Source organism: Ursus americanus, chromosome 1 (assembly GCF_024610735.1).
Source record: "Ursus americanus isolate L20-20 chromosome 1, mUrsAme1.1.p, whole genome shotgun sequence".
Classification (NCBI taxonomy): domain Eukaryota; kingdom Metazoa; phylum Chordata; class Mammalia; order Carnivora; family Ursidae; genus Ursus; species Ursus americanus.
In genome coordinates, this window is record NC_142127.1 from 44,316,798 (window position 1) to 44,460,976 (window position 144,179).

At 38.4% G+C, this 144,179-nt stretch overlaps 1 protein-coding gene across 1 annotated transcript; it reads left to right on the plus strand.

Annotated features, from left to right (window-relative positions):
• Nucleotides 1-36,668: 36,668 nt before the first annotated feature.
• On the plus strand, nt 36,669-115,262 carry CSRNP3 (cysteine and serine rich nuclear protein 3). Its single transcript, XM_045780589.2, has 4 exons — nt 36,669-36,846; nt 87,855-88,114; nt 102,279-102,575; nt 104,638-115,262. The coding sequence occupies exons 1-4, from the start codon at nt 36,699-36,701 to the stop codon at nt 105,700-105,702; spliced, it is 1,770 nt and encodes a 589-aa protein (XP_045636545.1). The 5' UTR covers nt 36,669-36,698; the 3' UTR covers nt 105,703-115,262.
• The last annotated feature ends 28,917 nt before the right edge of the window (nt 115,263-144,179 follow it).

A 144,179-nucleotide genomic window follows, 5' to 3' on the forward strand; every position in this document is an offset into this window, starting at 1 on the left:
AGAGAATTTTCATAGGTTCTCTCCCCACCCACCCGTATCTCTACCTTCTATTTGTCATTATGGATGAACTGTTTAAGTTTCTATTCAAGACCAGATACTCAACTCGTGTACTAGATCTCATTCCTTGTTGCTTACTCAAAGATATTTCTCCAGTAGATACCCCTCTCTGCTATCTATATTATCAATAGCTCTCTCTACTATATCATCTCTTTCAGCATCTGAGTATACTTTTTTCTTTAAAAGTGAAAAGTATCTTTTCTCCCACATTACCTTCCACCTGCTGCCTCATTTCTATCCACCCACTCAGCAAAACTCCTTAAAGGAGCTATTGACACTTTCTGGTCGGGCATTGCCCCTATCACTTTATCAAAACAGCTTGCCAGGGTCACATTGCCCTCCATGTTTCCAAATCTAATTGCAAATTCTCAGTCTTCCACTTACTTGACCCATCAGTAGCTTTTGATGGAAGTGATCACACCCTCCAGCACATTGTCCCCCTCCCCCCCACCTTTTTTAAAACCTTCTTTACTTTGCTGGCAGGAAACCACAGTTTCCTGGTTTCCTCTTACCAGTTTTCCTGCCCCTTCTCAGTTTCCTTTACTGGTTCTTCCTCATTTCCCCAGTCACTACACATTGAGTGCATAGGGCTCAGTCCACAGACTATCTCTCTTCTCTGTTTACAGTCCAGAGGCTTTAAATGTTTGTTCAATGGAAAATTTTTATATTTAGCTTCAAATCCTTCCATGAACTTCATCTCATATAGATAAATAGAGCTGCTGTTTGACTTCTCCACTTCAACAGATAATAGACATCTCAAAGTTAATTCAGCTGAACCTGAACTTACCCATCCTTTGGAAAACTTTTGCAGGCTTTCCCAGCACAAAGTGCTAACGCCCTCCTTGAAACTGCACAAGCAAGAATCCTTGGAGTTAAGTTGTCTCCTCTCTTTTCTCTCACTCAACATCCAGCAAATTCTTTTGACTCGACTCTAAAATATATTCAGAATAAACCATGTTTGACTATCTTCAGCTGATCCAAGCCACCATCATCCTTCATCCAGATTACAGTAATGGCCTCCTAACTTGTCCTTATTTCAACCCTTGCTCTGCTACAGTGTATTTTCAATAACCGCAGCCAGAATCATCTTTAATCCTAATCAGATCATTCATTCCTCTGCTCAAGACCCTCCAGTTACTCTTTATTTCACATGGAATTAAAATCAAAGTCCTTAGAATGGACTACAAATGATAGCACTGTCTCCTATCCTTCTTACTCCCTCACCACCTTGCCCAAATCCCTGATCTTGTCTCCTCTTCCTCCCTCCCTTGCTCCAACATTTTGCTTCCATGTTATTCCTGGAACATGGCAAAGCCTTTGCCATTACTATTTCTTTCTGGAATTTTCTTCACCCTATTCTCCTGGCTCATTTCCTTGCTTCCTTCAGGTCTTTGCTCAAATATCACCGAGTGAGGGTTTCTCTAATCACTCTATTTAAAGTTTGCCAATCACTTCCTGTGTTTCACTTTACTCCCCATCCCTTGTGCCCTTACCACCATAAAACGTATTAGATATTTTATTTAGTTTTTTTATTTTTACACACGTATTTTGTCTCTTTCATCACCTACTTCCACTAGAATGAACGTTCCTAGAAGGTGAAAAAAAAATTTGTGTCTAGAAGAATGCCTGGAACATAGTACATGTTTAATAAGTATTTTCTCAAGAATGAATTTAGTTTCCAGTTTAAAGATGAGGCTTAGAAAATGTAAGCTCAAAACCATAAAGCAAGTATGCTTGCTGCTGGGATTGGAACCCAGGCAGTCTGACTCCTGTGGCTTGCCAAGTGTTCTTCACTTCGACCTGATTACCAGATACTGGAGGAGAAGCTGGAGTGGCAACGACAAACCCTACCTTGTTTACTCAATAATGATGAAGCTGAGACAGTTACAAAAGAGAGAAGTTATATCTTCAATACAATTTGGTAAGCAAATAGAAACAGTGAAGAAAGGCTCTTGCAAATTCAGAGGCTGAATCTTAATAAATGAGTAAGCATTAGCTAAATGAAGAAAAGAAATATTCTAGGTGATAGGAATAGCATGTACAAAGACACAAGATACGTAGTTGCATTTTATGTTCAGTTCTCTATTCCTGGGGGATAATAATAATTCACACACACACACACACACACACACACACACACACACACACAGAGGATTTGGTAGAAGATAAGCCTGAAGCAGAAAGAAGAGTCCAAGTGGTGAAGAGTCTTGGTGCCATGCTAAGTACCGTGACAGCGAGTCACTCAGGAGTTCCTTAGGGGAGTTTCTTGATGACATTTGTTTTAGATTGCCCACCTGGTGGCAGTGTGAAGGGGGGGGGGGAACCAGAAACTAGACTAGAGCAGTAGTCCAGTTAAGCAAAGAAGCGCTGGCCTCGGACAGCAGCAGTAGGGATGCCGCTGAGAGGCAGAAGAAAGAAATATTTGGAAGGAAAGCCAGTTATTCTTAATACCTAATTAAGTAGAACTAGGAGTGACGGCCGGAAAGCGTTGAGGGTGATTCCAGGTTTCTTGACTTCAGCAGCAGTGGTATTCCTGGACTAAGACACAGGAGGTAAGAGAAAGATGTCTGGTGGTAATAGTACAGGTTCATTGTTGGAAACACTGACTTTGAGACGCCTCAGGGAAATCCAAGTGGTGAAATGAGTCTGACTATCTAGTGAGATGTCAAGATCAGATACATAGACATGAAGGTCACCTGCAAAAAAGTGAAAAATCACATCCTGAAAATAGATCAGGCTGGCAAGGCAAGAACAGGGTACAGGAAGCAGTGGGTTGGGAATGCTAGGGAAATACCACTTGGAAAGGGTTGCAGGAAAGAGGGCTGGATGGGGGGAGCTGCCATGGCAGTCAAGAATCAAAAGTCAGAAGGTAGAAGATAACTAGGGGAATTTAATGCAAGTGACAAGAGTAGAATATTTTCAAAAGGAGAAAATAAGGGGAAAAAATAAGGGGAAAGTTTCTTCTGGAAAGGTCAATTTTAAAGGAATGGTGGGAGCACATACCTTATTAAAGAATGGATTGAGAGATTTTAAATTAGAATAATTTTCAAAACACTGGCTATAAAGAGGAGAGAAGGGGGGCAATATCAAGATGACAATGCAAGAAGAGTTTTGTTCTTTGAATGAGGTAAGAAACCTATGATCTGGGCTGATGTTTACACCAAGTTTACCCACTAATTTTTTTTTTCTTAAAGATTTATTTATTTTTTTGAGAGAGAGAGGGAGTGAGAGAGAGAGAGCACGAGCATATGGGGAGCAGGGAGGGGCAGAGGGTGAGGGAGAGAGAATACAAGCAGACTCTGTGCTGAGCATGGAGTCCGATGTGGGGTTCAGTCTCACGAGCCTGAGATCACGACCTGAACCAAAGCAAAGAGTTGGATGCTTAACCCACTGTGCCACCCAGGCACCTCTACCCGCTAGTTTTTATGGCTGGTACCGGATCTGGTTGGCTGGTTTCTCTATTCTGAATGGTCAGAACCCAGAGTCATTAGTCAATGCCTATAGTTCCTGCTAAATATTTTAAATATTCCCTTGATTATAGGCTAAGGGGAAGAAAACAGAAAAAAGGAATGGCAATCTTTTACAGCAGAAGTCAGCAAACTAACGCTGCGGGCTAAATTCGGCCACTACCTCTTTTTATATGGCCCTCAAAGAAGGGCTCTTAAGTGATTGAAACAACAAAAATAAGAACATTTCACAACACACAACAATTTCATGGAATTCAAATTTTGGTGTCCATATATAAAGTTTTATTGGAACATGGACACATCCACGTGTTTACATATTGTCTACATCTGCTTTTGCATTATAGCAACAGAGTTGAGTAGTTGTGACAGCCGCCATATGTCTTGCAAAAGCCTAAAATATTTACTATCTGGTCTATTACAGAGAAGACTTGTTGACTACTGATTTATAGTATTTTCAAGAAGAGAAAGGAAGATGGGATCAAGGCACACAAAGTGGTATTGGCCTCAAACAGGAAAAAGGATACTTGATCCTGTGAAGTGGGGAAAGGGTGAGAGGACTGTGCAAATACAAACAGGTTTGTAGCAAGAGGAGAGAGAGGAGGGAGCACACCACATCCACCCTACACTCCAAGTTAAGTGTGTTGGCTGCCATTGACCATGACATTCTGGAGGACAAAAACTGTGTCGTGTTCATCTGTCTCCCCCACAGCGTTCGGCACAGTGCTTTCCTTTCAGCCGTGCTCACTAAATATTTAATTGAATCCCAGGTGAAACTCTATTATAAGCGCATTCCTAGAAACCTCTGCCCTTAGGGCCTTGCATTTAATTCTCTTACTATCTGGGCCCACATGTATTAAAGTTTGATGTTATGTTTAGAGGTGTGAAGAGCATGGAAGCTGGCTTCTTAGTTAATTTCCAGTTCGCTAAATGGAGGCAATATAGTCAGAGAATTAATATTCTTATTAAATTTGGCCTGTTTCCCCCCTTTTTTTTCAGCCTGAATAGTTCCATGTATCACTAAGGGACTTTGAGACTAAAACAATAAAAATAGTATTTATGAAGCTACTAACAATGTAAAAAAACAAACAAACAAACAACAACAAAAAAAAGGACCACAGCAGAGTTGAAAAAGTTAAGGGGGAAAATTATTACAGAGTACAATATATGGCAACCCTTAGTTATTTTATTTAGCCAGCATTTGGAGTTTTAAGAGTTTGAATTTTAACACTCTTGGCTATACACTACACATTCACAATTCACAGTCTCACACCTGCTCATACAAATATATTGCCAGCCTGGACCTGAGAAGTACTTAAATTTGCTAATGAAGAATTATTTGAAAGCACGAGAACAGTCCAGATGACCAGCTTGAGTTTAGTTTTATTACGACATAAATGTACGCACACACACATATACATATGTGTTCACATGAATATACATATTTCACCCCAATCACCCATATCACCAGATCACTCTTGTTTACTTAAAAAGTAATAGCATGATAGTGGTAATCATATCACAATAGATAAATGTATCAAACCAACATAGTTGTAAACCTTATACAGTGTTATATGTCAGTTACAACTCAATAAATTAATAAGCATCAAATTAAAAAAATAATATCATGTATTTAAGAATCTCAGTGGTTTTCCCTATTCATCTATTATGAATGGAAAAATTAATTTTTCAAGCACTCAGTTATCTAATATTCTTTAATCCCTTCAGTAAATCTTTGCATCTCCAAGGGGAGTTATACTTGTGATGACCTATAATGTTATTCATCTTGCCATGATCATTCTTATCATTAATCTTCTAGTAAGGCATAGATTGCTGAAAGGAATACTCCAAAGTGACTGATGATAGCACTGTAGCGCTCAAAGACAGAGAATGTATCTATGCAGGCAACCTAATAGTATCAAGCACATTTCCATACTCCCATACCATAGTCTCTGATCTACAGACTAGCTCATCTATAGTACAGCACCAACTTACAGGAAAGCGATGTGTCAGAAGCTGTTAAGAGAGAGAGAATGAAGAAAATGTGTAAAGAAAAAGAAAGCAAAATATGTTGCCTGTTAATTCATATGGGAATTGGAATATAAGGAGTGTTATTTTCTTCTTTCTGATTGCATTATTTTCAACATATACAAAATTTTGTTTCTTTGCCACTTTCTTCAATAAATCACTCTGGTACCAGAAAAAAAAAGCAGTGCTTGTGAGAGATCTATGAAGGTGAGAGAAAACAGCAATAAAAATATAGTCTGTCAACTGTTGATTTCTACTGATAGAGGTGTACTACGAAGATCACTTGTTCTAAATGGTATTAAACTCTTCATAAATAAAGGCTAGGAAAAACAGGATGTGGTCGTCAGTTGTACATGCTTTTTACTAAATATCTTATTTTAGGCTTTCTAACTGAGCAACATTTAAATGCATTAGACCAAGATAAATGTTGGAAAGCTGACTTTTTTTAAAAAATGAACTGAACATAATTTATTAGCAGACTATTCTTTGGAAGATGTCCCAGAGTCATCCATGAGTAAAGAAAAGGGATATAAAATAGAACTAATCATTGTACTAATGAGAAAAATCAGGTTCTATTGCCACCATTTAGCTTTGGCACATTAGAATTTAAGGGAATATAACTAAATTAAGAGATCTGTAAGAACTAATTGGAAAAATATTGAATTTGTGTTTTTAAGTCATCTTTATATTGTCCTATTTGTCCTGTATTATGGAATTACTCTTTATGTCATACTTTTAAAAAACGAATGGACCATTTTTTATTTATCCTTAATCCAAGGACTAAAGGTTATAGTTGAGAAGCTCACAAACCCTTTTATCATTTCACCTGGAAATATCCCCGTTGTTAAATGGTGGAGGGAATGGAATTTTTTCCTAATGATATTTTTTGAATAGGAATATCAAATTTAAATAGTTTAGATGTACTCCTTCTAGAGGCAGAAGACATTGTTTAGTGACTTCTGTAAAGCCATTTTGAAAATGACCCATGATCCTGAACTGTGTAGTAAGAGTACCAGATAGTTACAACTCCTCGTAAGTTACAACTCCCCTCAACCACACTTTTCATAACCATCTGCGAACAATGCTTATCAACTTATCTCTTTTCCTGTATCCTCTTCTGTCATGTTACTCTACAGCCAACCCAAGGTGTATGCTACCTTTTCCCTCGGGGTTCTTGATGAATGATTCTGACTGCTCCACAGCTTTCCCATCTCCTCTGAGCAGCCACCAAACCACCAGAAGTCTGACTGCCATATTGTAGCCTTTGCTACTAAACTGAGCTTTAGTTACTCAAGTCATTCTGTTTTTCGTGATAAGGAAAGCAATACAGTAATCAGGTGATAAAGTACTATCTAAAAGCAAAGCTCAAAATATTTATGTATAATTTGGTGAACTATTTGATCAGATAAGAAATGCAGGTCCATATGGTGAACCAGATTGTCCCTTTATGGACTTGGCTTGTAGATCTAGGTTTTGAGTGATCTGTCTTTAATTTCTAAGCTATTTGTTTCACTAGAGTTCATGATGTGGTTTGGTTCACTGAAGCTAAAACATTCAAGAGACCAAAAAATGCTATTATTTTTATATTTAGCTGTCGACTTTGGCACAGTGTGTTTAAGGCCAAGAAACATCCCTTTAAACACTATCCATTCATCTAACATATAAAAAGAAATACTTTAATTCCTTATATTAGTTACTAAGGACTATCACTTGTCAAATACATTCCTGCAGTTAAATAATAAAAAGCTAGAGTACTTGAGTGAAAAAAGCATTTCTCTAAGCTAAGAAAATGGCCACTTGAAATATTTATGCCTTACTTTTTCTGTTGGTAAAGCGGGATAAAGTTACAAGTGATCTTTCTACTTGCGCGTGGCACTTAATGATGAAAAAAAAAAACGTTTCAAACATCTCAGGAGAAAATTCAAGTCCTTCCAAAGGTTGAACAAATTCAAAGTAAGTAGCACAAACCGCCTGAAAGGCCATATGAAATTGGACTTATAAAGAGAGAATGGTTGAGATCTTTTTTCTTCCTCTCCAAGAATAATTTCTTACTTTATCAATTCAGTAATAATTCTTCTGTTTGTTCTGTGTTCTCGATACTCTACAAAAAGTCATTTCAATTTTGGCAATATAGTCACAGAATCCAAAAATGGACTGCTCATTTGGATTTTATTTTCTCTGCAAATACTATAAAATTACATTTACTCTCTCTTCTATGAATTTAATGCCAATGTTTATAAAATTGGTGCAATATAGGCCACATTAAAATCTCTTTTGTCCTGTGAAATTCCCCACAGCTAAATTGAAATCTTACTATTTTCCACAGCACAGTATGTCCCTTGCCTGAAGAGGAAAGGATAGACAGTTGTGATAGACAAAAACTTAGGAAGGAATTTCTACTTTGTAAACCCTTTTTCTTTCTGGTCCATCTGTTGTAGGTTTGATGGGGGAGAGGGGCTTCTCATTATCAATCAATGTCTGAACAAGTATTTCTTATGTTAATGACTATTGAGGTCCAGTGAAATTAATGCTGAATGAATACAAATGAAAAGTTCTTCTATATGTAATATTAACACATGGCCATTTTAGTCTACCTTACATAGTTTTATTTAACACATGTCATGAATCGACAGAAGCCTCTGTGGACAGAAATAGTATTCTTAAAATGTCTTACATATTGGCAGATGTGTTGATACAAAATATGAAAATGTTTGCGAAGGCTCATTAGCAAAGCCTTAATACATCTTGCTGTGTACGTGTCTGTACTCTAAAAGAAATCTACCTATGACTTCAAAGAGACTGTGTTGGGTAAATAAGTGTGTGCAAAGTAAGTGCGAAGCACATCTTTTCTGTATTTGAAGGAAAAGAAGGGAAGAGAGAAAAACTATCGGCAAGAGGAATAGTAATGATGATTGATATTTGAGAAAAAGGCTCAAGAAGTTTTATCAGTAGGAGAAATTTTTAACAAAGTTGAAAATGTGTTACCAGCTGTGGAATGGCTAAAGGAGGAGATAAATCAGACAGATACCCTCTCTGATCCAATTTTCTTAACTGTTTGGGGTGGGGGGTGCGGATTTTGCAAGATCTCCAGCTTTTCATCTTTTTTTTTTTTTTAATTTAGACAAACTCCAAAAACACAAACTGGAAACTAGTGTTAAACAATAATTCTGTTCTCTGAATAACAGCCTGCATGTTACCAGCATTATCAGACATTCTAAAGACAGCTTTTTAAGGGCCTGTGTACACTTCATATTCTAAAAACACATTCACAAGAATTTGTTCAACAGCACTGAGCATCTCTAATGTAAAAGTCTTGCAGCAGGCTCTAAGGATATAAATATGAATAGGACAGAGCCTTTACCTTTGAGATCCCAGTTTATTGTATCTTTCTAGGATGCAAACACCTTGATACAGTATGACGTTATATAACGTGTAGTAGACTAATAAACATGGAAGAGAGAGAAAGGAATGACTTCTTTCTCCCCCGCATGCAAAGGATATGGAGATAGGCTTTAGGATGGCACTTTGAACTGAGTCTTTAAGAGGAACTCAGAGTTCAACTGATGAAGGGAGAAAGAGAGTGTAATCAGAGTCCTTCTTACAATTAATACGGTGCTGTGGACTGTGAATGGGCTTCTATTCCAAATTCTCCCATTTACAGCCAAAGATTAATTGGTTAATGCAGGTTAAAAGTTGCCCCTCACATTGTTGCCTGAAAAACACTCTCAGATGCTATTATGGTTGGTTCTTGCCAATAGACAGTTAATAACTGTATCCGGATTCATTGACAGTATGTTTGGGCTCAGATGTCTGAGCGTCATGTCTCTCCGTGAGAGCAAGAAAGCAAGAGTTCAGTTGCTGGACTTTGGCATCGCAGGCACTCTCCAAGTCAAGACTTAGTATGAAGACTCCAATATTTTCTCAATTCAGCGTTTCACTCCAGACCTTCCACTTTTTCTGTTGTTAAATTTCTACTGAACAACATAATACCCAGCTACAGATTTTTTTTCTCTTAATTCTCAAGCTCTTTCTCCATTTTATTTATTTACTTTTATTTCTTTTTTAAAAATTTTTTATTATGGTATGTTAGTCACCATACGGTACATCATTAGTTTTGTAGTGTTCCCTGATTCATTGTTTGCGTAGCACACCCAGTGCTCCATTTTAAACATGTGTCAGGTCCTTCTAGTGCCCTAACTAATTTTGTTATAATATAATCTCTTTCCTCCAGGCAAGTAAAATAATTCACCACAATGTAGGGCTCAGCAGCTGGGTCAGAAGTAAGGTTACTCACTGACACCTCATTGCGCCACCTGCAATCACCCCTTTGGGTCCATTGCCACTTAGACAGAGGGCGGGAGTAGATATGTGAACCTCCTTGTAGTGCCTCAAAAGTGAATTTAGAAAAAAAAAAACACAGTGTGTGGTTGCTTGAAGAAAGTGTTGGAAAGATATCTGTTCATCAATCAAAAACAATCATGTCTTAAGGGAGCCTCATAGACAGGATGGCATCAAACACTAAATCCAGCCTGAGGGTAGAATATGGAGACAGAGTTCAATTTTCCTGCTATCTAAAAGCTTAAACGTACAGCAGTTGAAATCATTTGAACAATATTCTTATTTTTAAATGCTTTTCTTATTATTAAACTAATTTTACCATAATTAGATTCAATATAACAATTCTAAAATTATTAAATTTTACATTTTATTATTAGTAACAGAAAAAAGAACATTCGTGAAATATTTAAAAAACCAAAATCAAAAATCAAAATCACCTATTACTCAATGTCCAAGAGATGACTATTTTTATGATTTTGATTCTATTTTTTCAATTACTTTATGCTTAAATATATTTAAAATATTGAGATCAAAAGTGTGCATAGTGCTTTATAGTGACACATACTCCCTTAAGACCTTTAGTTCCTCTCCAGTCTTTTTCCATACATCTTAGTCACAATAGTATTTCTGGTAAATTTTTTCACTAATTTTGTGCACATTTTTATTCTTTTTATATAATCATATGATTCTGATTTTAATGGCTGATTTTAATGGCTGTCTCAAATTCCGCCACATTTCTAAACCTATATTAAGTATATTTAGATGATTTCAAGCTTTATTCTAAGTGTGCTATCTTGAAATATCGTTGTCTTTAAAAGCCTTATTTTCTCTGTAGTCCATTAAACCATAAATTTATTGCTACTACCTGGCTCCATTGTGGCCACAGAACATAGTAAATTAGAGTAAGTTGGAAGTGGACTAATGTCCCTATCACCTTCCTAGGTCAGAGAAACACTATATAAATACAATGTAACAAACATATACAGACAAGGTTAAAGTCACCTCATTGTGAATGGCCGGAAAACAGTAGCCATATGATGCTCAATTATTTTCTCAGTCATCATAATTGCATGTTCCATAGATAAGCATCAGTAATTAAAGAGGCAAAGATCCCAGTCATGCTATGGCCTCCTAAGAGGAGTAGTTGCTACAGTATCCATGGTGTCAACTAAAGTTATTACAGATCATAATATTCAAATAAAATGTGTCTATACTTCTCTCTATTCTTAATCCCACACAGTTTGCTATTGAATAAGAAATTCTTAGAATATCTAGAGAGAGTTTCTTGAGACTATGATCAAAACTTGTTTTTACTAGTTTATTTACAAGGCTGATGGCTTTTTTTCCCCCAATGCCATGTTGATCTTCTAAATGAAAACAGGTGTGAAAAGAATATCTGTCCTTTAGCCTGACCACCCAAATTAAGTAGTACCACCTTCTAATATGAAGGGACATGTATATACTATGATCACATATATACATAACAATCATATTCCAGTATAGTAAGGGTGTATAATTTTCTTCCCTCCACAGATAAAAATTAGAGCCAAACATGCTTGGATCATGGTTTCATGTAATCGTGCTCTTTGATAAAAATAGACATGAATAATGAATACTAAATAGGAAGCTGACTATATGAACAAGAAAGAAAATGCATGCCCCATTTCAAAGAAGCCAGTCACTAGCATTAATAGCAAGCCACAGGATTAAGCTCATTAAAACATTTGCCTAAAGGAGAAATCTAATTTATTTCTTCATGTTGTATGATTAATAGAAAGCATGGAGGTGGATTTTGTGATCTGGATCATGATTTTAATCTGCACAGAACACTTTTATATATATATATATATATATATATATATATATATATATATGACCACCAAAATTAAGTTCAGTTGATGGTATTCCAGATTTGAAGTTTTATTGTGGAAAAGTCACTCTTTGTTCTCTTTTAACCTTTAATCAGGCCACTGAGAGAAATTCTATACTCTCACAAGTTATCTGTGATGGAGGGAATTGTGCATTTGGGTAATAGGTTTTGTCTGTGAGCGCCTCTGGCAGGCATTGAGCATGCAGGGGTCAAAATGGCATCTTTATATTCTTAAAACTTTATACTCTTGCCTGGTGCACTAGGCCTTCCATGTTTACTACTGGATGGCTTCACATCTAAGCTTCTTTTGCTATTTCTAACTATGGCTAGTGGTGTCCTCATCCATGCTGTCTCCCAAATTAAAATTCCTGGATTCAGGGTTCTCCCTCATTTCCAGCCTAAATATCTGTTGATTTACTTTCTCAATATGTTTCATCTCAGTTCCCAGGGGTGCCACTGTCTTCATTCATAGCTTTGTAACTGTTTTCTGGGATATTTCAACAGCCTCGTTTGGTCTCCCTTCTTCTAGGCTCTCTCTCCAATTCGTTCTCCAAAGCTACCTAATAAATCACAAGCAAGCCACTTAAATATCCCCTGTGAGTACAAACTGATGCCAAGGTGAGTTCCAAACATCCCAGCATCCCAAATGCACAATCCCATGAAGATCAAATAACCTTATCATTCTCATGGTGAAATTTTTACTTTCCTTCATACGTGTGTTAGTCATGCCTCAGAAGCTATATATTCCAGCACTTCTGCCTAGAGTACGCTTCTCTTTTTCCACAAAAGAACTTCTACTCATCCCTTAAGATTTATTTCCCATGTCTCCCCTTCTGTGAAGACCACCACGACTGCCTTAGGATCCATGCTCCCAGAACCACACTGTATTAAAGCCACACTCCCTGGGTTTGGATACTGATTGTCACATTGGCAAGTCATTTAACCAGTCTGGGCCTCAATTGTATCATCCATGAAGTAGAGATGGTAAAAGTAGCTATTTCATAGGCTTTTACAATGGCCATATGAGTTAATTAATACATGTACAGTAAAGCACTTTCATCTTAGTAAGTGCTTGATAACTTTTAGCTATTTTTATACTGTATTATTCACTCCTGTCTTGATGTTGTTACATATTCTTCAATTATAGAACTTTTCCCAGTATGCTATAACTTTTTATATCTGTTTCTCCTCTAGATGGAGAGCCACTTAATTTGTAGACGGTGACTTACTCATCTCTTTAAACTATCCCCTGAACCAGGTTCTGAGCATATAGTACTCAGTGAATGTGAAATGAAAAACTGTATGAATGAATGAATGAACGAACAAACGAATGAACAAACCCAGGTAAATAATATGCCAAAGCTGTTTCTATCTGACTCTATTATCGAAGTCAAAGCAGATTCAATCTATCAGCCAATTCCATGGATGAAATAAAATATAGGAAACTTTTTTGTGTGCCTTATCCCCAACGCAGCCCTTTTAGTTGTGGTGCAACCTTCTCATTGACAAGGAAAAGCCGCCAGTCCTATTAAATTATTCTTTTTTCTTTTTTTACCCGCTCAGTTCATGTTTGATTTTTGCATATGCTGTTTGACTCTATATTTTTTGTCCCAGGTTAGACATCTAATTCAGCATAAGAAGAAATCATTGTAATTAACTTTGATGGTTACTAAGAAATAAATGTATTCTTTGTGTTCTCAGGGAGGAGGTTTGCTTCATTTACTCTTTTCTCTTGATAAATGCTGTTTTTTAATGCCTTTGCAGTGATAAAGAAACTGAAGAGTGGGGGAAATCTGGTACTTTCTTCTCTGGGTCACTTTGCATAAAGACTTCTTTACAGCCATGTTCCCTGATTTATGTACATATTGTATGTGCAGTAGCAGCAATTATAGGGTTATTCCTACTATTTAACCTGCATCATTCTGAGTGGCCATTCACTGGCCACTTAACATCTGCTACTTTGGTAGCCTAATATCCAGATTGAATGAAGATTCAAAAGGATAAGACTTCCAACAGGCTTGTTTACTTTGGTAAGTGAAGGTGTGTGTATGTGTTGTTTTAGTTCACATTCTCCAAAATTACCGTTTGTTTGTTTTTTCTTAATCTTTACAGAACTAGGGCATATTTGTCTTTTCCCTACAGTGTTTTCCTAACTTAGGAATCAGACAACAGGAAGAACCATAAGTGCTGTCTTCTGCGTACTTTATTTAGTGAAGGTCCTGTTTCAGTCTTTTGCAGCCTCCCAAATAGAACATTAACAATATTTGATAAGAACAATTTTTCACAATATCTGGAGGTTGACAAACTGGGCCAATACGAACAGAAATACCTGTGAAATTACTAAATCTGTCTAACAAAACCAATTTAATGTTCTCTACTTGTATATAATTGGTAACTGATTCATAGAACCATTGACTTTTAAGCTACAAAAGATCAGAGATTGGCTCATCCAACCAATTTTAAATTCCTTCTTTCTTCATGACGAATTCCTTTCTTCTCATTCCTCACTCAGTACCTTTAGGTCAGATGTTCATCATTTCTTCCCATCTCCTCTTCATCAGCCTTCCTGCTGCTGCCTCCGCGCCCCATGGTCTAGCCCCTTCTCCATTGTCAGAGTTGCCTTCTTTGCCACTTTGACCACACCTCTTTTCTTACGCCTTGGTCACTTCTCAGCATCAATGTTGCAAAGATCTCCTCCTCTCAAGCTTCAGAGCACTCCCGGAAAGATCATTAGACTTCCCTTTTCTCTTGCAACCTCACATCACTTGCCTGTGGTAACAAATTCCTCAAAGTTCCTCTCATAGTTAGTTAAGCTCTTGCTCTGGTTTCTGGGCTTTTCCCCCAAGTACCATTTTGCAAATGGGAATTCCTTTTCTCTCTGTTAGTTGTGCAGTTTCTTTCCTATTCATCCAGAAAGCCTGTTCCTGCAGAACAATCTTCTTAGATAACTCAGTCCTTTGCTTTGAACATTCCTTGAATGTTTTCGCTTCTCTTTTTTCGCCCTCCCAAGTTGTATTTCCTTTTAATACACCCATTTGGTCCGTTCATTTTATTGAATGAAATCCCTTGCTTTCATTGAATATGTGTATCAGATTGTAGTCTCATGTACTTCAGGTTTATTGTATGGTCTCTGTCATACGTGTCAATATGTTCTAGTTAGTAATTGCCAAGTAACTACCACAACACTTAGTGGCTTAAAACAGCAACCATTTTATTATATCTCATGAATTCCACAGGACAAAAATTTGACAAAAGCTCCGCTAAGTGATTCTTTTCCACATACTGACAACCAGGATCATTTTTTGGTATCCATTTGGTGGCTGAGTAGGTTTGAAGGGTCCAAGATAGCACTTTATACATGTGTCAGGCATCAGGAATGGCTAAAATTGTGGGCTCAGCTGAAAGTGTTGACCAGAGAGCCTATATGCGGCTTCACCCTGGCAGTCTTACGGTAGTCAGTCCTCTTATCGTGGCAGTCAAGGCTCCTGGAGAGGGTGTTCAAGAGGTTCACGTGGAAATGGCAACATTTCTTAGCACCTAGCTTTGAAATTTCCAAAACATCAATTTTACAGCCTCTCCTGGTTAAGCAAATCATTAAGACTAGCTTAGAATAAAGGTGAGTGAAATTAGATTCAGCCTCTTGATTAGAAGTATAGCATAGAATTCGCAGCCATTATGTACGTGTGTGTGTGTGTATTTGATAAACGATTTTTAATTACAGTAATGATTTTCTTATTTTAGGAAACAATATTGAAAATGTAGAAATTATATCGATTGTACATAAAATGCATGTTAAGTCGATAAAATATTCAGACTTTGAAAAACATGTCCATACTTTACTTACCCTCCCATAACATGCTCAGCAATTTATTTCTTCTTATTTATTTAATTATCTAATTATTTATTTATTTATTTTTTAGCTAGAGAGACTATAATCTTGTTAGAAACAGTGTATGTTTTATTTTTTATATCCCTAGCAACTGTTTCAGAGCTTGGTTCATGGTAACCTCTCAATAAAGTTTTGTTGAATTGAATTGAATTAGTTTTGGATTTTGAGGCTGACATGGGCAACTTATTGACTTCTCTGAATGTGTTGTAAAGGAGGATGAAATGTAGCAAGAAAATCCCACCTGATCAAGGGTAAATTCAACAGGAGGTGCTGGTATTCATGCCAATTAACACAGGTCCAGGAAACATGGGTGATAGTATAAGTAACTCTCCTCCATCTTCCTTCATGCAGTAGAATGTTCAGAGGATCATCCATTTAGCATGTGTCTGCCCAAATTACTGCATGAGCTGGATAGCACACATTTTGGATTACTTCTGATAAGCTCTGGTGATTTTGTAGAAAAGGGGGGGAGAAGATGAAATGATTCCATGATGAGTCTTTCTCATTAGAGAAAAACCCAGCTAATAAGAGTCAATAGTAAGAAACAAATATCTTTTTTCAATTCACAGTTTTTAGTGTAACAAAGTAAATTAAGACATCCTTTTAATCTTGGGTGGAATTTACTCCTTTAAGTTGTGATCTTGTGTTTCTCTGTTAATTTCAAATTTTAAGAATTCTTGGCTGATGAAACTGTTACATAAGCAGAGGCACCATTGTTCATTGTGTAATGTGAGAACCAGATGCTCTGCTGCAATTCTCCTGCCATGTCACTGACAGAGAGTTCCAGAATTTTGATTGGAAAGATGGGTATATTTTGTAATTTGCCTTAATCCTGAGACAATTTTATGAGTGTTGTTTCAAATTAGTTACTAAATTTATTTCTATTTTTTTCTGCATGTATTAGGGAAAAAAATCACCTCTTGCTTCCAAAAGTCCTGTTTGTCCCACCTATTCGGATAACATATTTAAAAATGCTCTTAAACAATCATTAGGACTTTATATCACCTTTTCTTATTTTATTAATATTAGTCGACAATGCTTGGTTAAATCCAATTTAGAGAACTGAACTATAAAAATATTGCTATATATTTCCATGACATGCTTTCCAAAGACTTTGCTGTTCCTGTTTTGCAGACTTAAAAACTAAAGCATTAGATGCTAGAGTAATTCACCAAATGACCAAGGTCATTTAAGACAATAGCAGACCTGGAAAGATTATTACTATTTCGTGATCATTCTGTCCTTTTCCAGATCTTTCTAGCTCTGTTGTCCACCTTTAAATACCTTTTTTTCAAAAATATTAATGGACTTGGTAGGCTTTTACATTTAATATATTAAGCTTATAGACTATAGTTTTTCCATGGGAACTCTTTATTTTACTGGTATTTGCTTTAATTGCTAGCTATTTCTATATTCCTTGTGTCTATTTTATTTTCCCTATTGTAAATTATTTCTTTACATGCATTCATTCAAACTTCACATACATGTAGTTTTATTTCCCATTTCACACCCCTTGCCCTCCCTCTCCCAAGAATTTGGAAGTAATTTGGTTTTCTGCTGATGCTTTCCTTCCATTTGGCAACCATTTTATTTCACTGTTTTTGAAGTGATGCAGTAAAAGAAAAATGGCTGCCTTTTGTTTATTTCCTTGTACATTAACATGATGACATCATCAAAGATATTAGCTAGAATGTACATATCTTTAAAAACCTAGAGGCACCCTATAATTCATGAGCACTTTGTTTCCCTTTTTCTTTTAATGCCCCAAGGTTTTGTAGCTTTAGCATAGCTCTTGTGTGCAGAGGAAAAAAATGAACATGAGCATTTTGGAACAAATACATTAAAAGGTGGCATTTAAAACATATCTGAATAGTTTTCAGTGTTAAGAAAAGCCCACCAAAAGGCATTATTTAAGTCATAAAACATTTTAAATCAATGTTAACCCAACAAAAAAATATTGTAAAGAACGATGTTAGTCATTGTGTTTAGGGACTGGGCTATTTAGCTACACTTTCCTAGTATGGCTTAAAATTATTTTTTAAAAAATTTCAATTGACACCAAAAATTTTAAGTTGTAGTTGTTTCCAGAAAATAATTTCTTATTAATGGAAGGCTTGAGCAGGTATATCTGTTTACTATTTTTAAGATCACTGAATTATTTACAAACACCATTAAAATGTACTGTATGTCTATACAGAAAATTTATTTTCTGGTCTTCATTTATGGTGCTTCTGTCTTTTCCTTCTGTGCTCTTTGTTGCACTTTGCATGTGTTTGTCATAAAATTTCAATTGAGATTAAAAAGCAACAAGCTTTCAATTACCAATTCAGTGTAGACAGATTATTAAAGAGATAAGAATCGATTTTTTTCATCAAAATCCAATAACTAAATAGCTTTTTCATTTGGAAATCCACAATCCATTTTCAAATGTGAAGAAATAATTTTAGGCAATTATTTAATTATTAAAATCATTTTTAGAATGATAATCTGACGATATATATTTGTACATACGTAGACACATATGTACACACACGTGTGTGTATAGATATTAACTTAATATCTACAGAGCAGAAAATTCCTGTAAATGTTAAATAGTCAGCTCTGAAACTACTTGTTAACACTGAAATCAGATAAGGTAAACCATATGCTTTATTGAGGTTAGCTGTCTAGAATAAGTTACTGCGATTTTAAGAATTAATATGAACCACATGTCCTTTAGATCTTTAAATTGAAATCTTCATTGTTCTTTTAAGTCAGCTGTTCTAGGAATGTGTCATCTTTTGAGAAGATAAATTAATCACCTACCTCATTTATATACATCAATAAGAGACTCACCCTCTTATCTACTTTATCAAAAGTAATTAGAATAACTCTATTTTTATTCATCTGTAGTATCTATTAGTGATTGAGATTTTTCATTGAGGAGATTTTGAGGGAAACAGCCACTTATCCTTTTAGAAAATAACCTCCTCCAAGAAAAAGAAACCCCAGCAATCTAAAGGTTAAAACATAATGTCAAATCATTCAGTTGAGCAAGGCTCTTTAATAACATTTATACAAAAGTACTTTCAGAAAGCAGAAGGTAGAAAACCGCTTTTTGCTAGTTCCCTTTCCTTAAATTATTATTCAGCCCCTTATTAAAATAAAATCTAGTTAACTTCTTTTGAATGCCTGCTCAAACGTTTTCCATAATAATAATAAAAAAAATCTTGTGAAAGGATTTCCATAAGTCGGGCTGCATTAATGACTTAGAGCAGCTTCATAATCTGTTATTCCTTCCTCCTAGCAGACCTCAGCTGATAAAAATATCCATAGACACAGTGAAGTCAGTGGCATGCCTGGCTTTCTCAGACAAAACTCCCATGTGATCACATATAGGCAGCCTCAGTGAGTCTGATGCCGTGCAGCAAGCAGTAGGTAATGAGTCTTTGTGCAGAGTGAAGCTCTTGTCGCTGAACAATAAAGCATACGGTACCAGCAATAAAACACAGGGCTGGCAAATTTAAGAAGATTCCGCTGAACCAGGAAGAACAGTGCCTTCGGTGATGCTGACACATATTATAAAATGGTAATCAATTTATTTTGGATTCTAATGAATAAAGAGTGCAAGGACTAAGACTACAGCTATTTGAACAGGTCAGTGATTTTATAAATTACTCCAACACTTCCTTGTGTTTGATTGGATTTAAATTAGGATGGGCTAATGTGTGTTTTCCCTTAAACAAAAACTTTGCAGGATATTTGCAGTGTGTAATATGAAAGATGCACTTGAATTGACCCAATGTGATTAAATTGTTGCTGTAGTCAGATGTGATAGAGAAATGTTTATATGATTATAGTAAACTGAAAAGTTATTTATCCTATTTAAAAATTTATGGGTAAGAAAAAATGCATCCAATGATTTCTAATCTTCTATATAGGCAGAAATAATATTAATCAGAATACTACTAATAAATAGCTCAAATAAAAAAGCTTCAAATTTATTTCTCCAGTGTTAAAAAATCCTGTATTGCAATAGTTTACATGTCTTATAAATTGATGATATATCATTCAGATTTTATTGATGTCTTTCTATACACTGCAAGAGGAAGGTTTGGCATATTTAATTATTTAAATGAAAAATTTTTAAATAAGAAAATTTTGAAACATTAATAATGCTCCTATTAGAGCAATGCATTTTATATTTAACTACAGTAATATATATCTATATTAATTGGTTGTGTGCCTTTTATTTTTCACTTTATGTATCTTTTGATAGGTGGAAAATATTTCATAAAACCTTTTATTTTATAGATACCATTCACTCACTAATGGAGAAAAACAAATTAGCTTAATTTTCAAAAGAAGAATGGATTAATTTTGTGATGATGCATATTTCCATTGACTCACCATTTAGAGAAGAATGTGTGCCTTCATGTATATTTATAAAAATATGTACACACATGACCTTCTGTATCTAGAAAATAACCACTTCTTAGGTTTATGAGCAATAGAGAAGTTTATGTTTTAAATAGAGAGATTGCTGTGTGTAGGAAGACAAGGGAAGAAATAACTCTAGCAAATTATAGCACAACACCGAACATCTTTGCCAAAGACAGACAAGCATTACTGCTACATGAATCTTTAAATTTCAATACATAGTTTAACTTTGCTCTACATTTTTACTGCTGTATGGTTTGAAAGGCATCTTGGGAGATAAATTCTTAACAATTAATTTCTTGGACTCCATTTAGGATGCTTGTCTTTAAGACACTAGGGCACATTTAACATTTTATAGAATTGCTATAGTGACTTCACGTATTTGTATAGTAACTAAAAGATATTTATGCTTGTAAAATGCTGTTTAAACCACCACCACCACCACAACACAAAATACCCCATGTCCCTGATTATGCAGGCAATATGTATGCCAATGGGAAAGAAAATAGCTGTGTTTCAAAAACAAGAGAAGTTAATGAAATTTTTAAATTGGTTTTCCACATGTATTTAAATGAAGTATTTGACTATTTGGGTTTCCTTGGTTACCATAGTTGCTGCTGACAGCTTCTTTTGGTGGGGAGGAGGGGGGAAAAGCAGGACTCTAAAACAAAGAGTTAAAAACACTTATCCATTAATAGAAATGGGGTCTGTGATTCTGGCAGCCCAGAGAAGTCCGTGCCCACTCCCCGTCGCCTGTTCCATCCCTCCGGTGATTCAGGTATTCAGGCACAACTGCGGTTCCACACTTCCTTACCCAGCATTCCGTTTCAGCTGCTGGAGGGCTGCCTGAGCCTTATGCAAATAAGACCAGCTCTGAGGCTTTGACTGCAGAAGCGAGGGGGGGTGGGGGTGGGGGGGGCAGAAGGGAGTTCAAAGGTCACAGGGCTGGTGGAAGGCTGGATCAGTTGCCCAGAAAAAAATGCACTGGGCTTCTCTGCAGCAGTGTTTTGCAGCAGTTAAATGAAGTGTGCTTTATTTCTCAGAGTGAAGATTTTACAGCGTTGTGTGCCGTAGTCGTTTAAAGTGCACGCAGGTACGGTGACAGATTTCGTGATGCGCCTAATTTTATTTCTATAAAAGGCACTGATGAGGACTGGTTATTTTAATTCATTGTGGAAATTGGCAGGGTGTTCTCAGTTTTCAGCTTCCCTTAACTAGTTTATTAAATCTTTCTAATTTTTTTTTCAATTTGAAACATGGATGTTTTGTTCCAATGGAATAATTTCATGTGAGGAAAACACTGAATTTGGGCTTCTAAATAATTCTCTTTTTTGGAAAGTTTTTGATGGCAGAGAGATGTCTGGGTTGAGACATCTAGATAAATAAATATCAAGACTTACAACTTTTATGGGATTTTTCATATTTAAAAAAATGTATTTTAAATTAGACCTGGGTTCATAGTCTAAGATTCTTGTGAGATATCTGGAATTAAATAATGGAATTCTTTGTTCATATCCCACAAGACACCATAAGGACAGTTTTATTAAGTTGTATTTTCATTTCATTTTAAGAGAGGGTTTCGCTTCTGATGGTGTTCATTCTATATTTTATTGCTAAGCACTGCATCAAAGGAAGAATTTCTTATTTGGGGGTTATATTTTTAAAATGCTTCTTTAATTTTTCTAGTTGTTACTAATTTTCTTTGGGACTTTTTAGACAATGCCATTTTGAACTCAACATGTTCAACTTCCTATGACTTTTCCTTTCAGTTAAGTCTGGATTGTAAAGTGATTCTCATAAATGTCACAGGCAGGACAAAAGTCTTCTTTTTCCAAGCACTAAATATCACACTTTGGTAAAATGTGTGATTGCATCATAGTAAAGTCTGACCTGTACCAAACAAATGTGTACTCACTTTTATTGTTCATATTGCTTTTTTATTTCCAAAACGTATTTTTAAATAAACTTAATTAAAGCAGCATGATCAGACTGCGTTTATCCATATCATTAAAATTTTTAAATATATCAATTCAGCAGTTAAAATGTTGATGGGGAAAAATGTTATCTAATTTGCATCAAGTGTGCATCTGTCTATATTACAGGTTGTATGTGTATGAAAATTTATGTTGGAAAGATGAAGAGACAAAATAATGTTTAGTCATGAAATTACTGCTTTATGCTTTTTTATTTGCATAAGATTTTAAAATGAATTCTATGAAGCTTACATACAAAGAGCTAATACATATTTAGATAAACTTAATTACTTTCCTTGCACTGAAAAGAGGGCGTTAATTTTATTATAATGATTAAGGCTTAGTAGTTTGGCAACAATATCTTTTATTTAAAAATGGGGAGTGGGGTGGGTAGAGGGTGGACCAAAACAGGAGGATAGCTGTTAAAAAAAGTGAAGGACAGTTATTTCAAATATTTATGAAATCCCTTTGTGGTAGTCATTTAGGGACAGATTCTTACCCTTTATCACTTTGTGGGGACATTATGACATTTATCATGAATCCTGAGATTAATTTAGGAAAAGGAATTCATGTTTTGTGTGAGTTTTTTAAAAATGCAAAAACTGCCATTTTCTTCTAAACTCTTTCTCTTTTGAAACTTTCAGTAATGACTGCAGCTAAAGGGGTATATTTTAATTAATTTCCTTCTTATGTTGAATGGAATATGCTGTCTTCTGGCCCAAACAACATATTTGTAGACTTTTGTTTTATGTATATATAAATAAATGTGTGTGTGTGTGTGTGTAAATGATATATCATCAAATAAATATGTATAGATACATTTTATATACATTGTATATTATAATATATATGATATATATTTATATACATACACAGCCAAATAAAATCTTTCTTATGGTCAACCATATTTAATCCAACAATTTTGAAACACAAAAATTTTTATTTTACTTTTGCCTCAGGTCATGCCCATAGTTCGGGTCTACTAACCTCTGTGTGTGTTCTAGGCAGAGCACAGGGAGGAGGAAAGAGCCCAGCTTACATTTCATTTAGGCAGTCCAGTACTGTTAACTTTTAAACGCAACCAGTATCAGTTAGCATATTCTGAATATAGAAATAAAAACAGTATGGGCCAAAGAAGAGACCTGGTTCTTGGAGAAAACCTGCTAATAGACAAATGTGAAATAAAGAGAATTGTGCTTCCGTAAGCCACAAGAGAGCTATATATGTCCTGCAGCAAATTTATGGCTTTGAATATCCTGGATAATTTATGTCTCTATGCAAATTCAGTCAAAACTTTGAAGTCTTTTTGCATTAGTTTGAGCACACGACTTCCATACAAATCTCAGCAGCATGGACATAGTAGGTTCATGGACTGAATATTTAAATGTATATAGAAAAAATGTGTTTGTGTCAATACAGTCAAATCAAAATTGTAACGTAGAAGAGTAAATAGAGTAATATAAAAACAAATAATTGAAGAATATGCAGTTAGTGTACTTGAAGAAATGGTGTTATATCAGATTTCAAAGGAATCTTTAATGATTTTTCAAAAATTAATTTCCTGCTTTCTGATTACCAGTCTGTCTTTGTCATCACTCAAAACCAGAGACCATATTGTAAGCTTGGAAAAGATTTTAGGGCAAATATGTTTTACTCAGTCTAGCAGTATGGAACATAGTCTAAAATCTACAAATAACTGTTGTCATCTTAAAATCACATGTGTAGGTTTTAGGTTGTATTATCACTGTATATGTCCTTCTACTGAACTTCCAGTGCCTATAAAATAGAAATAAGAGCAAAATGGCTTATAATATATAAAAAGAAAAAGCTCAAAATAATTGAGTATTCAAAACAATCACATTTCTTTCTTCCTTTTAACCTGGCATTTCTTAGGAAACAAGCAAAATAAATGATTGCAATTTTAGTCACCTATTCTGGAATGTAAATAGAATTATATTCATTTTATTGAAAAGTATAATAAGATTGTAAAAGTGATTTTTAAAGACTTACTTTTATTCCATATTATTAGTGCATGGCAATGCTATAGTAATACTTTGTCTAGAACAGTTGGGAAATAATCCACACTAAATAAACCAATTTTCCAAATAGGTGAAGTTTATACCTTTAATGGCCAGTGTTTTAAAATACTAATTGCTTTCAGGGAAGCAAAATATAGAACCTATCATTCTGCTTTGTTGAACAAGTAGAAATCAGTTTTTAGGCTTTTCATGGCATAAGAATCATTATTCCCACCATTACACTGGACTTATTAGAAAAGAAGAAACTGCTCCCCAGCTGTTCCCCAACACCAAATGGTGTTGCTATTATGTGTTTTTGGCATACAGTTGTATATGCTTTTTATATATGTTATATGCTTTTTATAATTTTACTCTTTTCTCATGTTACTACTTATTATTTTTTAATACAGTTAATCATTGCTCTTTATCTGAAAACAATTTAAATATCAAGTTTATGCACTCTGTTTTACATTAAATTCTAAATCTTTTAGGTTTTGGTGGCAAAGGGAGAGAGATAAACATCCTCCATACTTTTTCTATGTACTGAACTTCTGGTATATGCACATACACAGTATTGTAAGCACAGGGACATAAAAAATAAAATTTATCTTAGTTTTTCTTATGTTCAGGATATTGAAAACCATGTTTGAACTCTAGTTCTTGTTACTACAATGAGAATCTGGCATATTATACCATCAACAGGAACTTGAAACTGCTTTGTCTAATAGGGAAATGAGGAATCTCTAACAGAAATACCAAAGAAAACATACAGACCAATTTTTTTAATGGCATTTGACTAAACACTGGTGTCGTATACCTATTCTTACCAACTTCAGAGGTTGTGGTCTATTTCATTCTCAAATCCTGGGGCTCTGAGATTCACTACCTCCTACCGTCATGCTAGTTAGGAAGAGCTGTTGCTTGAATAATCTTTTGTCTCCATGCAAGTTTTTAAATCCACATTTTGATGCAGAAATGTATTTAGTCGTGTGTGCATGTGTGTGTGTATGTGTGTGCATTTTCCCTAATCACATACAAAAAAAGTAAGAGAGCTAAGCCATCAATCTTCATTTCTTTGAAAAGTCACTAATACGATATATGTGTTAAGATATACAAGGTAGCTAATGCCATGCTAACAGGCCAGGGTTCTTAGTTCACAAGTTTATTATAAAAAACACTGCAGCGTTCTTATGCAGTAACATCACCCTACAGGAGGGGGAAAACTGTTCTATTCAAAACAACTCACCAGGTTCTGACAATAACAAAGAACAACATGAGGCTGAGATTTGAGAAGGGAAATAAACTGAGTGCAGAAAAATCATACAATTAAATTAAATGGTATCCCTGAAAATAAACAATGATTTCAAAACTCACAAGTAGAGGGAAGGCCTCGGTACTTATTTTTTAAAATGTTCATTAAGCTCCAATAATTGTTTACTGCCATCTTTATCTATGGTCATGCTGAGTAAAGCCATAGCTAAATGGAAGTTAAAGTGCATTCACGAGGTGTTAAGTGTTTACATCTTATTATCTGCAGTCTCTCAGAGAAAGCAAACGTAACTACAAATAGCGCTCTGCCAGAAACTGGTTTCTTGACCACAGTGTCGCTTCAGCACGCCGTGCATTGGTTCATTCTAAAGTGGTCACAGCTGTTGATGACAAAAGGCTTTGTATGTTTATATGGTACATCTTTTGGTGCATGTGAAGCAAGTTTTGTTTTTGTTTTTTTGTTTTTTGGTTTTGAGTGTTAACTGTTCTCAGAGACTTTGGAGTTACTGTCATCCTTCCCATTTCCATTAGGTCAATAGGTGGTCTTATACACTCTGAAGAGCTTTGAAGATGTGAAGGAATGTTGATTCCATGAACTTAGTGTCAAAAGATACTATATAGGAATGAAAGCTAGTTCAGAGTATTGGGGGGAAAAAGCTTCCTATTATGGTCTTCTTTTGCCTGTTTGCATTTTAAAGAGCCCAAGAACTACCTCAACAAACCTGGGTAATTTTGTTTAGTACAATAGTGCCTTATAAATTTAGGGCAATTCCCGAACAACCAAACAACTAGCAAAATATTATGTTGTTTTCTTGTTAGGTAAATGCCTTTACTATGTAGTGTCTTGGATATGTGAGTCCAAAGTGTGAAGAAGAGTGTGAAGAAGCTGAGTAGGAGAGTGGTTAGGAGCTAAGGTTTATGTTCCAACCCTGTGTCACTTCCAAGACATGGTCTGCCATGTAGAATCCATGTGGCCTTGGACATGATCCTTGAAATCTGTAAGCCTCATCTTCATCTGCACAGTGGGGTACATCATCTCTATGGTTTTTATGAAAATGAAAAGGCATGATGTGTGCCCGGCACATAATAAAAACCTTATCAATGATAGCTAATATTGCTATTTTTCAACCCGTAGGGGTTGATTCTCTGGTGCTGATAAGGCAAGTTCAGCTTAAGCCTGTAGTTACAGAGACTCTTGATGAAACATCTTAGATTTCAGCAGATGAAGAAAAGACCTGTTTTCCAAAAATAGAAACTCATGAGCAGTTTATTGGAAGTCATACCTCCCTAGTACCATCTTCTATTCAGATGCGGCAAGTAGAGAAGGCAGTCACCACAGTCATCAAAGTTCAAACTATATGTGGCTTCATAGATACCTTGAATCTTGCCAACTGGAAGCACAATCTCCACAAAAATCCTCACATATGTTGTGGCAATATGTACTTTCATGAGCTCTCATTTTATATCCTTTATTGCTTTAAAAATCTTCATCTACGTGCCTTTGCTCTACTTTTTTTCCATTTCTATGTTGACTACAACTAAGGTGTTAGTCATTCATTTCTGCTCCATCCAGAGTTCTGTCTCATCTACAGACTATGAACTTCTCAATTATAGAGAGCGCCTGGCACATAGTAGATGCCCAAGAAATGTTCGTTGATCCAATGCTATAAAGCAGCATAAAGAGTCTGATTCTAACTAATGAGTTATAAGGGCTAATTTCTCTGAATCATGAAACAATCTGTCACAGGTTTGCTGTTTTAAAGTTCCTCTAGACCAGAAGGATGTTTAGAAATATTATATCAATCGATGTAATCATAAGGTTTTTCAAAAGAAATTCAGTAGCATTCCTAGAAGGGCTTTTTGATAAATATACATGATAACAAATGTTAGATAAATTGGTGGGGAGGAGGATCATTAGTCTTGCTTTTGTAAAACTTGGTTGAATGGTGGAACTTCTCTAAATTGGGAGTTTCCACCTTTTAGGAGATTGTATGAGTTTGATGTGACTTCTCTTGTGAACCAGTTTTAATCTGTGCAGATCGAATCTTCACGGAGACTTGAAAACCCAGGTATTTAATCTTACACTCTATATTATTTTTACTAATTGCTCCTTAATGCAATGTTAGCTGCAGGTTGAATAACTTGTTCTGTGCCTTAGGTAGTAAAAATCTAGATCTTGTCTAAGGTGACGATTTATTTTAAAGAAGGTCCAAAGTACTTTTTACTACTTATTCCAATTTGTAAAATCTCCCGTATTTTTTGCACAGTATCTTTGGCAGGATCACAGTGCTTGGACGGGTATGGTTGTAAAGCATGGCCGTATATTACTCTGATGTCCACTTCAGAGTACTTGATGAGGAAAATGTGTTCAAGGTTCCTTTCCCTTTGGACTATTCTGATGATTCTTCTGAAGGGAAAGGATATCATATCCCTTAAATACCCTTTGATCTACGCTGGCTAGTCTACTCTATTATTTAATCAGAAGCTTTCTAAAAGACTGAAGAGAAACTTCTTAAGTGCTAAGGAGAAAAAAAAATGTGTTTCGTGTTGCAGTCATAATTCTAAATTCTTCCACATAGGTGAGGTCTTTTTTCCCCCTTAATGCAGTAAGTCTTGCTATTCACCCAAGGAATTAGGCTAAGTACTGTTCTTTAGTCTTAATAGCAAGCACATAAAATAAATTTTTCATTGGCACTTTTCTTAGAGTAGGAAAAATAGGCTTACAATGGGCACTTGATCAATTGTCAACAGTTTTAAAAGCCTTATCGTGTTCTTGGTTAGTTTTCTCTGCTCTTGCTAAGTAAAAGAGTTAACCTGGAAGTTAACTTTAGGGAAGGACTTGGGCTTCTAGTTCACATGTATTCTAGTATACCATCTTGCAAAATACCAACTAGTGATCAATGTTTAGGGTTAAGAGGTATTAAAAACCAAGTTCTGTCTTTCTTATATTGGTACTAATCTTAAGGTTGGTAATATGGAAAGCTTGTTGGGGTCCCCCCAGCCAGATAGAGTCATTACCATTAGTAATGATGGAGGAGCCATTCATCAGCAAGGCCTTTATCAGCAAAGCTAAGTCAATTTAGCCCTTGGCATTTGCATACAGTGAAGAAAGCGGTTATGGACAATTAGGAGGCACCCCCCCTCTGATGGAGGCCATGGCTCTTATCATTTACTGCCAGGCAGTGGGGAATGCATTGCATCAGAGCCTGTTCTTACCAGTTGTGTCTGTCCCTTATTTTGACCGAAATGGAAATTGAGACCCAAGGGGGTAATCCTCTTACTTAAAATTAGGCCACTTGTTAGTAGCTGATCCAGGATTAGACTCCAAATTGATGACCATTCATTTACTGAGCAAGCGCTGGAGTACATATTCAGTCCGTGAGGAACCTTACAGTCAAGTGTGGGAAAATGGCAGGTATGCCACCAATTATGATACACTTTGATAGGCACCACGAGCTGTGACTATGGAGAGGTCACTTAACCTACAGCGTGCTGCTGGTCACGGAATTCTTTTCAGAGTAAGTTTGGATCAGACCTCTTAGGCAAATGATCTAGATTTCTGAAATCTCTGTTTCCTTCTTTAAAATTACCTTGCAGGATTGGGAGGACAATTGCATAGAGAGAATAGGTACAAAGGGTTATCCCATAGTAGGTGCTCACTAAAAGCTGACTGGTATTATAAATGGACCAAGGCAATCGAACTACCTTTTAGGAAAGACAGACACTGTTTTGGGGAAATTGTCCTGCAACCTAGACCCATACACCAAGCCACAAAGTACCAGAGGAGGTCAGTTTGGGTTGGTTGTTTTAGAGTGGTAGGTGGCAGCTGAGAGAACAGTGAAGAAAGGAACCCCTAAAATTGATATGGAATGTCCCCTTGAGATTCAGTAGGCCCCTTGGCACAGATGGCAGAAGGAACTGAGAGACCTGGAAGGACCCCAGCCCTCAGGAGTGGAGGACCCTGGTGGGAAAAGGAAGAGGAGGCAACAGATTCTCAAACTTCTTTCATACTTGGAGCTAATGTCTTCACAATGAATAATTTCTCCAGGTTCTGGATATCCACCAAAGCTGGAGAAATGGTATCAGTCAGCAGAGCAGAGATTCTTAACCACGGAGTCCATGGATAGATGGCATGCATTTGTGCTTATGTGCACTTTTTTTCTGGAGAAAGCATTCATTTCTTTCATCAAATTCTCAAGCTGCAAATCAGCAGGCTGCAAACGTTTTGAGATCCAAAGCACATAAAATAACTCAGACCTTTAACTCAAGGTCACAGGCAACTCTGGCACAAGGAATTAATATATAATTGGGGAACCCTGCAATCATTTCTCCAACAAAAATATTCATTAGACAGGAGTGCCCCCAGGGTTCTTGGCTTAAGCAGGCACCTGGGCAAGAGAGGTGTATTTGGCCAACTTGTGCTTCCCATATTGGCAAGCCACCAGCAGCATTTTTCACATTGGTGGTGCCCCATGGAAACACCTTGCAGGATTTTACCTTGTGAAATTGTTGCCAAATCCCTATCCTCTTGGCGGCAGATAAGTTCATTTCTTGCCAAATGGGTTAAAGCAGAAATGGTCCTAGTATTGTGGAAGAAGATATCCCCTCTTTTTTTTTTTTTTTAAATAAGAGAAATGCATAGTTCCAGAACCTATGGAGTGGTAAGTGTTCAAGGTATAACATCTGATGCCAACTTCTTAAAACAATGATTTTCTTATTCAGCAGAGACTTTAGTCCATAATCAGCATTTGATTAACAGAACAGTGTCAGGGCAGTAATAATGTCAGTGTTAGGGCAGAACGTCATAGATTACAGATTACTCAGACTCATGGTTTGAAAAAAATTGGGGATGAAAAGGATTTTATGCAAATTAACTTGATTAAAATCATATCCTGATAGTTAGGAACACATCTAGATAAATAAAGATAGCCCACCAAAGAATTCAAAATAACACAGTATGATTTTTCTTAGCTAAGCTCTGCTTTCTTAAATATTGGAATAAAACCTATACACCATTAATTGAGCAACTGTCCTCTTCATCCTCTATCTGGCCCAGTAACAGTCTGGCTGATGAGTGTGACATTGTGAATAATCTTGCTTTTGCCAAAGAGGCTTTTCCCACCTGCTATCACAGATGAGCCACACACCAGTATTTTCGTCAACCTGTTTGCAATGCTGCTCAGATCATCTTTAATTTGGTGAAGCAACCAGAGGAGACATCAAAACTGCTTTCCACTCTGAGAGAAAGTAAAGGAAAGTAAGCTTCTTTTTCTATGCAGCTTAATCCTCACACTGGTGCTTCCTGGGCCCCAGGCCCATCCCTGATGGAAGCCAGAAGCCTCACCTTACCAAAGTCATTGGGGTAGAATTTTATCATAGTTTCTTAGCTTTTTGTGCTTAGAAAGAATTGGATGAGATTGTAAAAGAGATGATTTTGTTCTTTGATAAAACAGGAAGAAATGTCCTCCCTGTCGTGTTGTAATGCACGGTAACATGCCCCTTGTTGTATGCCACATCACCAAGACACCAAGTGTCCTTGTGAATGACCCTTGCAGTTAAAGATGTGCCTTACTTCGGATAACTACAAAACTAGCAAGGAAGCAATGCGAAGGATAAACCCAGGACCCCAGGAAAAAGTGAACATAAGGGTACCAAGTGCATCCCTTTTTCCCTAAAAGAGTACCACGTAAGGCTTCTGGTCTCAGCAGCCTCCATGCAGTAAGGACCTACCAGGTCAGATGAGCTGGGAACTCACAGCTCACCACTCTTTTTTTTTTCCCCCATCAGGCCAGGGAAGAGACAGCATCTCACTAAAAAGACCTCCTCATTCTCATAGAAGTAAATTCTTGCCATGCCAAAATTACTTCCTTTTAAATTCATTTCTTCCTGTACCAGTGATAGGCCAGGCCTGCCCTTAACCTTTTAACCACCACCCATCTCCTCACCTTTTTTCAATTGTTTGATAAACTCATGATTTCCACTAATGACCTTTCAAGTTTTACTTACGGAGTTTCATCGGATTGGTAAAGAAATATTCACGTATGGCAGCTCCAGTTGGTGGATGGCATTTCTTATTTAGATGTTTTTGTTCATTTCATAGTCATTCTTCTTTCTCCTCAAGAGCTAAGAGCACCCCTTAGGGTTGTCAGCAGAAATGCAGGATGCCCAGTTACATTTGAATTTCAGATAAACAACAATATTTAAGTACAAATATATCTTGGAGGTGATTTTTTTTAATCTAAAATGCAAAATGTAAGTGGGTGTCCTATATTTTTATTTGCTAAACCTGGCAAGCCTGAAGTGGTTCTGCAAATCAGATCACCCACTCCTAGGAATTTGGGGACTGATGATATTAAGGCATATTTTCTGTGGTAATTTCCTTACAATACATAGCAAAGCATTATGAAATCAGGACAGAATAAAAGGAGAAAACGGGATTAAACATTAGATGAATATAAGTGGAATAGTAAGAACTCAATGAGCTACCTATGAAAGCTATGAAATTTTTACGCTGTCAGAAGAGAGTGATATGAACAAGATTCCAACAAATACCCAAAGTTAGCTTTAGTCATTCTTCCAAATGCATTAAAATGTACATTTCTATCCAGCTTCTTGATTTGGCATTCTTAACGAAACTCTCCCACTTACTTCAGTCTGCATCCTTCTGGCTTCTGATATTTTTTCCAGAAATACATTAAACAAAAGAATTGCACTTATAACCATAGAATATCTAGTGTAGTTCATCGGCATTTTTTTTTCTTTTGTGGAGAGATTTGAAAACATTTATACTTCTTTACTACTTTTTCATTAAATGTGCTCAGAGGCTTCTGAGCAGTGATTACATCTGATAAAAATTTGAGAGCAATAGTATATGTTAGTCAAGAATAGTGGACATCTAAGACCACAAGATGCTTATTAGAGTTTTATAACAAAGTGATGATTAATTAAACTAGAAAGGGCATGAGGGTGCAGAGAGAGGGGAAGCTGTCCAAATGGTGAATTTGTAGACTATATTAATAAATGAAAAAATAAGAAAAATCAGTGTTAGACAAGGGAAAACATTGGCTTTGAAATGCAGTTGAACTTATTGAGGCCTCTGAGTGAGATTCTCTGGAGTAGTACCTAATTGAGTCCTCTTTGCCTTCTGGCCATGCAGTTGAATGATCAAAGGGTTGACCTCTGACTCAAGATGGCCTAAAAGGTTACTTACTTTTTGGAACATTAAACTTGAACTGTGAGACATTGAGAGAAGTTGCTGGGCTTAAACCTGGTAATGGTGGTGCTCTAGAGGAAAGATCAAGGAATTTCTACAGTCCTAATCCTAGAAGATGTTCTTGTTCTTGCATTCCTTTAATTTTGGATTTCAGCTCGATCTTAGATTGCATGAACTAGTTCAGTATTTTTCCAACAGATGTCTGTGTGCTTAAGTTAGCTAGAATTTGCTTTTGGGTTGCTTGCAAGCAAAAAAAAAAAAAAATTGTATGACGTTTTGAGGTCAATTTCATCTTTCATTTTGATTCTCAATAAAAAAATGCCAGATATTTTGTTAGTCAGGAGGGATAGAGTGGTGAATGAGATGAACATGATTTTGTTTCATGGAGTTTTCAGTCTAGCAGAGAAAACATCACTGGTAAAGTAATTAAAGTATAGAAATGGAAGGGTTTTATTCATTCATCAACAGACATTTATTAAGCACCTATTTATAAAGCACTTATCATCTATAAGGCACTGTTCTAGACCTTGGTACATCGGTAAAGAAGACAAAGATCCCTGCCCTTGTATCTCTTAGCAGGGGATGAACACAGTAAGCAATAAACATCGAAATACATAAATAAATAACATGGATTTAGAAGGTGGTAGTGCTATGGGAAAAGAAATTAAAAAGGAGATTGGAAGGAATGGTATATCAAAAGGACTGGAGGCCAGAGGGAAATGGCAGGTTGGAGAAACTGAAAGATTATTAGAGCTAAAATAGTGACCACAAGATAGTGGCTCAAAATGAAGATGAAGAGGTTAGCCAAGGTAGATTGTTAAAGACTTTATAAGCCATTTTGAGGATTTTGGACTCATCCTAAGACAATCCAAAGCCACTTAAGAGTTTTAAGCTATAGTCTGACATGATCAGATTTGCATTTTAGATTTGTCATTCTGCCTGCAACCTGGAAAACACATCGAAAGCAAACAGTAGTGGATGGGAGAGAATAATTAGGAAGCTCTTGTCCTAGTCCAAATGAGAAATGGTGATGCTCTTGACTAGCATATGTTTCATGAATTGGAAAACAGTAGCTGTGTTAAAATGGCTGTTATTGAGGCTTAGACTTTCAGCTTCTCATATTTAGAACAAATTAATGCCTGTCCAGATTTATCTTCTGTTCTTTGGGCTTTGATGCTATATAAAGCCAATTTGAAATGTTGACCACTTTTTCATTGGCTTCACATCCATGAAGTTTAATTACGCCTCATCTTTAGGAACAAAAATATGATAAGTGGATATTTAAGGAGCCGTGGCAGCCATAAGACAGGCGTTCATTCTACTCACTTGCATCTGTACCTAACTAGCCATGTATTATCCTTGAATTCTGAGGGAACCAGCACAGGGTACAAGCAAACCAGGTATACACAACTCTTATTAACAGGGCCTTCCCCCTAAATTCTCGTATTCTTTTCCTCCCTAGTGAGATAGTGTAGATGATATAGGAGAAAACCACAGGCTCTTTTTAGCACCCTACCATTGGGTTTAGATAAGGGGTTACATTCCTGTGCGCAAGGGGTCATTTGAACCTCCTAATTTCATGTGACATCTTCTGACACTCACGTAGTATTTTTTAAAGGCAATGCAACTAAACAAGTGGTATGCTTGCTTGCTGCGCTTAACAATACTGGTTAAGTTCAGCACCTAACCAGCATCATGGGTGTATGTTAAAGTTATGCCCCTCTGTAAGTATTTGAATTTTTAATTTCCAACTTACATACTAATCCCAAACTAGTGGTCAGACGTTTCTTCTTTCCTTTGAGCTGTGTCGAGCTCAGGCTCTTTCAGTCTCAAAGATGTAGACAAAAATTGTATCTAACCTTCAACTCTGTTGCTTGCCGGTCCCAAATATAATAGCAGAAAGAAAGAGAGACTTTTCAATTTCCTTATCATCCCTCCAAAAATTTCCCCTCTGATTCCTGGGGAGAAGAGTACCAAGTACCACTTTTTACCATATTGGCACATGGTTCCCTGTGGTTCAATTGAATGTCCTCGGTTCTTGAGAAATCTGCCTTTCCTAAAGAAGCTGGGAGAGATGGGACAGGGAAATGGAGCTTAAGGATATGGTTTGTAACTGTTCCCATTGCAGTACCTTATTATAAAAATGTACTTTTTAACATGGGTTTCCATCTTGTATTACTTTGTGTCTTGGAGTCTCTCCCTCATGAATTACTTTGCATCTTGTTTGAAGTGAACCATTTTAAAATTTATATCCTGTCCTACTTTTATTTCAAGAACTTTACTTTAAATATCTTTTTTTCTCTTGCCCTGCTCAGATATGCATGAACATTTTATGCATTTCACACTCTTTAAGATAGAGAAAATAATATGCTAATTTGGATAGTGATAAAATCAGAGTCAGATTTTATTCTCAGAGAGTGGACAGTGCAATATCTTCTTATGACTATCGGATATCTCTATTGCTAATGTAAGTTGTGCAAAAAACATGGGTTAGTGAAACAAGGCAGTAGAACATGAATGTGGGAGTACTCTCAGTTGGATGGAGCCTGCATAGTGGGTGTTTGCTCCTTAAGGGCAGGTAACGTGTTCTACTCCCTTTTCTATCACCTACTCCACCCGAGGAATCAAGCTTATACATGCCAGTTACTCAACATGTAATTAGATGAGTAAACTGAAGTAAATGATAAATACTTTTGAGACAACTAGTACTATATTTAGTTTTACTAGAAATCACACAAGGGATGGCGAAAGAAGAGATTTTGAGTAGGTTTTGAGTCCTGGGTTATGTCACTCTAGGGCTGGTATGCGGACACCCCCAAGGAGAAGGAAGAACCCAGGAAGGGAGCTGCTGGAGAGCAGACTAGAAATCAGACAAGTGGTCCTCCAATTTGAGTATGCAGAGTGCTAGGCACTGCCTCCTGGGAGTTTCTGATCCAGTAGATCTGAAGGGGGTCCTGAGAATTTGCGTTTCTCGCAGTTTCCCTCCCAGGTGATGCTGATGCTGCTACTCCAAGGAGCCCACTTAAAAAACTACAGAGTGAGACCTTGAGGAGCTGGCTCAGCTGGCAGGGACCCGGACACGCTGCTTGCTGTGTGATCTGCACAGCGAGGGGGTGATTTCAGACGTGTCTGAGGGCAGTATCTAGAATAGTTTTAAGTCTTGCTTCCTCTCGAGCAATAGGACTGATGGCTACACTCTGGCAGGAAAAGGAGAGAATGGTTTCACGAACTAAAATGAGAGTTAAAATCCGCTGACATAAATGAGATGGAAGAAGGAATCCATGGAATCCATGTAGTAATACTTTGAGCGAACTTAACCTAATTTAGCAATGTAAGACCATGTACATATATAGCTAAGCTAATTTATATATAGGTTATTCCCCGAAATATCCTTACACTGCAAGGAAAGTTTACGTTCTTTAGCTGACTGTGCATACGTCAAGGTAAATTGGGTACGTGGAGAAAGGGCAGCCCAAGGAGAGAAGAAAGACCATTCATCCTAGAGAAAGCATTTAGGAGAAACTACTCCCACCCTTTCCCCTTCCCACTCAGCGCTGTCTCTCAGGTAAATAGCCTTAGGAAGTTTCTGAAACAGTGGCAAGGGCTTCAGTAACCAGACGTCCTGGCAACACATCTTATTGCAGTATTGAGATGGAAACTACCTAAAATTTAGAACTGATTTCGTAGTCTTCTTGTGTTCAGCTAATTAGGTTCTTGCATTTTAAAACTCGACTCTGAAGTTTTCACATACGTATCTGTGTCTCTTCCAGATGAATTTTGTATAAGGCAGGAATCATTTAGGACTCTGGGGGACATTGGCATTTTTTCATTACAGAACTTCATGGACTCAGGTGGATTTTCTCAATTTGCCAACAAAAAAGGAATAGAGATATTACATTAAAATGAACTGTATCTCTAACAAAATGATACATTTTGGTAACCAAATGGTCAATTGCTCGTATTTAATTTTGTTAATTTGAAAATATTTAAAAAATTAATAAAACTGCTTAGTGATCCTTTCAAGGGAAAGGCTCAGCTCATGTTTTAAAAAACCACATAAAAATGACTCTGGAGACCTTGGCTACACATCTAGCGGTCAAATATTTCAATGCTTCATTGCTCCCGTTCCTGTTACAGGTACATGTGACAGTGCTGCAGCTATGAGTGGAATTTTAAAGAGGAAGTTTGAAGAAGTTGACGGCTCCTCACCCTGTTCCTCTGTGCGGGAATCAGATGATGAAGTTTCCAGCAGCGAAAGCGCGGACAGTGGGGACAGTGTCAATCCGTCCACTTCTAATCATTTTCCCCGTGAGTACAGAAACCATACCTGAAGCTGGTTGTCTGGTTCTGCAGTGGAAATAATTGCATCATCTTGGTCATTTTTTTTTAAACCCTTAGTACTAGTTTTGTTTTTGTAATTGATCTAAAAACAAGACAGGATTAAGTAAAAATGAAATCTCTTTGAGGTAGCAGTAGATCCTTCTATTTGGATTGCTTTTGGCACTGGGTTATTTGATACTGTTAATCAACTGACTCAATGAAAACAATCGTTTTTTATTATCATCAATTTTAAGGAAGCACCCTACTGAGAGTAGATGGGGAAAGACAAGTCCCACAGCTGAAATGATATTCCGGGAGGAGAAAATGGATGCGTTTGGGTGTGGAAGGTCTAGGTTATGATGTGAATGAGCTTGCCAGCCATGCATGAAGAGACGAGAAAGCTGCAAAACTCTCCCAAGTGTGCAAGTGCATGCAGTTTATACTTCTTTCTCCCCGTTGTTTTAGCCTTCATCCCAAGAATAATATGTAAAGCCCACAAAGAAAAAAAGAGATGTATGCCTTCTCATTGATTCCTTTTTCTGCCACACTGTAACGTTAGCCCTTCCTATCATGAAGGGTATTGTGAAGATTGCAGGACTGATTAGAAAAAATTCTTAGAGTAATACAATCTACAAGCTAAAAGAAACTGATTAATAATAGCTAAAAGATCTTCTTAAATTTGTGTTTCCAACAGGAAGATTTTACTCTATCATGATACCATGGTAGATAACTAATCCTAGTGTTTCCATTTTTCAATTAAGTGGCTAATTTTATTAATATATGATTCTAGAACATAGAATTTATTTTGGAAATGTGACAACCCGGAAAACCAAAAGAATTAACAATAGTCTTAAAGGGGTGATAAGGATCTTAATAAAACTGTTGAGTATGAAACAAACATACTAAAATCAAAAGCATTGCTTTAAACAGGCAAAACTAATAGAAAACATAATGAAAGGGCAATTACAATGATCATAGCAGATAAAAAAACCATAAAATATTCAGGGACAAGGTTATTGTGTAATGTAGGAGATCTACAAATACATTTACATATGTCATGATGATATGAGGTGAGCTTGTGTTTTTGATTTAAAAGGAAATACACGTGTCCCTATTTGGTCTTAATATTAATAGTGATATTAGCAACGACATGATCATCCTATGAGTTTCCTGAAGATCAACAGAACAAGTGAGATAATATACATGAAACAACTTGGTAAAATGTTAAGTACTAAGCACATTTATATTGGAAATTATGATCATAGCTAACATTTCTTGGATACACAAATGCTCTAATAGCTTTATATACATTAGCCCTACTCTTTTCATCAATTCTGGAAGTACCACTACCTTCAGTTTAAGAGGAAATACCTGAGGCTCAGAGGCTAAGTATCTTGCCCAAGATCACACACCATTTGAGCTTAAGTACATAGGTGTATGTGTGTGTCTCACTCCATAGTCTTCGCTTTTTCCATTACCTCATGCTGCCTCTTAATTGTATAATATTGGGAATATCTTTAAAATGTTGTTCATTGTGAATTATAAAAGAATTAGATGAATTAGTAAAGAGATAAGTTATGTTTCTGGATATAAAGATAAAGTTATCAAAGCTTTCCACATTAATTTATACGTGAGTATAATGTCAACAAAATCCTTAAGGCCATTTTCTCAGAAGGCAATAGAATGCTAAAAATCTATTTGGAAAAATAAGCTAATGTGAATAAAGGTATATTTCTTAAAAGAAACTATAAATGTTGAAAATCTAGTCCAGATCTCAAATCATAATAGAAAATTATATGATTTATCTTTCTTGATACTCTGCTAGATCTAGGAAAGTATAGAAAAATCTCAACATGTTACATATAAGAGTTTAATGTATAAGAATAGAGCATTACAGAGCAATGGCAAAAGGAAGAAGTATTTAATAAACGTGGTGTTGGAGTTTGAAAAAGAAGTAATTTAGATACATATCTCACAACATATGCTAAAATACATTCCAGATGGATTAAATAGATAATTTTTAAAAATCAAATTATGGGAATATCACTTATTTATCAGACATTTGCTAGGATCATTACCTGAGCTTTGAAGTAACAAAAAAAAAGTCACATTGCAAAATACTTATAATAAATATATTATTTATTATATTTAATTTAATAAAAAACACATGTAAATTTTTCAGATAACCCCCAAAGGCAATCCACACAATAGGAACTATGATTAGCAAACATTTGAAAGCATTTAACAGTAATAATAACAATGCAGATTAAAATAATACTAATGAGATTCCATTTGTATGAAATCACAGAAATTTCATCTCTGTGAAATTAGCACTCCTCTTTCCAATAAAAACTACTGATACTTAAGTGCTGGTGAAGTCACAGTATAAATCATAGGTACATACATTGTGACTGATGGCAGTGAAATTTAGAAAGCACTTGGTTAATATAAGAGCCATAATAATATTCATATCTATAAGTCTGTACTTCAGATAATTTACCTGAAGGGGAGCAACATCAAAAACAAGGGGGAAACTGCATAAGTGAAAATGTTGGTAGTTAGTGGTAGTACCAAAATATGGGGGTTAAAAAATATGGGGTTGGAGGTGGGGAAAAGAAAGATAACATGTCTCAGAGCAGGGAAATGCTCCCTTAAGTTATGGGGATTTACACAATATGTTTTCACGATAGTTATGAAGACCTTAGGACAATTATGTAAAATGCTCATGAGATAATGTTAAGAAAAACCAAAGACAAAATCTTACCTATACTGTCAGGGAAAATCTACATATGCATAAATGCAAGGAATGGTATGGCACCCTAAACACTGAAAATGATTTGATTTTTTGAGGCATTAAAAAGATGGATGAATTTCATACTTATTAATTTTCATTTCTGTTGATATTTTTTTGTCTCCCACAACAAATAAGTTTTAAATTTAAACTAAAATGATGACTGTAGTTCAAATTGTGTTCATGTATGTGGACAGCAGATTGCAATGGCATGGTCAGCTAAATAATGGAATACAGTGTTTAACTAGTAAGAGCTTTTATAAGTTATGTCTAATAGAAATGATTTTTCCTATCAAAGAAAATAGACCTATTTTATGATGTCCAACAAGTCATCAAAATGGGGGCGCCAGGCTGGCTCAGTCAGTAAAGCATGCAAAGCATGATCTCAGGGTTGTGAGTTCGAGCCCTAAACATCAGGTGTAGAGATTACTTAAAAGAAAATCTTAAAAAAATTAAAATACATATTTAAAAAAAGAAGTGGTTAAAATGTTTCAGCTCATCATTTATGATCAGTGGTAGTTGGTGATGTGTTAGTTTACTAAATTGCTGATTTAACTGTATTAATTTTGAAAGATAATGAAATGATTAATTAAAAAGTGCCCTTTTCATTAAATAGTCTGCTTAGTTCACCATATTCATATTATAGAGAAGGGAGGAAAAAGTGGGAAGAAAAAGCACAGAATCAAGAGATAAAAATTCTACCTAGAATATTTATTGTATGAAAGACCTGAGCATGTTAACAAATGTGAGAGGGGTAGTTGAAAGGCTTTCTTGATTCTAAAAATGTATTTCAGATTATTCACTTGTCCAAAAGTTCACGTACAAGTTTTTAGAAAAAATTTTTTTTCCATCTCCATTAAAGTATGTACTTAGTGGCAGTGGTCTTATCTGCATGTGAATCTATGGATATAAACTTTTAGGAACATTATCGTTGGTGAGTCCTGTTTCTTTAATATGTATCTCTACTTTCCAAAAAAACCTGTCTTAGAGTAGAGAAGGATTTTTGATGACTATCAAATTTGTGAAGCATTAGGAAACCAAATTTAGTTTCACATTGAGAGTTTTTTAAATGTGGTTATTTAAATCTCACCCATCATGAGCTCATCTTTCAAATTAAAAATATCCCATGTACTCAGTGCTTTATAGGCATTAACATATTGTGTAACATAACATTTTGTTGTCATCACAGATACAGGCATTGATAAGATTGTTTGGTACGTGTCAGCAGCTATGGTAGTAAAAAATTCCATGCTATTCTAAGCTTTCTGTAAAGATACTCAATTTGCAGCACATCACATTATGATAATAAAAGCTTCAAAATATAAATCAATAAGGGAATTATGCCTTTTTCCATGGACTTCTGAGTTTTGCTAGGCAACCAGCATGCTTACCAGCGATCAACGAAGGTCATATCTTGTACTTCCCTTGAGATAGAAGCATCTGGATTCTGTATTGCTGTAGAACGCTTTGTTTCATCAAATCCCTGTGGCTCTATAGCCAATCAGCCTGTACTCGAGCGTTGTCGAAAGGAAAGCTGCAAGAAGCTAGAGAGGAGGGATTTTTTTTTCTGCCCTCTCAAGGTTCTTGGCACTTCACACAAGTAATGAGAAGCTGTGTGATGAAACATCCTCCCAAAAGGAACACATTGTTTTTCCTGAAACAGAGTGTTTTACAAATAAACGTACAGTATTTAGGAAGTGAAATATCGAGAGGTAAAAGGATAGATCTAAACTGCGCGTGAAAGCAAGTAGTCGATGTCTCACATAGGGATACTATTTTCTAATTGAGTAAACACTTTCACATTCTTGAGTTCATTTGATATCCCCAAATTGTTGTGTGATTAGAAGTTATTATCATAACCATTTTATAAAAGTAGAAATTACCATTCGGAGATGTATCCCTAATTTACCCAAGAGCTAAGATTATAATGTTTCCCTCCCTCCCTCTTTCTTTTCTTTCTTATTTCCCTCCCCTTTCTCCCTGAACCCACACAGGGCATAAGTACGCTACCATGTGCACCCAAATAGACTGTTTCTCCAATGTCATTTCCCTCCCACTGACTGCACATTTCTTAATGGGATTAGAGATAAAGAATTCACAGAAGACAAATTTTGCCATGAAACTTTGTACTGGAAGTATGACTAAAACATACCTATTCTCTTACCCAAGCAGTTAAAATGCATTGAAGATTTAGATTCAGTTCCGACAAATAGAGTGTGTCTTATGTTCCAGGCTCTGGGGTAGATGCTTTCAAACATGACAGAATGATAGACTACAAGTAGTAAATACAACTTAGAAATACAGGGGTAGATCATGTCTACCCAGCACTGTGGTTTACTTTGAGAGCTTACTGTGCCAAAGATAAATGTAGCAATCTACCTCTGAACCTTTGATTTTTCAAACAATGGAGGAGTGTTCAGGCAGAAACCCAACACAGGAGTTTTAAGGGAAGTCTTTGATTAAGCAGGAGGTAGAATCACATGACCCTCAAAATCTCCTTTCTACTCTGTGATAATATGGTTCTAAGAACAAGGATCAAACATAGCATCTCAAGTTAGAGCTGAGGCCAAGTAAGAAAAGGTAGGCTGCGTAAGTCAAGAAAAGCTACTATTAAATTAAGAGATCTCCAGACCCTCTGCATCCCCTTATGTTAAAGAATGCCAATTAGCATGGCCTTTGTCAGGGCAGGCCTAGAACCAGTTGCAGATATACTTATACTAGGTCAGTGTCCCTATCTGAACACCAGACATGGACCAGTTGCATCATTAGGTATTCAGTTGGTTGGAGATATGGGGATATGGGATATAATTTGGAGTGGAGGAAGATATGAGTTAGTGGTCCATTTAGAAAATACTCATTTGAATCCACCATAAAGTCCAATTCCAATGCAATGAATTGTTTTCAGATCATCTCATCTGAGAGATCTGAGAGATCCAGTATGATGAGTTGGAGATGGTGTCTCCATTGCTGCTTCCTCTGGACTTCCCTAGACCATCCTTCAGGCTGAAATGTCTTCTCTGTCTCCCAGTCTCTATGAAGTTCGATACCTGCTTTAAGGTTCACATCAAATATTTCTTTCTCCATGAATTTATGAGTCTCTCATTTTACTCTGCTCTTTACCTGAATTTTCTGGTATTTCACCAACATTCAAAAACCTTGGCTGTTGTTTTGTGTCTTCTTTCCATCCCAGTATCTCCCCACAAACCATGATGTCAGTAGCCATGTGAGGGCTCATTGAACTATTGATCTCATGTTTCCTTGACCACCTCTATTCTGAAGTGTTTATTTCTATCCTAGTTCTGTCGTTTCCCCCCATTCCATTCAGCTGCTTATGTCCACAGCCTCACCCAGAATATTGTTACAAACTAGAATAGCCCTACCACCAAAAAAAATCAAATTTCAGTGTTCCAAACTCAGAGAACAACCCCTTTCCTTCCATGTCCTTCCTCCCCAACCACTTTTTTTCCTTCATCTTCTTGTTTTCCCCAATATAGCACCCACCTCTTGTTTTTATATATCTTTCTGCCCTTGACCATTTGCTCCATTATTTCTGGGTTTTTTTTGGTTTTTGGTTTTTTAATTTGGAGTCCAGAACTCTTCACCATTTTCCTCCTGTATTCTTCACTCCATATTCCCTTTTTACTCAAATATCTGAAAACTTGAAAGAAGTTTTAAAGAAAATAGCAAAACTGTGTTTTCAGACTCAGCACTCATGGTTGCCATGCTGCCCTCCTGCTAACCACCACCTCCACCCCCCCCCCATCTGGCTTTCTCTCCCATCTCACAGCACGGAGCACGTCAGACTCGCCTCACTCCACCTCCTACCTCGTACGCAGCATGGTGGACCCTGCCTTCAATATTTGCCCTTCTCCCTTTAAGCAGGGCACTCAAAATGAGTTTTGAAGGAATGGGTATAAGCTCATCAAAGGCAGGAACTAGGTCTTGGTATGCCCAGCTTGTAGTAAGCACTTAAAGAACATTTGCGTAAATGGATGAAGGAATGGATGCTTATTAAGCGTGTGCTGTTTGCCATTCACTGCACAAGTAGTAGGAGCTGGAACTCTAAAAGCACATGAGACGTAATTCAGCTTCTGTGGACACGCAGTCTGATCACACTGAAGCACGTCTCCAGCGCTGCTGAATTCTGTTTCCCATTGTAGTTATTAGTGCATCCACCTTATCTTTTCTGGAGATTTACAGAGCTTCCGCTTGTGTTCTACTCAGGACTTAGACTGGTGCAAGTTCAATTACTGTTAAATACTTGATAAATAACGGTTAGCTTTGTAAAGGGTGGTCTTTTTTTAGTACAACTAAACCGTACAAAGAAAAAAAAAAGAATGCATTTATTGTAGGACTTTATAAGGGCATGGACATCAGTGGGAATAAATACCAATTTACAAGCTAACTCTGTAATTTATGATTTTGATGGGTGTCATTGTGATATATCAGGATCCTGATTTAACAGTTATTATATCCAAATACATGTAATGGTGAACTGTGTTTTAAATAGGGCCCTGCTGTAATTATGCATTCCTAACATGTACCTTTCTGGTTTCATTTGCTTATATATAGCTTTCCCAGGCAGAAACATCACTGTTTAATTGGATGCTGTGCAGCTCTTTATGCAGTAGCTGTATAACACACTTGAGGGAATCCAAGTTGCTTTCACCTTCACCATCCTTTGCATCAGCTCAGAAAAAAAAAGGCATTACCAAGTCAGATCACTAACATTATATAAATACAGTTCGTTTAGTTGTTGTTTGATTTGCTTTAAATTCAGCAGCAGGACCTCAGATTTAGCCTTAATAAACAGTAACACTAGATTTAGCTCTTTATTCCAGCTGATCAAAAATTCTGTTATTGTTTCCTTATTTGCTTTTCCTCCCCCAGCTGTGTGTTATATAAATAGGTCTCAAATCTGTCCACTTCCCTCCATTCGTATTGCCACCCAAGCACGTCTGATTTTCCTCTCTCTCCTGGACTCCTACAGGAGCCTTCCAGCTGTTTTCTGCTTCCTCTTGTGTGGGAACCCCAGTCTTACCTCTATGCAGGAGTCCATTGGCTCTCATCACTTTCCTACTCAAATCCTTAAGTTGCTTTCAGATGTACTCATTTCTGTGGCCTCCGAAACCCTGTACAGCCCCATGATTGAGCCTTTGCTCTCCTTCCCAACCTCCCTCCTTCCCCTTCCCTCCATCTCCAAAATTCGGTCACACTGATCTTGACTCAGGTTTTCTTTTTTATGTTTTTATTTAAATTCCAGTTAGCTAGCATACAGTGTAATATTCGTTTCGGGTATAATGTAACAAACATTTCTTGCCCTAAGATCCTGCCTGGAACAGTCTTTGCATGACTGACCCTTTATATTTCAGGTTCAGCTTAAATCTCGGCTCTTTCCTGGAGCTGTCCCTGATCACCCATCCAAAGTAGGCAGGTCCAAAGTCCTCATCTCTTAGTATATGGAAGTTTTACAGGAAAAAATGATAGATATCTTGGAGTTACCTTCAAAAAACCCAGGGGGGAAAAAAAAGAGAGTGAGAGAGAGAAAATGAGATTGAAAAAATATATATATTACTCTTTATTTTTATATAATTAACACTTTACATAATACATTTTAAAAATATGTAGATCCAACTTATCCTAAAATTACTGTGAAAGAGTCAAAGGCTAAAAAATGACCAAGTAAAATTTTGAAAGAAAATAAGGAAAAGGGAAAGCATACTGACCCTTACATATTTCAATATTTCAAATGCTAGAATAGTTAAAACACATAAAATTAGCTCAGACAGACTGCACATGGAATAAATAGAGAGCTTAGAAACAGACCCACATTGAAATGGTAACTTGGTATGTGACAGAGGACACTGCAGATGAGTTAGGAAAGAAGGGACTGCTCTAATAAATGACCTTTTAACAACTGGTCACAGGGCGCCTGGGTGGCTCAGTCGTTAAGCGTCTGCCTTCGGCTCAGGGCGTGATCCTGGCGTTCTGGGATCGAGCCCCATATCAGGCTCCTCCACTGGAAGCCTGCTTCTTCCTCTCCCACTCCCCCTGCTTGTGTTCCCTCTCTTGCTGGCTGTCTCTATCTCTGTATTTCTGTCAAGTAAATAAATAAAATCTTAAAAAAAAAAAAACTGGCCAGTCACATTAAAAAAGATAAAATTAGTGGGGTGCCTGGGAGACTCAGTGGGTCGAGCATCGACTCTTGATTTTGACTCAGATCATGATCTCAGAGTCATGAGATCCAGCCCCTCTTCAAGCTCTGTGCTCAGCCTGCTTAAGATTCTTTCTCTCCTCCTCCCTCTGTCCGTTCCCCCCCCAGCTCACGTACACGCGTGTTCACTCTCTCTAAAAAAACAACATAAAATTAGATCCCTACCTCATACCATACATGATTAATTAATTATTAATTCCCAATGGACTAAATACCTAAATGTAAAAAAATAAATGAAAACTATAAAACTTGTAGAAAAAAATAGGAAAATATCTTTATGTCAGATATGATGCAAAAAAGACAAAGCATAAGAAAATATATTTGAATACATTAAACTTCTTTATATGATCAATTATGCCATCAAGAAAGTGAAAAGATGAGCTACAGACTGGAAAAAAATATCTGCAATTCATTAACTGACAAGAAATTAGTATTTGAATATAAAAGGAACTCCTACAAAAATAAAGGGTCAATGCAATAAAAAAATAGTTATAGAATATGAACAGATAATACACAGAAAAAAGCTAGTACAATCATGAAGAAATGTTCAGTTCTGTTAATAATTAGGGAAATTAAAATTGAAAGAAGACAACATATCACATGTATCATAACATCAGATTGGCAACATTTTAAAGTTTAACAATATTATGTATTGACAAGCATGTGCTGAAGAAGGAACTCTCATAATGCCACTGTGAGTATCAGATGGTTCAATTACTTGGAAAACACCGTAGTGAAAGTTAAAAGAAAGATTAACAGAGCTTCAGTATAGGATTGGATAATTGTAGTTTGCTCATATGTTGATAAATTAGATAACATTGAACCGAACAGTCAAGTTTACATGTATGTATTGTTGAGTGACATACCCAAGCTGCAAAACTCTATATGACACACTTACATAATGAAAATACACGGAGCAACACTATATTTTATAGAAGTAAAAGGATGCATAGGAAACAATGGTACACAGCAATGTGAGGAATGGTACCTGTAGAGATGGAAAGTATAAAAATGGGTGGTAGGTCTTTATCTGTACTTTCTCACTTTTGTCCATATCTTAAAAGTAGCAATCTGAAGTAGATATGGTATAATATTAACATTCATTAAATATGGATAGTAAGTACATATTATTTCTGGAAGTTTGGATTCTTTTATAATTTTTAGTAAGTTCTACATACCTTTCACTAGAGATTAAAGTCTATGGATTACCCCACCATTCTCTTTCCCATCATTTTCTTTCTCAGCTCCCCTTTTTTTCCTTCACAGTACATATCACAATTTGCAACTATTTTATAGTGTATTTGTTTTGGTTTGGTTGGGGGGGGGGGGAGAGAGAGAGCATGAGCGCACAAGTGCCAGTGGGGGGAAGGGCAAAGGAAGAGAAAGAATCCCAAGCAGGCTCCATGTCCAGCATGAAGCCCAGTCTTGCAACCCTGAGATCATGACCTTAGCCGAAATCAAGAGTCGGATGTTTAACCAACTAAGCCAGCCAGGTGCCCCAGTTTATTTGTTTATACTTGTGTATTTTTACATTTGTTTATATTTGTGTACCTGTTTTGTTTTAACATTGCATTCCTATTAGGAAAAGGCAGAAGAGCCCTGTAAGACATTAGAAACTTCCAGGCCAAATTAGGCCATTAAGTAGAACTAAATTTAATATATTCATTGAGAGTCAGTCTTCATCTTGTCCACAGTGATAGCCAAGTGATATTGCCAAATATTTCCCTGAAATCCCTTCACATAATTCACTACCTGAGTCCTAAAAAGTAGGGAGCCATATCTTCCCTAGGTGTTAGGCTCTAGGATGCACAGTGACATTTAGAAAAATTCCCATTGGAAATTGCTTCTTGTGCTTATAAAATACACTATGCACTGTTGCACTATATATACAGTACGTCCCCATGACCTTTCCCCCTCCATGGTGTTAAGGTAGAATATTGTTTCTTTAGCTGATCATCCGTGAAGTAGTTGCTTGTGTTTGGGAGCCATTGAGAGGAAAGATATTTAGGTTTGCTGTGATTTTTCTTTCCCTAGTGCATCAGTTAAATTTGTGAAAATGGGACTCTTAGAAATTCCTCGTTTGTTATAATTGGAAAATCCACAACCAAGGAGCCACGAGATCCTCAATCTAGTTTTAGTTCTGTTACAAGTAGCTCTGACTATAGTTAAATCATTTAACGTGTTTTTTCATTTGGAAAATGTGAGAATAGGTTCATTTTCAAAGTATGGAAATTTGCATAAGTTTCAGGTAATCCTCCTTCCCTCTGAATATAATATGCTACTGATAATCCTTTATGCTTGAGTTATTTATATCATATTTAAGGATATCTTTGTGTTTTCAATGTTTATGCTGTGTACCATTGGAATACCTACATACAGGTCCAATAGAATATTCCATTTGGTTATTTTATTTTATTTTATTTTATTTTATTTTATTTTATTTTATTTTTTAAAAAGATTTTATTTATTTATTTGACAGAGAAAGAGACAGCCAGCGAGAGAGGGAACACAAGCAGGGGGAGTGGGAGAGGAAGAAGTGGGCTCCCAGTGGAGCAGGGAGCCTGATGTGGGACTCGATCCCAGGACCCTGGAATCACACCCTGGGCCGAAGGCAGGCGCTTAACGACACCAAATGGGCGCCCCCCATTTGGTGATTTTAGCTTGTAGTTTCCACATAAAGAAGTGAAAATCATGTGAATTATTTTAATTGATTTGTTTTGGGATGTCTTGATTGAGTAGATAATATGCTCAAAGCAGAGTATATTAGAACTATAAAAAAGACAGTTTAATAATATAGGACCGAGTAAAAATAAATAATGATATTTAGAGTAAGGAATTTTATATGTTGGTCTGTTGGTAGAGAAATATTGGAGAAATAAATCGAATATTCATGTGCTTAATGATTTTTAAAAATTATTTTCAAAGCTGTCCTTGGCTGAAATGTGTAAGTGAAGACTTTGGAACATCTCATTACCACAAAGGAATATTCTAACCGAAAATTTCTAAAGAAAGTCACGAAAGGGTGAAGGATTAGCAGAAATGATTTATCTGGAACATTTTTAAAATGCATAGTCATTTGATATCATGAAATATTATTTATAACTGAATATCCACATTTGTCTCATTTATGTGCTAATTGTGTTTTAATACTGGTGAGGTCAACCCTGACTGTGAACAGATTGTGCAGGCATTTAGACAGTATATTTTAAGAGGCATTTCTGTCCTAAAATATCTTCTACCACGTGACTGAAAATTTCATCATGAATGTAATCCCTTTGGGATGACGATATTAAAATCTACATATACATGGCCTATCTAGTAGTTTAAAATGTGGTGTCTGGACTGAAATTTCCTAGATTCTCATCCAAGATTCTCTACTCAGAAGCAAATAACATAATATCTCTGATATTTGGCTTCCTCATCTATAAATACTGATAGAAAACAATACTACCTACATTGTAAGTTTGATGGTGGCTAAAATGAGTGAATATTGCTTTATACTGTACTTGATATTTAGTAAATGCCCAAGCAGTATTAGCTATGCTAATGATGATTCCAATGAGGGACAACACAAATTTTATTTATTTATTTTTTGTTTTTAAAGATTTTATTTATTAGAGAGAGAGAGCACAAGCAGACAGAGCATCAGGCAGAGGCAGAGGAAGAAGCGGGCTCCCCACCGAACGGAGAGCCAGATGTGGGACTCAATCCCAGGACCCTGGGATCATGAGCTGAGCCGAGGGCAGATGCTTAACCAACTGAGCCGCACCAGGCACCCTGAGCCAGGCACCCCAACACAAATTTTATTAATAGTTATTGTGGAAAACTACCTATATAGACAGTAGGGTCTCCAGAGGAAAGAGACATATTTCGGTTACGTTTTTGATAGAGTGGGAGAGACGTCTGGAAAGATCTAGATTGCAGATGTAAATCCTGGATCTTCCGATCCAAGCAAGTCATGTAACTATGAGAAGGAAGCCAGGTATATGACAAGAGGGCATGGTGGACCTAGAATATACCTTCCTAAAAGGCTTTATATTTAATAATAAGAAGAAGAAATCTATGTAATCCAGTGAAATACTTCTTCAGGCTATTTTCAGTTTACCATCTACGAATTTGCTACTCCTGGTCTAGGTAGTGGAACATTATTCAGGGGGCATCATGAGGTTCAATCACAAGCTGCTGCAGAAGGAAGAATTTCCAGCGTATACTCACCATTCTTGCTAGCATTAGTCCTAAAAAATTGTAAGGATTCAGAATAATAATCCTAGCAGTAATAGCTGGCATTTATTGAACTGTCATTGAATGTTAGTGGTAGGAACTGCACTCACATTTTATGTGCGTTCTCTTACTTCATTAGCACGACTTATGAAGCATCTGATGCTGATTTTAAGTAGGTGCCCAGAATTACAAAGCTGATAAGCTTCTGATCTCTGCATCATTCTGACTCTGAATCCTGTCCTTTATACTGTTGTTTCCTGTAATTAATGTTGAAAACAGCATTATCAGTCTGTCTCATGCTAGCATCACTTTCCAGACTTCTGAAAACATCTCCTGACAGTTTGTATCCAATTCAGAAAATATAGTAAAGTCTACTGGTAATTACTCAAACAGCACAGAGATTCCATTTGAAATGAGAGAAGCTCAGTAAATAAGTGTATGGGTTGAGTTCAAAGAGAATAAGCTCGATTTGCTTACTAATTCTTGCATGCATACAGCTTTTTGCACTGGTATCATAAACCTTTGTATTCAAATGCCATGGTCGTTAGAACTTTGCCTGCTTCAATTTTTCTGAAGCTAAATCACTTAGTGTCTTTCCGAGCAGTGAGGGAGAAAGAGATGCTGACATTGTTATGACTGAGGGGGTAAGACTGGGCATTGTGGCACCTCCCAGCCAGGCCCAACTTCCCTGCGGGAAGTGCTTCACAGCTGCAGGAAGGGGGGCGTCTTGGCAGCTGCCTCCCCTTTGATTGACCACATCAGGCTTTAAAAACATCTATGGGTTCATTAGCATCAGCCATTTGCGGAGCTCTTCTCTAGACCATCTTAATGGAAACATGTGAGAGCTTTTATGAGTGCACTCCAAGATAGAATTTATGGGAAATAGTCACAGCAAGTGTTCAATGTCTTTTGGACTTATTCTCCTAAACTCTAGGCACCATCAGAACATCAATAAAGCATGACTTTTGTGTAAATATCAGGACAGAGAAATAAGCGTTGGCACAAGTCTTTCTGGAATTTTTTCTATACCAGTTATCAAGGACAATTTACTAGAAGAAATGGATAGTAACTTGAGACTTAAAAGTCAAGCAGAGGGAAGAAAGGAGGGAGGGAGACAAAGAGGGGGAGAGAAGATAATGCAGTCGATTGGACTGAAGATGTATACTTACATACTCAGAACATGGGATTAGGGAAGAGAAGGGGTAATAATGGGGAAACCATTGCAGGATGGAGGGCAGTGCTTGCTCAAGCACACAGCACAGATAGCAAGCACTTGGGTCGTAAATAAACATATGCATTATAATACCAGTCATTACTGCTCCAGTTAGCATCTCTCAAAGTTTCCAGGTAAGAGACAAAATCTACTGCTACCTCCTAAGAAGGGTGGGCCTTTTTTGAAATGGTAAAAGAAATGTGAGGTTTTAAAAAATATTTACTACTACACTTCACGTGCATTAATGTACTGAAGTGTTACAGCAATCCTAGGAAATGCCTATTACTTTTAATCCTAATTATACAGATGGTGAAACAGGAGTTCAGAGAAGGTTAGTGACTTTTCCAGAGTCCTCCTGTTAGTAAGGGGTGGAACCAGATTCCAGCCCTGGCCAGCCTCATTCTGGGGCTTGACATCTTACACATACACCTTCTTATGGAAACTTCTCTTCATCTCTGATATGCAGTTCTTTTTTTTTTTTTTAAGATTTTTATTTATTTATTCGACAGAGATAGAGACAGCCAGCGAGAGTGGGAGCACAAGCAGGGGGAGTGGGAGAGGAAGAAGCAGGCTCATAGCGGAGGAGCCTGATGTGGGGCTCGATCCCATAACGCTGGGATCATGCCCTGAGCCGAAGGCAGAGGCTTAACCGCTGTGCCACCCAGGCGCCCCTGATATGCAGTTCTTAATCTAGGCTTAATCTAGGCTTTGTAGAAATCTGTAGGAGTGTGATTTAATTTTCTAAGTAGAAAATAAAATCATTGTCATATGATTTCATTTAAAAAGTCTTTGTCGTACAGCTTTGATTTGTATTGCTGAAAAAAGTAAAAAAAAATCTATAATGTAATGTATTTGCTCTTGCCTTTAACTCTTTTTTATAACGATCACCTTCATATTGTCTAGGAAATATTTATAAAACCACAAGATGCTTGCCAAAGTGTTAAATGTTATTTGCACTTCTTGATAACATTATTTTTTTTGTTTTTCTTGGTTGTTTTGAATGCCCTAGGTATAAAATTCTAGTGTTTTTTAACTGACAAAATATTTTGTCAACTTTTGTAAATATTAACTCATTACAAATTCTTAAAACTATAAGAATTTGAGGGGGAAAAGAAAATCAGTTTGTTCTCCAATTTTCAAAGTCATATTTTGTATAGAGTATCAAAATTAATTACCTTAGAGTTGCTGAATAATAGAACTATGCATATCTAAAGAAGAGTGAGAGTACTATATGACTTGCATTCATTTTTTCAAATGTTTAAGGATATGTTGGTGAAAATATCAGTTATAACCATCAAAACAGTGAAATTCCAAAAAGGTTGTTTTACATATATCGAATAGCTCTTTCGCTTTGTTTCCAGGCTTATTTTGTACTTAGAATCATTCCCATAAAAATTACATTGACATAAAATTATATTAACTTAATTTTTCAACCATGGTGTGGGTATTTGCACCAGAGAAATTGGCAGACACCACACATCAGAATGATCAATTTATTATTGTTTTGTAGGTTGTGTAGGCTTAAGAAAGCAATGAGATAAAATGTGAATACAAATTAAAATTATGTCATTTCTCTAGCTTTTGCATTGTACATAGTGTAAAAGATGAAAGAAATAGTCTTCTAATAGTCAAAAATTATCCTACCTAGCAAAGAAGTCATTCATGTCATGGATGAATGAGCTGTCTCGACATGTCTTCAATGCTTCATTTTCCTTTACTCATTTACTTAAATGCAAATGTCAACTAATATTTATAACTAAGCTACCCTTATCTGTCAATTGCAACCAGAGGTTGGTGATAGATACATAAATTAAGAAAAAAATCAATTGACAGTTAAATCCATGAGAACCAATTAATTAAATGGAATTACAATCAAAAGTATTTATATTTTATTATTATTTATAAACCATGGGCTATGCATTCTTTATATGAGTAAAATTTATAATAAATATATGCATTTTTAGGGGTAGCCAGTTGTTTAAACATATTCCAGAATGCTTGCTATATGATTATATTTGAAATCACCAGTTTTTTGTGTGTTTTTAAATTTTTCTGCACTTTTATTGTTTTGAATGTCCTGGGTATAAAATTTTAGTGTTTTCTAACTGACAAAATATTTTGTCAACTTTTGTAAATACTAACTCATTACAAATTCTTTAAACTATAAGAATTTGGAGGGGAAATGAATTAAATGCCATTCATCACAATGAAATGAAAAAATAATTCGGGTGATAATTTGTAGATATTTTGCATTTAAGTATTTCAAAAAAAATCCAGCTTTGCTTTTATGTTTCTCAACTGTTTCCCGTCCTCTTCTGCAGCAAGGTTTTGTCTGATTTGTGGTCAATTAACTCAGTTAGTTAGAATTTGAATGTTAGTATCAAGCTCAATCCCAGACTGTCTGGTTCTTCCACTGGTACAGGTTAACCCTAATTCTGATCAGATAGCTACAATGTCTATTCTTCAATACTGTAGAAACTGGCTAGAAGATAAATAAGTAAATGAAAACACAGTAACAGAAAAACACGATTCAAAATGCGTGTGCTGGATGATTTTTGTATACAGATGCATAGTCCCAAAAGATCAACAAAAATATTCCATCTGTGACTTTTCAATACAGTTGTGGCGGGTCTTTTTGCTATGCTGCCTTCAGGCAGTTGCTTGAAAAGCTGTGAGTGTCTTTTTTCCCCCCTCTTGGAAATTGAAGTGTATTATCTTATTAACAAAGCTGTCATTGTCATCAACATTAGCTAACATTCACACCCAAATGGTACTGTCATTTAATTGGACTCTATGAAATTCACAAAGTTAGGCACCCTTGCTGTTTGGGAGCAATCATAGCAAGAAGACAGTATGAACCAAGAGCGAAACAAATTGCCATTTACACAGATTATACTAGTTATATAATTGTGTAGCTGGCATTAGGAAATCTTTGCTATTCATTCACCTCTTCCTCCTGTCCACAGCCCATACAGAGTAAATTATATACGTGGAAGGATTATAGAGTGCTAGAATAATAGCTGTCACAGGGCCGGGAAATCCTCTGAGATTTTTTTTATATAAAGGGTTTATTAGGAGAACCAAATTTTGAGTTGGACTTCAAGAATGATGTGGTAATGTATTAGAAATTAGGAAAAGAAGTATATAGCGAGATTAAGCTAGAACGTCCTTATGAATGTTATTATTTATATGCTGTGTGTTTGGGAGGCTATCCAAAAATGTTACAACATGTTAAGAACACATTCCTTTTTATTTAGACCCACATTTTTCATTCTTTCTTTTGAGATGGTTAATATTAGCACTTTACAGTCACAAAACTATCAGGCACAGCCAAGGTAGTGAGTGACTATTTCTAATAGAAGGTGTATGGGGTCCCAGTAGTGCTCTGTGTATCTGAATAATAGAACTACAATAAAATCAAGAAAAAGAACAAGAAAAGAGAACTAAAGTCAAATCTCGTCTAATTTATAATTTTACCCAAAATTGTTCCTAGGAGAATACAGAGTAGATGAGAGATTTATTATAGGAAAATCCCCTCTTCTATATCCTGATTTTCTATTTGTTGAATTGTGAAATTAAAATGACACGGTATTTTTTTCTTCCTATCTAAAACTTTTTTTTGACTCAAATCGTAATCTTCAGATTACAAGTATGGAATCACATGGGCTCTTTTTGCTACCACAATAATTTCATTACATTCGTAGTGAGCCTAGGGAGCAACAGTGCTTTGTGGTGAGTTAGGTTGTTGTCAGCCACGTGTGACCGCCCCCACCCATGCACCCATATTGTACGTCATAGCTGCTGGCAAAATCTAGAAAGTGGCAGAAATATCAAGAGAGAACATGTCTTTTTAAATCAATTATGAAGTTCTGCACACACAATGTGGAAAGCATTATCAAAAAGAAAAGAGTTGGAGGCTCAGAAATTCTTGCCTTGTTTCCTAGAATTTATTTGCTGGCAGATCCTACCGAGGTCATTTAGACCTAAGGTATTTCCCTACTAGATCAATCTGATAAAGATGCTGGATTGCTATATAACCACCAAAGTCAGGAGGACTTAGAAATTCTAAGGATAAAGAGTTTAAAGACTTCTTTAAAGCTTAATAGTGAAGTCATTCATTTAATTATTAATTAAGCTAAACTTATTACTCTGGTTGGAAGAATAGCCTCTTCCTAAGAGTAAGGATTGGAAATCAAAGAAAAATTCTCAAATGAAGGACATATATTTGAAGGGGGCACCCAAAGGAAATGCACTCTTTTTTCTCTTATTTCTTCGGATTTTATACAGTGGACCTTTGAACAATATGAAGGTTAGGGGTGCTGACCCTCTGTCAGTTGAAACTCCGCATGTAACTTGACTCCCCAAAAACTTAATTACTAATAGCTTACTGTTGACCGGAAGCTTTACTGATAGCATGCAGTTGATTAGCACATATTTTGTATGTCATATGTATTATATACTGTATTATTACAATAAAATAAACTAGAGAAAAGAAGTTATTAAAATCATAAGGAAGAGGAAATACATTTGCAGAACTGTACTGTATTTATAAGAAAAATCCATGTATAAGTAGATGTGTGTAGTTCAAAACAACTATGTTGTTTAAAGGTCAACTGTAAATCACATAAGCAAAAATATTTTATTGCAAAAAATTTTTTAAAGTTGAATTAGAGGCAGCTTTGGAGTTAATAATTACTGGTAATATGGTTTTCTATAAATGTTACAGAATAAACCATATAAGCAATTCAAAGTTTTACAGTTTTTCTTTTTGATCAATTTGATAGAGCCAGAGTTGTGCCTATATAAGCCTTCCAAAAATTATCTAAGGTGGGGCGCCTGGGTGGCTCAGTCGTTAAGCGTCTGCCTTTGGCTCAGGGCGTGATCCCGGCGTTCTGGGTTCGAGCCCCACATCAGGCTCCTCCGCTGGGAGCCTGCTTCTTCCTCTCCCACTCCACTTGCTTGTGTTCCCTCTCGCTGGCTGTCTCTATCTCTGTCAAATAAATAAATAAAATCTTTAAAAAAACAAAACAAAACAAAAATTATCTGATCATCTTCTGTTCAAAAAAAAGGGAAAAATGAAACATTATCTAGAAAGTGAATAAATATTTTTAATTTTCTAATTTTTTTGGAAATCTATACAAATGTTGTTATATGTAGTTAAATAAGACATATTCATTTAAAATAATGACAAGTCCAAAGTGGCTTTTCTTTTCATGTATGTTTCAATTAAAAGATAATGTGGGGGACACCTGGGTGGCTCAGTCAGTTAAGTGTCTGCCTTTAGCTCAGGTCATGATCCCAGGGTCCTGGGATCAAGTCCCACATCAGGCTCTCTGCTCACTGGGGAGCCTGCTTCTCCCTCTGCCAGCTACTCCCCCTGCTTGTGTTCTCTCTCTCTCTCTCTCTCTGACAAATAAATAAATAAAATCTTTAAAAAAATAAAAATAAAAGATAATGTGGGAGAATGGTAATTTTGATTATAAAAGGGAGTCTAAGTTTTGAAAACATTGAAAAACCATTGCTCTGGATATTAAAATACAATTTAATCAGAAATAAGGATATGTCCAGTGGGGTTCATAAGCTAGACGATTCAGCACTTACTAGTTTGTCATAGATGTCTCTGTCACTTCCTAGATGATTACTTTGATCAAATTAACACTACATAAATGTTATTTTAAGAATTGTGTAGGTTAATAAAGCAGAAAAGTTTTTAAATATACCATAGAATTTGTGAAATATTGTAAGCATGCCCTTGATAAATTGTGACTGCTTTCCTGTAATATTCTGTAATGTTAGCCCATAGTGGGTACTGTTAGTATTGGTATCCTATAATTGCAGTGGCTGAAATCTTACTTTTGGTTTTTATAAGGTGCCTCCTCATTCAATGGATGCTCACATATATTCACAGAAGGAACTTACCTGAAGGATATTACGTTATAATTTCTTTCTACAACCAGAATGTCAATGTTGCCTATGGATTAAATGGCCTCAAATTTTGATTACCATCCCCCAATTTCATCCTTTCACATGTGTGTACATGAGATACACACATATGATAAAACTCCCCGTTTTACTGATGGGAAATACATATTATTTATTATGATAAATATGCATAATATAAACATTATATATATATATAATGATCAGTTCTTTAACTGACCTCTTTCTACTCTGCTTCTCTTCATATTTACACTTTATAAGAGAAATGACCACCACATCATAACCTCACTTTTTTACCTTATTTTAATTTCTTTCCTCATTGTAAAAGAACATAAAGGTACAGTCACAGTATGATACATTTTAGGCTGGAAACCAGAAAGCAAACTAAAGAGATAGCAGTTCTTGGTAAGCAGTCTTGGATCATTGTAGTCCTGGGTGTTATGCTGAGTCTTGTCGGACCACAGCTGTTCTTTGCAGCTCTGAGTGCAGGCGTCCTACCAAAATATTATTATTTGTGTTCTGCTCGCTTCCTTCGGTCCTTTTTTTGAAATACCATTGACGCCAACTCCGGCTTTCTTCCCTGGCTTTTCATCTCACTTTCCTTCCAGCAGGCACGATTTTCCTCAAGTATTCTTCCATTTGATATGCTAAGAATGGAAGACACAAAGAAATAAAACATGGCCCGGCCCTTCAGGAACTCCCCGTTTTACTGATGGGAAAAGAAGACGCAAACGGTTTTCAGCAGAGCAGAAAATGAGTTGGTAAAAACAAGAGAAAATCTGAAACAGCACAGAAGCAGAGTGTGTTACTGTTTGAAAGGGATGCAGACTGAGAAAATCTTACAGATGAGGGATGTTTGAATGAACTTTTTTGTGTTCTTTAATGGCAAATCATGTCGTTTCTGTGTTAGAGTGAACTTGGAGCGAAGGTCTCGTCATTGCCCCTGTCTGTCTTTTCTTGGTCTTAATACAATTTATATCATTGAAAAAATATCAATCTGTTTTAAACAGTCTTTCCACATTTTGTCTTCTTACCTGTATGTGTGCATCTAACAGACACCTCACACACACTTTGTCTTGCTTCCCCTATTTTCGCCTCATTTGTTCCTTGCCTTCCCACTTGACATTTTGCCTTCCCACTTGATATTTCTACCTGTGTGTGATATTGAACGTTTCTACAGACGAGAATGCTTAGTTTGTCCTTCAGAGCCTTCGGCTTTACTACTTAAGAGAATTTTCTTCAGCTCATTTAACACGTCCCCCTACTCGTACAACTCTCAAAGGCAGGCAGAACTTCCCTCTTTGTGCTGCTCTTTCGATTCTACTTTGAAATGTCTCCTTTCTAATACATCTCTTGCTATATTTCTGCTGTATTTTCCACATTAAGAAATGATTTCTGAAGTTATGGTGGCAGTCAGAAAAGAGAAGTTCTCAAATTGAATTTAAAAAATTCTTCTTGCTTGCCAGTGAATATTTTAAGTTCTACCAACCCATTTCCCTTCCTTCGTATGTGTCTTTTTCCACCATGTTACCATCCAGCAAAGCCTCCCTAATTCTCATTTGGCTTTATAGATCTCTTGACGGATTAGTTCTGGGTCTGTACTTTTCTGTAAGAGTCAAAATAAGTACTTTAAAAACATAATGTATTAAAGAGAGGCATATATTTAAATCACTTTTTCTTTGGTATCTATGTATTAGTTTGGTTGCTATAACAAAATAATAGTAGTTTTAGCTATGTTCTAGAATATAGCTTACACTTAAGCTTATGTAGCTTAACCAAAATGGAAGTTGTACTTCTCTCTAAACATAAGAGTCTACTCAGAAACAGCCCACTGCCATATGGCGGCTCCCTGGTTTGAGGAACTCACGTTACTTCTGTCCTCTTGATCCACCATGCTTACTGCGCAGTTTCCATGTTGTGTTTAGGATTGCTATAGGGTGCCCCCCCACCATTATTCACATTCCTGCCAGTGAGGAGAGGGTAAGAAAAAAGATAGGGGAAAGACACGACCTTTAAAAACAAGATCCAAAATTGCACACACTATTTTTTACTTGTACATACTGGTCAGAATCTAGTCACTTCATGACCCTACTTACTGGGTGACTAGCTTAAAATGGTATGACTAGAGAAGTCAAGATGTTGGGGAAAGAACTACCAGTGTCTATGCCAATGTACACTCATACATTCTACTTTCCTTTCCAACTCAAACCTCCGGTCTTTAAATCTATTGGTACTCTGCCTCTGAAGAGTCTCTGTGCCTTCTGATACAATAGGCTTTTGTACTGCATTTACATTTATTGGTTCTTTGATGTCCCTATGCAGCAGAGACTTCAGCCCTCCAATATTCTGAGGACGTGCAGTCACAAACGGGCTCTTTCCCTTCCTCCTGAATTTCCACTAGTGAGACTTGGATTCTACTTCTAGGTGGCTGTTGTCTAAGCTTTTTGTCCCCTGCCATTGCTTTTTCTAATGCTCTTCTCTTCCCTTTTCAAGCAACCTCAAGTAGGGTGACTATTGCGTGTCTCCTTCTCTCCACAAAGACAGCTATCTCCTTGTCTGGCTTCCTCTGGCTCTTCTTGTCCCAGCAGCACGGGAGGTCTGTCAGCTTCATTTTTCTGTTCTTCTCTGGATTGTCCCCTGCCTCCCGCGATCCCTACACGTAGTAACAAGAGTCCCAGCTACCCTGTCCTATCAGTCCTGCTCAGTTACCTTGTGGTCTTCTTTCATCCTGGACCATAAAGAAGATTCAGGAAAACCATCCTGCCATTTTGGGGGGAAAGAAGGAAATTAGCCCTTAATTTACAGAATTTTGAATTTTTAATAAAGGAATTGTATTATTTTTATTTATTTTAAGCTTTTCCATATATATTCAGAAGCTAAAGGGTAAAATAATCTTTATCAAAACATAGGCCCAGGTTTGGATTCTGAATATGTACGCCCTACCCTGGTTCTGTGGGGCCCCCCAGGGGAAGGAACAAAGGCTCCAGGGCCTGCTCTATAGAATCACCATGGAGAGCTTCCATCAGGCTGGTCCTTTTTTCTTCCTAAAACCTTCTCCAAAGTCAGTCTTTTTTTTTTTTTTTTCCTTTGATGTAAGCTTACAATTTCCTCACTTCCAGGGATTTAAATTACTACAAATGTTCTGTGGTTTCAACCATTTTTTTCTCCTTGAATTTTTTTCTTTGAGGCAAAATTCACATAAAATCAACATTTCAAAAATGTACAATTTTCGATATATATATATATATATATTTCTAAGAATAAATTTTTTAAAATTAACCTTGATTTTCTTCATTTACCATGAAGGATCAAGATACATGTTTCATTATTATTTTTTAACAAAAATGTTTAAGTTATATAATGATTACTACAATCAAGCTAATTAACACCCATCTCCACATCGTTACCATTTGTTGTGTGTATGTGTGTCTGTGTGCGTGTGTGTTGGGGGGTGGTAGTGACAGCACCTGAAATCTACTCTCTCAGTGAATTTCCAGTTTGTGACACAGTATTATTAGTAGTATTACAGCATTATTAGAGTCACCATGCTGTACATTAGCTGCCTAGACTCATTCATTCTATGTAACCACAACTTTTAAGGGTTCGTCCATTTTGAGGTACCATGGCACCTGCACAGTGCCTTGCTGGCCAGCTGCTCTTATCCATTGTTAAACAGGCGCCTCATAAATTTCCCCTTCGAGCTCCTTTCTCTTCACAAAAGCTGCCTGGGTTTTCTTCTCTTAACTAAGACTCCTTCTGTTCGTCCCACAGCCTTCAAGGAAAGCCAAATATACTTTGGAAAGCCAAAGTTCTCACCTTTCCTTCCCCTGCCTCTCCATATTTCCTCCTTTTTCCTGACACCTCATTCCTTTATTTATTCTGTCCACTCCAGTGGCGTCACCTACCATTCACTAGGATTCTCTTAGGTGCCAGCTGTTATACTTGTTAATCTCCACAACCCGGTGGGGGAGATAGTCTCATTTTACAAAGAGGAAACAGGCACAGGGAGGTTATGAAGTCTCAAGAAGGTGAGAAACTAAATAGTGGCTGAGCCAGGATGGAAATCCCATTGTGACCCTGGAGCCAACACTATGTCACACTGCCCTTTGGACACATTTGTCACATCATGTTTTCAGAGATGTCATGCAGAATAATTGAAACAATGCGACCGTGTGAAAGATCCAATTTCGAATCCTGATTCCATCATTTTGGTTGTATCCTAGGCAAATAACTACACTTCTGAGTTCATTTCCTCACCTGCAAAATGGGGCCAGTGATCCATTCTTTTGTTCAATAAATCTTCACTGAGCCCCTCTTTTTTGCCAGCCCCTGTTCTGGGCATTTAGAGTATGGCAGTGAATAAGACTGCTACTCTGTTCTCACAGAACCAAGGTGTTAGTGGGGAGACATAGAGTAAGAGTACATATCGTGTAGTTGTTAAGTGTTCTAAAGAAAAATAAGACATGGGAAGAAAGGGTAAGAAAAGGCTTTTCCAGGAAGGTGAAACTTAGGCAGAGATGCAAAGTAAGTAAGGGGGGAGCCACATGGATATCGGAGATAAGAATATTGTAGGCAAAAGGAAAAGTGCAAAAACCTAAAGGCTGAATTTAATAGTAACTAACTCAAAAGTTTGTTGATGATTAAGTTTATCTTTACAGTATATATAAATTGGTATATTTCAGGCACATTAATGTCTTCTTTGTCCCTTCAAAGTTTCCATGGATTGCTAACACTTAATATTCCTTGTCCAAAGCATATTTGAGAGCTGAACACAGTTAAAAACCTACTGTTTTGCCTCATTGCTCTGACACGCAGGGTCTGTTACCAGCTTCCAAACAGGTCAGCCCAGAGGGCCTGCTGCTGCCGCTCGTGTTCTGCCACCTTCCACCCTGCTGCTCTCTCTTTGTACCGAGTGACCAAGTGGCTTCACCACAGTGTGAACGAGTCTCTCCCGCAGGTGAAAGCGATTGCTCCTTCCATGCTTTTTAACAGAGTTATTTACATTAGCCTCATGCCAGAGAAAATACCCACTCCATGCCCTCAATTACATCCCATTTCCCCATGAACACAATGAACAGATTCTTTTTCCCTTCTCTAGCCATACTTCCTTCACCATCATGCAGGCCTGTCGCCGGCTTCCTCCTTCCCCATGTGATACATGGGTGTTTTTGTGGCTTTATGCTTTCCTGCACTTTAGAGAAGGTTATTCCTTCAGGGCTTCCTCTGAACCCCTTCGCCTCCCATCTCACTGTTCTCTTCTGTCCCCTGCTGGTGACCCCGGCTCTTCTATTAATGAGTCTTTTTCCCGCCCAGTAGTTGACCACCCTGAGATCTTGTGGGAACCATTGAACTGTATTTGATGTTCCCCCTGGATATTTTCCTTCCACTCCAGGGCCGAGAAGACCTTTACCTGTGACACAAGCCCACCAATCGCCTCTCATCGGCAGGGTGTAATAATTTTCCTTTCATTTTCTTGATTTCCCCATTGTGTCTAGTGAGCTAGTTTGTTTGGCTTCCCACCACCTGAAATTGTTTGCCATTTCCCCTTCAAGCCCTTTTGCTCTAGCTGCCTTTTCCATTATAGCCACAAGCCACACTTATCAATGTGCCACCACTTCTCACCACCCTCTTCTCCTGAGTTCTGTTCTCTTTCACTCTGGACCCTTGAAGTAGGTATAGCCCAGCTTTACTGAGAAGTGCTCTGTGCCGGTCGTTTGAAACAGCTTTCTCTGCCTCTTTTGAAAAAGAATGCGCTGATATTCTCTTTCCTTTGAAACCCCACTTTTCCCTTCACATTGCACTGATTACTTGAACCACACACAAACTATGTTTTTGGTGCCCTCTTTTATTAGTTAGAAGCACTTTCTACCTAAAAGAAAACTTTCCAGTAAGTAACACTTTCTTCCTCCTGTCATATGACCTTACTTAGTTTTCACAAATATTACCCCACCCATGAGTAAATACAATTGAATAAATATCTTTATTTATCCTCCCACCCAGGGACATGATCAGGGTGTGACACTTGTTCATCCATGGATGAAAAACTATGATCTGAGAGGTGGTGCAATTCCACACACACACCCCCACCCAAGTGCACAGTCAATAAACAGCTGCCACTTGGGCCCTGTCTTCTGTAGACCCTCCCTCTCCAGCGCCCTATTACACTTGCCCCAGCAAATTGCACTGGGGCTGTTGATGCCTTACAATGCTTGCTGAAACCAGCTAACGATCTAACAGATTCTCTTGGAGCCGTTGTTGAATGCCTGCTAGCCTCAGCCTATTCCATAGAATAGCCTCAAAATGTTTTCTGCTACTCTGGCATCATTTTATTAGATTTCCAAGGGGTGACTCCTATTCTTGTTTAGTAGACTTGCATTACCATTCAGCCCTGGGGGATGTGCTCCTGATATGTCCCTATCCCCCGACCACAAACATACTACTCTTTCTGATCTACTTTATTCTCGCAACACATTTTATTCCCTTTACCCCCTCTTCTTCTCTTGTCCTCTTGGTTTACCATGTGCCACCACGTATCAATTTCTTTCTGTACTTACTAGCTCCTGGTTCATGCACCTCATTCACACAGATAACGAAAGGATTTTCCTGGGATTTTCCTTCAAAATGCTATGAATTCCAGGGGCGCCTGGGTGGCTCAGTCATTAAGCGTCTGCCTTTGGCTCAGGCGTGATCCCAGAGTCCTGGGATCGGGCCCCACATCAGGCTCCTCTGCTGGGAGCCTGCTTCTTCCTCTCCCACTCCCCCTGCTTTGTGTTCCCTCTCTCGCTGGCTGTCTCTCTCTCTGTCGTATAAATAAATAAAATCTTAAAAAAAAAAAAAAAAGCTATGAATTCCGGAGGGCACATATGCTCTCCCTATCTCTGTGAAGCTGCTGAAACACCGCAGATATGTGACTTGTCCAAAGTCGTTCGCTTACTTGTCAAGTCATGAGAGAGGGCAGAATCCGAGGCAGAGTGTCGTCTTCTCCCTTCAGCATCGCTCGTGAAATATTCAACCAAGTGACATGTTCATCTCTGATTAGTAAACATTAAACTCCAGGACCATCGAATTACTGTTTGTGGAAACCTGAAGCAGTGGCCCTGCATTAATCCTATTCGATCACCCTCTTTTCTTTCCTTTAAAAGTTTTCTTCTTTATTTATCTTCATTTTGCATTCTACCTCTCATTGATTTCCTCTTTTATCCCTGGATGCCCTGCCTGCAGCATTCAGCAAACCATTTCTTCTCTCAGATCTAGAGGACCCCAAGCTGATTTCCTGTGGTTCCGTTCTCAACCACTTAAAAGAAAGGTCGCAGCTATTCCTTTTGTAGTCAGGTGAATTTGATTGTTTAAAACAAGCTTGCTTTCAAAGAATCTCAACAGACTCTACAAAAGCTTAATCATAGTTTCTGTATGTAGACTAAAATAAGACCTGGGGCACACCACCCAAGGGTGCCTGTTCTTTGATTTTTGAAGAAATAAAAAAGCTCCTTTTTGTCTCCTCTTTTGCCTGAAAAATTAAATTCTAGTATTCTTAGTGAACAATGTATTAATCCTAAAAGCATGCATACGTATTTTGAATTGGTCTTTTCATTTTTCTAAGACGGCATTTATAATTGTGATTCTTGTTTCTTCTACACCTAAATGTGACTCCCTTCCTCCAACTGTTTATTCACCCGGCTTTATTGACTTTCCTGCCTTCTCCTTAATCACTTTGAAGTCCACCGTATTTTCTCCTGTCTGTCCCCTGCCCCTCTGACCTCCGCAGGGCATGAACTCCAGTGAGCGGCGGATACGTTTTGGGTACCCATGGCAGCCTGTCCTGGAGCTTTGGCCCTTCAGCTGCACACCAACAGCTGTTTGGCCTGGGGTTCCAGGGTCTCTCACTGCATCTCCTCTCCCAGATAAAAAATAGACACTTTATGTTTACTCTGTACATGAATATATCTCTCACTGTTGTAAACCTTTACACCACTTGAGGAAAGACTGACCTTGTATAGCTCTCCTCGTGGGAATTTTATCAGAAATTCTTTTATTTCTCCTATCATAAAATTGCTTATACTCAACATGTTCTAAATCAGCCCTTGAGTTCTTTGGAGCTGGTGGAGCAAAGGCCCACTGCCCTCATTCACTCAACAAACATTTATTAAAAGCCTACCCAGGGACATACCAGGACACGTGAATGCCCCAGGGAGGCTAACTATTTGTTCAACGTTTTCTTATTAGGGCCAGGGTTTTCAATTATTTGTGTACCTTTTTCATTATGTTCAAAATGAGAGATTTATTACCTGCACTAAACATTAGGTAACATTATAACTTAATTGTAATTGCCTTGCTATTGCCATTTTCTGTACCAGATAACTTCTGAGGAGGCATAGAAGAGGGTTTTAAATTTAAATGATAAAATAAATCACATGTTCCCAATAAACAGCAGTTACACCATGTGTCGTGCACGATGAGAATTTCAGCTCCCAGCGACTGCGACTTGAGGCAGCGGACTCGGGCCGGGGGCAGCATCTGTGCGAGAACGCGGTGCTTCTGCCCAGCACGGCAAGGAGCAGCGCGCTGTGCCCGCCGCCATGTGTATCCACAACAGAGATGAGTGATGCCAGGGAAGTCTTTTTATATTCTCACTCATGGGAGCTGTTAACTTTGGTGGGAACAAGGCCAATTTATAAGTTGCCAGTTTTCTGGGGAAATCCAGGTTTACTGGCACATATCTTTTATTTATTCCAGTGATATTTCTGTAACCCATGATGGATGCCCCTATCGAAGCCCTTTGCCACTGCCCAGCTTGCCTGCTCTTAATGTTTTAGAGGCATGAAAGAAAAGCAAGATGCCCTCCATGGCCCAAAAGAGCTCTGCCTAGCTAGCAGACGAGGAAACAGATAAGCTACACAAATCAGTAATTAGACAACCAGAATATGTCATGGTGTTTGGATTCTATTTTTATAGCAATAATCCATTTTATAGCTTTCAGCAGAACAACAACCCTTGCAGGCCAAACCCATCCTGTCATCCTGTTTTGTAAGTAAAGTTTTATTAGAATGCAACTACTCTCACTCGTTTACATATCGCACATATGGTCCGTGGCTGCTCTTGCACTAGAATGGCAGAGCGAATAGTTGCAAGAGACCGAATGGCCCACACAACCAAAATGCTTACCATCTGGCCCTTTATAGACAAAGTTTGTTGACCCCTGCAATAAAATATGTATGAACCTGTTTCAAAGGGCTGGGTTCAAATACTGTTGGCATTTAAAGCATCACCTCGAGACTTGCTTGTGGTACTTTCACAGTTTCTGTGCTGTGTGGCCAGGCCTAGAGACAAAATGAAATGCCACCATCATACACTAATGATAACAGAAAACCATTAAACATCTCATGAGTGCTTAGAATACAACCTAGGTGTTAATTCCAAATTCAGTGAGGAAATGTTATTTTTTATTTTCTTATCAATGTTGCAAAGCTGTCATCCTTTTAAGAAAAAAAAGTGAAATAAATCAAATGTTGTCTCTCTCGTCATTAATAGTCTATCCCTGCAATGGGACCGTGCAGCCTTACATCTACATTTCTTAAATCTATATCTAAAGATCAACAAATCTAGGGGCGCCTGGGTGGCACAGCGGTTAAGCGTCTGCCTTCGGCTCAGGGCGTGATCCCGGCGTTACGGGATCGAGCCCCACATCAGGCTCCTCCGCTATGAGCCTGCCTCTTCCTCTCCCACTCCCCCTGCTTGTGTCCCCTCTCTCGCTGGCTGTCTCTATCCTGTCAAATAAATAAATAAAATCTTTAAAAAAATAAATAAATAAAAAATAAAGATCAACAAATCTAAATCATTTATATTTTTATAAGTTCTTCATCAGAATATCCCATTTTGATTCATAAAGAAAAACCTTGGATTAAATGAATATTCTTTCATGAGATATTAGCAAGTATAATTTTGGCCTACTCCGTGGTTCACCCACATCTTTGTTTCGCTCCCGTTTTTATCAGAACTTTGCACTCTCAAGATTGGTTGAACAACAACTAAACTAAGCGACTTACCAGCTGTCAATTTCCACTTCGCATCTGCAGAATAGAAATCCTTTATCTTATTTGTAGGGCTGTGGCAAGAATTAATGAAACAAAACTCGAAAAACGCTTTGCACTGTGGTAGATATGTGAAACGTGTTAGTTTCCTTCCCTTTTTTGATATATTCTGTAATATTTGAACGATTTTATGTCATATTTAATGCAAATGCCCCTATCACCTTAAACTTAGGAAAAGGACTACCTGAGTGAGCCAGACATTGATTCCGTGGTTAAGCTTGCTTAATGTCTCTTAAAGCATTCATCCCACTCCTTACCAGATAATACCATCAAGCGATTTAAACTTAGGGATGCCCTACCCCAAAGGACTGATAGTGCAATAATATTGTTCAAAGCAAGGCAGTCAGGACTGTCCTTTATTGTTTCTTTTTATCATTTAAATCACCCATAACCGTGTTGGAATAGGAGCGTTAACGTCCTGCAGCCAGCAGGTTTTGAGTCTCTATCTTTAAGAAAGAATGTAATGGCCTATCACAAAGCCTCAAACTCTGCCATTAATAATATTTTGATCTTGTTATTTTTCCAGGAGTTCTTATGAACCTGCATGGGAAATGTTCAGATATTCTTTTTTAATTAAAAAAAGAAAGCAATCCCTTCGGAGATTTGCAGCTTCCTCGGTCTTGCTTTATTCAACATTCTAATGCTTTTCTTTGTTTTCCACACAATAACTCCAATCCCCCCAGCTCACTAGCTTCCCAAGACTCCCCACTGAGTACAGAATAAAATCTAGTCTCCCGGTTGCAAGATTTAAACTTAAAACCAAACTAGCCTGTTCACCTATTTCCTGTTGAATATCAGGTCTTATGTCTTTGCTCATTTCCTCAGTGCTGAGAATAGTGCCTGACACATAGTAGGGGCTCAGTAAATATCTGTTAATTGAACTAGTAAGTGAAGTATAAACAGATCGTCCTCTGCAAGCATTCACCAAAGATATACAGTGGTAAGATTGACAAGGGCCCTGTTCTTACAAAGCATATATATTGATGGTCAAGACGGATAAGAGACTGATACATAATATCAAGCAGGAATATGGACTCTGACAAAAAATAGAAGAGGGAAAGGAATAGATGGGTGGAAGGAATGGAGGAAAGGATAGGCAGGTGGCTCTCCCCCACAGGGAGGTTAGCAATGGCTCTGTGAGTAAAAACACTGATTTCCCGAAGAAGTAGCTAGGTCTTGTGTGAGGTGCCAAGAATATAGAGACCAGTGAAGCGTGTTCCTTGCTCACAACGTCATGAAGAGACCTACCTGTTAGGTGACAATGATTGCACTCTAGGGTGTGGAAAGAACGCTAACCCAACCTGTGGAGAAAACCCCTTCTAACACTGTTATGGTGGCCTTGCTATTTTATGTGCTTCTGTGTTCTTTATTGTAATCTTGTCCAGAGCCATGTGCTGCTCAATCTTGGTATGCCCCGGAGTGCTTACGGTCCCCAGGTGTTCTAGGCCCAGCAGGCTATTGGATTCAGGCCCTGCGTCCTGAGGAGGGCCGTCCCAGGACTTAAGCTGGAGCTGGGGGAGGAGCCGCCTGGACCTCCTGTCTTGGTGTTCTCAGCCAAGGGAGCTGAATGCTCTCCCCCTGTGAATTACTGTACACACTGAGAAGCCCGGTGGCAGCACATCTGATCAGTGGGAGAGCTGCCAAAGCAGTGCAGCCAGGCGGGGCCCCCGGAGTGCCCATGAGGTCATCCTCTTCTGCTTGAAAAGCTTACTGTGATCACAGTGGAGATGAGTGGGCAGAACCTGGTGAAACTCATTCTTTTCTCTCCATAGACATCGAAAATGGACCCCAATGCTACACAGGACATTTTAATTCATCTTGGTCGACAAAAGCCTGCCACTGTTTTCCTCCCAGGAAAAGAGGGAATTTTAAGTGGAAATTTTAAATTCCAAAGTCTTCAGAAATGCATTCTCAGAGGCACATTTGAGACTTGACTCTCGGGGATAATCAGCTGCTTTAATAAGAGGGCTGGTGTTTGGTGAGGCAGAAAGAAAGAGTAAGTGAGAAAGGGCAAGTGAGTGATTTGTTCTCAGGTAAGAACATGGCATCATAGAATGTTCGTACACACAGGACAAATGCCTATTTTAAATCCCTAATTGTATTTGTATATTATTTACATATGAGACAATACTGTCTTGTTTACCTAATAGTACGACTAGTCTAGGCTGGTTAGATGATAGTAGCCATCTAGATGTTGTGGTCATGGCCCAGTGCAGCTCATCAGGATTGCGGACCAGAATTACGTGATTCTGTAAAATTGAAAATTGATTTCAGAGTCATGGGTAATCATTGCACGATATAACATGCAACCTTCTCCTATCTCCGTGACTCCACTCTTTCTCGCTCATAGCTGTTCTCTTTTCCCTCCCGAATTGCTGCCCTGAGAGCTGCAAGTCACTTCCTTCCATTATGCAAAGCCCTCTTGCTCCCTCCAGCTTCTGCTCCCAAAAGCACATATCCAAATACAACATGGGGAGTAGTGGACTTGGGGTAAAAAAATGCGGGTTTTTGTTGTTACTCTGTTTCCTGAATCTATGTAAACACATGACATTGTTTTAATAGAATTCCTATTAACATTAAGAGCAACAATGTCTTCTGTTGGGTCAAATGAACTTTCTTGTTCTTATCAGCTACGGCCAGTGACGAACTCATATGTAAGCAGATTGACAAATTTATGCAGAAGCCACTTAGAAATTGCTTGGGTTATAGGTGCTTAATAGATATTTATTCAGTGAATGAATAAATATGAATGCATGCATTCATAATTGAATGCATGAATTAAAAATGTGTAGGTGAAGAGCTCTTTAAAAGAGTGAATAACATAGAAAGATAATCTGTGTTTTTAGAGAACTGTGTATGAGGACAATTTTTCTAATTTCATCAGTAAGATGTGTCTTGTGATGTTTTCCCAGTAAAGTTGATGTTTTTGTGTTATTTAGATACCTCTCTCCCATTAAGTTCTCATAACTAATACCATTGATGTGCAAGACAGGTAGGTGACCGCTATCACCGTATATAACCTTGGTGTCACAAGAACCAAATTAGCACATCAAGCAGATATACTTATGATAAATGGGTGTATGACTGTAAAACATAAATATGTGATACCTGTATATATAAGCCACATATATATTTAAATTTTAGAAAACTTACATCTTGTGGATATTTTCCCACCCATTCCAAAATTCCATCACACTAATAATACTGTTATATTTTTTTCCTTAGTTTTTTGAAGATTAGAGTATTAAGCATTAGTTACTCATTAGATTAAAATGCTTTGGGGGTTTTTATCAGTGCTGGAACAGAGCACACAGAAATTTGGGTGGATTGGGACTGAGGACAGTTACTGGGTTCACCCCCATGGAAAACAACCAGCAGTCCTATTCACAACGCTACAGGTGTTATGGCATTGTGGGTTCTGATCTAGGCCAGTTTTCTAGGGGTTTTTTTTGTTGTTTTTTTTTTGTTTTGTTTTGTTTTGTTTTGCTTTGTTTAGGTAAAATGTCTGATATGGTGAAGAGAAGTATGGAAGGAAGTATGGCTGGATGAAAGAAATAGGTCACAAAGCTGTGATTTTAGGATGATTCAACAAAGCTATAGCAGGAACTCATAAAATAGCTTGGAATTAAGGAACAAGACCAAGTCCTGTGTAGGATGAGAGGGGTAAAAGAGACTAGTGCTCTTACCCTCTTTGAACTGTCTGGGTCTTTATATACAGATTTAGCAGAAATGCTACTATCCAGTGGATGTGAGTATGCTGTGAGAAAAAGAACGGCTAATTGTGTACCTGGCATGGTAATGGAGATGGAGCTATTAATATATTTCCAGGCTCATTCTCATTGGCTCAGAATTAGTACTTACAGTTGGTCATGATAGGACAGGCAAGGAATGACACATTCATAATAGCCATTATGGAGTGGTTTAGGCTCTTGAACATACTTTATGGAATTCTATATATATCAGTGCTCATACCCATGTTTAATGGAATTTTGAAAATGGGAAACATATGGTCATAAGTGCTAAGGTATAAGATGACTCGTTTATAGTAATACCACTTGGCGAATGTATTAAACAACTTTATTGTCTTATGTTCAGAGAGCTATAGAAATGTTTCTTTTTCTTTTCTTTTTTTTTTTAAGATTTTATTTATTTATTTGACAGAGAGAGAGACACAGCCAGCGAGAGAGGGTACACAAGCAGGGGGAGTGGGAGAGGAAGAAGCAGGCTCCCTGCAGAGCATGGAGCCCGATGTGGGGCTCGATCCCAGAACCCTCGGATCATGCCCTGGGCTCAAGGCAGATGCTTAACGACTGAGCCACCCAGGTGCCCCTATAGAAATGTTTCTTAAAATACAAAATGGAGAGCTTTAAGTCTGAAAACTTTTGACTTTTTGTCATGTTAATTGTATAAAAGTTGGGAAATTCAAAACAGTGTAAAGAAGCAGAATTAAAAATACATATATAATCCTATCACTCTGAAACAACCAATATTAGCATTTTAGCGTACTGTCCTAATATTTCCTTTGTGTATTAGATAGTTGCTACATATTGTTCAGCAATTTTTTTTTAATCTGCTTTTTTTTCCCCTGGACACTATAGCAGGCATTATCTAGTATTGTTAAAAAAAAAAAAATCTGTAAAATTTTATTTATTTTATTGCTATGAAAATATTTCTTCATATAGATAGAACCTCATCTTAACCATTTCTACAGTGTCGAGCATTTAGATGGTTTTCGATTTGTCATTATTATGCATAACTTAACAATGGACATGCTTGGATATAAATAATTTTCGAAAGCTCTGATTATATCCTTGAGGCTTGTTCCTAGATTCAGAATTGTTTTTATTCAAAAAAGGTGAAGATTTTTGAAGGTTCTTGGCATATATTGAGAAGCTGCTTTCTGAAAATGTTGTAGAGTAATATAGAAAAGTACTCATCTCTTTGTACTATTGCCATAATTTAAGATTATTATAATTCTGTATTATTTACTAAGTAGATGGGAGAAGCTCGAATTTTATTATTGTTTTGATTTTTATTTATTTATCAGTGAGGTTGAACACTTTATATGTTTTAAACACTTGAATATCATTTTATGTCACCTTTCAATTTATTAACGTCACTCATCAATCAATCGTTAGAAAAATGGCCCACGAAGAGGAAGAGTACATACAACTGATTCTCATTATCAGAGTGGTTATGTTCTATAAAGTTACAGTGAACACTAAATTAGCAAATACTGAACCACTACTCCTAGGGGAAATATAGGGTTCGGTTTCTGGGAGCTTCTGGTCATAATGTTTTCACCCACTGATCAATACATACCTTGTTGAGTATATTTCTGTCTTGAAGACACCTTATTTAATATATATTGTTGATTGATTAACATTATACTTGTGGCCAACAGCGCTGTGACTCATGGTTGAACAAAGCTTATCTAACACATCTATTTTCCCAAGAAGACATATCACAGCCTTCTCACGCTTGGGAACATGAGGCAGCATTCACTTTAACACCACGCCGTGGGGCCCTTTTAAACAGCAAAATGACCAATAAAAGGCCCAAAAGTGCAAATAATATGGCACTAAACATACCACCTAAAGGATGCTTTCTACACTAGGAGAGCTAAAACAAGAAGGTGGGTGGTCACCTTGTTCGGCCTCATCTGGGAATGGGAGGCTAGTTCAGTTTTTCACTGCTCTGGACCTGTCCATGAATGACCATGAAAGTGCCACAAATACTGATTTGGGGGTTACAAATAAGTCTTGGCGAGTAGGCAAATTTACAAATGCAGAATCCATGAATAATGAGGATTGACTGTCTCTTCATTTCTTAGCAGTCTGGCCACAGGCAAATGGTGAGACATATGGGTAAGTAAAGAAACGAGTGAATGGACAGATGAATACAAATCAATTCATTTTAAAGGGAATGAGTAAAAGAAAGTGTCCTTTAAGTCCTATAATTTTGAAATATAGTCAGGAATTGCCATACCTAAAGCAAGGAAAGTGCAAAACTGAGACTGGCAAAGTCAATATGCTGACACCTGGAGAGAAACAGCCCACAGGGAAAGGCGAAGGGCTCCCATGTGAAGGCAGACAGAGATGAATGTGAGCCTCATTTCCCAGCTTGTGACCTTGGTGAGAACCGCTCGGACCCTCCATTTTCTTCTCCATAAAATCAATATTAACATATCCTCCTTAGACTAAATGTCTCTTAAGGATACATTTTATCCCTTATTCACAGTTACAACCCTAGGATTTTGCAAAATTTCATATATATATATATATGGAGTGGTTTAGGTAATTTCATATATATGAAATTATATATATATAGTATATATGATGAAATATATATATATATAGTATATATTTGCAGTACACACACACACACACATATCAATTATCTGTCAGATACTCAATGCCCAAAATGTACCAAAATGGATACAAAAACCTCCCTAAAAAAAGTTTTTTAAAGTACAGAATGTTGTACATTTAAAGTACAGAATAGGGGCACCTGGGTAGCGCAGTCGTTAAAGCGTCTGCCTTCGGCTCAGGGCGTGATCCCGGCGTTCCGGGATCGAGTCCCACATCGGGCTCCTCCGCTGGGAGCCTGCTTCTTCCTCTCTCACTCGCCTGCTGTGTTCCCTCTCTCGCTGGCTGTCTCTCTGTCACATAAATAAAAAAAAAAAAAAAAAAAAGTACAGAATAAAACATTTTTCTTGTAAAGTCGTAGTCATGTGGGACCAGTCCCTGCCAATAAATAGTTCACACATATTGATCATTCTATTTCAGACACTCTACTGCTTTATATAAATGATTTATGTGGACCCAAATTATATGAATGATTTATTGATTTCTTTATTTTTATTTAACAAACACTTATATAGCACTATGCACCAAACATTGTTTAACACTTTATAAATATTAATTTATAATTCTTATAATAACACTATGCAGTAGGTATTATTATGAACACCTTTTTATAACAGGAGGTGTAGAAAGAGCAAGTAACTTGCCCAAGGTCACACGGCAAGTAAATGACAGACCCAGGGTTTGAACTAAGTGCTTTGGCTGCAGTGTTCATGTTTATAAGCTCTGCTGCTTCACGATAGGCCTGGGAGATTCCAGACAAGGAAACAGGGGTTAAGCCACTGACCCAAGGTGGCAGTGAACCTACTGGTGTGTCTGATTCCAAAGCCTGTGTCTTTAGGATTTATGGCTCCAGGCCACTAGTGGTCTGGTAGTAAAACAACAGAGGTTCACAATGGTTTACTACTAATGCTGCTTCTAACTGCTTGTAAGGCACAGGCAACTTGCTTTCTCTCTTCCTGTTTTCTTAATAATGCAGTTAGATTATCATTGCCATAATTCTGGATTTTGTGTGTCCTGGGAGCAGGTGTTCATGGAATGTAAGAAAGAGTATTAGCCCATTCTAGAACTAAGAAAGGGAGGCAGGATACTGTCAAGATTAACAGCTTGAGCTATGGACTGACACTGTTTGCATTCAAATCAGGCTGCTCTGCTACCAGCCGTGAATTTGGTCAATTACTTAACCTCTCTGGACCTCACCTTTCTTTATAAAATTAATACAGTTCTACCATTCAAACCATGATTGCATTGATTTGGGGATTCAATGAATTAATACCTATGAAGCAATGAGAAATGTCTTTGGCACATGGTAAACATACAAATAAAACTTCACTGATAGGTGCAATACCTTCAAAGTAGTCAAGTTTGTCTTTTAGTCAGCTTAGCGTCTTGTGTACTAGTAGTTTTCCAAATTTTTGTGGTCCCATACCTCTGTCAGCACAATTGGCATGTATACCAATATCCTTATTTTATGTATAAATTATGGAAATTATATTGCTGTAGTAATGGATTTCATGCAGTTTTAAACTAGACCACAGGTTCACCGAGTCCTCTTTCCCCAATACCCCCAAGCTGCCCCGGGGCACCCCTGGATTGTTGCACCTCCCTTCACCAGAGAATTCTTTGTTCAGAGCTACCTCCGGCCTCCTCCAGTCTGTCTCAATTCCAATAACTTACTAAAGAAAAAGGAGTAACTGTTGAAGGAAAGTAATTATATCCGCTACCATCTGGGAATAATAGTAGTCCCTCAATTCTCCCAAGATTATTCACACACTCAAAAAACATCCCGTGTTATCCTTCCTGAATCCTTCACCAAAGGCCAGAAGTCTGGGGGCCAAGACAGGGTTGGTCCTAAATTGATTCTGCTTCTCACTTTTTTCTTCTCCAACTCAAAACTCCAAGAGCCCCTTTAGTGAGTGCCATGGTCTCTGGCGGGGTCAATGATGAATATTTTGCTGATGTAAGTCACTTAAAAATTGGACATAAAGACACTGAAGACTATGTATTTGAGAACAAAATCAGAGGGACTGGTCAGTGGAGAATGCTGAGAACCAGGTTTTGGAATTTGAGTTTGCTCCAGATGACAAAACAGAAGTCTTTGAGAAGTGATGCTCTTTAAAGGTAGAAGAGGTCGAATCCTGCTTTTATAAAATATGGTATGCTCATTACTCTGCTCAGTTTTTATTTCCATCCCAAGAAATATAAACTCTTAAAATGTAGAAGGAAAAGGAACCTCTTTATTCTTTCCCTCCTTCTTTATACAGTCCAAACCTGAGATTACATTTGGCTTTGGAAAAACAAAATATATTTCTTGTAACAAATAACCCACATGTCATAAGAGTAGCATAGAAAAGGGCAAATATGGATCCTTTGGGATTGCTATGCACACAGGAGATACCTGAGAATACCTAAGGGGGAGAAATATATATATATGTCCCTACATGCCACATAGATGTGATAGTAATGTTGTAGCTGATACCACTCCTGGGAGCTGCCAAAATTGTTCTAAAGATCTTTGGATTGATTCTCTCCTTTGACAAGATATTTACAAAGGAAGTATGTGTGAGCTATGAAGAGACCTAGGGAAAAAATGCCCTACTTCATAGGAATAAAAATACCTCATTAAACATTCTTCAAGGAACTCTTTAGTTCATAGACACTTTGCAGGAAAGATTGTTTCTTCGTGTGTTGTGACTATTGCTTTTGCATACTAAGTGGTAGTTACAATATGCATGCCTGTGAAGTGATCATTTCACAAGAATTACAGTGTTTAATAAGAGTAGAAGCCCATCAATAAATCCCACTCATTCATTAAACAGCTATGTACTGAATATCTACTGTATGCCAAACCCTATTCCAGGTGCTTAGGATATATGAATGAACAAAATAAATAAAAATTCTGTTGGGAAACACTCCTCCAAAGGTTTTTGCATTCTTATGTGTCTTTCTGAGGATGTCAGGGATGCACTGCCCTGACCCCCTTTCCCAGGGCCATTTCTCAGCATTGGGTTTGTAGGAAGCAACCTTGAGGGATGAGGTTATGTATCCTCCTGAGACAAAGAACAGGACTGATTGTTGCATGCTAAAAACCAGTGGGTTCTCAGGCTCGTTATGCCTTTGGTATAATGCAGACCTCCTATGTGTAGCATTTCTCTGGTCTCTCCATATTGCCTCTGGACAATTTGGGGGACAAGGAATACCAACAGAAACATGAAGCTCATGCCGTTTGCTGTGCTATGAACAGTAAACTTTGTTTTGGACCCAGGAGTCTCGTGTCTTTTGCCTCCATCCATGAAACATCAACAGGAAAACTTTCTAGCTTTAGTGTAAAATCAGTCCCACACATGACAGATTTCTGCCTTCATTCCACTTCTATTCTAGCCCATATTGTTTCGGTTCTGTCTTGCTTTCATATTTCAATAGAAATTTAGACTTCTTGCTTATTTCTGCTCCTTGTCTCAGGAAGTCATCTGGGCCTCTTTTACTTATGTCTCATCTCCACTCCCACCAAAAAGAAAAATTATCTGTCTTACAATATGACTATATATTATAAAATTTCATAGGAAATTAATAAATCTTTAGCAATATGATTTTATTTTTACAGGGCAGTCACTGCTCTGAGGCAAAGATGACAATTTAAATACTAAGAGAGAATCATTTAGTAGATCTTTCACTAAGGGACTGCTAAAGGCAGGAATTTCAGTCATGTTTTTGCTGGAGGTCATATTAATTACTGATATTTTATCAGCAGGATTTCTCTTTCAAAATCATTTTATAATACTCAGGTAACTCTTCCCCCTACCAACTACTTGTGCTTTTTAGAGTTGAATTTACAAGCACATTAATTGATGGATTGTTCAGAGGTTTATTATGATGCCAGAGTTGGTTTGTTATGTTAGATCTTCTGATATGTAAAATGTAGTGTATTTCAAATGGTTTCTCATACAAAAGTTATGTGTACCCTCAAGCCATGAGAGCAATGTGTCCTCTCTCCAATACAAAAATTTTTTTCACTGAAAAGTAGCACAGGAAAATGAAGTGACTAGAAGTAAGGAAGGCAGGAAGATGTGTTGACCCTGGAGCTTCAGGGGAAAGCTGTTAAATGTCACCTTACCATTTAAAATTAAGGAAATCATATTTAGGAAATGTAAATATGTGCTTAGCCCAGAGTTCAGTTATTCATTCATCTAATTTAGCTAAACAAACACTAATCAAGGAAGTCCTAGGCGCCCAGCAGTGTGTTGGTGTGTTGTATGCTGAGCGTTCCCCAGGGAGTGAGATATAGTCCTTGTACTCTACGTCCGAAGCTGGCAGTAGAGTAGAAACACACACTTATCCTACCAGTACCAAGGCAAGGATGATCTGGAAATGTGTAGAAGGAGCACTCACCTCATTCTTAGAGGGTCTGTGAAAGGCTTTCTGGAGTTGACATTTGAGATGAGTCTTAATTTTATTTTTCTAGTAGATATTGGCTGATAATTCTATGCCAGACATTATGCTAAAGCAATTCATAGTTTTAAAAAATATTAAAACATACAACAAGGGCAATATTAAAAACCTCAAGCATATGCTCAATCAAAAAATATGTACATTTATAGAAAAAAAATCATAGTTAAAAATTTCTTTTTGTTTTTAATGCTTACAGCCCTCCCAAATCACTCATTGACAGTCAGGAAACACCCCGGCTGCCCCCTCCCACTGCATTCCCAACCTCATCTTTCATCCCAACTTTGCAGGCCTGCATCTCTTTTTTTAAACTTACATTTTTGACATATGGAGCCGGTAATACAGCATTGATGAATTTCTTCCTTTTATGTTTCTCGATGATTTGGATTTCTGCTTGGGATAAAAATAGTAAAGGCTTTTTAGTCTAACATATTACAAAAAAATGCTTCCAGATTTCATCTTTCCTGGCAAAGGTCAAAGTTCAACGTATAACCTTTGACTCAGTGTTGCTTTCCTGAATGACTGGATGTTAGAAAAGATTTGCCGCTCTTGTTTTTGAAGGTTTGGTTTTATTTTGCTTTTCGTTATTGTTAGGTGACGTTCTGACCTGGATTATCATGATATATTAGGCTTGATGGGGCTGTATTGTTGGACCAGATGAGATACTGTGTGGGAAAGTCATTGAGCAGGTGGAAAGTGCTGTTTAATTCTTCTAACAGGAGAGGCTCTTGGTATTGAGAAAATGTAAAAAGCGGCAGAACAGGTTAGTAGAGCCGAAGAACAGCAAATGTCTCCTCTGTCATTGTGTGTGAATTTTAATCAAATGGCCTGCCTCATGCAGCTTTATTTTGCATTGAGATATTCCATGTCCCCCAAATATTTCTCCGATGGTGGTAATGAATTGCATTGCCCTCTCGGTTGTAAGAGTACGGGTATTCTGCTGCGGAGCCATATGGTTCCCATTTATTTTAATGTGTCTTTGACATCAGGAGAATTGCTGAGACAGCAGAGGAAAGTGCTTACATCTTGGACTGCAGCCAGAGCTACGATTATTTATGTGTAGTAACGACTACCTTTTTCCCCAATAAGAAACACTATGGTCTTAAGATGGTATCCACGTTGAGATTTTAATAAAATGAGAGTATAAATATATATATTTTGGAAATGGCTCCTACTTTTGTAGTAGTGAAATGGGTTTCTTAAGCATGAAGTTTTAGGATTTAATTGCACATATGAGAAATTAAGGAAACAAGCTGGGAAGTAGGTGGTCCTTATTTTCTCACTGATAATGAAGGAATACTCTTTTTATTTAGTTTAACGGCATCACCAAGGTAGTACTCTGCATATGTAATGTTTTCCGTCTGTGATTCTTAAGGCTTTTTACAAAGGTAATTATTCCTGGTAATATTCCTAGGAGGTAGATAAACATAATTCTGAAAATATTAATGGAGGAACTGAGAAATGCAGATGCTCATGGATGTAATCTGTACAATGGATCTTAGCAATTATTAGCATTCAGATTTTTAATTGATTACATTATTTAACAATGTATTATTTTCCATGTTCCAGGACAGGATAATGTTTTCTCTAATTCATGAGCAATATGACATGCTTACGATCAAGAAATATCCTTTAGAAATGTGAAGACAGGGGCTCCTGGGTAGTGCAGTCGTTAAGCGTCTGCCTTCGGCTCAGGGTGTGATCCTGCCGTTCCGGGATCGAGTCCCACATCGGGCTCTTCCGCTATGAGTCTGCTTCTTCCTCTCCCTCTCCCCTGCTGTGTTCCCTCTCTCGCTGGCTGTCTGTCTGTCACATAAATAAATAAAATCTTTAAAAAAATAAAAAATAAATAAAATAAAATAAAAATGTGAAGACAAATAAATACCTCTATAACCATGTATGTTCCATATGTTTCACGTGCAAATTTTAACATGGACTCTGTAGAGATCTTCAAGGTTCCTTGGAAAACGTTAATATTATTTAAGGAAATGTACATAATGTGAAAAGAGAAAAGAATTGATCTGGTCAAAATTTTTTTAAAAAAGCTCTAACCAGTAACAGTGTCTGATGGCTAGATGAATATGTGGACCAGGGGAGAAAACGTCCCCATTTCCAGTCTGCTCTGGGCAAAAGTGAGTGGAATGCAGGGCCTAGATTTAACAAAACCTTATCATATTACATTTTGTTTCGAATATTATATAGAAGGATTCGAACTTATAAATTTTATTTAAATGATGCCTTACATAAAGACAAAATGGAACCAGAAGGAAGACTGCACATCAAACCGCAAAATTCATGATACTAGTCACTGTAAATTTACGGATGAATTGACAAAAAAGGAAAATTAGAATGAAAATCAGTAAATCATTCCGTTAGTGGTCTTATTTCATCTATTGTTTGATCTAAATTTGTTTTAGTTTGGCAATTCACCATCCCCAATATCAGTCACATTTTCTGGTGATGGCTAGGGCACTCTGCGGTCATAACACATTTGCAGTAGAATGCCAAATTAATACAAGTGGGATGAGGGTCAATGTTACGTCAATTATATATTAAGATTTTTTATACAAAAGAGAACATGATTTCTTTTTAAAATTTTTGACCCTTCAGGGCGCCTGGGTGGCTCAGTTGTTAAGCGTCTGCCTTCGGCTCAGGGCCTGATCCCAGGGTCCTGGGATCAAGCCCTGCATCGGGCTCCTCCGCTGGGAGCCTACTGCTTCCTCTCCGCTCTCCCTGCTGTGTTCCCTCTCTCACTGGCTGTCTTTCTCTCTGTTAAATAAATAAATAAAAACTCTTCAAAAAAATTTTTTTTTGACACTTCAATTTTTCAATTTCAATTTTATAACTTTAAAATACAGTATTTAGTCCTTCTATCTTAATACATATGAGAACAAATGATTCCTTCCCCCCTCCTTTCTTTTATTCCCAAGAATTAAGGGGAAAGTGCAGGGGACATCTTTAATAAAATAGAAATGTGTGCATGAAAAATAGCTAGTTCTGAAAAACGATCATTCTTTGGGAGTTAATCATTTTAATTATTTATGACATCAAAGCTGAGAGGTCAAAGTTTATACTTAGACTAATTTTTTGCATGCAGCTTTCTGAATTCACATCAAAACCTTGGGTGGTAAATCTTCTCTTTTTTTCTAAGCTGAGAATTGCAAATAGATGATTATGCTATTAAAGCACCCCTATAATGTCAAATCCAGCGTGCAGCGTCTGAGCTGCATGGGCTGGAGCTGTCTGGAGAGGCTCAGGAGAGAGTTCGTCCCCTGTGTGCATTTCTCTCGCTTGCTTGTGTGGATGTAGCCAACAGAGTGAATGGATGACGACGTGACGTGCATGTTCATGATCCAAAACAAAGCTTTAGTCATCCAGCCTCAAGGGTCATCTTTTTATATTATTTCTATTTTTGCTGATTTTGTTTTGTTTAATTGCATGTGCAGTATTTGGACGTATCTTGATAGAATTGATAGAATACTTACTGCACACAGTCTTAGATGAGAAGGGTTTTGTTTTGTTTTGTTTTTGCAAACTGGTGACTTAAACAAAAGGGTGTCATCTTGAATTTTTTCACTTAGAAGCTGCAATTCACAATAGACTTGATCAGTCTTGAGGGCAATCCATTGTGAATATTTTCAACTTAATATTAAAATGGAAAATATGTGTAGCTAAATGATTAAATGACCTAATCTTGCCTAAGAATTATAAAACTATTCCTCCTCTACAGAAGGACTGAAATCAGAATGATGACTGGTTCTTATCATATTTTATATGGTGCAAGTCTGTTTGCCCCTTTACTAGCACACAGTTGTTTGGTTGGTTTGAGATGGGGAAGAGTGACATTTAGAGCCTCAGGAGAGAGATGTGCTACAATTTTAAAAGCATTTGGAGCTATCATTCACACTGTAGGGAGCCAAATACAAACTTGGATTTGACATCACGAGCATCCCTGTAAGTGGGAGCTATTTCTCCTTGATTTTTGTTTTTGAATGCTATTTCAGAGTAAAAGGGCAGTAATACAAGGGGGGAGGGAACCCTGATTTGCCATCTATTTGGAGGATTCTGACATTTTCTTACATTTATTGATTCTGTCTCAATTCTGATTACTTTTTTGGAAATGCAAAGCACTTCAATTCTAAAATATTAGGTAGACCCCAGTATTGTCTGTCTAGTTGTTTGGGAGTTTCTCTTTCTTTTGTTTGTGACTGTGTGTATGCGTTTTTTACCCTTTGTAACTGAGTATAAAATAACATGCTGAGTACACAATAACAATTTAGCCATAGATAATAGATCGCTTTACATTCCATACTTAAGGTAATTTGGATTTTGTTTGTGGTCAGAAAGAAAATATCCCCAATTACTCTTTATTTTTGTCTTGCCTCTCATTCACTCATGCCCCAAGATATTTCCTTATTATCAATCCTGTGGAATTTCTCCCACTTGAATGATTTACTACTGCCCTAAATACCTTACTTGGGCAAAATAATGAAAGATGTGACTGGGGCAAGTATATTCAGGAAACTTGAGGATATAACTTAAAAGAATAAAAGGGGAGAATTAGAACAAGGAAGGATTGCTTTTAATAGCAAACTAGGCTTCGTTTTCAAAGAAACTACTCCTGTATTTCTTGGATGCTGGATCTGTTTTCACTCTTGTGGTTAGAATTTGAGACCATGTGGTTGACACCTACTCAAGAGGGGTCAACCTGGACAATCATGTCAAGCTGGAGAAGACATGAGAATATGTTCACAGGCCATTTGCAGAAGTCACTTGTAAAGATTAGGGACATACTTTGTTTTAATCTTAATGACTTTAACCTTTGGAAATTGATGTAATAGCTGAACTATTAGGTTAATTTTTATACAAAATACTTTCTGGTGAAACTGGATTTTCTGTTTGTAAACTAGGCTTCATGACTTCATAACAGATTTGATCCTGATTTGTTCTTCAAAAGGTAAAAGCCACATGCACACTTCCAGAGCCCCTGATTAATTTGGTGTGTATGTTTTAAAAAACAAGAGTTTTTATTGCCCAAGATTTACCAGATAAACAAGTTAATTTCAGTAATCTCATTTTGCTTAGGCTAAATTTCCCCCAAATAAATGAAAAATAAAATATAGACTTACAAATAATCTGACATTTTCCTTTTGAGCATGGTGCATAGGAGAGAGAAGTATATTATTGACTTGAGACCCAAATGGTAGAATTCATATTTTCCATAATTTGTCCCTTGTTCAACATAAGACTGGACCACAAACTTTCAAATTCTATGTACTAAATTTAGTGCCAAAAAACATAGCTCTGTTTACCACTCTCTGCCTTTCTGGCTATGCCAGTGCCTTGCTGATAGTTGTTGACACTAAAAAGAACAAGTGCCTTGAGAGGGTAACTGGCTTGCTGCTCCAGAGTGCTGCGCTATGTGGCATCCGTGGACTGAGATCTGGTCTTCAGTTTTACAGGCCCAGACACAGGATGGTCTCTTGCATGCTGAGAACACAATCTCAGACGGAATGACACATACTAACCACATTCAGAAATGACTGACTTACACATCTGAAACAAATTTGATTATTTTCAGCAAGAGATCAAATTAATGAGTCAACTAGAGAGTTTTGTTGATCTGAAAATGTATTCCAAGTTGTATGAACACGTTGGTTTATGAGGGTGAAAGTGGAGCAAAGTCAGATGAATTTTCATAGAGCTTAATTTGATTCAACTATGATACCTTGATATATTCATCTCTATTGGATCAGAATATTCAGAATATTTGTCTCATCAAAGCACTGGCTTCTCTGGATGGTCTTGGAAACACATGTCCAACTTTTGGTTTTGGCTTCCATTTCTAATCCACTCTGCTCATGAACTCTTTATATAATTTATGGCACAGATTATTTTATCTACTTACATTCTTATCCTGGCATTGTGAATTAGGCAGTTTGTCAATTCTCTTCTCCATTCACTTCTAAAGCATTATTTTAGGAAGGCTATATTCTGCGTATAACCAACATCAGTCACTCTGTGGTCTTTAGGCCTTTAGTTTACCAAGTTCGATATTATCTCCATAATATGTGATCATTTTACAGTAACACCAGTGGATCCTGATGGGAACCATGGGACCACAATGGTGTTCTCAGGAACTGTGTCCTGAGCAGTATACGTAGTACTGTTGCATTTAGACACTTCCACTTCAGAGTGGTAACTGTGAATGGGATAAAAGAAATTGGAATGAAAGACATGAAAAATTAGTATCATGTATGAAAATAGACTAATTTTTTCAAAGAAGTAGTGAAAGACACCTTCACCCTTTTTCTACTTGCTCTTTGACCTCACAGTGGTAAAGTAAATTGTGAACTCTATAGAGACACAAAGTAGAGTTCAATCCCTATGCAAATGGCACAGATTACTAGGTAGGCATATGAGAGAGGTTTCAGATTCCCTAAGGCAGATGTGCTGAGTGAATTTGGCCTGCTTTTCCCAAGCTTGAAGAACACAGACTCTTTTTTATGACTTCATTTTGTGATGTTTGTCAAATTGGGGCCTGGAGGCAGGAGATAGCCCTTAAAGGCACATTCTAGTGCTCCGATTCAATCATCAGAAGAGAGACATGGGTGGCTCCTATATTCAGGAAAGCCACATTTAAAATATCTCCCACAAGGATAATCTTATAGTATTTCAAAGGTTTCCTTTTAAATATATTCCATAGGCATTTCAGTCATTGTTCTTATGGTGCTATTTATAATATGCAAATTCTAGGACAAGGATAAGCACAGGTTTGAATTATAAACCCTCGTGGATAGGAACTGACACCAATCCAATCCTAACACACTTTGACCATGTTAGCAATGCCAAGAGCCCAGGGGAAGGGACTCGACAGTATGCCACTATCGTTATCCTCAAAGCCTTAGAAAATTTTCTCTAAACTGTCTTTTGGGAAAAGGTAATCTGACTTTTTAGGAAATAGTAGATTCATATCACAATAGGTTCATCCAGAAGATTGAAGAATTCTTATAATCTAAAAGTACAGGTACAAATCTAAATAAATGTTAAAAAGAAAATTTGTCTAGACTACCATGAATTGTCTAAAAAATAAGTAATAAAATCATGAGAGGTTTTTATAATTATTTTAAATGAGTTCATTAAAATCTTTTTTTTTTTTAAACTGTAAAGTCATGGCCTTGAAAGGCAATATCTTAAGGGCATCATTCTATGATATCAAGAGTGAAAAGGTTGAAGCTTATCACCCCAAAACCAGAGGCTCTTGCCTGCTATAAGGTGGTGACGGATGAGTTTGTCTGATAGGGTGGCAGATTACTAGGCAGGTTGTTGAATTTTTCTTTCTATGGTAATCTTTTACATTTTGACAAATTCTTCCCTGTTTTGAGATGATTTAAACATATCGTTATGAAGCAGATCAGAGCTTTTAAATCAAAGTTGAAAATTGTCTCTGCTGCCAGGAGTACAAGTATGTGCAGTGAACATATACATAAATAAAATGGGAAAATTGTGTACATGTTTGAAAGCCTTTACTTTCTGGCAATCTCCTCTGGAGAAGTAAAACAGTAGAGAAGAGAAGAAGTTGGGAAAATGAAATTCTTGCCCAAATGTCATATTTCTCTTAACTCTGTAAACTTCTGAGTCTGTTCATTCTGAGTTTCTCATCACTGGAAATGGAAGCTGCATGTGGGCAGGAATCACCATCTCTTTTTTTCATCAATATATCCAATCATCTAGAAAGTTCCTGGCACATAGTAGGTCCTTGGTTTATAGTTATTGAATAAACCAATTCATGAAATGAGATGAATCATAATAGCCCTCTCTGTATTTGTTTGGAATGCTTTGTGAGGTGGGGGGATATGAGACAAAGGAACTTGGAAGAAGATTCTTATACAAATTCAAAGTGGTATTGTAGTTTCTTTTCTCTCATTGCTTATATAGCCCTCTAAATCAAAATCCTCTTTGACGGCAGCAGCAGTTGACATCTACCAGAAGGAGTATAACCCCAAGTCTTAGCCTTGTTCAACTCCCTTAGGGGGGCTTCAGCTCTCTCTGTGACATGGTGGTTAAGAGCCTGCATCCTGGAATAATGAATTCCAGCTTCACTACTGGTTACGTGACTTTGACAATGTTATTTAACTTTTGATGACTTGGTTTCCTTAAATGGAGACATGGGTAATACCAACCCAAGGAGATGTAAGGATAAAATGAGATGATTCATGTAAAATTCTTTACATGATGCAGCACTTGGGAAGCTCTCCATAAATGTTAGCTTATATTACTTGTTGCTATCCAAGGATTTTTCCTCTATTTATTGTTTCTATTTTTCTACTTGAACATGCATGTTAGTTTAGAAACAAAGTACCACTAACTCAGTGGCTTAGCACCACAGAAATTTCTTATCCCACAGTTCTGGAGACTAGATTGTAATCAACACGTTAGCAGAACCGTGCTCTCTTGGAAAGCTGTAGCTTTCCTTGCATTTCCAGGTTCTGGTAGCCCTAGGCATTGCATAGCTTTCTGCAGCACACTCCCAATCTGTTTCTGTCTTCACATGGGCTTCTCCCTTTGTCTCTTTACATCATCCTTCTATGCATGTGTGTTTAAATTTTCCCTTTTTATATGGACACCAGTTGTACTGGATTAGGACCCACCCTAACAACCTCATCTCAACTAATCATTTGTATAAAGACTTTGTTCCCTAATAAGGTTACAGCCTGGGGTATTGAGGGCTAGAACTTCAACATACTGGTGGCAGTGGTGGGAAAAATGACCCATAAGAGCATTCTCCTCAATTCGGGGTACTTTACCTTCCCCAATGGAGAAGCGTCATATAATACGACATCAGATTGGGGGCTCTTAGGTTTAAGTTTAGCTTTGCCACTAACTACCTGCATTGAAAAAACCCACTCAAATCCTGCAAGTCTGGACTACTTTATAAAATAGAAGAACTGGGTTAGATGATGTCTAGCATGTCTTCCAACTCCAAAAATTTCATGTTTATAATGTGTGGCTCTCTTTTCCTCAACTACAGCGTGTATTTCAAACTTCCAGGATGTTCAATGCATCTTGGTGTCCCTGTAACTAATAATAAAGGTTCTGACGTATTTCATGACCATCTTCAATCGTCTCAGTGTATACTTGTATTAAAATCCCACTGTCTGTAATGCTATTTAAGTGTGGTTCTTATCAGATGAAAGCTTTGTTATATTTAGATTGTAAAAATATCTAAACAGTGCCACTGAGCCTTTTTTGTGAGTTTTTATTGCTTTTTGAAAATTTCTAAAATTTGTAAATAGACATTTTTCTATGCCAAGTGCCCTCGATACCAAAATAAGATCCAGAATATAAGAGTCTGTAGTGTGTCTTTTCTGATCAGAGTATGATGCCACTCATGTGAAAACCATAAAGCCAAAACTTAAGACGTTAGGGGAAATAAAATTAAACCCTGCCACTGACTCATAGACTATTGGCAACTTTCCTATATGTTTGCTTAGACTGCAATTATAGAGGACTTAAAAGTCTACTCCACTACAGCTAGAAGAAAATTTAAGAAAGGAAATAGAAATCTGCGCCAGCTCTCAGATATAACATTTTTTGTGTCTCCTAGTCAAAAAGGGTTGACCGTAGATTCAATATCATCAAATGGCACTTTCTAATTCTTCACCTCATCTGAAAACTGCTGCCCTGGGTGTTCACTGAATTGTTCCTTCTCTTTCAGCTTCCTCCATCCTCAAAAGAGAGAAGAGGCTAAGGACAAAGAATGTGCATTTCAGTTGTGTCACCGTGTACTACTTCACCAGGAGGCAAGGCTTCACGAGTGTGCCCAGTCAAGGGGGCAGCACCTTGGGCATGTCCAGCCGCCATAACAGCGTGCGCCAGTACACTCTTGGTGAATTTGCAAGAGAACAAGAGCGGCTCCACCGGGAGATGTTGAGAGAACACCTCAGGGAGGAAAAGCTGAACTCTTTAAAGCTAAAGGTAAAAAAAGCTTTAGGAACTTACTTTTTGCAAAACTTCATATCCTTACTTTGATTTGGTTGAATTAACCATTTTCACATTTGACCAAACTGGACATTTTACACAACAGACTGCCTGCTAAGGCTTTTTTTTTTTTTTTTTTCTTTTAAGCAAAAACAGTAAAGTGTCTTCACTGAAAGCAATGTGGAAAACTTACCTGACATCATTTATTTATTCATTCAGTAAATATTTGTTATTGAGTACTTCCAGGTCATAGACCCTATGCTTGGGTTGGGCCAACTGGTATCAAAATGTGGTCCCTGTCTCCTGGAACTTTCTTAGTAATAGGAAAGAAAAATATCAATCATGTAGACAAAATCAAATAATAGCTTCATTAGGTGCTATAAACGAGAGTTGCAAGGGGCTATGAAAGTATGAAACAGAACACTGGTATGGTCCAGAGGTCAAGGAAGGTTTCCTCAAGGAAATGACGACTGAACTGAAATTTGAACAGATAACTAAGCCAAAGGGTTGGCAGGAGTGGTTCAGGTAGTGGGAAGAGCCAGAACTGCCTTGTGCTAGGGGAAGCACAGTGAGCACACAAGGGCTAGGGTGGCTGGAGCAGAGACAAAAAGAATAGGTGATTCATGAAGTAGATTATATGTGAAGAAGGCAGGATGGGGTTTGTAGATCATGTTAAGGCATTTTTTTTTCTCTTCCTCCTAAGAACCTCAAAAGTCATCCAAGAGTTTGAGCATGGGGTGGAATAATATAATCGGGTTCATGCTATGATGTGAGAATAATTTTGGGGTAAGAGCCGCCATGCTGGTAGGGGAGCATACAGTGTTAGACCAGTTAAGAAGCTACCACAGTAAATCAGGAGAGAGATGATGGGAAGTTAGACAGACGATGGTAGGGGAGGGGGGATGAAGAGAAATGGACAGAGGGACAAGTTTAGGAAGTAAAATCAACAGTTCCTGATGACAGGCTGGATTTGAAAGGAAAGGAGAGGTATGGTCAACAATGACTCCTAAACTTCTGGCTTATAACACTGAACAGGTTGTGGGTAATGGTACCTTTATCTCTGAGGAGGCTATGGCAAGGAATTCAGGAAAAGGAGCACGTTAGGCCTGGGATTGGAAGGGAAGGGATAGATAATGAGATTATTTTTGAACATAACTGATTTTGGAGAGCCTTTTGAGTTACTAAGGAGATGTCAAGGAGGTGTCCAGGCCACATGAGAGATGAAGTGGAGAGAAACACAGCTCAGAAAATGTTTTTCATCATCCAAAGACAGTCTTTAAATCTGTACTGATCCATCAGCCTCTTAATATATAGGAAATGCTCTCCCATCATTATCTACTGAAAAAGGAAATGTTTTTTAGGTAATTCAGGATACTTAACATAAAGAGCCTCTTACTAAATAGCTAAAGCACCAATAAACACACCTGTGTTACCTCTAAATTTAGTTCCCAGTATAAAGTCAGGCAGCAGAGGTGTGCTGTGTGTTTTAAAATACCTTGTTTTTATGTATCTTGCAATTTATGTATCTGCCTTGTTCCCAACCATATAAGAAGGCAGTTGCTTAAATTAAGCTAGGCACAACCTAGCCTAGAGCATGTCTCATATTTCTTTTGGTGTATTTTTGACAAATGTCATTGGAAGTCTCTTAAAATTTTTTTGGTAGCAATCCACTCTTATTGTTGTTTTTCATGATTGCTTTGCATATAGCTTAACTTAATAATTATTCTTAGATTTGCTTCCGAAATCCACCCTCTGCCTTTCTAACCCACTCTAAACCAGCTCTACACCCTACTCAAAGAATAAAGTCATTCTCCAAACTCAAATATTGGCAGAACAATAGGAATGGCTGCCATTCATTAAGTGATTTTTTATTTGCCAGGCATTCTGTAAACTTTATTCAATTTAATCTTAACAAAGACCCAGTGGGATAGGTAAATTATGAGACCATGTGTGCTGAAGAAAAAGAAGCACAATGATGTTAAACACTGACTCACTCAATAGAAAACTGGTTATATTATCCTGTTACTTCCTATTCTAAAATTAATTGATTATCCCCCCTAAGGCATTGGGAAAGACAATCTCTGTACCTATAGGGAGTCGTACCTTTCTGGGGTTTGGTACTGTGTGCAGTGGTTTTTAACAGCTGGGAGACTATAATTCTATCTGAGAACCAAAAGATTTATTGTGGTGAACTTTGAGGCACATTATACATGTGATGAATGTTAGGAAGAACCACACACCTATAGGAACCTTCCATATCAGGCAGTAATATATTACGATACTATAATTTGTATTCAGCTACTTTTATGCTTTTTCTTTAATAAGCTGAAGAAGAGAAGAAGAGCCCAAAAAAGCATTCTCCTATTGATTCATCTTTTTTTTTTTTTTATTGTGCTTAGTGTTGGAAGTTGGAGAGGCAGTCATTCGAGTGGGTGTCATGGCTTAGTTTGTCACTGATAAGTGAAAACATGCAACTTTCCCTGTTGGTGAAGATATAAACAGAAGACATTTGGATATCATTGCTCCTTTCAAATGAATACCAAGCAAAAAGATAATGGGATTCTAAGGCTATCTGATCTTAGCCTCGCTGTACTGAAAATATTTAAAAACTTAGAAAGATATCACACAAACTTAAAAGATCACAGCAATGTGGACCAGTTTGCTAAAAAAAAAAAAAAAAAATCCAAGAAGGCCAAATGAAAAAAGAGTTGTATATTTTAATTACAATTCCTCTAGTATATTAACTTTTATGATTTTTAAAATATCATTGACTATACTTGTCTAAGGTTTAGCTATCCAAAATCTAAACTTAGCTATCCAAAAACATTAGCTATCCAAAAATAATCACTTGGATAATTGAAATTTCACTTTTAATGTAACATTTGTCTTGAAATATTAATACCTCTAGAATAAGGAATAAAATAAACATAGCTAACTTGATTCCATTATTTTGACTGGGGCAGCAGGAGTGTCACTGGCAGAGAGAGGGGTCAAAAGAGGAAAGCAAGGAGTGTTACAAACTTCTCCACTTTGGCTTTGACTGGAGGTGGTCCTCTGTGAGTGGCAGTGAACTATCTATTGAGTAAGAAGAGAGAAGGCAGCATCTGACAAGACAAACACCTTCCAAAGCCCTCCCCACGGAGACCAGATACAACACTACAGAAAACTCACTGGACACGGAACCGAGTGGTTTCCTTTTACTTATTTGAGAACCAACAGCCTAGAACAGTAAGGAGAAGTTTCTCTTTCCACTGTGCTTCCAAGTCTTTGAAGGGTGTTTCTGTAGGTTCCAAATAGAAAACCCACTTATGCAATGGCATCCCTTCTGATGGGGCCTTCCTAGTGAAAGCTTATAAACAGAGACATACACTACCCACTTCTTGATGGTCCCTTATAATAAATATTTTGGAAACAAAATAGGATAGGAATTTAGTTTCTCATTGTAAAATGGCTTCTTATTGAGTAATCCATCTCTTAATCAAATTATGAGTTAGACACATTGGGAAATAATATATGCAATTAGATGTGTAGAACAAATCCAATTCCATTTGGGGATTCAAGTGTCTTTTTTGTTAGTAGTGCTGGTATTCCAAACGTTGTCAAAAAACAATCAGTAGAGAAAGCTGAATGAATAAATGCTTGTTCCTAGAAGAAATAACTAGCTTTAGATTTCTGAATTACAGAGAATAGTCCGTTTTCCCTGTCAAGCCCGTTCAAACATGTCATACTCTTCACAGTAATCAAGGCAGTCGTCTTAATACTATACTCTTTTCCAAATTAAGTGCTTAGATTTCATCATCTGCACCACATTGTTGAACAATTACATTAGCCTTTATTCCCATTTCGCATGTATCTGTAAAATGCATTAGGCAGCCATTTATGTTCCAAAGAGCCTTGGCATTCCAATTGCCTCTGGGTTATATCTTACTGGATTCTACTACCTTGTTCTAGGAAATTTAATTTAGCTTTCACAGCTTTGACTGGCTCTCTTTCTCAATGTTTTTTCAACCTTGATTGTTCTTTTTCTCCTTTCTGAAATCAAGAGTCTGTCTCCACTCTTGTACCATTTCAAATTACTTCCCAGAGTTATATAGTTTTCCCAATTTTTCCGTCATGTATGTATTCCTTGAGTGATAGTTGCTTGTTTGCTCTCTTTCTTCATAAAACAAGAGTTGTCAGGTGGTAACTCTTCCTTTAATGATCAACCTTTTAAAAATCTCTATTTAAATTTTCTTCACTTGAAATTTTATGTTTATGGTCGTGCTTTATTCACTTAATGACTCACTCATGCGACATAATTCTCCACCTTCCCCTCCAGCCCTGTTCCTTATATCCTTTCAACAGTCTTGTGATTTACTAACCTCTAGGTAAATATCCCAAATGCTCAAGAAGATATGAAGGATTGGGGGTTTGTGAGAGATGGGTGACATAGGTTATTATCTCAAATCTATAGTTGCCAAATTTTTGGATTTGTCTTTAACTATTTCATCATACTGTATAGTTCTTTATTAGATGGGTCAGAGACTGCTGGTCATGGCATTTTTTAACTCCATTTATCCCTGCAGAACTTCTCTGTTGGACTCTGGAGAGATTGCTCAAGGCATAGTTAATGCCAGAGCTTCCAGAATGTATCCCTAAATGGAGGTCTGCTCCAACACCAAATGAAAAACTTTGATATTTGCCAAATACCTGTCATGTCATCTGCACAACCTATTTTGACAAGTACAGAAAAAATACACCTAACCATAGTGATGGAGGCTGAGAGACCGGGCTTTAGCCCTGCGCAAACGCAAAGCATTGAAGAATATGTTCTTTCAAAATATTGCTGGTATTTTAATTTTAATGGAACAACTAAACATATGTAATCAAATATTTACATTCCTCCTGTGCAATATACATTGATCCTCTGGTTCAAGAGAAGTCGATTGAACTGATTTTCCTGATTAAACTATGGAGTGCAACCAGTGCTATGCTAGAGCCAGCTCACAAAGGTTGCTCATTAAAATGTATTGGGCATATATCTTCCCAATGGTAGCTTGAAATCAGCCATGATGAGATTATTCACACCATGGAACTTGACAAACACAACATATTAGAACTTTTTTTTTTTTTTTCCAGAGACACCATTGTTAAGTATTTACCAGCACACTTGGATTCATTTGGCTTAATAGCCACCACTAAAAGAAGCAATGTTGGTCTAAATCAGAGGGAGGATAACAGAACATATGGAAGTTTATACTTCTTATATGTTGATATTATCATCCTTTCTGGTGACTTTGGTGGTGGTACAGAAGCAACAGATATATTATAAATTCAGGTTGTTGAAATTCTTAAAGGCTGACAAAACAAGCAAATCTTCCTGGTTCTTTGAGGGTATAATTAAATTGGTTCCAATTTGCCACCTGCAATTAACAACTAATGAACAGAAGAGTTAGACTATAAGATTTGACTGAATATCAAAAGGATATGAATATTTTTCTTTTGTTTGCGAGAGAATTTGTGACTGGATTGTCTACCCAACTCATAGCGCAAAACCATGTCCAGTACAAAACCTTGCTGCACATCTTTGATGACCCAGAGCACATTGCTTTTGGAGAGAGCCAATGCTATTTATCCAGCTGTAATTGTTAGAAAGTTCTTTACGTTGACCAGAATGCTGCCATCTAATTCTATCTTTTGACCCTAATTCTGCGCTCTAGGCACACAGAATAAATCCTGTCCGTTCTCCAAATTCCAGGTGTTTGAAAGCAATGGTGATGGATATGCCAATATTTGACAAGTGGGTTATACGGGCTCCATGTGTTTCTTTCTATAGGATTACACATCCTTAGTTCTTCCAATTAATCCTCCTAAGGCACTTTTCACCCTGGTTAGATTCCCCTGGATATAATGCTGTTTCTTAATGTCTACCTCAAAATATGATGTTTGGTCTGGACATTGTACTCCAGATGGGATCTTTCCAGTATATAGGAATGTGTTACATTTTCCCCTCCCAAGTGGTGGATGCTGTATCCCTGAATATACACTAAAGGTACAGTAGCTTTTTGGACCTTGATCGATTTGTTTGTTCATATTAAGTAAGTAAGTAAAAGAGCAACAACAAAAACAAACAAAACAAAGCCCGGGTCAATCAGATCAGCATCATCGTATAAATTAAAACTTTATCCATCTCCAGGCAAGAATCCTCCTTAGTGCCGGACATGACATACAGAAAGTGATCAATAAAGTTTGTTCTTTACTTTGAATAAACCTGATCTTGTCATCCTCAAATGTGATGAGCCCACCCCTTAGTCTTCATCCAAGATATGATTTAAAAATTATATTTAACAAGACAGGGTCAAGTTCAGGATATCCTCTCAGAGTAGTGATCCTCAAGGGGAAAGGAGGACTTTCCCTTTCACGGTGCCACCCTGACCTCCACTGAGACGTGTTGGTGTATGTGCCACACCCCCTTCCCAGCCTCACCGCTGATGCGAAAGAGCTGAGCGTCACTGTTGTTAGAGACATTCTCAACTGTTCAAATAACTAAAGATTCATGTATCCAACCATACTCTTATTAACGAGTTTGCATTTTGCCCTTCTATGTGAAGAATATAAAAAATTTTGTCTGGGAATCTCCTGACTAGATCAGTGGTTTTCTCGTTGTATTTCCTGTACCTTACTCCCGCTTTTATCTATTTTACAGCTTGACGTTCTACACAGAGTTTAATTTGACAAATGGACATTCTCTCTTTAGTGAACTCAGCGATAACTCCAGTAGTCACTGCTCTCTTTCTTCAAATGTACAGAGACCATCCGTTTAAATAATCCTTTCTAGAATATTACCTAGAATTAGGGGGTTTTTTTTGAACAATTCACTCCCATTTTGATCATCTTTTGATTCCTTTCTCCATAGACCTTCACACATATTAGACTGAGCAACCATAGCTTCAAGCTTTTTCATTGCTCAAGAGCGTGAATGGCCTGGACCTGGGGATTCTTACATAAAACAGCTGAGTACTATCTCACTGTCTCCCCACCTCTTTTTATATGTAAATCCTTACTAACATATCTGTTCTTCCCTTTCTGGTTTGAGGGTTTTTCTCCTTGATAGAGACCAAGGAATCAGAATAGAAGCTAAATAATTCTTCTTTGCATCCTTGTCTCTATGCTTTCACTTGTCTATCATTTCCTCCTCCCTGCTGCTTCTATAACTTGTACGTATAATTTGTTGCCCTTACTGCACTATATCATATTTATTGCATGGTCATCTCTCCACTGGGCCGGAAGTTCTTTAGATGGCAGAACTGTCATACATCTGTAAATCCTGACACCTAGTACAGTGACTGGTGGTAGAGCATAGGGATTAAGCATTCATTCATTCACTCATTCACTCACTCATTCATTTATTCAAAAATATTTATTAATCAATGACTATCAGACTGCAATTAACAAAGTGCTGGAGATACAGTGGTGAACAAGACAGACTTGGTCTCTGTTCTCAATGTGTGCACATTATGTTGGGGGAGATATATATAAAGCTAATCACCAAAAATAATATATTATTACAAAACTAAGCAGTGTACTGTACTAAATGCAGGCCAGGGTAAATGAGTTAGAAGTCGGCTGAGAAAGTTCAGCAGTGGTAGCCATCACTTGGACCAGTTTCTTCTGCTGCCATCTCCATTAGAAAGTCTTCCACCACATGCTCACAAAATAGGTGCCCAAAGAAATGTCATTTATCTTCAGCTTCCTTCCTGTTTTCTTCTGTTCTGAGCTCTACTTCTCTGTGTCGGAATCATATTTCTCATTTCTGAATAAGCTAAGTCTAAGGAAGCTTGTACTGCTCTTTTGTCTGCTACCCCATAGCACTGGGATCAGCTCTTGGATTGTAGCTGCAACTATGTCCTTTTTTCCCCTTCTGTATAGGGTCCTGTTATTCCCCTAAGAATTCTTACTCTCAACTGATCTCAAGAGCCTGGCTTTAGTTTTGAGGTCAAATAGAACTGAGTTTGATTCTCAGTACAGTCACTAGCTAGACTTTGGCAAATTATCTTCTCAAGGCTCAATTTTAATTTTCTCAACTATTAAAAAAATATTTCATAAGATTGTTGTACAAATTGGATGAGATAATTTATATAAAGTATGGAGCCCAGTGACTGGTTTTCAATATATGGCAGCTTGGGTCATTCTCAACATCATTATCATCACTATAATAGACAGTAACCAGTGTTTGTGGAATTGAATTATTTTCACATTCTCATTTCTTTCCACTATCATTTTTACATGTGTTAATAACTTTGTAATAACCAAGAGACTTTATTACTAAGAATACCTTTTAACTGCTGAAAGGGTGTGTTTTTATTTTTGTGGGTTTTGTTCTTGCTTTTAGCATTTTAGTCAATCCACATTTTTAGTAGTGTTTCCTTCACATTAATCACTTTGTATTGTAATAGTTCTTTCAAGTACTTAATTCATCCAAAATTTCATCTCATTGGAATTTATGGTGGAATTCATCCTCACATGACATGGTTTAAAAAAAAGAAAAGAAAAGGCAGGGGATTGAATGCTGACTTTTATTTGAGCCCCTCTTGCCCTGTACTTGACCTGAAGCAGTTTGAGAATCATTCCACTGATTCTGACAGTAATGTATCCCATCCTTCAAGTGTATTTTAAATGGGCAAGGGTTTTACTCTGTTGGGCTTGTGAACTATTTCTTCATACTTACCTGTACAAATCAGACAGATTTGCAAAATTAAGATGTTTGACTTCTATTTAAAGAAAAGTATAGTCCTTTCAATTGTAGAATGTGTCTGGACAAGTTTACACAGTGACTCAAGAACTAAGTCTCATCTTAATTATCATTCCTGGAACAAAGCAAGCAAACGTACACACACACACACACACACACACACACACACACACACTAGAGTTTTTGACCTTGATATCCTTCCAATATAATATAAATAAATACACACACACATAGGATAAATCTAAAGATAAAGATCATTTAATCAAATCATGAGTTAGGTCATTACTTGTCACCTCTAAGGTGACTAAGGCAGAAGAACATTGGAGCTACTCTCTAGAGGCCTACAATTTATTTACTCTTTGTTCTTTGCCTATGGACCAAGACAGGAAGTGATCCTGTACAAGTCCAGTCATCTGAATAATTTGTAGGCCATTATCAAAGCACCACGCTCTGTTCCTTCACAGACCTTTGAAACTATATTGTTGCTGAGTGCAGAACACCTTCTGCCTCCACTGGTTCATCTCACTGCTACTCCATCTTCAGAGTTAAGCTTAGATGTAGAAGTCTTCCCTCCTCACCCCACCACCAGCCCCCCTCTGGGTGGCCTGTGTTCACTCTCAGCTAGAAAATCCCTATGAGCTGGATTAAAATTACTAGATTCCTCATCTCTTTACTCCAATCCATTGAGATTAATACCTGTATCTTGTGCGCTGACATACCTAATGCTTAAATACAAAGTAAGCACAAAGACTATTCAATATACTTTAATACATAAAAATAGTGTATATATGTAATATCATGGCAATTAAGAGCACAGCTGTGGAGTCAGATATCTAAGATGGTGACTTGGTGCCCACCCTTACTGCTTGAGATCTTGGACAAGTTATTTAGCACCCCACCATGCCTCAGTTTCCTCATCAGTTAAATGGGTATAATGATATATCTACCTAATGAGATTTTTTTGGCGCTAAATGCAGGTAAAGTGCTTAGAGCAGCGCCAGGCATGCAGAGTCCATAACTGCTCTTATTAATATTGTTAATCTCATCTCATCTCTCTCCCACCTCCCTTTCATCTTCACCTTCCAGCTCTCTCTCTCTTTTTACACATGCTTTGCACAGAAACAAAGCAGGCTTGAGGGCCAGCATTATTTGGTAGTTAACCACAGTGTAATTAAACCACATGTTGGCAAGTTTTTTTTTCACTTCTTGGGAAGGCAGCGTTACTTTGGGGAAGGAGCACTGAACTAGATGGTCCACGTCCCAGACTGTTTTCTAAGGTATGTATCTCAAAAAGGAGCATTCCTTTGAATGTGCTCATTACTCTGTATACATTTTTTTAATAAACAGAATAGGTTTTTAGATGTATTGTGTTTAATTCCATGTAAGAATTCCAACACTGCACTGTCTACCATCAGAAACCTGGAACCTTGAGGTATAGGGGAAAGCTTACTAAATAGGGTCAGGGAATTAGGTACTATACGTGTGTTTTGGAGAGATCAAAATTAATCTGGGCCTCATTACTGCATAAAATAAGGAGGCTGTGTCTGATGAACTAAAGCCTGAAAATTCAATGAATCTATTTTGAGATAGAGTAAAGACATTTAAAGTTAGCACTCTTGTTGACAGAAAGAAATGTTATATATATGCAACGGAATCTTACCCAGCCATGAGAAATCCTGCCATTTGCGACAAATGGATGGACCTTGAGGGCATTGTGCGAAGTGGAGTAACTCAGACAGAGAAAGACAAATGCGGTATAATAGCACTTATATGTGGAACCTAAAAAAGCAGAACTCATAGAAATAGAGAGTAGAATAGTGGTTGCCAGGAGCTGGAAAGTAAGGGAAATAGGGAGATGTTGGTCAAAGGCTATAAACTTCCAGTTGTAAGACAAATATGTTCTGGAAATCTCAGGTACAGCATGGTGATTGTGGCTCACTGTGCTGTGGTACACAGTTGAAAGCTGCCCAGAGAGTACATCTGAAATGGTCCCATCACAAAAAAGCAGTGGTAATTATGCGATGTGATGGCAATATCAGCTAATGCTACGGTGGTAATCATTGTGCAATATATAAGTGCATTAAATCGGCACGTACACCTGAAGCTTACACAGTGTCATATGTCAATTGTGTTTCAGTAAAACTGGGGGGGTGGTAGAGAAAGAAATGTACAAAATGAATATTCTTGTGAAGATGGGTAGTAAAGAAGTCAGGGAAAGTAGGTGAGGCAATCTTGAAGACTGTCTGGTTTCCTTGCACCAGATCTTGAGAGCGTGATGGACATGAGTTATGCCCCAAAACAGGGAGCTCACCGACTTTTTCCCTATTGCTGTAATATGAGAAGATGCTCTTGAAAATAATTTATGGATAACACCAATTTTAAAGAGCATTTAAACGTAGTAGGTTTGGCCTGGGTTTTAAAGGAGCCAATGGGCACAGACCACAGGAGGGGCTGGGAAGGTAGAGAGTATCTCTCAATGGCTACCACACCAGAAACTGTGAGGAAGGGGAGAAAAGGCAACTGACTAGGATGAACTCAGATATTTCCAATCTTCATTAGAAATGGCACATATGAGGGGTGCCTAGGTAGCTTGGTTGGTTAAGCATCTCACTCTTGGTTTTAGCTCAAGCCATGATCTCAGCGTCCTGAGATCCAGCCCCACAAGGGGCACTGTGCTCAGCAGGGCATCTGTTTGGAATTCTCTCTCTCCCTCTGCTCCTCCCCTGCTTGTTCTCTCTCTCTCTCTCTCTGAAATAAAATAAATAAAACTTTAAAAAAAAAAGGAAATGGCAGAGATGATAGTGGGAAGGTGAGGAGAAAACCTTGACAGATCACCTCAATGTTAACGTGAGATTTTGAAATCTAGATTAAGCCCCCTGCGGGGTCCTAAACAAGAGTGAAAACAGTAGCTCTGTGTGAAGAGTTTTTAGATTCTTAATTGAACTTTTATCTTGAAATGAAATTGTTTATTGTAATTTAAATATATGGGAATAAGAGTCACAGAATGTATTTCTAAGAGCACTTATATTTGGAATAAGCACCATCTCTACTTTATTTGAGATAACTTTTTAAAAAATTTTTAGATGCCAACTGGTAATTCATATTCCCCTAACAATTCTTATTTTTTAAAAATCAGGCCCTGTTGATATAAAATGGAGGGTTTTTCATTGTTTTGTGATGTTACCAGTTGCACGAGGGATAAATATAGAACACAGAGATTCAGTAGGAAAGAAATAGTAAAATGAATCATGCTCACCAAGTCCTGGGTGTTCTGCGTGAGCTGTGGAGTCAGACCTTCACACAGCTCACAAACAGGCCAAGAATTAAGGACAACAAATCTAAATGCCACAAAGGTGACAAGATGGGAAGGGTAATGCTTCCTATTTGTTAATGCAGCTTTACCGGTCACAGAGGATTGAGTACGTGCAGACTATTACACACTTGAATTTCCTAGGAAATCAGATCTTCACAGATAGAAAGATGCTTATGCTTCTATTAGCAAATAAGAATTAACAAAAATGATAAAAACAATCAATCAAAGTACCATCCTAGTTGTGGACATCACAAAAATGTGGAAATTTTAGCCAATATGGCATAAAGAAATGCCAACAAAGGAAATGCAGTGCAGATCCCACTGAGAAGCAAAACCCCATCATGGGGGAGGCCCATTGTTGCAAGAACACAGATTTAAGCTCTGAAATATTCAAAAAATATAATTTAGTGGCTTTTGAAAATGCAGTTCAGAGGCTTTGTGTAATGTATTTTAATATACACTTGCTACTGTATTGTTTCCTCTTCTTGAGGGCAAAGACCAACCAGTCTTCCATTTGTTATCCGATGTATTCAGAGTTTTCCAGTTTGCAGTTTTTGGTCAATAATAAATATTTTTGTCTAAATGTTGGACTTTCTCCTACAAAGATAAAAAAATGAAGTCTGATGTCTGAGTATTTTAGCTGTGGAATAACTGAACTGTTGTTAAGAGAAAAAACAGCAGCGCCTCGGTGGCTCAGTCTTAAGTGTCTGCCCTCGGCTCAGGTCATGATCCCAGCGTTCTGGGATAGAGCCCCGCATCAGTCTCCCTGCTCAGCGGGAAGCCTGCTTCTCCCTCCCCCTGCTTGTGTTCCCTCTCTCGCTGCCTCTCTCCCTGTCAAATAAATAAAATCTTAAAAAAAATAAATAAATAAACAGATGAAAAATAGCATGGGGGCACCCGGGTGGCTCAGCCGGTTAAGCATCTGCCTTCATCTCAGGTCATAATCTCGTGGTCCTGGGATCGAGCCCCATGTGGGGCTCCCTGCTCAGTGGGGAGTCTGCTTCTCCCTCTGCCTCTGCCTCCTCCTGCCTCCACTCTCTCTCTCTTTCAAATAAATAAAATTTTAAAATAGCATGGTAATAATTACAATTAATGAAGTTTATGAAGTCACAAATTTAAAAATTAAAGAATCAAAATAGCTTCTATATTTAGAGTAAGCCCTTATGGAGTTTCTACATTTATTCCTGTGCTGCTTCTCAGGATACGTTTCTCACTCATAGTCAGAGAAAATGTCTCTTAAGTGCTTTTTTATGAAGGAAACATACTACGCACTGGTATAACGGTAAGAAGTGAAATACTGATTCAGGGTTTACTGATGGATGGAATTAATTTAGAACAGAAATAGAAATAGAAGCGGAATAGTTATGAGCGGATGAGACATCGCTGTCCACATGAGCTATGACACAGCGGCTATTGCTTTGGGCATGGGTTCACGTGAAGTCCTTCGAGGGCTGAGTTTATTGTTCCGGTTGTCTGTTGGCCAGAGCCTGCCGGCGCTGCCCTCTGCTCCTTGTCTTCCTGAGAGCACACTGACCTGACTGATTACTTCATATCCAGCCCTCATTCTTGGAATGTTCTGTAGGGTAACCATGTTTGTAATCCCAATAGCACAGTGCAGCACGATGTTATTTCCTAGTTCATGGTTTTGCTAGCGCCACAAAAGACAGAGTGGTGATTTCAAGGACATGTTTGCTGATTTAGGTGGCAGTGGTTTCCACTAAGATGCTATCACCTCTGAACAAGGACACATTTATTCCACCATCAGAGCTGCCCATCACGAACTGAGTCTAAAGATAGCTTTCACTGATGGGCATGTGTAACCTTTGGCCTTTTTCACATCGCACGAGCTAAAAACTCTAACTCCTTACATTAGGAGGTTAAGAGTTCCAATTAAGTCTCCTGTTACCAGTACATTTGAAAGCCTATCATTTGGGATGCCTTCCTTTACCTTTCCTGTGACTTCTCTAAAGAGAAAAATGAAAGGGAACAATATGACCCACAATCACTCTGGATTATGGGGACATGATGTTTTTATAATAGTTTTATTCTTCCAAGTGTAAAAGTAGGGATTGGAGACCCTGCCGATGCTAAGTCTGTTTGCTGCTTTGTGTTTCTAGATGACGAAGAATGGCACAGTAGAATCGGAAGAAGCTAGCACTCTTACCGTGGATGACATTTCCGATGATGATATTGATTTAGACAACACAGAGGTAGACGAGTACTTCTTTCTACAACCGCTGCCGACAAAAAAAAGAAGAGCACTGCTGCGGGCCTCTGGGGTGAAAAAGATTGATGTGGAAGAAAAGCACGAGCTCCGCGCCATCCGCCTGTCGAGAGAGGACTGTGGCTGCGACTGCCGAGTGTTCTGTGATCCAGAAACGTGTACCTGCAGCCTGGCAGGCATTAAGTGTCAGGTAAGGACCTGGATTTCAAGGACTCCAAAGAGGAGACCTCATATACCACCCCACATGTGACAGAGAAAGAAGTTTCTCCCACACAGGAAGAAACTTTGCAGTAAGGCAAGACCTATGGTTCAAGAAAAGAGAAATATGAAGTCCGGGACATGTCTGGGTATACATAATACGCTGTTACATATAAAATATTATGTGAGAGGCAACCCTAGCTGTAGCTTAGTCCATCAGAATTATTTCCTCTTGGATCCATTTGTTGTACCAGCTTATCGTGGGTTTTTACAAGCACTCAGAGAGATCGTGACATCTCTGACATAGGAGTTTGTGTTTTCTGATCCATCTACGGGTTACAAAATGATGATAGGTTAGAGGTGGCACGCACTGGTGGGAAAATGACAAGACTGGGACTTAAGAAAATAGAGTTCTACTCCTGGCTCTGCTTTCTGCCAGCTGTGTGAAATTGGCAAGTCAGGTAAGCTTTCTGGGCTCAGTTTCCTTATCTCAAAAATGAAAGGGCTGGACGGGATCAGCGGTTGGCAAACTGTGGTTCGAGGGACAAATCTGGCCTGCCACCTGTTTCTGTAAATAACATTTTAGCAAAGCCCAGACATTCTGCGTCTCTTTGTTTGTCTGTTTTCGTGTCGTCTATGACTGCTGTCATGCTTTCACAGCAGCAATGAGTATTTGCCAGAAACGCCGTAGGGCCCACAGAGCCTAAAATAGTTCTTCTTTGGCCCTTTACCAAAAAAAAAAAAAAAAAGGAAAAGGAAAGAAAGGAAGAGTTTACCAACCTCGGGGCTAGATGATGCTCAAGTCCCCATACATCTATATGATTTATGCTCCATGATTAGTAGGGTGTTATTATTTTATGAGGAAACTTGCCTTTTTTAATAAGGACGGCCACTCAGGCAGGCCCAAAGAGAAGATAGTTCTCATCTGCTGAACAGTTGCTTAAGTGGATTAATAGAGAAGGGATCCACGAGTAAGAAAACAGTGATAGATCTGGCTCTGCCCTCTGCCACTGCTTTTTACTGAAAGCAGGATGACTGCTGGAGTCTGCTTCTCCTCTGTGGCAGAGAAAATGCCCTGCGCCTGGATAAGGTGGCAAGCAGGGTAAGTTCTTTCCGGGTGCCCGCGCTCTGGTCTGCATACAGGTTAATTGGTAGCAATTAGCAAATGTCTTAGGAGTGCCCTTGGATTGCCGAGAATTCCTCCTATTATCACCCGAGTGACGAGGTCAGTCCCATGACACTTGATGAACCCAAACACCCTAGAGCCCAATCGCTCTAATTCTGGGGTATCGATGACATGAACATCCCTTTCCCTCAAGAAGCTTATAGTCTCCTGGAGTGGGGAGGGGCAGGGGAGAGCCAGAACCTAAATGCATGGGTCCCCCAGCCAGAGTCAAAAAATGGTCACAACTGTCCCAGCCCTGCAGGACACATACATGCACCATAGACCAGGGACCCAAACAAATGAGAAGAAAAACCAACAAGAACGAACTATCAGGCTGCATGAGACTAAATGCTGTCAATCTGGCCATGTCAGGCAGAAACGTTCATTTTATAATAAGCCAAGAAGAGGGGGACAGCTAGTATGGAAAATGTCATCTAATTCAGATTAAAAATAGCAGGTAAGGATAGCAGCAGTAAGTTTGTGTCATTTAAAATTGGGCATGTGAGCTTGCGTGCAGTGGAAGTGCAGGGAGTCTGGGGAAAGGAGCGACTTTGAAAAGATGGGTGCAAAGGTAATAGGCCAGAGAGAGAGGGGGGTGGGAAGAGGAGAATGGAGAAAGAAGAAAGCATGGGGAGGGGTCAATGAACTAAAATGCCACACTTACAGCTGTGACTCATTTTTATTTTGAATACAGGTTTTAAACCCAGGTTTGACTCCTAACGTTTGAAGTCTTCACTTCCCCTCTTCGTTTCTTTGCAGTGTGCTTGTCATTTGTTCTGGAGAAAGTGGGATGAAGCGATCCCAGATTCAAAGGGGTTGCGGAGAGGTGCTGGATTTTTCTTTGGTCTGTAAGAGTTCCACGGGGCTAATCTGTGTTCTTCCTTCCAAGGTGGATCGAATGTCTTTCCCATGTGGCTGCACTAAAGAAGGATGTAGTAACACAGCAGGTAGAATTGAATTTAATCCGATCCGTGTCCGGACTCACTTTTTGCACACAATAATGAAACTTGAACTGGAGAAAAACCGAGAGCAGCAAATCCCCACGCTGAACGGCTGCCACGGCGAGATAAGCGCTCACAGTAGCTCCATGGGCCCCGTGGCGCACTCCGTGGAGTATTCCATCGCAGACAATTTCGAGATTGAGACCGAGCCTCAGGCCGCCGTGCTGCACCTGCAGTCGGCCGAGGAATTAGACTGCCAAGGAGACGAGGAGGAGGAGGAGGAGGAGGACGGCAGCAGCTTCTGCAGCGGAGTCACGGATTCCAGCACGCAGAGCCTGGCGCCTAGTGAGTCAGATGACGAGGAGGAAGAGGAGGAGGAGGAGGAAGAGGAGGAGGAGGAGGACGACGACGACGACGAGAAAGGGGACAGCTTCGTGGAAGGGTTGGGGACCCATGCGGAAGTCGTCCCTCTCCCTTCCGTCCTCTGTTATTCCGACGGCTCGGCCGTCCACGAGAGCCACGCGAAAAACGCTTCTTTTTACGCCAACTCTTCAACTCTGTATTACCAAATCGACAGCCACATTCCAGGAACGCCTACCCAGATCTCTGAGAGCTATTCCGAACGAGATCCTGTGAAGAACGGTACCCTCTCGCTGGTGCCTTACACCATGACCCCGGAGCAGTTCGTTGACTATGCCCGCCAAGCCGAAGAGGCCTACGGCGCCTCCCACTACCCAGCTGCCAACCCCTCTGTCATCGTCTGCTGCTCCTCTGCGGAAAACGACAGCGGTGTGCCCTGCAACAGCTTATACTCCGAACACAGGTCCAATCATCCCCAGGTGGAATTCCACTCGTACTTGAAAGGCCCCTCCCAGGAAGGGTTTGTCTCCACGTTGAATGGTGACAGTCACATTTCAGAGCACCCGGCGGAAAATTCTTTGAGTCTGGCAGAAAAGAGCAGATTGCACGAAGAGTGCATCAAATCACCCGTGGTTGAGACCGTCCCTGTTTAGTAGCTGAAGTTCTTCTAGGACCAACTCTTCTTGTATTTAAAGCACTGTATTTAATTGGATTTCCTGGGCCCGTGGTGGTTTAAACTGAGGACCAAGCAACCCCGGACTGTGGTGAATCTTCCAGACTGTATTTTGTTTTCTCCTTTCTAGCTACGTGACTGTGGCATTGCACAAATACAGTCTCTTGAGGATTTTAAAAGATTTCAGACTGTTTTGATAGAAAAATGCTAATTTTAAAAAAAGCCTATCTCACAGTTGCCTACCTGTCAAACTGTGTGAAACCTGCCAAGCTGTGTAGATCAGAGCTCCAAGTTTTGGATTATCGGGCCTGTGCAAGATTGTTAACTAAGACTGGGAAATAATAAGATTTAGAGTCCTAATTTTCGATAAATCTGAAGATGATGGTGACTTTTTAATGTAAAAGTAATTATTGTAAGAAAAAGATTTAATCGTTCCATGTGTGTTTTGTTTATGGTAGTTAGAAGTCATGTTTTGATGAAAACGAACAGCGACATGTTCTTTTAAGCTGAAGATGCATAGTTAGCCCGCCGAGCATGCCCACACGGATTGCATCTGGAATCCATTCACGTTTTTATGATCATGACTGATCAGATTTGCAAATACTTTCTTAAGGGTGAAATAGGCCTATTTTTGCTATTTTGGACAAATAAATGAGTCTATATGTGCAGGTCCTTACACAGTTTTCTCTAAAGTTAAGAGTTAGGACAATCCTCTGGTGAGGGTCTAGTCATTGCCCTCCCTCAGTTGACTCCAGAGATGGAGGTAGAAGGAATTGCCTTTCTTTTTTAAACAGCATCATCTTGGTTCTTAGCTTGGACAGCACCTTTAAACTCTACTCCCCTACATCCAAATGCACTTTAGTGCCCCTTCATGGTACCTTGTGAGGGGTGGGGACTGAGAACTCTTTGAGATGAAAAATTAAAAAAAAAAATTTTTTTTTAATCTGCAACTATTTAAGGTTCATATAATTAATATAGAGGAATCATCCAATGATACTTTATGAAGGAAAAATGACCTATTTTCCTTCGCCACTCTGAAGACCTAACTCGGTAAAAGCAGAGGAGGCAGAGGAAACCCGGAAGAAACACATCCTCAGCAACCAGCCTTGTCTACAGCATGATCAATCCATCTCGACAAAATGAGTATATAAGGAGATTTCCTTTTAGTGACTAGCTGATTGAAGGGGGGGCCTCTACCCAAATACTCAACTAGGCCTTACTTTTCTGAAGCGTTTTGATTTCTCTTGCCTGGGACAATTAGCAGAACAGTCCAGAATGCATTGAATACTTTCTAATTACCTCACGTTCTCTTATTAAAGGGGACAGATAGAAATTAAAACATGCACTCCCCACCTTTAGGTTATCTGCACTTGGTTCGTCGGAGGACTTCTAAGATCCCGTTTTCCTGTACATTAATTTAGGTACCTAAGTAGTGTGTTCTGCCTTTTTTCCCCCCAATGCAATATGACTATGCTAAGTCTGTTTCATATTTTTGACCTTCTGTTGTTCTATCATTTCACATTTTATGCCTCTTTGAAATGTGGACATGCCTTGCTATTCAGTGACTGCATCGCTAATTTTTATGTCTTTTAGACTTAGGTGTTTAGAAATATGGATATAAATATATTGTAGATCTCAATTCCTTAAAAAAAAATACTATTTTATTTCAGTGAACTTAAAAATGTTTGATCTCGAGAAAGTCCTCCAGTGGAAAAGTCTCTACTCAAACTTGATTTGGGGAACACATGTTTACTTGGCAGTTGGTTTCTGCCCTATCTCTACTCCTCCAGGGGGCCAAATTTATAACCATTAATGTTAACATTAAAGGAGCTTTGGGTTTGTCCTTATGGAAGTAGCAGTGATGAGGGCAGGGATGTGACTCTTGAAGGATAAGCCCTTTGGGTTAATCAGATCGGGGTTTTGCTCAAATCTCCGTAGTATATGTCCCGTTGTCTACAAAGCTACACTTTCTAGTGCTTGATTTCCAAAATTGTTTCCCTTACTAATACAATCGAAAGAGCACAGGCCCAAAGAAAAATGACAAGAGGCTACTGTTCCTTCATTTAGGCATGTGAAAAAAATCACATGTGCCCTATTTGCTGGACCACTACAAGCCCTTGAAGTATTTACTCGTGAAGCAGTCAGCATATTCTTGGAACCCAGACTGTGGCAGAGGGGGGCAGAAGCGACTCTGGCTGGGGCAAAGTTGAAGGGTAGAATGTCAGTCCAGTTTCTGAAAGGATAGATATTTAATTTGGTCCAGCTTTATTTTTGTAAGAAGGTTGAAGCCTACTTGTTTGTTCGGCTAGGTCTCTGTTTTGTAGCTTCATTTCCAAAAGGATGCTTAGCCTAGAAACAGGCAAACAAAAAATTTCAGAGCCTTTTCCCCTATCTGTCCAATTGGGGTTGAAAGTCACTGTGCACAGAAGGATTAACCTTCCAAGCATGAATTCCATTCCAAATTTTCATGTATATAACCTAACTCCTAAACGTCTCCCATAAACTACATACACAAATTACCTATTAAAACACTCCCATCACACACACACACACACACACACACACACACACACACACACACACATACTGTATACCACACCCTGGAGAATGACAGATTTTAGGCAATGGCCAATAAAAAATACTGTATTTTTCCCCACCCTAGGATTTGATGGGGTTTTATGATCAAAAAAGAAGGTCTAGAAAAGGGGTTAATGTGTAAAGCTATAGTTTGAAAATGTTGGGTCAAAGTTGCAAATAATATTAATGATGGATTCATTTCATTGTTATTTCCTTTCCCAAAAACACTGAGAGAGCACAGTGTTCCATCTGACTTTTTTTCCGTTAATAGCCCTTCTATTCAACAAAAACTGCCCACATGCCAGGAGAGAGCTACAGTTTTTCTAAGCTTTTTAAAATGGGGATCAAGCGAGATGCAGCCAGTTGGGATACTTAAGATCTTTATTTTGAGACAGAGTGACACCGGACCTGCAGCTGTTGTATTGCCCCCATAGTTTAACCAAATTATTGTCTTTTTCTGACACAGGGCTTTTTAGTCGTTCACTGCCAATGGCAAAGCTTCGTGCTTTGGTCCCTGTTGTTTCAGCACCAGCCCTATACTTTTTATTGGACTTAATTCCCAGTTATAATCCAGAGCAGATTAATTTGCAAGTCAAGTGGCTGGAGCAGCTTGCCCTTCCTTTGTCATTCTAGGTTTCCTTTGGGAGAAAGAAGTCAACGAAAGAGATTTACTTAAGTTATCCCCCCCATTGTTTAATCATTGATTATTATGACATAGGTAAAACTTGTTCAACTCATGTCTTTTGTTAGCTGAATAATATAGTTACTTTTTAAAAGTCAATCTTTTCTTTGTGATGTAACTATATTTTTCCCAGTGTACCAGCCACATATAAAATGTGAAATTAATGTTATTCGAGTCATAAAATCACAATCATCTATAGCCCAGCAGTAACCCCCATCCCCCGCAAAACAAAAACAAAAACAAACCACTATGAATTACAGAAACACTGGCCACAAAATAATCAAGAAGCAAAGAGATTATAAGTGATTATGTTCTTTATATTTTTACACTCTAACAGATGACGTTTTGGCAAAATTCTGGTTTGGTATATCATAAAACAGGGAAATAGATCATGATTTATTTCCTATAAATTGATAGATCATTGGTTCTCTGACTAAACTTCTGATATTGTACAAGTTTATAATTCTTTGGTCTTGATATTTAGAATTTACTAAGTATCAACTCTATCGACAAATATTTATAGAACACCTACTCTGTTAGAGGAAGTTTTCTAAGTGGTAAAAAGAGGACATAAAACACTACACACTCTAAGGAATTATAAGGGATTCTAAGGGAGGAGCAGCATGAAATAATCAAGACTCACTGTTAATTCTTTTAACTGGTGATTTTATGTTATGATTTTAGAAAAAGCGACATCAATTCTTGTCTCATTACATGCAAACCGTAACTCAAAGGATACTTCTTTTCCCTAAATTAATGGAGTTCACTGGATGCTCTTTTTTTCCTCTACCCCCTATCCAAAATTTCTGAATTAAATCTAGACTCAGCTAGGGGAACCAAATCGAATGAAAAAGAGATTTTCAGCTAATTGCTTCTTCAGTGTTAGATCTATACAAGTGATGCTAAATTTATACTAGCAAACTCCTACCAGATAGTTTCCAAAGCTGGTTGACTCATATAAACCAGGAAACATTTCAGGAAAACTTTGAAACAATGATGTGGAACATAATCACTCTTACTTCTATTTATAAACAAACAGCCTAGAAATTTAGCAAAACCATAGTTTCAAGTTCCAAAGGCATTGCCTTGTAGCCTGTAGAAAACAGAGGTCATTCGGGCCACCTCACTTTTCGCTGGGGTTACAAAACCATCAAACAAGCAAGTGGAAAATGGACATTCTCAGAAGTCAGATAGAGACTGCTTTTGTAAAAAGTGCCACAAAGCCTTCCACTTCCCCAAATACGACTTCACCTTCCTCTTTAAAAATGGCATCTGCTCCTTATTCTCTCGCAGAGAGTTTAGAGTGTTATTACTGTAGCCAGTGTATAAAATACCAAATTTAAGTGGGAAGTACCTTCTTACTTTCAAACGCAAGATTGGAGTGTAATTTGAAACCAGAACTATCTGTATATCCTTACCACAACCAACACGGGAAGTTTAAAGCCTTAATCGCTCTCCGTTCTAATACAAATTTGCAACTTCTGATTATATTATTCTGAGATCTGCTAACTTGTGCTCAAGTAACTTAAATGCCTAAGCCACATGTCACAGCTTCGCACAAATAGCACAGTCCAACAGATGTTTTCTGTCGCATTAAAGAATTTAATTGACTTAATTTAACTGAATATCAGCAATCGAAAAAGCCCACTAAAATTATGGAGGTGACAGGGTGGGGTGAGGACGGAATCTATGCGTAATAAGTGGTAGTGTCTCCTGGGAACCGTAACGTTTCAGCAGAGCTGAACAACTAGAATTTTCACCGGAAAAACTAGATTCACAAATGGCAGCCCGAAACCTAGAAGGGGCAGTGACAATGTCGAAACTCGGAGCCCAGTTGGTGTTCACATCTGCTGCCCACCATCCACATCGATTATGTCTTACTCTCTAAAAATCATCTGATGCTTGGCTTTAAAAAATAAAAAAACACGGAGCTCCAACATACTAAAGAAACTATTTTTAAGATTTAAACATATTTTATATTAAGGTGACTGACAGACTATTGTCAAAAGTGATGAATACGGAAATAAAAGAGCTCTTTAATATTCTACCTGTCAAATCTGCATATTTAATGTGACTTTTTAATATAGTCACTTCTAAGTTTTACTTCAACTCCTCTCAGCTTTCAAACTAGACTATGAGACCCCCTTCCAACCAACCAATGCAGGTGGGGTTTTTTGTTTATTTTCTTCCTTAGAAATTCAAACTTAAAGCTTGATATGACCTGGGTTGTACCTGGTGAGTGGCCCTGCGGTTAATCTAACTTTGGGCTGTCTGGAGAGTAAATGGAATATCTTGGGTTTTGATCTCTGACAGTAGTAATTCAGACAGAATTATTGGAAGCAGGAAGGTGAATACAACCAGATTCAAAGCCTAAACCAGTTCATTCTCTATATGCAATTATTGTAATCTAATTAATACACAGCCTGGAATTTTAGTAAATACAGGTACGTGTTACATTCATGGAAAATGAAGTAATTTCAAAGATTTAAGTCATGTTGTTGACTACTTTCTTTCACTCGTGATAAATATATCACTATACAGGGTAATTGCTTCTTAGTTGCTACTTTACACTTGCTTATAATTCAAGAAAAGTCAACTCTAGTGTGTCATTTTATTTCATCTCATAAGTTTCTGGCAGAACTCAAGTTTCAAGAAATATGATAGAATTTATTTTGGACAATACTTGCATTTAATGTGCCGATGATGACATTCCTTTCTTCACATTACTCATTACCATGGTGATAATCAAATCAGTTCAGTAACTCTCATTTTGGTGACATGTATGAGGCCATTTCAATATTTTAAGATAATGTATATTGATTCGACGAATTTAGAAAAAGACAAATTTATGGTAGAAATTAGCCTTGCCTTTGTCTACGTGAATTTATGTGGCCTGATTGAAAGGTTTTAGTGGTAATTTTGGAATAACTGTTTTGTTAGGTATGCCTTTCTTTTTACTTTTGCTTTCTTCTAATATTTTTATCTGGCTTGGGGGTATCTTAAAAGTTATTTATCGATGAATATTTGGAAGGACATTGACTTAGAAAATATCTCTTTAAAAAGTATCTAAGCTCTTCTATCACCAGAGATCTTTATCAAGTCTTATGGCCATGCTATGTAAGACCAGAAACCCCCTCATCAGGGATGTGTCTTCCAAATATGGTTTTGCTGTTTTCTCTACATAGGAAACCTATTAAAAATTAGATAAGAATTTTAAACTTTGTAACATAATTTATCCAATTTTATTTTGCTTCTCCTTTTTAATGTTGGTCAGCAAGCTTTTCCCCTTAGCTGTAAAGAAAGCCCCCCACCTCTAAAACAAATTCAAAGGAATTTGAAATTTTACTTATTTATTTTTTGAAATTTTATTTAAATATAAAAGAAAGGAAGGAAGTAAATAAAATCAAAATCTGAATTCCCCTAAAGGGGAAAAACCTAAATATCTAAGCCTAAGAAATAAATTGCCAGAGGTTATTGTTTTTTTAATTAAGTGTTGATCCTTGGATGCTTTAATGATACCCAAATAATATCTGAACTTGATAGACTTTAAATTTTAGTAGTTGGCACAGTCATTTCCTTTGTACCATAATTAAATAGGGTCCCCTGCCAAAGGTTACGCTCTGAATCGTGATTCATTAGGCTCTAGTCATGCCAAACGGGTATCTTAGACTAGTTTAATCTTTTCACGGATACTCACAATGGCCAACTGTGTGTGAATAATGAAAAGTTTGAGATTCTTGTGTATTCTTCAAATTTTATAGTCCCGAGACTAGAAGAGATCTCCAGAGGTCATCCGCCTCATCCATCTCTCTCCGGGGAAGACTGTCATTCAGGCATGCCCAACAGGATAGATACCCATCTATTCTTAACATCTCTAGGGAAAGCTGTTTCCTTGGCAACACAATCCAGTTCTGTTAGGTTTTTCTCACAATAAGAAAATATCTTGGCCAGTCTTTGTGGGCTAGGCACCTGGCAACAGTTGTGGTGATTTGGGCCATTGTCCTGGCAGACTCGAAGGACATTGGGTTTCCCCTTACTTTGATGATTATTGTATTTGATGACTCCATACGTCTCCTAAGAAATCAGATTTTTAAAAAATAAAGATGTGAGTATTGAGACCATGTTCAATAACATAACCTGCTTTCAACAAATATGACAGTAGTTTTTTTTTTTCTTCTTTTTCGTTTGTGTTCACCAATGCTGTAATGTCAGGAGGTAATGTCAAGAAAGGTGACTGTTTCAGATCCCCAGTGACAGACATCAGAGTTAGGATCAAGTGACTTGACTTGCTCAATTTTCTGAGAAGTTGCAGTGACATCAAGTGAGCATTTTCTACCTTCTTGCTTCTAAATAAGTACCTTCTCGTGAATCTTTCTTTACCCTAAAATGACAAATGAGAATCTCAAGCTTTTCCACTCCTTCTGGGGGAAGATGTGACTAGTTTTGGAGAGTCTTTTGTGGAATTAAATGACTCCAGAGAATTACTCAGCCACCATTTGATCCCAGCTTTTGTCCCCGTGTTATTTAAACAATGGCTGCCTGCCTTCTCAGGGATCAGCAGAATGATTTAAAAATTTGTCATCTTGACAAGGCCTGAAATCGAAGGGAGTCTGGGAGGATGGTGATTTTTTTTTTTCCTGATTACATCACTTGACCCAAGCACCCCCTGCAGCTTTCAGAGCATTTTCTGTTTGCTCAGAGTTGCTTCCAACTCAGAGTCAGAACTAACCGGAAGATGAGGAGCACCCCTGAAATCAATGTTTCCTTTCTCCATAGGATTTTTTTCCAATCTAGATACAGCTGCTTATCTCCCCAACTCGGATGCTCTTGTGAAATGACAGCCACATCGGTGCGGTTGTTCCCCACAAATAACACTAGGGGAAATAACCCTTTTTGCTTTAAAAAAAAAAAAAAGGTATAGAATGTTTATGTAAAGAATGTTGGATAATTTGGCCCATGTTTTAATTGACTCTAGACACTTCTATGGAAATAAGTCTGAGGCGTAGTTTGTGAAACATGTTTCAAAAGTGTTTGATGTAAAATAAATGCTAGACATTTACAGTACAGACATAGTTTAAAAAATTAAAAACCTGTAGATTACAACTCTGTTCCTAAGAACCTCAGCCTTTATTGTGTCTTAGTAAAGTTGATCTGCTTTCATTTTAGTTTATTGCATTTCTGGTGTAATAGCCTCTTAAGATAGAACTATTAATACATATGTATTGGTTAATGCCTGTTAATGCAGAAAATGGCACTTTGTTATTTCAGTGTGTTTCCCTCAATGTCACAGGGTATATCAATTTGATAGGAAAAGGTCATTTGACATTGGTCAAAAATGCATTTTCCCCATTTAAAATATATATGTATAATTGGTTGCATAGACAAATGGCACCTTTTGCAGTATCTTTATCTTGATCATAGTCTTAGATGTCAACTGTGTCTCCACTTTCCAGCTGCCATAGAATTCGGAACATTTGCAAATTCTGGTGAAATCGAGTGAGCTGAATGTAATGGTAGATCAAAGAATCCAAAGGACTTGAGTGTTATCCTTCAGTCTATGTTGAACCATTCGGACATTGGGAATGGTCTTTACACAAGGGAAGTCTTTTGAGAGTGTTTTTTTGTTTTGGTTTGGTTTTGTTTTTTTGTTTGTTTTTTGCTGACAAAAAAAGTAATTTAAAAACTCAGTGAGATAAACTCACTGTCACGTTTTTTGACATTGTGATTGGTTTTATCTCTTAGTTGATTTCTGTTATTACTTTTACTCAATTTCAACAGTATTTCAATAGACATTTTCTTACTGTTATGTTCAATTTAATCGCTCAGAAAGGTTGAAAGGGAAGAAAAGCAAACAACAGTTCATACATACAATCACTTTACACTAAACCATCATATTGTGTGTCACACAGTTTCTAGATTGATTTCTCTTGTGTATAAGTTATAACATCAAAGATGCCAAAGGGTATATAAAATAAGCTACAATAATAGTCAACAGAACTTAACCTGGATCTTATGTTGTAATAATTTATTCATATTAGATGTAGTCTTCTGTATTTATATTTTCAGTATTTATTATGAATGACATGGAAATTCGTGTATTTATTGTGGCTTTTTATTGCAGTGTGTATATATATAAATCACAAATAAGCATTTTTAAGTCTTATCCTTAAGTTTCTCTTATTAGTGGCACTTGTATTATGCTGTCCTTTTTATTATATATTGTACAATATCTTGTCCATTTGTTTGCAGCAGAGTAAAACCGGTTTCTAAGTTGTATCTACTGTTGCATTCTTTTGCGTTTTGTGTAAATCCTTTGTTCTTACATACTGAGCTGTCGCAAAACACCAAAACACACAAGAATACCTCCCTCTGTGTAACAGACAGAGTTTTGAAACGTTGTGTGAAACCAGTTCCTGTGAATGGCTTATTACATTATCATCTCAAAGAGGTGTTAACTTTATTATGATCGATCCTTAAGTGGAGACGCTGCTAACATTTTTCTTCAACTATTCAACTCCTTCATCAAGTAATGACGTGTGAACAAATGTGAGGGCCAGAGAGGAATTCCCTATGCAAATGAAATTTGGGGAGATATTTTGATAAAGACAAATCCAATCTCTTGTAAGTAGCATCCTGTAATACACTTGATTAGTAGTATTTTTGTTTGGCTTTGCTTAAAGCAGACTCTGTGTGATTTGGTGTTTAGAATATTTGTGTACACATAGTGCATGTAAATGCTTACCTGCTTGGTAATGCTGAATTAAGTGACTTTTTGTTGGCAAAGAGAAAATGGATCCTTCCTCATCTCCTATTATATGCAAGTCACTGTCCTCAAACAATGGGTTTTCTTACTCTCCGACACTAAATTTATATTTTTGAAAGTGCAATCATAATACGTGATTGTGTGAACAACCTATAACTCAAATTCGATCATGTTGCTCACTCACTTAAAATACCTTCTCTGATAGGCCTTCCTCACTGCCAACAAGATAAAATCCAAACTCTTTGGGGTGTCCCACGAGATCGCCCAAGATCTGGGCACAACAAACATTTCCATCCTTTTCGCTCATCAAGCTCTCTCTTTGCTTCGCACGTCCTCCTTTGCCCCCAAGACAGACAGCTTAGACCTTGTCCACTACTCCGTTTTTCACTGCCTCTGTTCAGCAGGCCCCTCTTGTCCAGAACACACACCCCACAACCCTGTCCTGACAGCACAATTCTACTAACCATCTGCTTGTTTTTCAAAAGAAAACTCAAATGTCTCTTCCTTTATGTTGCCTTTCTGATTCTCCTGAAACTGGATTACCCGCTATTTCAGAGCCAGGGAGGGCATTTCCCTTTACTTTCTGCTGCACTCACTTGTTTATGTACCTACTCCCTCTACAGGACTCCCTGAGAACAGAAAATGTGTCTCTACTCTCCATAGCCTCGGCATCCAGCTTAGAGCCCTGAACATAGTAGACACATAAGATGTTTGCTGATATATTTGCAGTGAGATACTGAAGGCTGCACTTACAGGAAGTCAGATGAGGGAAAGATGGCTGTCTGAAAGGAAGGAGAAGAAGTCAGATTCAAGGGGAGGGAGAGTTTCAGCTGGTAGGGGACATTCCATATTCCACTTTATGGATCAGCTCGAGGAGAGCCTGAGTCAGGACCAAGTCACGCAGAGCAGAGGGATGTTGCTAAGAGCAGATGATTTACCCTCGGAACAAGTGAGCAATCAGATGAGAATCAATTCAGATGCTGCAAAGCTCTGAGAGCTAGTCCAAAGAATCTGACTTGTATCCTTAGGGAAAGAGGGAGATCCCCAAGACATCACGAATCAGAGTAGTTGCAGTACAGAGACGGTTTGGGAAGATGAGAATGCCAGAGTAAAAATCTCTGTAGCCATTGCAATCGCTATTCTTTCAAAAAATAATAATAATTGCTGAGGGCTTGCTCTGTTCAGAGCTCAGTGCTAGAGAGTGAGGGCGCAGTGATGCACAAGACAGGCAGGGTCCCTCCAGACCAGCGAGGACAGGGCTCTGGGTGATTCCGGCAAAGAAAAGGTCAGTTATTTGAGGAGAAAACGAGGAGTAGAATGGAGGGGACTGAGCATTTGTGAGGCCGGTCGTGCAGGCTGTTCTCCAGCAGCAGAAGCTGAGATGCAGGTTAGCTAGCTTTTTATTTGGGCTCAATACCCATGGAAGCCAACGGGAGGAAGCAGATCAGGAAGAGGGAGAAATCAAGCTCTGATGCAGACCTCACAGAGCCCCAACCAGGCCACCCCCCACCCCGGGGGTGCTCCGGAGTAAAAATGGCTCCTCTGACCTTGGTGGGCTGAAGACAGCTGGGCCTTTATAGCCAGCCACGACCAGTCTTCGTGTGTAGTCCACCCCGAGAAGGGGGTGCTCTGGGGAAACGTGGCACTCCAGAGCAGAGGAGCCCTCTCGGAAGCTGGGAGAATCCTTCCTTGTAGAAAAACCCTTGAAGGTAGCATAGCTCCGTGTGTTCCCCATTCCATCCCTCAGATCCACTACTTCACTTAAATTTCAGGGAGCAGGCCTTTTAGAATTCTGGAAAACTTGGAAGGGTTTGCTGAGTAGAGTACACTCCAGCCCCTGCCACCCTAGCCGGTCATGAACCACAACTGATACCCATCATCGCCCTCTTTCACTATAAATTCTACATTCTCTTCTGCTTCAGCAACCACATCTGTTAGTCTTGATGGTATGACCGGTGGTATGACCCAGACCCAGGAGGCATCTAAGCGGTTGTTCTTCTTGCTCCCAGCGTGTAACATCAGCCCCATCTCTTACTGATGATCAAGGTCAATTGCCTCTACCAGGATGCTGACTCTTCTCCCTGCCCACAATTCCCAGGCAGCAGCAGGCGCTTAAGTTCTATGGGAATCTTGAGCCCCTGATAGAAGTGTGTCCTGACAACTAGGACATTTAATCTGGTGGATCCTTCAGAGTAGTGGGGTAGGAAGCACAGATTTCCCCAGCAGATCATGTTAAATGGGTCCACTTCTGCCTTCACCCCATGGAGAAAGTATGCCTTGGTATAAACTGAGAAGTACCCATGTTGGCTGTCCATTGACTTTGTCTCTAGTCATATTAGTCTCTACTAGCTGTTTCCATAACTCACTGTGGGTCAGGATCCCTTTGGCTGCCGCTCTAACTTTGCTGTTTATTATATTTGCATTCTCCTTGTTTTAGTACTCATGCGTCATCGCCTGTCCTCTATTGTTTTAGAGTTCTACCATCACCATTGGCCTACTACTTTAGGTCAGGAAAGGTCCATGCTCCATATGCCATCAGTAAGAGAATCCACATTACTAGCCAAGTGGTAAGTGCAGCTCCAAAACTTCTTATTAACTGATTGTCTGGACCATTCCTAGTACCAAACGTCAGACTGGGTTTTCTAGAAGCCGACACTAAAATGGAGATGGACATGTAGGATATTTATTGAGGTATCAACACCTGTGGAAGCAAGGAGAAAAAGCAATTGGACAGAGGGATAAGTTGAACTGTGCTGCAAGTCTGACAAGGCCTCAGGCCAACTCACAGGGAGCTCCAGAGCCGCTATGGCCCACTGGAGTCGTCCCCTAGAAAACCGACAATGTCAGGTCTTTATGTCTCCACCATGCGCAGTCATTGGGTGTGAATACCCCAGGTAGGTCATGCTTTTGAGCAAGATATCTCTCTGCGGCTGAGGCCATTCCTGGAAGAGAGACGAGTTTGCCCTGCACGAATTTGGGTGGTACATCTCCACATCCGTCACATCAAAAGAAGAAGTGAAGTCATGTAACAGTTAAGAGATCAACATAGAGTTGTGAACTTAGATGGAAAAAGGTGAACACATATCTTTACCAGTACCATGGTTAGGAGCTCTTTTGTTGGACTCTCTCAACAAAGTCTCCACTAAGGTACTTTCTCATCAATGTTTTCCACGCACCAGCTCCCTATATGATTACCACCACGCTGTCAGTATGGAACAGCCTCTGCTTCTTTGTCAAGTTTTCACTGGTAAAGCAAAGCAGCAAGCCAATTACTGAGATCATTCAGATGAAAATTTTACTTTTGCCTGAATTAGCCAGAGAATTGAAGCATAAATAGACCTTTTCACTTGACTGATTGAGATAATTGCCTCACTTTTCTAGGGGAGACCTATAGCTGGGAGGCTGTGTTTGGTCACCAAAACATGTTTGTAATATGCATTATTGACTTTTCTTGAAACAACTATGCTTGGCTAGGTGCCACACTCAAATGCTTGCCCTCGTGAAACAATACACAGTAACTACCATACCTGGAAAAACTCAAAGCTTGAAGTCTTTCATCTTGGGCAAGCCCCAAAGCACACCAGCTCAGACCCCCAGAAGCGGTAAAATGGCATCTAGGGGGAGTCTGGGAGGAGGCGGCGGGCAGGAGGTGGGCTCAGTGGATAAGATGCAGGAAGTGAGAATTAGCTCCAGGTGCATGGGAACAAATGGCTTTTCCTGAAAGGCGTGGGTAGGTGGACTTGAAAGAAACATGTAATTTCCATTTATTATTGGAGGGGCAAGAGGAGTTAATAAAGAGACCTGAGGAGGGGCAGACATTAGAGCAGCAGCAGGACTCAGATCACAGCCTTTGGCCTGGCTCCTATGTAATAGAAGCTTTTTCTAACAGCATGGGACATGGGGAAAGAGAGATTCCAAAGAAACAGCGCAGCATCCGAGCTTTTCTGCAGCATTTACTATCTGGTGGCCTGCCGTTTCAACAGCACGGTCAGTGGTGACCTAGAAAATTCACTGCAGAACAAGATACACATTAGAAAACCCCTCACAAACTTGAATTCTAGGAGAAAAGGTTGGCACGTGTCTGTAATTACTTTGTGATGGCTCCCCTTACTGGCCAACTGGCAGAACGTCCTAGATCCTGAACGAGTGAGAAGGCATACCACGGAGGCATCCTACTTAACTTCTAAGTTGCCTGCACTTAAAAAAGAAAAAAAAAAGTTGCTAAAGTAGACTTTCTTTTCTGAGTATCAGGGTAAACAAAGGAAAATCTCAGCCACGGAATGTATAAAATCCAGCAGAATTATTTTCTGATTTTTCTCGTTATTTGGCTTTAGTGGATGTTTAAAGGGTTCGGTGTCAGGATTTGTGATTATAAAATACTATGACTGCTTTCGACCTTTTAATTTTTTTAACTTTTATATCACATCTATTTGAGGTAATAGATGAGATACACAGTGAACACACACGCGGACACACGTCAGGATTGATATTTCTAAATAAGCTGCCTCTTTTGAGGAGACACGGTAGGGAGGCTGCCATTGTTCAAAGCTATCTTGAATTTCATTTAAAAAAATTGGAATACAGCTTTAATTGTGACAAATCTTAATACTTTAGAAATCTATTTGGCGTTTTTTTAAATCCACATCATTCAGAAACAAGTTGAAACACTGATGAACTAGTAAAGTTAAACCATTTATCTAAAATAATTAAAATAGGGGTGCTGGGTGGCTCAGCCGGTTAAGCATCTGACTCTTGATTTCAGCTCATGTCTTGATCTCAGGGTTGGAGTTCAAGCCCCACAATGGGCTCCATGCTGGGTGTGAAACCTACTGAAATAAAATAAAATAATAAGAATAAAATGTATGTCTTCCAAATTGTTCCCCAGGATTCCCCCCCAAATGATATTAAAAATGTCAGATAATGGTACTAAGTATCTATCAGCTACCTTTCTCATAGTTTTTGTATGTGGCTATTTATTTGAATATAAGAACCGGTGTATTTTATTAAAATTTTTAAAAACAATTTTATATATAGGTATCATCAGAAGTTTTTATGTACATTTTGCCATCAAGAAATCTAAGAAGACTGGGACACCTGGGTGGCTCAGTTGGTTAGGCGTCAGCCTACGGCTCAGGTCATGATCCCAGCATCCTGGGATGGAGCTCCTTGCTCAGCAGAGAGCCTGCTTCTCCCTCTGCCTGCTGCTCCCCCTGCTTGTGTGCTCTCTGTCTCTCTCTGACAAATAAATAGGTAAAATCTTAAAAAAAAAAAAAAAGAAAGAAAGAAAGAAAGAAAGAAAGAAAGAAAGAAAGAAGAAAGCAAGAAAGAAAGAAAAGAAAAGAAAAGAAAAGAGAAGAAGAAGGCTAAGAAGACTAATTCAGTCACTAGTACAGGGCTAATTTTTTGCTTTGATCTAAGCCAAGATTAACAAAGCTTGCTTGCAAGACAGAAAAATACTGGCATGGGCGGGGGGGGGGGGGGGGGGGGGGGTGGGGACCCAAACCCTTAAACTGATTATTTTATTTAAGCTGATCCTACAATAGAAAGGATATTCTTGAAATTAACACATTCCCACTCTTTCCGTTTTATTTTTATTTACTTTTATTTTAGCATATCCACTGTATTGATTAAAAGATTCGAAAGTATGCTATGTTTAGAGGCAAACAAGCCTCTAAATCTCGATGGTTTGAAACCTGGTCTCACGTCAGGTCCATGTGAACTGGGTGAGGCGCTCCGCGCTAGGCTGCCGTCGCCGGGTACTGAGACTGGGGAAGGCTCCACGCTCTGCATCAGCGGCCTCCGGGAGGGAGTGTAGCTAGTCACGCGCTGCTTCTCTAAGGTTTCTAGCTGGAAGTAACACATCCCACTTCCCCTGCCACTGCACTGGTCAAAATAAATCATACGAGAAGGGGATTGCGTTTTACTTTCTATCGTCTTACCTGATTCCCAACGAAGGTACTGTAATGATTAAGAAAGGGGAGGGGTTGGGTAATGCCTCCTACTACGTGCTTGGAAGAACGGAAACTGGTGACCGGCCCCACTAACTACCAATAGCGTTCACCAAATGAGGAACTTGATCTCAACACAGAAAGAGGGGCCAGTGCTTCCTAGCTGAGAATCAAATACAGCAACATGATAGAGTAAAATTTAAAATTTATACTTTGATTTTCTTTTTTGTTAACAGCAAGAGGCCTAACATTGTATTTGCCGATTAGGTTTAACATCTGAATTTCTTTCCGAGTCCTACTTTTTTCTGCAATAAGTCGCGCTTAAATAGAGCTCTCTGGGGATTTCACGGTGATTAATGAGACTGCGGGTAGGGCCACTCAGGATGGCTGGGAGGCGTGGGGCAGCAGCGTGAGAGCAGCTGCGGTCAGGGCTCCCACCTCTAGCTTGAGTGTTGCCATGGTGACAGCTGCAGCGGGAACCCACTGGGAGCCCAGTAGGCACACTGGCGGCCAGACCTTTGTATCCGACCCTGTACTATCCCCAGCCTTTCAGAATCAGCATAATGAACTCTTTAGCCAGGGTGTTTCTGCTTACAAGCCTAGGGGACGGTTTATTCTTGCTTGAACTGTCACTCGCCAGATGTCAATTTAGAAAGACAAACTATTTTCCTGTCCTCTTCCTCTCAGCTTATTTTCGTATCACACCCACCTTTCTTTCTCTCATGTTATTGTTATGTAAGTAACAGTTATTAATAGAGCAATTCACAAATTTAGATACAATGGCAAATCCAAAGAAATGAGTAGGGCCTCTCACACAGCACTGACCGATAGAACTTTCTGTGATGATGGAAATGTTGCAAATCCATACCCTTCAATGCAGCTGCCCTGGTCACATATGGCTACTGAGCACTTAAAGCGTAGACAGTATAACTGAGTAAATTTTTAAATTTCTTTAATTTAATTCCTTTTAATTTTAATTGAAATAGCTACATGTTCATCAGACTAGGACTACTGTACTGAACAGCACAGTTCTGGAATCATATTTAAGCCCGGTGAGTTGTGCCGCCCATGGCTGGTCAGGGAGGAACGACCCTCAGCAGCGTCCTCGCATTTGAAGTAGTGTGTTTATTATCTGCTCTAAAGCATATTATTGTTATTGCCACATAAGGTGTGCCTTGGCCTGCACTAACCGCCTCTTGTAAATATAATTATGCAGCTAAAGAAAGAGGAGGGGAAGGAGACGTGATGATTTGGGCCATTACAGGTAATAATCATCTAGAAGCAACTCTTAAGGGGAAAGATGTTACTGTTTCTACATAATATATTAGCCACATTACAGTGATTCTGCGAAAGAACCAGATCCTAACTAGAAGTCATCAGTTCTACTCCCAGGCTGCGTGCTAGTTAACTGTGTTACTTAGAAAAAACACGCAGCAGAGGGGTTTTTTGGCCCCCAAATCCTTTTCCGTATGAAAAGGGAGACCATAATATTCACCAAGTGTTTACTAATATGACAGAGGCTTTATTTAAGTCGTATTTATTCCTTTTAACAAATTTGTAAGTAGGGATTATTATGTACATTCCACAGAGGAGGAAATTGAAACTTAGGAGGGTAAGGGGTCAACACTTCCTAGTAGTAACTGGAAGAACCAAAAGTCATTCAACCTTGAGTCTGTCTCCAAAGCCCAGGCTCTGCCTAGGAATCTCCTCAGAATAGGTCTACCAGCACTCCTAGTTCTTATCACTGAAGTGAGTGCCATGTACTTAACATAGTGAATGAACTTTGCATACAACTAAATGTAGAATTCTTGACTGTACTCCATTTTTAAAAACACAATAATGACTCTACCTATTAGCGACTTCCTCGCCTGGACCCATGTACGGTGCCCTAATTTGGTGGTTTTGAACGCTGGCTTCACATTAGAATTATTTGGAGAGTTTTTAAAAATACTAATGCCAGGAATCTTTCTCAAACCAATAAAATCAGAATCTCCAGGAGGAATAGGTCCCAAGAATTATTTGTTTTAAGACCCTCAGGTGAGGGGCACCTGGGTGGCTCAGTCGGTTAAGCATCTGCCTCAGGTTCAGATCATGCATGACCCCAGGGTCCTGGAATCGAGTCCCACATCGGGCTCGCTGCTCAGCAGAGAGTCTGCTTCTCCCCCTGCCTCTGCCGCCATCCCCCCCCCTCGCCGTGCTTGCACTCTCTATGAAATAAATAAATAAATAAAATCTTTAAATAATAATAATAATAATAATGAAAGACCCTCAAGTGATTCCAATGTACGGTAGGGGCTGAGCACTGACGTATCAGATGTGGAGGGGCAGAAACCCGGCTCTCCCGAGCCACCTGCTAGGGCTTCGTGGATCTGCCCCCAGGAGAAAGCCCTTCGGTGTCTTGGTCAGTATGTTTCATCCCGAGGACTCATGCTGGAGGAAGCTATCGAGTTAAGACGGGAAAGCCATCTCGCACAAGCAAACTCCTTCCGTCCACTGTCTAACCATGAAATGGGGAGTTTTTCACTCGAAGCCGCAAGGCTCCAAAGCCTCTGTCACATGCGAAACTGGAAGGAAAGTAGTGCAAAGAGAGTAATGATCTGACGGGAGAAGGAAGGACATGCCGGCTTGGTTCTGATTCCATGTGTGTGGGAGCTGCCGCGATGCGTGTCTGCGTTCAGCTCCCTACGGGGTTTAAAGGCTCCCCGGCCGGCAGGCAACGCCAGGACTGCGGGTGATCTGAAGCAGGATTCTCCCAAAGAGCAAAGGAGTTTAGTAACTAAGGTGGTTCAGAGACTAGAAAAGCAGGCTTGCCCACGCTCTCACAATTAATCCAACCAACTGCCTTTTGTTTTAATTGGATCCAAGTTCTAAGCAGAATTTTCTGCTAAAAAAAAAAAAAAAGCAATTGTACACCAACATTCAGTAGCCCTCAGCACACGTAACTCTCACATGATTTTAAAGAGCTCAACGTTTACGTTAAAATACTGTTTTACTCATTTCCCTCCTCTACTCAACCTCAAAAATCTTAAGTGACATGCCTTTCTCAACAGCAACGATTCACAAGCTTGGAGAGTCTTGTTTAAAATGCATATTCCTGGACCCCACTCCTGGAGGTCTAGAAAGGGACTCATTCGAAATCTGTGTGTTTTAGGGATTCCGACAAACTGACAGGTGCTTGTGGTAGGCTTAATAATGGTCCTTTAGAGATGTCCCAATTGTAACCTTCAGAGCCTGTGAATAAATTGCCTTAAATGACAAAAGAATCTTCGCAGATGTGATGAGGTTAAGGATCTTGAGATGGGAAGATTACCTTGGTGATCTCTGTGGGCCCGGTGTCATCCCAAGGGCCCTAATCAGAGGGAGGCAGGAGAGTCAAAGTCAAAAACGGGCGATGTCACATCGGGACCAGTGGTTGCAGGGACGTGCCTTGACGATGGAGAAAGGAGCCATGAGCCAAAGAATATGTACAGTCTCCGGAAGCTGAAAAAGGCAAGGAAACAGATTCTCAGATTGTCTCCTGAAGCCTCTTGATTTTAGCCTTCTGATCTCTAGAACTGTAAAATAATAAATTCATATCGCCTTAAGCCGCTGAATTCGTGGTCGTTTGTTACAGCAGTAATAGGGAACCAGTACAGTGATCCATGAGATACGACGTTAACCCAAATAAGACACCTGGTGTAGAAATCAACTTCAATGCCTCTTTTTCTATAAAGAACAGGAACCTAGAACAGAAAGAGTGACGTAAATTATCCAACTCCACCCAGACTTGGGGAAAGTCCAGGATAAAAGTGGCATTCTCTTAGTTGTCTCAACTCTATCCTGGCGTTCAAGGAGTCCTTCTCGCTCTAGCACAGCCTCTCCCCCATGTTCCTCTTCTTCCTCTGTCCTTACTCCTATGGACAAAGCAAGCTAGTAGACACCCCCCCCCCCCAATAAGCCACATAAATTGCGTTTCACCACCTTGGTATATATACTTCCCTCCTCAAGTCCTTGTATTCTTGAATGATGAGGTTCCTTCAGGGTCAGTCCTGCCTCTCCCTGAGCCAGCCAGCTTCAGAGGAGCACTGACCTCTGACCTCTTTGGTGTTGGTACAACTGCTCTTTAGAGATCAGGATGAAGACTCCCCAGTGAATCTATTTATTCCTCAGTGTGATGATCTGATTAGTTCTGAGCTTGCTGATATTCCCTAAAGTAACAGTGAGGCAGGAATGGACGACTAAAGAACTTTAATCCAAGTCGAGTGCCTTGATTTTTAAGTTCTATGTCTTTATGAATTATCTTTAACTTATTTTAACAACTTTCAAATAATAAATTTGAATTACTCGTGTTGCTAGTGTAAATAGATACCTTCCTTGTTCAACAATTACATTCTGGGGGTCCCTGGGGGGCTCAGTTGATTAAGCATCTGAGTCTTGGTTTCAGCTCCGGCCGTGATCTCAGATATGAGATCAAGCCCCAGGTCGGGCTCTGCCCTGGGCACAGAGCCTGCTTGGGATTCTCTTTCTTCTTCTCCCTCTGCCCCTCCACGCTCTCTCTTCCTCTCTCAAAACAACAACAACAACAACAAACCCCCTCCGGGTAAAAAAAAAAAAAAAAAAACCTCAGTTACTTGATTTATAGATGGCAACCTCGATATTTACATCTCAGCTGAGTAACACAGACTTTTTAAAACATATTCCTTATTGAGACATAATTCACAAACCATAAAATTCACCATTTTGAAGTTATTTTTAATATATTTATAGAGTTGTACAACCATCACCACTCATTCCAGGACATTTTCACCACCCCCCCAAAAAATCCTTGAACCGTTAATAGACCCTCCCTCTTCTCCCTGCTTCTAGCCCTGCCCCAGCCCCTGACAACCACTAATCAATTTTATCTCTCTTTGGACTTGTCTGTTCCATGTAAATTAAATCATTCAATAAGAGGTCTTTGTGGCTGGCTTGTTTTACTAAGCTTAATGTCTTTAAGGTTCATCCATAAATATATCAGAATCTCATTTCTTGTTATGATTGAGTAATACACTCCTGTATGGATGTACCACATTTTTTAATCCATTCATCAGCTGACAGATATTTGGATAGTTTCCACTTATTAGGTAATATGAATAATGTTGCTATAAATGTTTGTGTACCAGTTTTTTTTTTGGGGGGGGGGGTTTGGTGTGTGAAAATATGTCTTCAATTCTATTTGGTTTATGCCTAGGAGTAGAATTGTTACAGCATATGAAAACCTATATGTAACTTTCTGAGGTATTATCAAAATGTTTCCCATTGTTTTGGTAACTATGCCATTTTACATTCCCACCAGCAATGTGTAAGGATTCCAATTTCTCCACATTTTTGCCAACACTTGTTATTTTCCTTTTTTATTTTAATTATAGCCTTTCTAGTGGGTATGCAGTGGTATCTCATTATGGTTTAGATTTACATTTCCCTAATAGGTAATGATGCTGAGCCTCTTGTGGTTTATTGACCATTTGTATATCTTTAAAGAAATGTCTATTCAAATTTTTGCCTATTTTTAGTTGGGTTGTCTTTTTTATCATAGAGAACACAGTCTCTTAGATTAATGTAAGAATTCAGAATTTGGAGTACACCTCCAAGGTATTAGACAGCACCTTTCTCCTTTTCACAGACTCATTTGTGCATTTCAGGTCACCAGTCCCATTACAGCAGCCCCTCCGTCACAGCAATCGAACTTAGGACCAAGAAATAAGTGGAGAAACCACCTTCCCACCTCCAAAGAAGTTTGGAGGGTTGAATGGCTGCTTCCTTCTTGCCACTCAGATCTCTGAGAGTCTCTGACCACCCAATCCATGGCACTCACTTTCTAGTTACATTACTTTGTTTCATATATTTTGTAAAATATGAAAAGAACTACTAGAGGGATTCTTAGGTTGTTCAGTATCAGAGCCCCTGGATAGCCTCTTTATTCTTTTTTCTGTTTTTAAGAAAATCTGGCAAGCCATAGGGTACTCAAATTCAATAGTAATTATCAGAAGTAATTCCACACTCTAGAAACTAATTTAACTCAATGAATGTGGTAAACTAGTTTAAGGTTAATCAGAAAAAAAAAAAAAGTTTGATGTCTTCTTTCTTCCTGCCCTGGTAAATAAAGCATAGTGAATATTTTATGCTCAGTTCTTGCATAATTTCAAGCTTGTCATATGTGTTTATTTTGTTGCTACCACAGAAAGAAAAGACAGTCTGAATGTATATTGCTCCCCAGAAAATGGCATTTTAGCAACACTTATCAGTAGTCACATGCATCTAAATTCAAATCCTAGCTCTGCCACTCACCATCAGTAGAACTTTAGCAAAATGATGAACTTACTTGAGTCCCTCTCCCATTTCTGGGAAAATGCGGATAATCATACAATCTGATAGAAGAGTTTTGAGGATTGAAAACAATAGTGTATCTAGTATTGCTTTTGTTACAATAGGTGATCGGTAAATATTAGCTGCTTTCCTCTCTTCAAACGTTTGCTTCATTTACAACTTTGTCATGGCGGGTGGGAGGGAGAGAACTTAGGTAAAAGATTACCAAAAGAAAAGACATTAGGGACAACAGAATAAGGCTCATCACGTGTTTGGATACCAGCTAATGAAAGTCCACTCCAGACCTTCAGGTAGGAAGCTGCTGAGCTGTGTCTTAACAAGCTTCTTAAGGATCCTCATGATTGGCTAAGATAGAAAATTGGGGGGGGGGCACCTGAGTGGCATAGTTGGTTAAGCATCCAACTCTTGGTTTCAGCCCAGGTCATGATCTGAGGGTCCCCAGCCCTGACTTGGGCTCCACGCTCGGTGAGGAGTCTGCTTGAGATTCTCTCCTTCTCCCTCTGCCCCCACCCCATGCGTGTGCCCTCTCTCTCTCTCTCAAATAATAACTAAATCTTTAAAAAATTAGAAAATCGATGCTATACCTTTTATTTCTTTCCCAGAAAAACTAATAAAGCTCAAAGTTGAACATTAAGGATAGCCGGAATGAAGTTGGTTTAACTACTGGGATAGAAATAATGCTAAATAATTGAATAGGAACCTTTGTCAGGACTGGAAGAACAGGCTGCTTAGACCTATCGTATCAAGCACGGGGAAGGCAAAGACTTGCTGGGAACACACTCAGTCAAATGCTGTTGCCAAGGATACATGAGACTCAAAACTCCCAATTCCCAGCCAAGATCAGTTTTCCTCTTCTGTAGCTGTACCTAATTGAGTATGTGCAAAAATCAAAGTTGTTTTAATTCAAAAGTAAAAATGCATAACACATTTCTTAGTTTACAGTCTTTGTTCCCAAAGTTAGCTCTAAATCAGTTGCTTAGAACCACATAAATATCTTTTAAGAGCTATAGTAATTGGTGCAAATGGTTAATATACTTTTAGATTTTTGCGGCATATTAAACATCTATTTGAAATAACATAGCAGAAGAACAGTTCAAATAGACCTATCTTAAGGTCTGGAAATAGATGGCCGTGGAGAGAATGCAGCAAACACAAAGTGGTGAGAAAAGGGGAAACAAAGGGAAAGTGTGTTTCCTCTTCTTGTCTGAATGTGGGGTTTACCATAACGACAATGTTTTTTCCTCTTTCGTTGACGTTTTTGCACCCCCCTCCCCTGGTCTGCAGTGCCCTCAGAGTTATACCACAGGAAGGCCAACCCTAACCCCGTCAAGGTTCTCCTCTACTTAAACACACGCCCAGTTCCTCCAGTATGTGCAAAAGTCCCTGCTCAGTTCAGCAGGAATCCACTCTTGATCTCATACATAATCCTTCTACCATTTCCACAGAGCCTACAGTGTTTGCTGGAGGCTGTCATCCAAGATATATATAATACATATAACTTATGGAATATTAGGCAACACAAAACAGTAAGGAACAATAACAATAACAACAATGAAGTTAGGCTATCGGCAGGAACGCAAGGGCCTCTAGTTTTAACCCAGTTTTCAAAAAAACTTGAGGGATACCACTGCCTTGTGGTATTTATGCTGTTGGAAGTCTGAAATTGTCTATGGAGTCTTAAAAGACTCAAATTTCTTTCCTTCACGGATAGTCCCAATTCTCTTAAATAGACAACACTTAAAATAATTAAAGTTACCAAAATCTCAGTAACACTCAGCTTTTCTTTATATATATAAATAAATATATATATATATATATATATTTTATTTATTTATTTGAGAGAGAACATGAGTGAGAAGGGGAAAGGCAGAGGGAGAGAATCTCAAGCAGACTCCCCTTGAGCACGGAGCCCATGCGGGGCTTCATCCCAAGACCCCAAGATCACAACCCAGAGATCACAGACCTGAGCAGAAACCAAGAGTCAGATGCTTATCCCTTAACCAGCTGCGCCACCCAGGCACCCCAGCCAGCTTTCCATACACCGGGTAGAGAGACATGGAGATAATCTTTTGCTTAAATTCTTTGTGTCACAATGTTTTCATCACGCTAAGAAGAAAAGTAGAGTCAAAACAGAGATTTACTGTTATTTTTTCATTGTGTTCTCTTTTTAGGACGTTGTAATAGTTTTCTTTGAACTTTAAATTGTTGCATAATTTCATACGTATAGAAAAGTTTCAAGAGTGTTACAAAAAATTTCCATATTCCTTTTATTCAGATCCCCCAAATGTTAAATTTTACTGTCTTTGCTATATCTCTCAGACATTCCATACCCCGCGCCCCCCAAAAGTTTGACTGTAAGTTGCAGAAATGATGTCCCTTCACCACTAAATCCTTCAATGTTTTACAGTGATTTGGACCCGCTCTGCTTGCTGGGCCAGTCTCCCAACCCTCGGAGGCACACGGCTGGGGGGTTAGAATGCCTCTCTTCTAAGCCTTTCAGATCAACATTCTCTCCCAAGACTTTCAGACACCATTAGACCCAAGCTTCTACTGACTGGAACATCTCCTCAGGAAATTTCGAGCAGCTTCTGGAGTCTCTTGAGAAAAAGAGGGCAGTAACTATTGTCTTTCCTGCCAGGACCCTGCTTTCTAAAGCTTTTCGACATCCCAAGCTGCACCAGTATTTTAAAAAAACACTGTTCCCCTCCCACCTTAGCTGCTGACCTAATTCCGCTGAACACACCCTATTAAATATTTACCGAACATCGGTTCGTGGAAGCACTATATCAAATGGGTACACAAGGGCAATGCCCACTGGGCAGCTTTCCAGTAAATCAAACAGCACAGTTCTGAATTAGGAGAGCGGCTGATGCTCTGAGAAGAGTACGTGTAACACGCACTTGACTATTGGAAAAAATGGCTCCACACAATGGCAGGAAATAGAAAAAGATACTTCGTAAAGCAGAACCGGAAACATCCGAAGCTGCGTGTCTTCCTGTGTTGACACGGACATCGTCTTCCTTCACTTGTTGGTCGTCCTTCGCACTCGCCATCTCTCGTCCTCCCGAGCACCAAGCGCAGATCTACGGGTTGTGGATGCTGACGCTTTTACGATTTAGGGGTCGCTTGTTATGAAAATAAATTTAAAATTTTGAGCCTAGAGTCCCAAGGTAAATATATCTATAAAGAGAACTTAAACCTCAACAAATAAGTAAATCTGAGGGGTTGACAAATAGCATAAACATCACAAAGTCAATAAAAACAACATACTAGATTTGTTCATTGACAAGCCTTTGTAATTCTCTTCCTGCATTTTTTGGCTGCATGCTCTCCTCCTATGACTTTGCAATGCCATTTTCTACATGGAGAATATAAAAATAATTCCCTCTTGGTGTGCCAGGGTGGCTGACTCTTGGTTTGGGCTCAGGTCACGATCTCAGGGTTGGGAGGTGGAGCCCTGCATTGGGCTCCGCACTCGGTGGGGAGACTGCTTAAGATTCTTTACCCTTCCCTCTGGCCCTCCCCCGCTTTGCTCCTTCCCCCCACCCATAATGTCTCTCTCTCTTTCTCTCAAATAAATAAATAAATAAATAAACAAAATGTTTAAAAAAATAATAATTCCCTCTTACCTTTACCATGATTGGATAAAACACCTATAAAAAATAAATGAGTTGAGGGGCACCTGAGTGGCTCAGTTGGTTAAGCGTCTGCCTTCGGCTCAGGTCGTGATCCCAGGGTCCTGGAATCCAGTCCTGCATCAGGCTGGAGTCTGCTTCTGCCTCTGCCTGCTGCTCCCCCTGCTTGTGCGCGCTCTCTGACAAATTAAATAAACTAAAGCTTTAATAAATAAATAAATAAATAAATAAATAAATAAATAAATAAATAAATAAACTCCTTTCTTGCGGCCGATTTTAAACAATGGTTTAAACTTCTCTTTATAATTACGTCCTTCATCCTGTGGATGGCGCAGGCAAAATGGTTCTGTAATAAGTAACAGGGTGGGAGTGAGGAACTTATCAGAGTCTTTCCAGATGTGGAACCTTTTGCTAGAGCGAAGGAGGAAGAACACGAGGAGCCTGGGCCCTGGGGGAGGAAGGACAATGAAAGGAGACAAGGGCATAGACGAGGAAGCAGAAAACAGAGTGGGGGAGACGGTGCTGACGTCATTTTCCCCACCTTGACTCATGAGGCCTTCCCTACCTTCTTCTCTCCTCCGGTCCAGGTGAATTGGAATGCCAGGGCCAGGCAGGTGTCCATTGTTGAGAGACACAGATCTAAAAATAAGCGACAGGCAGACACGAATGGGTGACAAACATGGTGAGCGCTGTGGTGTCCCCTTTTCAGCGAACTATAAAAAGATGTCAGCAGAGATGGAGGGCAGTTTGGCTTCGCTGCCAGGCTTGAAAAATACAGACCAGAAATATAAATGCCATCGAAATGTTGACTCTTCTCAAACCAGAAATTTTGGTTTCATAGTTAAAGCCATGCCCGTTTAGAAGAAACACACATTCATTTGGGTTTTGTGGTTTGGGGAAAGGACAGCGGGCGAGGAGGTGGCGGCCACGCGGGGCATTGCGGGACCGGGCACCGCAGGCCGGGGGCGACAGCACGCCGGCGGCTCCGGCTCCGTAAGAGTCCAAATAGCAACAGGACCACAAATAATTCAAAGCCCGAAACATTTTCCTCCCTCCAGTTCAAGCTCTCCTGCTTCTATCAGATGGCTCCAGCCATCCTGCTCCCTCCGCCAAACCCTGTCCTCACTGACACGGCGACAACTCCCTTTGAACTCTATAAACACACAATTCCCGTGGCTCGCTTGTAACCTCAGTAAATGCGTTTGCTCTCTGCTTGCACCACGATGCAAATCCTTTTATGCTGCATTTGTTCAGTGCTCGTTGCTTTGGCTTTTCAGCCGTCGTGTTTCTAAAATATTGTAAGTGCCGCACCTAATTCATAAAGCATTTTTCTTAGGAAAACCTCTTCTACAGACACACGAGTATTTATAATTCATGCTCGGTGAGACGAGGCCCTTTTAGAGAAAATCAGAGACAAGGCCCTTTTAGAGAAAATAAGGATAAAATAATGGTCAGCAAAGCAAACCATCCCTGCTGAGTGCTGTGTATGCCTCCTTCCACACCCCCCTTACCTCCTCACCATCTTCAAGCCCCTGCTTTTTTCACCATTTTTTCTTTTAATTATGAAATGCTTCATATACACCTAAGACCATATAAAATACCAATCTTCATTTTCAAGAATAATAATAAGATGAACACCTGTGCACCCTCCTTGAGAAACGGGATGTGCCTTAGCCGCTCCTCATGCGTCCCTTCCCAACCACGCCCCTGTCCTTCCACATTCCAAGGAAACCACCCTCCGAACTTTTGTGTTAATCACTGACTTGTACATTAATCCGGACTTTTGCTATTTTTTCTCTCTAACAGTACATCATTTAGTTTTAAAACACTCAGCAGCAATCACAAGCCCATCTGCGTAAGAAAAAAAAAATCAATATTGTCGCTGATAGAAGACCTGTCCTGGAAGTAAATAAAGCTGACAAAGGGCCCCCGGTCCTAGCGTGGCTTCGGCTTCCCTGGGAGTTCACAGAAGTCATTAATAGGGAAGCAGACAGAAATAGACCAGGGAAGTGGGACTGCCAAAGTTAGGGCATCTGGGGGCTGAGTCTGCAGTTGGAGGTCTGTGGGTGATAGGCCCTGACAGAGGGCAGCTCTGTTTTCTCTGCTGCTGCGTTCACTGTGACCCACTCCCTGCTCTTGAGAGGAGGTGAAAAATCCCCCTCTTTTACCGCATCCAAGGAATGAACTCCAGATTACCGGTGGGAAGCTGAAGGGCAGTCGACCCGGCCATGTCTGAGTTGTCCTTCCAAGTGCAACTCACAGTCATGTCTCCCCCTACAGCTTCCCTGACGTCCCCACTGTGGATTCTCCTTGCCTTCTCCTGGCTTTGGGCGTGTCCCCTCTCAGGCAGATACTTCAGTGACTGTGTCATTTGCACAGGTAACGAGACCTTTCCACAGTGATGCATGTGAAACAAAGATGGTAAAAAATATTTTTCACCTTCAGTTATCCTTAAAACCAAACACATGTGTAATTGAGTACTAAATAAATTAAAATATGATTTTCTCATCTCCTTCTACGTTTTATAGCACAGCTGGAAGTTGTTTTACTTCATAATTAAGAGGTGAACAGTAGATGAACAAAATATTAAGAATGCTACTACCTTTTAAATAATCTTTTCTAACTATAGTTTTCTATGATGATAAGCACTTTTAGTGTATTAACTAAGCTATAAAAATTAGGAAAAAGAGGGGCGCCTGGGTGGCACAGCGGTTAAGCGTCTGCCTTCGGCTCAGGGCGTGATCCCGGCGTTACGGGATCGAGCCCCACATCAGGCTCCTCCGCTATGAGCCTGCTTCTCCCTCTCCCACTCCCCCTGCTTGTGCTCCCTCTCTCGCTGGCTGTCTCTCTCTCTGTTGAATAAAGAAATAAAATCTTTAAAAAAAAATTAGGAAAAAGAATTTATCCAGATTATCAGGTATCGCCTATCACCCAGAATTAACCATGTCACATTGCTATCTATCCTTCCAGGTTTAATATATCTTTTTTTCACAAAAAACTTATATCATCCTGAATATCCTATTTCTTCAACCTGATTTTTTAAATTCAGTATACCATGGGTTTCTTTCCATCTCAATAAATACACTTCTAAAGCAGTAATGTTTAATGTCTGTATATGAATCTATACATGTGTAATAAAATCGTAATAAAAGACAAGGGAAAATAAATACAAAATTCAGAAAAGGGGGTGTTTTTATTGAAAGGGGATTGGATTTGAGAAGATTCTAGCCATGATTTTAAAGATATGAATATTTTTCATTATTTTTATACCATATATATTATTTATAAACCTTATACACAAGTAGACTATTTTATAATATAGATACACCAAAATTAATTGAAGCAAACTCCTTCCAGCAAGTATTTATATTTTTCCAATCTTTTACTAAACAAAACTGATGAATATTCTTGCACTAAAACATATTACAAATACCTTTATAGTTATCCTAGGACAAATTTCTAGAAATAAAATTGCTGAGTCAAATGGTTTGCATAATTTTAAGGTCATTAATACATATTGCTGAACTGCCATCCAGAAAGGTTTTGCTAATTTGAATCCTCACCAGCAATGCGGGAGCGTCTTTCTCCCTGTCCTCACCGACGCTGACCATAATTACGAAAAAAACAAAATCTCTACCAGTTTGGTTAGTGAAAACTTGTCTTCTATATTTTCTCTAATTTGAATTTCTTTAATTACTGGTATAATCAAACATTTGATAAGTTTTGAGTCATTTCTACTTTTTCCTTTCTTAATTTCCTGTGAATATTTTTTGCTAATTTTTCCGGTGTAACATTATTATTCTTACTGATTCCTAAGAGTTATTTATATAAAGATGTCAACCTTTTGTGCATCTTATATTGTGGTAGGAAGAATAATAGCCTCCCCAAAATGTTCAGCTCCTACTAGCCTAGCACCTCTGAATATGTTATGCTACATGCCAAACAAGGAATTAAGGCTGTGGGTGGAACGAAGTCTGCTAATCGACTGCCCTTAAAACGGGGAGATCACCCTGGATTATCCGGTGGCCTCATAGTGTAATCACAAGAGGCTGTAAATGGGAAAAAGGAGACAAAGGCGGGACCAGAGCAAGAGAGAGATTTGAAGATGCTGCATCGCTGCTTTTGATGATGACGGAATGGAGCCAGAACCAAAGAATGTGGGTGGCCTCTAGAGGCTGGAAAAGGCAAGGAAATAGATTCTTTCCCAGAGCCTCCAGAAGGAACAGAGCCCTGCCAACAGCTTGACTTTGGCCCAGTGGACCCATTTCAGATTTCTGATCTCCTGAAGGTAATGAATCTGTGTTGTTTAAACCACCAGGGGTGGTAATTTGTTACAGCAGCGATAGGAAACGGGTACCCACGTTGCAAATGTTTTCCCAATTTTTTATACACAGAATCTTTACAAAGCTATCAAACTGTGCTTTTAAAAATGTATTCACTATATTTCTTCTATTCTCAACTACAGTGAAACAGAAAATTTGATCAAAAACACAAGTGGTCTAGTTTGGCTTCAAATATGTATTTTTTTCTGTTTTGAGAAGTGTTTATAAAAAACAAAATTGTTTCCTCTTGTTTTCCTCCTCTCTTTTCCTTTCCCTTCTCATGGAGGCGGCCGGGGCTGAGGAGGTTAGAAGGACAAGGAGGAAAGGGCATTGCTAGGGGCTGAGGAGATGGTGGTGGGAACGGCGGCCGAGAAGCGTGATGGCGTCGTCAGGAGGCTGCTCACCAGCAGGGAGATTGAGCTAATAAGTACGTACATGGAAGGTAATGGGAGCCAGGTTTCTCATGGTTGTAGAAGGATTTATAAAAATGGAAATGGGGAAGGCTAAGGTATTGGACAGCAACTGAGAGACAGAGAGATATACGGTAATAAAGATGTGTGTACAGATATATAATTAAATAACATAGATATATAAACATACCTCTGTCTGCCAAAAGGGTAAGAAGTAATAATACCCTACCAGTAATGAGCACACTGAGCACCCAGATACTGATTTCTACGTGCCTCCACAAAAAGGAACCAAGTTCCATAGAGAAATGGTCAACTCCAAGGCTGGGACAGAGAAAGCACAAAATGAGTCAGAAAGCACAGAAGTGCTCAAAGAATGATGGGAACATGTTAAAAAAACATCACAGCTTGAAGGGGCTTCAGTGGCCAAATTTGGGACAATCAGAGCATCAGAATAATGACAGTAATCAGATTATAACTTATTGAATGAAGCAAAAATGCATCAGACCAGAATGAAGGAATAAGAAAGGGAAGCTTTTACCTTTAGTGTAATGGCAACAAACGCATGGAGAAGGAATGATGACACATGTCACAGTGGAGTCATCAGTGGGTGCTAAAGCCAGTGGGTAGTAGCTTCATGAAGAATTATATGTTTGCATAGTCTTGGAGTATCTCTCAACAAAGCCCACCCAGAAAGGGGAAAATGATGACCTTATGGTTTAGGCATCTGGCAGTTACTAACTTCAATGGGTTATCAAGGTTAACATCTCCAGTGGTAGGACGGATCAACACTGAAGAACTCTTGATGAATACTGTAAGAATAACATCATCTCTGTGCTTTTCCTGATAAGAATGAATGGCCTGAGTCCGGCTGTTTGGGAATATCACAAGGCCTTAGGTTGATTGACATTCTTTATACTCTAAAACTGGGAACTACATGAAAGTCAGGGAAAGACTGTGGAGCTGCTTCAATCTAAAGGAAACTAAAGAAATATGAGAACTAAATGCAATGGATGATCCTGGATTGGGTCCTTAATATGTCTTTCAGAAAATAAAGGAGGAGAAAACAACTTCCCAGTTTCATGAGACTAGCATGAAACAACTTCCAGATAATGAAACCTGACAAAGCCATTATAAGAAAATTCCAAACCGATATCTTTCCTGAACACAGATACAAAATCCCTAACAAAATATTGGCTAATTAAGTCTTTCAAAATAGAACTAATAAGTCCAGCAAGTGTGCAGGATATAAGGGAAATGCAAATGCAAATTCAAATACAGGATACAAGATCAAATGCAAAGAATCTAGAATAGTCAAACAATCTTGAAAAAGAATAATAAAGTTGAACAACTTATTCCACAGGATTTCAAAACCTGCTGTAGAACTACGATAATCAAGACTGTGTTGTATTGCCAAAAAAGACATGTAGACAAATACAATAGAGTCTAGAAAGAGACACATACACAGCGTCCATTCATTTTCGACAAGGACACCAGTGCAATTCTTTTAGGAAAGAAAGATCACAAATGGCATTGGAACAACTAGATGTCTTTATGGAAAATTAAATAAACCTTGACCTCCATGTCACTCCAAAAATAATATCAAGATAAGAATTATTTCGAGATTCACCCAAAACAAAATCTAGAAGAGTGAAGTGTTTAGGAGAAATATAGAAATATAGCTTCACATCCTTTGAACAGGCAAAGATTTCTCAGTACGTAAAAAGCATTTAAACATAAAATAAAATGTGATAAATTACACTTCATCAAAAATAAGGAGTTCTATACCTTAAAACGCATCATTAAGAAAATAAACAAACTTCAGACTGTAAGAAAATAGTTGTACATGTCTAACAAAGGGCTTGTATTCATAATATGTAAAGATCTTTTACAAATCAGTAATAATTTACCCAATAAAATGCACAGAAAGTTAAAACCCTTTACAAAAAAGATGTATGACTGTCCAATATGGACATGAAAAGATGGTCATTACTCATCAGGAAATAGGAATAAAAACCACCGTAAGATACCATTCAACACACACACTAGAATGCCTAAAATCTGAGACTGAAAACCCCAAATGTTGGTGAGGATGCAGGGCCATTGGGAACTCTCACGTGCTGCTGGGGGAAATATAAAATACTACAACGATTAAAAAAAAAAAAACACATCGGGCAGTATCTTTCAAACACTCATCAATTCTATAAATCCATTCCTAGGTGTCTATTTAAGAGAAGTAAAACCATACCTTTCCAGAAAGCCTTATACTTGAGTGTTTATAGCACTCCCATTCAAAGGAGCCCAAAATTTGGAACTCAAATCTCCATCAGTAAACGATGACTAAACAAATTGTGGTGTATCCATACATGGAATATTACTCAGCAATGAACAGACACACAAAACTTCATGGATGGATCTCAAAAATACTATGATGAACAAGAAACAGATACAAAAGGATATACAAGGTGTGATCCTATTTATATAAAGTGGAAAAAAAATCAATGAATTCATGCAGATAGAAATCAGAAAGTGGTCGTTTCCTGGGTTGAAAGTTTGAGTGGAAGGAGACACAAGGGCACTTTCTGGTGTGATGGAAAGATTCCATATCTAGTTTTGAGTGGTGATTACAAGGATATCTGTAAGTCAAAACTCATCAAACCAAACCCTTAAGATTTGTGCAATTTATTGTATATAAATTACATCTTGATAAACAATTTTCTAGCGTAAACTAAAACTTGTTGCTGTAAGAAAACATGAATGTGGTATCTAACTCTGTGTAGTACAGAAATTAAAAACATTTTGACCTGAGAGGCAAAAACCAGTGAGAACGTTCACAAGATGATGGTTTAAGTGGAAGCACGTTCATATATACTATATGCAGAGCCATTTAAAGGCGTTTGCTTTACACTTTAAAGGAAAAGATAGTAAGGAAAGAATGCAAATCATGTTATAGTTTACAAATCCTAGGATTTGTACTAAAGTCATTTGCGTTTTTTTTTTTTTTTTAGCTTCCTGGCATCTGAACTCCTTTCCTACATCTGTGAAATGTCTGCCCTCTCTGCAGAAGCCCCAAAGCCAGACACAGGCTCGGTCCATCTGTATCCAGCTGGAGTTGATGTGGGAGCTGCTGAGAAAAAGCCGGCTGCGGGGATTCATTCTGGCAGCAGCAGCGGCAGCAGCTTCGAGGACACAGTCACAGCTCCGGCAGCAGGGGGGCATCCATTAGCCGGTGTCAGTGGTGGGCAATGCCACCGCCAGGGGAAATAAGGTGCGAACCATTCATCTGGTGTTCGGTGACAGCGGGAGCAGTGTCCTCACCAGATGAGTTCTACCGCTTAATGTTCACTTTAAAGCTATGTGCTCTGCTTCCTCCTGCCCTTTTTTCTAGCCTTTTCTCCAGTGTTCCAAATGATTCTATAAGCCACTCAATACCCTTTCAAAAAATTCCTTTTTCACCAAAATCATCCAGTTAATTTTTATTGCCGGCAATAGGACCCTCTTGGAAAAATAAAATAATAGAAACACTCTAATATAGAATAACAGCAGGAATTATGCTCCTTCCAGTTCCCAGAGATTTTACAAAGAAGTAGAAGTTACTTGGTCTTTTAAAACAATTTTTTAAATTACTTCCAATAATTCAACATCTTGAGTTCAATTCATACTTCCAAAGTATTTTTCACAATTAATGTTATGTTTTAAAAGAGGAGACGCTTTCAAAATATCCCCTGGCAAAAAATTAGACTTCTCCCATAATAATTTACACAGTGGATGACTGAGATTCTAAAGGAAAACCTTAAAGCTAAAAAAAAATTTGTGAAGTAGAAACAAATGCTCACATAGCTGACATTCAAGGGAGTTTTCTGTCTGTCTGTAGCACTCAAGAGATGTGTTTAGGAAGACGCTGTTTTCTTCTGTGTCTCACTAAGAGCTTCAAGACATGCTCAGCATCCTACCTTTCCTTATCAATTCTGAATTTATCAGCCATGAATATACTAAGTCTACTTTATATCTACTCAAAATTTCCAGCTACATAAACTCTTTAGATAAAGAGTTTTGTGGATTTACTTTTTGCTATATGAATTAGTATTTTTTTAAAGATTTTATTTATTTATTCGACAGAGATAGAGACAGCCAGCGAGAGAGGGAACACAAGCAGGGGGAGTGGGAGAGGAAGAAGCAGGCTCATAGCGGAGGAGCCTGATGTGGGGCTCGATCCCATAACGCCGGGACCACGCCCTGAGCCGAAGGCAGACGCTTAACCGCTGTGCCACCCAAGCGCCCCTGAATTAGTATTTTTATGTTCTGGTTCCATTATTCTTATACTACAAGATTTTATAAATAAATCTATGACTCTGTAAAACACCTTTGGAAGAAATAATACATAAACTCAGAGAATTTTTTCCATTAATTTTTTTTTAAGTTGGATCTATCTTCATCAGTCCAAGCAAAATCCTTTTTTTATGTTGTTCTCTTTTTTCCCCATTTTTGCTGTTCATCTTTCATTCCTATGCTCATAGCCTTTCCCATTGCTACACATTCTGCATTTAATATGAGTATTCTTGAAAAATACAGAGTTGTTTCATGTATAAGTATACCGAATTACCTAAATTTTAATATGACACGAATCTCATTGCTCCTTACCTTGCCCTCATGAAGATTCCATTTTAGTGGAGACAAAAGACAAGTTCACACATAAAATAAGACAAATTTCAGGTATTGGTAAATTTAATCAAGGAAAAACACAGGGTACTGCAGTAGTGACTGAGTTACTTATAAAGGGTGGGCTCTTCTAAGAATGTCATTGAGCTGAAACCTGAAACATAAACATACTGTGATGAAGAGCATCCAAACAAAGAAGACATAGGCTCTGAAGCAGGAACAACCTTGACATATAAGACGAATAGAAGAGACAACTGCTGTGTCTGGAGCACAATGAGCCAGAGAAAAGCGGTCATAGACGAGGCAGGAGAAATAGGCAAGAAGTGCATCATCTAGGGTGTTGTAGGCTGAAGCCAGGAGCACGATTTTTAGTCTAAGAAAACTAGAAACCCTTGGAAGATTACAATGGCAAGAGGGCAATGTGTTTTTTATTTAATGAGCAAACTTTAGTTGCTGTGGGAAAAAAAAATCAGCTAATGGAATGAGAAAAAAGCAGGGAAATTAGTTAAGAGACCATGTTGGTCCATGTGAGATATGATGGTTTGAAGCAATAGGACTGGAGATGGAAGCTTGTGGTGCCATAGAAGCCCAGAGAGGAGACAGTTTCCAAAATTCCAGAAATGAGGCTGTAGTCAATCACTTCAGTTGCTGCAGAGCTTAGCTATTTGGGGACGGAAAAAGAAATATTGGATTTGGCAACTTGGAAGTTGTTAGTGACAGAAGATAAATTGGAGGTCACTGAAGAATGAATGGAGGGTTTTGTTTTTGTTTTTATTCCGAATGCCAGATTAGACCCTCATTTTCTTCTGTTCCCTTCCAAAATTCCATGAAAATGACAATTAAGATGAAACAAAAATTCACAAATCCATAGGAAGAAAGAGCAGGGGAGGTTCAAAGACAAAATTTTGGAGTTTGAAAAACAAATCAGTTAGTAGTGAATGCCAACAGAATGAAGAAAGGTTCATCCAAAGCTAGTAGTGGAGCAAGCAAGGCAGTAATCCATCCATTTTGTACTGCAAGACCACTTAAAGGATCAAGACCTGGTGGTACCAGGTGCCTGTGGAAGTGAGGGAGAAAATGGAGTTGGAAGAGGAGAACTAGCTACAGCTTCACCAGTCTGATCCCTAGATGCTCTCTGATACCCAAGAAGAAACCTAGAGAGTCACTCACTGGAGAGTGAACAACAAGAGGGCCTCTAGACAGGGAACATCAAGCGCAGTTGAGGACAGGAGTCTCATATCGAAAGCCTTCTTCTCCCAGTGGCAGTTAGGTTTCCATCCTCCAGAAAAGTGATTGGAAGATTCTTCTCTGTGAATCTGACTAGTCATTTTGTTTCCCAGTAAAATGGGCCCATCAAGTCACCCTACAAGACAGACCACAGTCAACAAGTCCTCCCCACACTACAGACATTTCCAATAAGCATTCAAAACTCCTCTGTTGAAGATAAACAGGCAAGAATCACCAGACATTTGAGGAAAATATGCATTATGAAATGCAGAGAGTAAAACAAATAGGAAAAATACTGCAGGTCAAAGGAAACAGTCCATGCAAATAGATGAAAACTTTAAAATTAAAAAAAAATCTATCATTAATATTCCTACAAAGATAAAGGAAAAAATTGCATTCATATAGTATAACGAAATCTTATGCAAGAAGCATTCAGAGAATAAGAATGTGCTCATGGGAATTACAAATTATAGAAATTTAAAAACTTAATAGAAGGCTTAGAATAATAGATCAAGAATACCTCCTAGAGTGGGGCGCCTGGGTGGCTCAATCATTAAGTGTCTGCCTTCGGCTCAGGGCGTGATCCCAGAGCCCTGGGATCAAGCCCCACATCGGGCTCCATGCTCTGCGCTGGGAGCCTGCTTCTTCCTCTCCCACTCCCCCTGCTTGTGTTCCCTCTCTCGCCGGCTATCTCCCTCTATGTCAATTAATTAATTAATTAATTAATTAATTAAAATCTTAAAAAAAAAAAAGACTACCTCCTAGAAAATAGAATAGGCAAAGACATGGGGTAAAGTGAGCAAAATTCCCTTCCAAATATATTAGAAGATCAATATATTAGAGGTCTGATATAATAAGATTTCCAGAAAGAAACTAATAATATAAAAGATAAAATTAAGAAATATTTAGAAAATTTCTCAGAATTGAAAGGCATGAGTATTTAAGGAGCACAGAAAAATGTAAAGCAATGTTAACTCTCAATATGAAGTTTCAGAACATTAGAGCAAATAGAAGACTTGTAAGTTTTCAGAGAGAAAAAATAAGATCACTAACAAAGGATCAAAAATCAAAAATTCATTGATTTTTCAATGTGGGAATTTAGAAGAAAATGGATCAATATCTTCAAAATATCAATTAAAGAAATGATTCCCAGCCAAGAAATCTATACTCAGGCAACCTATTAAATGTGAGGGTAGAATAAGGGTATTTTCAGATATAAAGTTCTCAAAAAAAGTATGCATCCTGAACCCTTCCCCCAGAAAGTTACCACATGGTATACTCCAAAATGAGGAAGCAAACTGCAGAGGAGGAAGGCATAGAATTCAGAGACTGGAGACTAACATGACAGAGAGAGAGAGAGAGATGTATTTCCAGAATGATGATGGTGAAGGTGTCATCCCAGGATGAAAACTGTTAGGATACAGGGGTAGAGGATGCAAATATTTTGTAAATACTTGGATTTATCCAGGATCGGGAATTTTTCAAGTAATGATGATGGAGAACAGAACATGTGAATTGAGAGTGGTAGAGAATTATTATTATGATGATGAAAAACTGAAACCATTCTGCCTCAGCAGCTAGGTGTGGACTAGAGTGGTTGATAGTGAATAACAAGATCAATAGTTTGGAGGTCTCAAAGAGGTAGGGAAAAGTTTTTTAAAAGGAAGAACTCGTATGAATGAGCTAGGACAGGAGGTGGTTGTCAGAGAGTTTATGAATGATCAATCTGTCAGTGAAGAAATGGTTACTAGTGATGCCAAGAGAGGGTGTGGCTGAGGGAAGGAAATATGGTAATTAAGTGATTAGAGCACAGATGCTGGAGTCATTTGCATGGACATTGAAGTCACCCATGAGCATGATAGAAGTAGGGGGAAGGAAAGTTAAACAAGAAC

Coding starts and splice junctions, on each gene's coding strand:
- CSRNP3 (XM_045780589.2), top strand. CDS start 36,699: ATGAGTGGAATTTTAAAGAGGAAGTTTGAAGAAGTTGACGGCTCCTCA. Junction 88,115..102,278: donor TGAACTCTTTAAAGCTAAAG/GTAAAAAAAGCT, acceptor TTGTGTTTCTAG/ATGACGAAGAATGGCACAGT. Junction 102,576..104,637: donor TGGCAGGCATTAAGTGTCAG/GTAAGGACCTGG, acceptor CTTCCTTCCAAG/GTGGATCGAATGTCTTTCCC.